Genomic DNA, 144,179 nt, shown 5'->3' with positions numbered 1-144,179 from the left:
AAGTTTACTTAACTTTTCCATATCAGGTTGGCTTCTTGTCGTCACATTCAACTGGAACCGCCAGCACCACTGTTTTCTGCCAAATCCACCTTGAACTGATGCTGCTCCCGCAAAAAGACATTCATGCCTGTAGTGACCTGGGGCGCGTTCAGTAAACAAAAGCGTTCGCGAACGTTTTCAACGGTGGCGCTTTGTAGTTAACGGACAGTACGTCTCACCGAAAACGTTCGCAAAAATGGCCGTTCCGTTGGCGAGACAGGCAATTGCTCTTTTAATTGACGATTTTTTTGAAGATGGTGTGAATGCCGATGCGGCAAAGTCAAGCTTAACCTTTTCAAAGGCTGCAATTTCAGTTGCGTTGACATCGACACAGAAAAATGTCCCGGTGCGCATAAACAACTACGTGGAAACTGTGGTTCCCCGGTATACGAATAATGATTTTAAATCTCATTTTCGTATACATCGATCTACCTTTGAGGTAAGACCATAACAAATGTGTATATAGTAAAGTATTTGTGAATGATTTTTTTAAAAAATATAAATGATTCTTTTAGCAACCTTGTATTAATATTAGTATTTATAAGATTAGTATCATATTTATGTTATTTCGGCATTATATCTTTACAGTTTCCAATAGAGTAATAACTTTTTGTTTATTAGTGAGACATTACTAAATTGTTCCTTATCCATGCTATGTGGTTTGATAACTAACTATAAAAACAAAAACAAAATATTTTTTCGACACTTGTGGCGTTCATTCTGCGTGGTAAGTGTTGATTTCCATCACCTTGTATATATTTTGTGTATTCCAAATTACTACTTGCAGATATAAATCTTGTTTCAAAACTTTATTTGAATGAATATTTATTACAATCATATTATTTACCAAAAGGAAATGCAATAAAATTAATTGGTAACTTTTTATTTTATATATAGGAGTTGTGCATATTACTAGCATCATCTATACCGGAGCGATCTCTCAGTATTGAGAAGAAAATGTTATTAACACTTTGGGTTCTTGGAAATCAAGAAAGTTATAGAGGTGTAGCCGATAGATTCGGAATCGGCAAAAGTTCTTTACATTATGTAGTAATGACCGTTTGTCAAGCCCTTGTTGCAAAGCAAAGTGATTATATTTGTTGGCCAAGGGGCATTGAAGTGCAACAGATTTGTGAAGGTTATCGTCAGAAGACAGGATTTCCAGGCGTAATTGGTGCTGTTGATGGAACCCACATATACATACCTGGCCCATCACACCACAGAAATTCATACATAAATCGAAAAGGGTTCCCCAGTATCCAACTACAGGCCGTATGCGACAGCAATCTGAGATTCACGGATGTTTACACTGGGTGGCCAGGCTCAGTTCATGATGCCAGAGTTTTTAAGAATAGTCCAGTGCGCAACATGCTGCATAACTAACTACCACCTAACTTGCATCTACTTGGTGATTCTACGTATGCATTATCAACGTATGTTCTCACGCCATATAGAGATAACGGGCATTTAAATGCAGTAGAAAAACAGTTTAATAAATGCCATTCGTCCACACGTGTTGACATCGAAAGGGCGTTCGGGCTATTAAAGTGTAAATTTCGACGTTTAAAATTCCACGATATGTATTTGCTGACAGAAATTCCCACTGTCATTGTAGCTGCATGTGTATTGCATAACATTAGATTAATTTATGAAGATATTGATGAGGATTTAGATCGACTTGTATATGATGATAATGATGGCGACAATAACGATTACTACTTGGAAAATAATCAGGAAGCAGCAAGGGCAAAGCGACAGGAAATTGCGAATTTGTTGTTATAGGAAATTGTAAATCGTAGTGGAGGGGCTTAATTATAACGTTATAAAGAAATAGAATTGAATCAAACAATTCGAGTAATAATTATATTAGAGAATGTGATTCAATTAAATCGACGGGGTATAATTATAATTTTTTTTACAATAGTAAATGTAATTTTTACGTATTTGTTAAAAAAAATATTCATTGTTACGACAATCCTTTGGCAAGGTACATATTTATACCCATACAGGAATAAGACAACACACCATGTATTAATAACAATTTACAATTTGTATTTAAATATATAGAAATTAATTTGTATTAAAATGTGAGATTACAAATAATTTAATTGAAAGTTTAATATTTAAAGTAACATTTAATTAGCAAACATTATTTTTTTGCCAACAATTCAGAAAAATCTTTTAAAATATCGTTGCGCTGTTTCGCAACTTCAATAGCTTCTTTCTGCAATTTTGCTAAGTGATCAAACTGAATTTTCTGTTCTTTGGCGTAATCAATAAACCATGCAGGAGGAGTATCATCCGTCTTGTTTGTTTTTCTTTTCTTCTTCCCATCTTTAGATACAACTTCATAATGGTCATTCGTTGTTTCATTCTTGTGCTTTTCAACTACTGAAAGATGATGGTTATAAAGAGACAGACGTAATGTTTTAACTATTTGCATGTTCTTATCATATACTAATATAATTCTTTAAATCTTGGCTATTTACTCATTTTCATTGGATGTGAATATTTGTACTACTTTTCTGGTAAGCTTAGCTTAGCTAAAGCATATATATTATATGAATTATCAATTTTATTCCTAACAATTCAGAACCTGAAATGGACTGATATCAAATTAATAATGAAGTACACATCTTGTGGGAGAGAAGAAATTGTATTTGTTGGACGAACAGATGGATCTCCGGTCATCAAATCGTCCATTGATTCAAAAAACTCCCACCTCCTTCGACCTCTTCCTGTTTCATCATTCCCGTCAACTATTAATTTATATCTGTAAAAAGGCCACGATTTGATCACATATTCTAAAGAAAAACCTACTATCATACAATAGCCATGATATAATCAATCATAAGAAAAACAATGGTAGCCCTACCGATATTTTAAAGACCTCATCTTCTTATCACATATATCAAATGAATATGCGTATCCATGTTTCGTCAGTTCTTCAGCAATTTGCTTCCACACATCCATTTTTTGATCACAGGAGATTGAAACATTTCCTGCTTCTCTCTGTAAGTCTCAATTAGCAGTAGTGTGGAACTGTGTGTCCACACATGTGATGGCACTGTTGTTTCTAAAATAATTATATTCATAATTACAGATATTCATGTGCCATTCAACTAAAATTGTTAACACACACTGTATATCATAGTTTAGTAACTGGATGTACTTTATAATTAATAATATTATCAAAACATGCATGAATTGAATTTTCTTTATTGTAAATTTACAATGTATTATCTAAATACTAGTAATATACAATTCGAATGTATGTGTCATTTGATCTAGTAAATAAACTACGTATATGCAACATTACATCACATGCCTGCTACATTTATTTGCAAAAATACACTAATCTACCATCTGCTACACTATACCTACAACATTTATAATGGGGGCAATCGCCATAGAATAAATATTTTCTGTCTAATTAGTTGCTAGTCTGTAATCACAAAATGATGAATGATTTTTCTGCTTGATTATTTTGTAAATTGTAGGAGACTGACAGGTTTGTAGAAAGTTAGCATGCCCAATGAAATATTGCACGTATCATAAGTAACTAAAAGCCTGGTTATATTGTGTCTGTTGCATGCTAATTGTTATTATATTTATGCAATATTAATATGCCAGCTTCCGCTACTGGTTCCTGCAATGCCTAATGTCTAAGACCTGTTAAATAAATTGAGATATGCAACCATTCATCTACTGCCTGTACATAAATCTATATCTTGCTACACTACATATATTGCCTTCAAAATAAACTAACATGTATACATTGATCTGCAACACTACATCTATGTTTTATTGCCTTTTATATGAGCACGTATATTTGCAGCATTTTATGAATAATAAGTAGATCCAGTTAACATATTTAAATATGTTTATAGGTAAATTGGCGGTTATCAGATACCTATAATCTATGCCTGCAATACCATATACTTTTTCTATTTAACTTGTCATAAACATTTTATTTCATACAAAAATACACTAGTAAATTGATGGTCTATAGTCATATAAATAGTCAATTGTAACAATTTATTTTTCTTTATTATACAATATATTATAAAAAAAATGAATACAACTCAAATGACTTAAACATAAAGAAAGTACCAGGGTATGTGCTATTTGAAAAAAACTACACATGCATCTAAAACCTACTTAAATGCTTATATTGCCTGCTAAATAAATTTGAGATATATACAACATTAATCTGCTGACTACTACACTACATCTACAACATGCTACACTGCACCAATGTTCTGCTAAATGAACTTAAGAAATATACAACATTAATCTGCTGATTACTACAATGCATCTACAGCTTGCTACACTGAGTACACAATCTGCTACACTGCAACTACTTTCTGCTAAATGAACTTGTATATATATGTAACATTAATCTGCTGATTACTACAATGCATCTACAGCTTGCTACACTGAGTCTACAATCTGCTACACTGCAACTACTTTCTGCTATAATGAACTTGTATATATATGTAACATTAATCTGCTGATTACTACACTTCATCTACAGCTTGCTACACTGAGTATACAATCTGCTACACTGCAACTACTTTCTGCTAAATGAACTTGTATATATATGTAACATTAATCTGCTGATTACTACAATGCATCTACAGCTTGCTACAGAATCTACAACCTGCTACACTGCAACTACTTTCTGCTATAATGAACTTGTACATATAACGTTACATATACTGTCGGATAATTGTACATGTAGAAATTATATTTTCTGCAAAAAAAAAAAAAAATTAATGACTAGGTATACAATGAATAGATGATCCAATATAGAAATAACAGTGATTAATGTTCATATACATATACATATACAAATGGTGACTTGCCATGAAGAAGTTATTCAAAACAAAAAGATAGTCAATACACATTAATATTGAATTCAATGAAGTTATATTACAAATATATGCCTGCAAGTGACAGTTGTTTCATTATTAAATCTTGTATTTACCTTTACTGGTAGTTGCAACTGGAACATCTGAAAAATAAAAAAATAAAAAATGGCTATTAAATACATTTTGGATTTGTATATTGAAAATTTGATAAAAAAAATAGATGTTCATACTTTTGAATGAAATTAGGCAGGACTGAAAAATGTTTTGACATTTAGATTTGAATGTGGCATTAATTGATTGTGTAACTTAAAGTGTGTATTATAAAACAGTAATCAACTGGCAATGTACCCCACAGTTGGTATTACACACTGGTGACAATCCTTTCATTTATAAATAATATAGTACCAGTATTTACCTTTGCTAGTTGCTACTGGAACATCTGGAAACAAACAAATTTAAGACATGAAACGATATTGTATTTGCACAATCAGATTCACATCTTTTATGTATTGTATGCTGAATTATTAAAACATGAAGTATTTTGATCATAGACATATCTCAGTCATTTACATAAGTGCATGTGTTACCGGTACTCATAGAACAAATACTTTTATATTTTTATATTAGGAAAAAATATTTGTCAGAATGCAAATGTATGCTATGGTTTACGATAATCATGTAACCATGTAAGTCAACATGATCCTAGTATTCATATTTTAAAGAAAAAAAAAGATAAATATAGATGTAAAAGTTATTACCTTCATCTAAAGCTGAATAGTTTTTTCCTTCAAGATATTTTTTAACGATCATCGATATAGTTTCTTGATCTGTGAAAATAATTATATTTTTAAAAAAAGGTGACATATGCCAAAATACAAACAAATTGTAGTCCGACTAAATTAGTGTACTTGATATCAAAATGACTGATGTTAAATCTGATATTAGTGTTGAACTTTTGTGAATTTTGACATGATTGAAAAAAAGTGTCACCTTTTAACAGTTAGCAGCAATTCCTACCCAGAAGTAGCCATTTTATGATGGCATTGCAAGACAGTGTTGAAGCATTGTACAAAAATATGCTTAAAAATCCACAGTGGCCACAAATTGTAGTTCATCACACAGAATTTTGTTTTGACATTGTTTAGTATGAGTGACAGCTTTTAAATAAAAATAAAATTTGATGCAACTTTTAATGTGAGGAAATTTTGATCTAATATACCATGGGTTACATGGTATATGGGTAAACATGGAAATTCTAAATTCTTGAGCGCTTATTAGCCAATTCAAAACAGCTAAGGTTCAAGGACTAACTTACCATTCCTAACCAAAGAATTATATGTAACTGCATCAACCATTAGAGTTATTTGATTCCCATCTGAAAGATGTAGCGTTACTTCTTTTAAGCTGTAAATACGAATAAAATTACTAGAATTTATTGAAATAAATTATATGACTGATTTGTACTCTAAAGTTTAACAAATATTAATAACAAACTAAAATCAAAATTTTTGAATAAGTAACTAAATTTGAAGCCTCATTAAAATTACATAGTAAAGGGCTTATCACCTACATTTTTTAAATATTTATTTCTCTATCTTGAAATTAGGTAAACGTAGTAAATTCACTTTTTGAGTAAATTAAAAAATAAAATAAAACTACACTTACGTAAAGAAAAATTGTATAGACAAATTTAATTCAAATTACGAAAAACTACCACAGTGAGACAATAGACAATAAAATTGCATAACCTTACATAAAACAAATTGAAGCGCTACATATAGTGAGAGCGTCGTCTGCCGATCAGTTCAACGATTTTTTTTAAGAAATACATAGATTTAGACATTAAAATATCATGTACTAGAAGTAACGAATACAACAAGTCTAAACATGGTTGTATTTGGTGATAATATGCCAAAACAACAAATTTTCCTTGATATACATAAAAAATATTTTAAAAAACACGATAACCACAATACCTGTCCGCCATCTTCGTTTCCTGTGCGAGTCACCTCTAGGCCAGGTTAGCTAACGCTCCCTAACGCCCTGGAAAAACGCATCGTTCAGTTACCTAACGTTCGTGGCGCTAGCGAACGTTCGCCTTGCTGAACGCACCCCTGGAGTACGTTTGATTTGTCAATCATGATCACAACTGTGATTGTGCGTTTAAAAACGCCCAATAACAATCATGATTGACAATCACAACGATCACGCCCTCGTTCGTGATTGGCGTGATTACAAGATTGCCGACAATAATATTTCCGGGTTGGAAGTACTGAAAAAAAAAACAGTTTTACGCATTTCAAAGATAGATTTCAATTTTTACAGTGAACTATTCAAGAAAGGTAAGTAGCATGGTCCTTTTTTCATTAAAAAAAATCGTAATTATAGTTTTATTTTACAAAGCGACCGACTTTTGCAATTTTGTTTGCGCATTGTTGGACCGACACTACATCTCACTGCTACCGCGGTAAAAATGCCGGTACCCGATCGGCTGCAGTCGACGTTGCCCGTATAAAATTAAAATATATCTTGTTATTTTATAAATGCGACATGTTGCTAGTGTTAATAGCGTACTCAATTAGTAGTTTTGTTTGTGTAAAAAAAAATCATATTAAAAACTAATATTTACCACTTTTTGTTGTATCGCTTGACCGATATGTAACGCATACAACTGCGCTCCTTACTAGTCGGTGACGTCCCTTGAAAATATACATTTTTAATTCATTCTTGAAAAATAGTATTTGTTACGAATATTTCAAGTACATGTCATATTCGTTAATTTGTATTCAATGGTGATATTTATCGACAGTACCAGCGACACAACTTGGAACTTCCGCAGTACAAAACTGCATGCGGGGAAAACACCCTAGCCGGCGACGTTTCTTTTAAAAAAATGTAAATTTAAAAATTATGCACACCAAATACTAATTGCTTAAAGCATTATATTATTTTTTATTTCATCGTAATGTGTATGAAATGTGTGACGAAAAAAATAAATCAAAACATGTATTACTTAAAGAAAAACTAGAATTTAGACTATTTAATAACTACACTAATATTTTACATATTTTTATTTGATTAAAAATTTGCATTATTTAGTTATTGTGTTGAGTTCACTATGAGGTCAAACAGTTGATAATGTTGACCTGCTTGAATGTTACTTATCCAAAGTAAAAACACAATATTTTAAACTATGTTAAATATTATTTTTGAAATGAGAAACATATACCATCTTCCATTATAATATGTATATTTTGATGATTTAAAGCGAAATGTTTGTCATCTTATAGTATATCTTTTCACTATGAAGAAGCAAACCTAGTCAGCAGAATATTCTTAAACTTTTCAGCAGTAAATTTGTAGGCTTAGAAAGCCCTTTAGATTACGGTCATTTCGGTCACTATGAAAATTAATTTTAAAGATAAATGAAGGTTGCCATCTGAAACAAAGTTGGACAAGTGGTTAACCAATTTTGCAAGTCATAAAAATTTTGAACACCAAATTATGAAATAAGGAATTCTTGTCTTATTAAAATAGTGGGCAAAATATTAAGGGTTGACCATTTGAAATAGTAGGGGTATCTATTCATGTACCGTGGTAGTTATGTATTTTACACTTGCTTTTTTTTTCAATTTAGTGGTTTATACATTTCAATTTGTAAGGTAAAATTTGCTCATTGTTTACGACAAAGATTTCTTCATTTAATTTGGTAAGCAAAATTTTGCTAACTTGAAACAGATAAGAGCCTACAATTTGAACTGTAGGGGCAGGTGGAATATTCACCTAACCTCAAATGACATGGTTTCAATCAATAAAAAGTATAAATAAATTTCAAATTAATAATGAATTATTAATACTTCTACACTGAGTGCAAGTAAACTGCCAGCATCAGTTATTAATAAATTAATATTTATTAATAAAAATTAAATATTGAGATTGCAAGGAAAATTTAAACATGATTTCAATAATTACAAAATCCTTTAAATATTTTTTTTATTTTAATTACAGACAAGGATAATGCCATTGACATTCTTAAATTGCGGCATCCTGAAGTAAATGGTATGGATGTGATCCAGTTATCTATTGAAAAATCATCTTCATCAACAACAACCACAACCAGTCAAGAAATCTCAGAGTATACTGTAGTTGCTGCTATACCAACTATAGCCCATGATGCTATATCCCAGCCATCATCATCTGCAAGTGGCCCTGGGTTAACTGTAGGTCGCAATGTTTGGTGCAGGGAAGCAATTGTATTGCTTCTATCTTTACACAAAGACAACATCATTCAAAAATCAAGAATAAATCTGCATGGCGGGAAATTTCTTTTGCTTTGCAACAGAAAGGTCACCACAATGTAGCTGATTCATGTGAGAGAAAGTTCCTCAATCTTAAGGCAGCATTCACATTAGCCCTGCGTACAGTGCTGTGTGTACGGGCATGCGTTTGGTTGATAGATGTCCCCACCACATCTATCAACCAAACGCGTGCCCGTACACACAGCACTGTACGCAGGGCTACATTCACATCTACAGTGGATCACAACACCACCACTGGTAATGATCGGAAGACTTGCCCTTATTTTTCGAAAAAAATAACAAGCACAACAACGTTCCTTAAACTTAAAAAATCTCACCGTAAACACTGGTAAAACGTAATTCACAGGAAGTAAATGAAAACAGTTTGTGAATAAACCCTGAATAAACTGCACGATCATCGTTAGCATGTGGCTACTTTTGACGCCATCTTTGAAAAAAAAAGGAAATGCATACACCAGTCACATGTGGCGCTATAACATAATCGTAATGTGCCCTCTCCACGGAGATCATTATTATTTTCTAATTTAGAAATGCCGCTAGGTCATTTCTCTTATCTATCGCATCAATGTCATTGCGGAAAATGTTTTCAAAGTCATCAACCTCATCAATGCCATTCCACTAAATTTACTGTTGAATGCTCTTTGATTACAATTGAGAGCACCGTTATTACAATATGGTGTCATCAACCAGTTTCGCAAAGAATAAGCCTGGTCGCCAAGAAGATATGTTCCACCTGGAAAATACTCTGGTTGAATGGCCATATCCACAGACAAAGGCGAAATGCGCAAGACTCTGGCATCATGTACAGAGCCTGCCCACCCACAACAAATATCAGTGAATAGGTTGTAGTAACACGGAATGAAATCACTTCCAATTTAGATAATCTTCTTCCTATTAAGAGAGAAAAATATATAATCATTATTTATGCTTTAAAAATTAAATTTTTTTTTGTTTTTTTTAACTTATCAAAAATATTGATACATATTCTTAACAAAAACAATAAAATGAAATGAATTTTATAAATAAACGCATGTTTTATATCACTACAAACAAAAATACTAGTAAATCTAAGGTAAAGTTCCGCATATTAAACCACTCAACTGCTAGAGGTTTTAAATACATAAACATAACCTTTATGTTGATGTATAATTTGCATATGGATATAATGAAAAAATGTTCATACGTAAACAGTGAAGGAACAGGCACAATATTATAAATCTTCTTGTTTGTTGGTAATAATAATAGTTATTTATTTACCCAATAATAATAAGAAGAAGAAACACTGAAAAAAAGTAAGCCATACAGAAAAACAAATACGAAGAAAAACAAATGGTAAGAAAAATACATATATATGATGGGTAAAAAAAAAAATCAGAAAATAGCTTACTGCTAGTCTAGTCTGATTTCCTATATATTTAGTCTGTCGAGCACTTATCATGTGCAATATTTATGTAATCTATCCAAAATTAGGTATGCGTCGCGTGAGGAATTTCAGTTATTTACATGAAAAAAGCTCGAGACTTTCATGTAAAGTATGAATACAAAAATATCTCTTACCCTTTCACTTGGAGCTTTGATTTCTATATGAGTGCCATCTAAACAACCGATGACCCGCGGAAGCTTAATCCGCTCAAATTGAGACGCAGTCTATCGTTTGATTCTGTCGGCCAAGTTATTACGATTGGTGCTAGATATGTGACAAGAGCTTTGCAAATTCGGCGGTACGTAACGTATGCGGTGGACGCAGCTATCCCAAATCGGTCCGAAACCGACCTCAAACACTCTGGATTACCAAGAATCCACAATGTTATAAGCAGCTGCTTATGAAGCTCAACAGGTGGCCTTCCATGCAAAGGTGTGGTACGTTCCGTTGGTATCTCCGAGCAATGATTAAAAATTAAATTTTGAAGAATATCAAAAGTTGCTTTCTTTAAACGAAAGTGTCTCTTAAAATCATCGAGCAGATATCGTGGAACAACGTTTTCAGCATAGCCAACAATTTTCACTCTCGTGTACTGCTTAACGCCACCGAATAATAACATTAACGTATCGTCGTCTTCATCCTCGTAAAACTGATTAAACAAATACGTTTATGTATCAAAAACTTGTTTGATGAAAGAATACGCACCGATGCTGAGGGCCGTCATCATGAATAATCATGATATACTAATCGTTGCTTTGTTTACAGCCTCGTTTTTATTATTTACGTCATGAGAATCGTTGAGAATCATGATCGTGATTTTGCAAATCAAACGCGCCCCAGGTTTGCCACAAGCAAAACCAGTACCATTCCTTTGCATTTTTTAGATAGAAGAACCATCCTTGCTGTCACGAAAAGCACCAAAAACTGCTTCCCGTGCCCTTGGGGTACTGGTGAGCTTTGAACTTCTGCTTTTTGGTGCGTCGACCGGCCCTAAATTCCGCGTTCCAAAATCGTTTTTCGTCATCGTTGTCTGCCGCCAGCTTGTGGGGTTGATACTCTTGTGAAGTTGCCCATCCGTGCTCGGAGGAATCCACCAGCAAATTTAACTTCTGTCTTGGATTAATTTCGGAGATATTTTCGTCCAATGTTGTCTATGCCGCCTCGAATTTCTTTGCTTCATGCTCCGTTTTTGTGTCTTCCAAAACACCTTTTCGTTGTGCTTGAACTGGTCTTTGTTCGATTTCTTCTTGAAAGAACGGGCCTCTTTGAATTTCGGACGCTTGATTTCCCCCATGAAATCGTGCACCGTCCTGCGCGTTCCGCACCTCCTTCATGACGTTCATTTTCTGTGTGATAAGCTGGTTTATGGAAGCCAAAATCTGTGCGCTGTTGGCCTCCATAGCTTTTTGAAAGTCTGAATCCTAGGATTGATCCATAATTTCGAACGTCCTGCTAAAATACGACGACAAATGGCGAACAGTAAGGAGCGACATAAATTTGATGTCGCCCTTGCTGTAGCAGCGCGTAAACTACTCCCCTGTCACTATGTAACAGTACTAGCGCCCTCTACAGGCCAGAAAAACATTTATTTCTGTTTGTGACCGCCGAAGCTCTTCTAATAAAAGAGTCTTACACAAGTTTCTGTATACTGATCTTCCGAATTTTATTATCCGTAATTGGCGAGAACAAATTGACAGAAAAGTCAATCTACTTAAACACGTCCACTGGTAGTCAAAACAAACTTCAGTGTTCATAATATAAAACCGGGAAAAACAGTAAAAACTGAAATACAAAATCATAAGTGTAAATTATAAGGCAAATGAGCAAAATTAGAAATGACGCAATCTGTATACACTACGAGAAGCTGGATAGGAATTCGATTGAAATAGCCACATAAAGCTAGCTATATTTCAGAAATATATTTCTCAAAATCATAATTACCTCGCTGGCGACCTATAGAGACTTCGGGATCGGCAAACTCGAAGATTCAAATATTGCAAAGACGAAAATACGAGAAGTACGAGTACGAGCCATCCATCTCAACAGATTCTTACGAAAGTGAGCGTAGTAACATGAAATTCGTAATGAGTCAGTCACATGTACAATTTTTCTTCATAATAAAACAAGTTAAGTGTCACAACAAACTCCGAAAAATACAACTAGTCATCCCGACATGGATTCTCATAAAGATAGTGTATTCTTGGCATCAAATCTATCAACGAGCCACAGGAAGTACTTTACGTGTAAGGATACTAGCGCAATAAGACGACAGACTATCCAAGTTGCCTGCATGGCGCCCTTTATAGCTAAAACACTAGTTTACTTTGCATGGCGACAGCCACACTGTTTATACGTTGTATCCACAGAAATTACACTTTCTGTGGGCTCTGCACGCGCTGCTGCGGAACACCGAGCGAAGAGCCCGTGGAAATTACTAAATTCGAAAAAAAACTTTGAAGTAATCCCGACCAACCAAATTTATATATGTTGCACGCGCAGGGATAATCTTGTTACATTGTTCAGGGGAGTCTCGAAAACCATCTCAAAGTACTGTTTTCTTCGAGTTTTCGGCCTTTGTTTTCACCGTGATGATTGCTATGTACAAAACAAAGTACACAACAAACTTTTCAGGGCCAACATATCCTCCAAAAAGAGAACTACCGTACATTGATGTTGTTTTACTGTATTTTTATCAACAGGACCAAGCTCTGTAAACTAGGGGTGTGTATTACTTTCACTTTGGAAAGTATTTAACAAAGTAACATACATCGATTTATCAGATAATTTTGGGTTGAACCTAGAACGAGAAATGCACCAAAAGTGAGGATTGGGAATATCCAGTACGTGTCAAATCGGTGAAGTAATTAAATATAGATATAATGGCACAGTATCTAGTTTGTATGTATATGTACTACGAATATTATTTCTTGAATCTTTCAAAGCAGAATGTATAACTGATCCAACACTTTTGTCTACTGCCCTTGCTCTGCTATGAGCACTCCGTGAAGGAAAACATTTTGTGATTGACAGTTTCAGATTCGAATTAAACCAACGTAAATCATTAGGTGTGAGAGCTGAGGCTAGCATGCATGAAGGACATTTCTTGGATATTCTAATTTCTAATTTTCGAAAAACAAAAAGCGCTATTTCTTGCAAATTAAATAGCAATTCAAAATAGTCATTGCATAATTCGTGAATCGTTGATTCTTCATTTTTCAATTAGCCTTACGCACAACCAAGCGCGGATTTAGGGGAAGGGGCGCGCTTCCCACTTCAGCCCGCAAAAAAAAATTGACAAATCAATTGACAAACCCAGCCCACCGGAAGCCACGCCAATAGAAGCGTGCTCCCATTACCGAATTGCTGGATGCGCCAGTGAAAACATGTTAACTTTGTGGGCAACTAGATATGTTTTTGGTAAATAATTCAACTAATCACAAACCATTGCAATCAATAACAAACAAAAAATTTGCAAAATGCCATCAGGACTGCAGAGAGTCGTCTCACAGATATAAGGATACAACTATAACATTTAATACGTTTCACGTCAAGAAATGCCACTTACCGACAACATTCCAGATACCTGATGTTGATGCATTGTGTCAACACAGGTGGCGCTATTTTGCGGCGATCTGCGTGTCAGTGGATGTTGATGTGCATTTACATGAAATCTCCATGATGAAACAATTCATCATTGATCGCGTTCGAGAACTTACTGCCACTAATCCAGTTGGAGACACCCTAAAGTGCGTTCCCGAGTTCTTGCCCATATTTGCCTAAATACATAAAATTAAATACCAGTATAAAATTGTATTTACGTATACTGAACAGCATGTGTGTGATTATTGAGATCTAGAAGCTTCCAAGTATTATTATAGCTGGTTTGTTTTCGCATGTCTGACAAAATATCCTAGAAATTAAATTCATTTTCTTCTCAATTATTATGAAGAACTTAATCACAAATTGGGTTTTATATTGGATTTTAATTATGCACATGTCTGCATGTTTATGGAATGAACAAACATGATTTGATAAATACTTCTCGTTATATTACCCTTTTCAGTTACGCATGCATGTTTTTTGTTCAAAAACATCTTTCAATAAATTATTTTATTTTTGCTTTCGTTCTTTTCTATTACTATTATTGTGCTTTGTGACAGTGTTGCATACTTAGATGAATACTCACTGATTGTAGCTATACTACTTCAATATGCCGTATATTCTGACAAGCTTTCACCGAAGACCTGGTTTTCCAGCCTTCCTGTTTTTTTAATTTAATAAATAACTACGTAATTTTACAGGATATGCGCATTATGAAAACCTGCCACTAACAATAATACTGAGCCATGTTAGTTGACATTATGGATACCCCCTTGGTACTATAAACGTGACTATGGCTTTGACAATGACTTGTTTTGTCTTATTTACAGATGCATGCAGCCACAACTTACATACGAGAATTCTTGCAATGATTCAGTAGTTGTTGCATGTGATAGCTTCAAGGTTGTTGTAACAGTAACAATGTAAGTATTGTTGCTTTCAGTTTGTTTATTGGAAAGAATCAAATTAAGTATTTAATATTACAATTAATTATTTTAAATGAACATGAAAGTCTGGTTTCTTGCTTATCTTATAATTACTAGCTGTGTTTTACAGTAATTCGTGTATTACAATTACTGTATACTCATAGTTGCAAAGTTCCCAACTTTGTTATATAATAAACATGTATTATTGTTTAATTGTAGATAGTACTAGTAATCATGTATAGTCCAGCAACCACTGGTCAAATGAAGAAGACAACCAACCCAAAGTGCTGCATTGCTTGTTCATTTAATCCTGTTGGACATCTCAGAATGATTCATAGGAATTCTGCCTTGAGAAATGTGTACATTGATTTACTTGAGATGTTATCGATTCAAATAACAGTTGGCGATAATGTCGCAGTATATATCTGTGACTCGTCCATTATTAGCATTGTTCTCAAAATGCGAGATCTTAAGGAAACATCTGAATGAATCAGCTGACTGATTTATCTGAAAGTAGAGGAAGCGGGAAGTCACTGAGGCAAAGAAAAACAAAATACTTTAAAAAGTGACACTTGCAAATACTTTTCAAAGACAAATAGTAGTGAAGTGTTTCTCAGTCATCTGCTCTTTCTTACACCATGGCCTAAAGAATCAACTATTACCTTTAGATGAATTTCATCAAATAAAAGGAATACTAAATCCCGGCATCAGTGCCAGGCAGCTAGCATTACAATTGATTGACTTACCTGTGCTTTTTAAAAGGCGGTAGTCGTCGCGACGCGTCCTATTCGATATGGAACTCGTAGCGACGTATACAACGCGTGTAAAATACATTGTTTATTTACATAAAATTCAAACACGTGCTGCGCGACGACCACCGCGCCTATAAGTTTTTTACAAATTGTCCATTTACAAAAGATTGACAGTAGTGTGCAGCTTTTGTGTGACACAAAATGTAGAAGCGTGTTGAGGCCAAGTACGAAAGAAGCCCATTGCAAAGTGTCTTGTTCAATATATTAAATAATATAAATTTACTCAAATGATTTTTTGTATTTTTAATCTTGTAATGTGACACTGTTCGTATACTAATTAATGTGTGTTATTGTTTTCCTACTGTTTTGCCAGCAGTTCATACGATCCATTTACCTTGGTTCGCTCCCAGCACAAACATAAAGAATATGTTATAGTAAATGTATATTATGGTTATATAGTTACAGATGGCGAAAACAATCCATTCCAAGTGACACCATCCTATTCAGCATGGGCACCATACGTTGGACGAGCTACCCGTGGGGAAACAGTATCGAATAACAAACACAGAAAAGTAATAAAAGAAACTAAATGACTTAAAACAGACATCTGTGTTTGTATGATGTATTTCACCAATAACATACATCCAAAGAAGATGAAGTATTGCGACGTATTTCAAATATTGGACGGCATTGTAAATAGTCAGGTAGCAGAACAAATACACAACACTAGAAAAAGAGACATTCATTTCCTGAATACTATGGGAGCTACAACACATCTATTTATATTAAAGCGGGGGAGTCGTCCACCTGCACATGCGTCAGATGGGCATGGCGTGTCGGTGTGTACAAACAAGCGTCTACTCATGAGCCTTTGCGTTTTTAGAGTGTTTTATCGTCGCTTGGAACTCAATTCCCGCGCGTGCGCAGGTGACGATAGTATATTATAGATAGTACTAGTAATTTGCAATCATGTATAGTCCCAGCAACCACTGGTCAAATGCAGAAGACAACCCACCCAAAGTGCAGCATTGCTTGTTCACTTAACCCTGTTGGACATCTCAGAATGATTAATAGGAATGGTGCCTTGAGAAATGTCTACCATCGATTTACTAGAGATGTTATCTATTCAAATAAGAGTTGGCAATGATGTCCTAGTATATCTCTGTGACTCATGCATTAGCATTGTTCTCAAAATGCGAGACCTTAAGAAAACATGCGTCAACCAGCTAAATGATTTATGATTTATGCATCTGAGGCAAAGAAAAAACAAAATACAAAAAAAAGTGACACTCGAAAATACTTAGATCCTTCAGAGAACATTCATGTTGATAAATTTGCAGCTAAAGACCACACTTATGCAAAGACAAAGAGTAGTGAAGTGTTTCACAGTCATCACCTCTCACTTACACCATGGCCTGAAGAATCAATCGTTACCTTTAGACGAATTACATCAAATTAAATGAATACCAGGCATCTAACATTGCAATTAATTGACTTACCTAAGTTTTTACAAATTATTCATTTTCAAAAGATTGACAATAGTGTGGAGCTTTTCTGTGGCACAAAATGTAGACGTGTGTTGAGAGCCAGTAAGTGATTTAAGCAATAACAGCATTGAAAACATGAAGTTACATTGCCCAGTAGTATTAGAATTTCTTATTACTTTATGTTGCCCTCACATTTTAAACCTGTCAGAATCTTGTATGTAGAGACCTTTGGTGGACCTCTAACAGATTTGTGCATCCACTGGTATTTAGTTTGCTAATAATAAATGGGTTAGGTGTTGTGTTTTGCTGTTTCTGAATACCAAAGTATTAGTACTTTTCATGCAGTCTTCTGTTGAGTGCCGAGTGCACCATGGACTGTGCTACCTGTGCATTACATTGATCGCTCATCAATTATTTTATAAGTTATTATTGCTAGATACGTCAAGTGTTTGAGTATGTATACTGAATTTAACAAATTTTGGTATTACACCATTAGTTGTATCCGATGGTCAGTCGTTTCCTGTGAAGGTTGCTAAAAATAAGGAACGTAGAAGGTAAGTTATATCAATGCAATGTACCATTCGTCAATGGTAGACCTGCTGCAGCAATATCCAGGATAAAATCCAAAAATATCATTATTTAATTTCATTAAAATAATAACATGTACAGTGTACCAGTTTTCATATGATTTTGATCTTTTTCCTAGAGAGCCTAGAATATCTGTAGAAAAAGGGGATTGCACTGTAGGTGCAAAAGAAATATACTGAAGTTATGCCTAATTTCTTGAATAGTTTTACTATATCTGAAGAATTGGTGCAAGCAGTAATTATGGTAAATAAATATTGCCTAAAATCATGACAATGATTTATAATGTTATTCTCATACGTAATTTATACGTTCATACATGCAACAGGGGATGTTATCATTAGCTGGCCTCTGTTATCATTTCCCAATCATTATGTTAAGGCAGATTTGTGTAAAACAGGTGTGGCCGATGGTGTCATTACTGGAGACTCTGATGTCATTGTATATAGTGCATCAAAGGTAAAAAAGATAATATTGCCTGTATTGTTTATATCGTCTGGTTAAACAATCCAAAATATTAATGTCTTTTGAATGTGATTGTTTGCAGACAGATTTCAGTAGGTGGAACCTTCTTGTTTAGTTGAAGCTGGCAAGTTATCTCAATGCTTCAATTTAGTGAACTGGACTTTTACAAAGTACATGTATATTTGTATCGCAACTGGACGCGATTACTTATCATCAATTCCTGGCATTGGGATAAAGAGAGCAATAGAACTTGTTTACAAAATAAAAGAAAAGGATATTTTGCAGGTGAACATTGTTTTATTTGTTACATGTTTATTAGCCAGATATTCAAATTCAGATCAAGCTCATTCATTTAATATGTTCGGTCCAAGTGATACATCATGCTTGCAAACCAGCTTTCAAATTTTCTGCACAGTATGTCAATCAACTTGAAACTTTGGCAAAAAAAGGCTACCCCTCCCTCAACCAATTGCAAAGCAATACCTTTTTTACGGATGCCTAACATTAAACCTTGATGATTTGTGGAAACATGCATCAATGCATACATTCCTAGTCCCCCTCCCACCCTCCAAAGTTCACCTCAAACTCACCCAGCATGTGTTTTTTGTTTAATTTGTAGGCCCATTAAAGGCATGGGAGGCTTCTCCAGGGAAGTCATTATAGCACTAATAGCCAATATAGAGTCCAGAACACACAGACGAAAACTTAATGACATATATATTTGCCCAGAACACCCGAGAGCTTCAACCAGAGGGAGAAATTTGTCTCCATGGTACACAGCATGTTGGGGAAGGTGTTTGACCACAAAACATTCAGAGAAAATTATAGGTTAGTTTAGTTTATTTATCCAATTCAAATAAATTATGCTATTGTTATACCGTGCAGTCTAAAAATATTACCCCCCAAAAAAACATTTTCCAGGGAAATAACCCATTTCAAAATAACATGAAATTAGTGCTGATGTCACAAATTTTAAACAGAGACAAAATAATTGAAATTATTTAAAAATAGTGAATGTGATATGCCAATTTTATTTGGTGTTCTGACTTCACAATTGTGTGATTACTGCACATTACAGTATGTTTTTAGTCCCCGTTCGGACGCAGTCCGAAAACGGGGACTTATGTTTTGCCCTGTGTGCGTCCGTCCGTCCGTGCGTCCGTGATCACCTGTATCTCGAACATGCATGGACCGATTAAGTTCAAACTTCACTCATACATCACACCTTATATGGGACATATGCACATATGCATTTTTTTCATGATCCAATTAACGATAGCCGAATAGCGGCCATTTTAAGGCCGAAAATGCATCAAAATCGCACATTTTCACCATTCCGTACCCGGATCTCAGTTATGCATGGACGGATTTTGTTCAAATTTGGTACATACATTAAACATAATAGCACCTTGATGCACGTCATTTTTTTTTGGATCGGGTTCGAAATGGCCGACTGGCGGCCATTTTGTTTTAAAGAATTCAGTTCTGGATCCGTATCTGAGACATGCTTGGATTGATCGAGTTCAAACTTCACACACACAAGGTACATCATGTCACAAATATGTATGTGCATTTGTTTCATGATCTCATTAACGATAGCCAAATGGCGGCCGCTTTAAGGCCGAAAATGCATTGAATTGTAGAAATGACTTTTGCAGAATACAGTAGTCTACTTGACTGACACCATTATATTGATACCATGTTACCTTCCCTGACAAATCTCCTATTACTCTACCATTTACAATTACCATGTCTGTAGCTTTTCTAGCATTTCTATTCTATAGTATAAGTAACCATCAGGAATTCTAAATCTATCACTACTTTCTATTGAACAAACAATATCATGCTTTATAACAAAATTAATAAAAGTACTATCATCTAAACATGATTTCAGTCCATGTATATTCCATGAAGCTATTTTCAATTGATGTTTATATTTGTTCATTTAGCCACTATATCCCCATGGTGCATAAGGAAATGGTGGGGAAGAAAGATATTTGTTATTGTTGTACATTGGTATCCATGGCATTAGTGGTGATGGTAGTAGTTGCATTACTGGACGCTGGTACCAGTTTGGCATTTGCGTATGATACAATGATGGGTATCCTTTGTTTTCAACATCATGGTTGTTTGTGTTAATGTTGACACCAGTGTTGTTTTCAACATTTTTATTTTCCTCTTGTTTGGTGCTAGTTGTTTGCGAGTACATGTGCAAATTTTGAGATGATTCTACAGTGTCACTAATATTTTCATTTCTTTTCCTTGCACTATGTTTTCTTGGTACAGACTGTCGTGGTGATTTTCTCACTCTGGTGTAGTTATTGTAGTTTTGATTATTTTTCATGGCATGTATCATGTTTGATGCCAACACTTGTACAGATTTCGTTGAGATGATTATTATCCGAGTGATAGTTTTTCTTAGATCCACACAATTATGATGTCATTCAAAATGGACGCCTTCAGATACGATACACGGTACTTACCCTGTGTTCGAACAGTTATTTCAATGTTTATTGATTTCATGTACATACCATAATATTCATGTCTGGTTTGGTAGATTATTTTATTGAAACAATACAATAAATGTAAATATAATCACCGGAGTCTTTTATTTGTCCCATGTTTACAGCACATGTAATTGTTGTTTCAATCGAAGTCACCCTGAATAAACCGACTCCCTCTGAAAGCAACCATAGATGCCAGTCCTAGTCATGGTAGATTTTGACTGATTTTACAAGCTTTGTTTTGACTGGTATTTTTGTACAAGTTAATCCTTTCAATCTTTTCATTGGTAGAATGTATGCTGCAGCCACTTCAATTATTAATATCGTCTTCAAAAAGACCCTGATGATATTGAGAGGAAGATATTTATTCTGGAAAATCAGAGTAAAGATAATTTTATTGCTGATCACTTGGCTTCCCTAGCTCATGAAAATGTTGGCAAATACTAGCATACTGCCAACGTGGTAAAGCATATCATTATGATTGTGAAAGAGGACACAAACCATCAGGAAAATCTACTGGTAGGTCTACAGAACTCCGTGCTAATGGCTGCATCTCATATGTATCACTCACTTTCATCCGCAATACTGTATATCATGCTTGTGTTGTACGTTTGAGAAGGAAACATAATGGACATGATCTGATGAACTGCAATGAGAACAAGGTCAGTAAAAAAAAAACAGATTTAGTTCAATACATTCGTACAATTTCACTGGGTACTGACGGTGCCAGTGTTATGACTGGACAGAGAAAGGGATTAACAACTCGTTTTAAGGACAATCCGTTTATTCTGTCACAACATTGTGCTGCACATAAACTTGCCCTAGCCAGTGGCCAAGCTGCAGACTGCATTCCTTACCTTGTTAAATACCAAGCACTTTTTAATGATCTTTATAAATATTATCATTATTCACCCAAGAATCAGAATAAGTTGGGTGAAAGTCAGTTGAAATATCAACAGACATTTAGCACAAGGTGTTTCAGCAATTTGTAGAACAGTGAGCTCTCTTATCACAGCACTCAAAGACGATGTTGACAATAATAGGAACAATGCCCGTGTGTCTGGACTTCTGAAGAATATTGCCAGATTTGACTTTCTTGCTTTGTCATTTTTTTTGGTTGATGTGTTACCAGTTTTAAACACCACCTGTTTAGCTTTGCAGTCTGATGGTTTTACTTTTACTGAGGTTAAACATCACATTGATGCTTGTCAAAAAGCTGTAGAAACTAAACTAAAACTAAAAAGGGTAGACATTATCAAACTGTTATTGATACTATAACACAGGATACTACTAATGATGCTGATTTGCCAACAGAAGTAGAATTCTATGGACATGTTAAGCTTGCAAAGACGAGTGAGAAATTTCTTAGTTGTCTCTCAGAACATTTGGTTAATAGATTCCATGAAGATGATGACCAAATCAGTTCAGCCTTTGATATTCTGGTACCTTCAAAACTACCAGGCAATGAAGACCAGATTGCAGAATATGGTACAGCTGAAATAGAAAAGTTGAGTGAGTTTTTTGGTAGAGAAAAGGCAAGTACCACATGTGTGGACCCCCCCCCCCCCCAGTATGCAAAACAGCTGTAATTAATGAATGGTCTATTTTAAAACATGTGATGCACAAGTATAGACAGCAGTCTTTCACAGATTTTTGGGAGTGGGTTTTGAATAAATATAAATCTGCCTATCCAAATATTTGTATTTTAGCAACTATATGTCTAACATGTCCAGTGACTTCTGTTAATGTGGAAAAGGGTTTTTCTCGTTATAATACTGTGAAAACAGCACTGAGGAATTCTTTGTACACAAAGAGTGTCAACACGTTACTGATGGTTAAAATTGAGGGTTCGGACATCACTGAGTTTAACTTTGATAACAGTTTTCAACTGTGGTGTTATAAGAAAGATAGGAGAGCACTTAAACCAACATTTCAACAGAAAGTTCATGTGGAGGAGGCTGATAAAACCATGTATTCTAGAGAGGATGTTGGTTTCATGATGGAGTATGTTGCCTCCAAATGATATTCAACAAGGAAAGGAAACATGTTGTGACGATGAAAAATAAAAGTACATTGTAAAATGAAATCATATTTTAGTGTCCTTTTTTTGTTTTTATTCCTTTTCAAATTTCCCACAATTAATTTTCTGACTAACCAGAATTGAAAATGGCTAAGAAAAAATGAATCTGGCTAAAGTAATGGCTAAAGTTTGTATTTTGGTAAAGGAAACCCTGTAAAGCATAATAGAATATGTTGGTGTTTGCTTTATATTATCATGACTGTCCAATTTAATGCTATCTGGCACTAGTGTAAACCATGGAGGTCTTTTTCTACTTCCATGGCTAAACCAAAGATCCATGTATGTACTTCAGACAGACATCTGTAAATCTCGTTAGTGTTTACTATAATGTATCATATTATATAAACAGATGTAATTAGTGCTGACAATGGGATACCAAACCATAACAACTAGCTGCAGTTCAGTTCATATGTAATCATTTTTTTTTTATGTTTTCACTTCATATTTTGGGTATATTCATTCACAGATAGTTGTTTTTATTTCATCTTTTTGGGTGTTTTTGTTCGTTTACTGGTAATCGCATATCGCTAAGAGCTACAGGTACTCGACGAACCAAAATCTGGTTCAGGCCATCAAATATCATGTACTGTCTAAGTCCTTGAGATGCCCACTCACACTCGACTTTCAAATAAACAAAAACGTCTGCACAGGTAAAGATTGGTATGGCCCTTAAATCACCCTTCCAAGTTACGAGTTCCCTGTTAAAGTCTTTAAGCGAGTCGTCCAACGCCGTCACTCCACGACGTTTCTTCCCCCGACTCTTCCTGGTTTTTTCAGCTGCTTTTACAGCTAACGATTTGATTTTGTGCTTGCGTTTTTTCTTGGTAAGGAATTCCTGCAAAAACACCTTCAGCTGAGGAACAATCATTTTCTCGAAACTTCGAGGAGGACCTTCCATCACGAAATCGAGGTTCAAAGAGTGTCGAAGCTCGCTCAGAAATTACACACGCAATATATACGCAGCGTCGCCGTATCGAGCAAGCACGCACTGGAAGTGGGTGCGTCCCGGAAGTAGCTCAATGCCTCAGTGAAAAAGCTACGATATATTTACACGTAAATCTGGATTTGTATACACTGTCGAAAAAGTATTTCGTTGAAATCTTTTTACCTGGGGGGGGGGGGGGGTAAAGAACTAGTTGAAATACTACGTTAAGGGTAAAGTGAAGGCAGAGTCTTACTTTTGTTACAGCTTTCTCTAGGTGGGTATTGAGGGGGGAAAGATTTTTTTACGTGATCTGTGATCGTACACTTTAATTTTCTGTGAATTGTGATTTGGAAAAAAACAAATTACGTGATTCGTGACAAAAGTATTCTCCGTGAGCCGGAATTTGTTAAAATAAATATGCGTGATTCGTGAATTGGATTTTTCCAATTTGGGCAGCTAATGGGTATCTGTGTTGAGTTTGGTTGTATATATGTTACTGATGCTCAGGTTGGTACAATAAAACTAATTACGCCAGTAAAACAAATGGTTAAATTTCTTGAAAATCTCGGTCTGTTGTACACGGCATTTTCTGTTAACTTGACAAATCAGCCTGTCCCCAAATTGTCTATACAACAGGCAATAGAGCATGTATCCACTCTTAATGACTATTTTCTGAGGCCAGAAGATGCAGTCAGGCAGTCAACAGGGTTCATTAAAAATACAAATGGGCCAGAGGGAACTGTTTCTCACAAAACTAGGTCTCAATGATACTTGAGCAGTTTAGAGAATTACACGATTTTATACAGACAATCAATGTGGGATACAGAATAGATCTGTTTGACTGTACAGGCTGAGAACCTTCATGCTGTTGGCCACTTCAAAGACCAGTTTCCAACAGTTTTACATTATGTCAGAAATCTGTCCAATACAGTTTATGAAAGTTTAAAGAGGGTTGTTCTATGGGCAGCATACTATTTCATAAAAGAAACGTTATATTACCCAATCGGGGACTGCCCTATGTTCCGACACCCCTGTGTTCTGACACACAGTATACTTGTGTCAAACTTAATCTGACTAGCCATGCGTGACCTTTTACTGCTATGATATAACCAGGATGTCCTGTGGGTTCAAACTGGAAATACTGAACTGAGTCCGGCCATGATGCTCGAAAGTACATGAAGGCGGGATCTTCCATAATGTTAGCGGATAATTATCGGGGAATTATCAAACAATGTTGCCCATTGTATCAGTCTAATACTTCGACAATTATTTGGCAATATATTGGGAGTGTTTCCACAAGTTTATACTACCTGCAAATTTGATGCATAATTCACCGTTCAAGGTTAAGGTCCATATTAGACACATTTCCTTAAGGAAGTCAGAAAGCACTACTAGTATTCTAGTCTAGTCTATATTCAATTAATATTCCCTTATGACGTCTTCGCGTTTCACTTTGTTGTTCCAATGCATTGTTCTAGATATTCCTCTTTATTCTGAAAATATTCCCATATGTTAGACTCATAAATTTGTCAATATCCTTCAAGTTCTGCAGATGTATTTGAAACTGCCTATTTGCTCTATTGTGCAGTCGTCGATTTTGTATTTTACGTTTGTGCAAATTACCCCCAAATTCTTTTCTACATATGTTAAATTTACTTATGTAAATCTTAGGCCAGGCAACGTCTCGCCATCTATTTGAGTTCCATTTAGGTCTATATGTAATTTCTTGGCAGTGTTATAACGTTCTCTCAAATAAGTAAATACAATATAGAGAAAACTTAAAAAGACATATTTTCAAATGCATGAATGTGTCATAACTAATTCATTTTATCATATACATTTGCCCAGAAAATGCCATTTGATGATTTTGAATAATGTATAATAAAGTTAATGAATTCATAATGTCAATAAGTAATGGATTATACGATGTAATAACAAACGTAATACTTGTACGCTACACCAATATAGCTTTAATTTGATATATAACATGATGCTGTTTGTCTGAGGAATTCCTATTTAATGTGTGACAGGCTATTACGTAATTATGTAAATATCTTGAAAAAAAGGTGTCTGTCACTTAAATAACTTCCAAATGCAGATTCATTGTATAAGGTTGATCCCATAAAATTCACTTTTTAATTGACGCTGTGTTTAATTTTTTAAAGCTAACACATTTACCCTTTATATCTCATTGAAAATATGGCACATTGTGGCCGGCTCAGAATTTATTGGATGATCATCGACCATAAAAGTACTGAACAATGTAATTTAGATGTCCCCGAGTACAAGTTGTCAGGGGCCTTCATGAAAACTGTCAGGTACAAGTAAAAAAAAAAAATTTGCGTCTGGAGCTTTGCAGGACACTTCGCGTCTGAGAATATTGCCGACGATGATCACAAAACACCTCCATGAAAGCCCATGGCCAGAAGAGTGGCAAGTATTATAATCCGGCATAGTTATTTTTTTTAAATGTAAAGAAATGTAACATTGTGTTACAAAAGGTGAGCGTAGAATAATGATATTTTTTCTTATAGTAAAGAGATAAAAATGCAGTGAAATGTCAAAATGTTTCTAAAATTTCATAGGTGTCAGAACCTATTGGCATCTCAACATAGGGATGTCGGAATATAGGTGTGTAACCCAATCAGTACTCAAGTTACACCTTTGTATAATTTCCCAAAACTACATCAATCAAAATCAATGAAACGAGCTACAGGTACAGATGCAAAAATGGGCTATAGAACATAGAAAATGTGTGAATCAGGAAACTACAAAATTCAAAGCTGGTACATTATCACTGAACATGTATGAGTATCAACAATTCCAAAAGAGTAAGTAGTATTTCCAGATGTCACTGAACAACCACATATTGAGCCTGAGATACGTGATGGGAATATCCATTCTGTGAAGGAAATGCCGACTGGCAGTGTATGGGAAGTGATTCTGAACAAGAATCAGAGTATGACGCGGACACAGACTTTGAGTTGACTCCCATGCCTTCAGTGACATCTTCAGTCTCAGACTTTAACAATGATGCACTTACATTTATGAGAGCTGTAACCACACGAAGTGGGTGTATGATAAAAGTTCAGTCATATGTAGACTGGTAAATTGACCAGATTGTCGATTACGGACAAGGTATGAATAAATATGTTGATGTTGTTGATATATTGTTATTTAGTACCCCCATCTTGTCAATTGTACCGTTAATCATTATAAGCTACAATTCAGATACATTATGTTCGTGATTTGTGAATTGGCAAATGTATTTTCTGTGAATTGTGATTTGCCAATTTCAATGCCTGTGAACTGTGATATTTACCCCCCCCCCTTCCCCACCCTCTCTATTTACACACACGTAGGTTTGTAATCTAAGTGAATCTAAGAGATCGTAGCTATAGCATACACTAAGTTCTTTTGGTTCGGATCAGACTGCTGAAGTTCCTGGATGTTCAAAAGTGGGAACTTCGGTAACTGTCGGGAGCCTTCGGCGATACATCAATCACATCGCCCAATTATACTACAGTCTTCTTCATCATCTTTTCGGTGATGTGATTTAGGCAGCTATCGCCTAGGTGTCAAGTCAGAAAATCAGATGGTTATCAAATGCATTGTTACATGATATGGAATAACTAACAGAACGCAACTCAACATTCATCATATTCCAATGCATCCGAAACCCATCTGATTAGTTGGTCCATCAGTCTATTTAACCCATATAAATGGGGGATGTGTAGTGCGATCAGTCAGTGGCTCCCAAATAAATGAACAGCCCAGTCTAGTCAATCTGTTGTAAGCCAAGTTTTTCAAATGTTCCCTCTGACCTGGCGTCAACCATTTCAACAGAACCATAACGACTCTCCAGTGAATCAGTACCGAAGGGCTGCTCGGAGGGAGAAAAGTATATCTTGGTGGAATCAGCCAACCATACTCGTTGCAAAGATGGTTCATTTTTCGCAAATGTGGGAGTGATATACCAGTTCTCACCAAATTCTCTAGAGAAGAAATTAACCATACAGATGTATATTCTTTCCCACCTTGCTTCCCTTCCCAATGTTTCGGAGCCCAATGTAGTTATGGCAAAGGTGACCCTACTTTGTAGGCATTCGAATTCCCCCCACAGTACCACCGGGATATGCTCTTTGAAACAGTGCACCTTCACGGATCTCGTCCATACACCACATCTAGGAAGCGGGCACAAGGAAGTTCTTCCCATAATCCTCCCTGGCTGTGATGGTGCAGGAGATCCTTCCACACACTTTGGGACCAACTTTATCTTCTGCTAATCTGGATGAGTTAGAGTCACTATACGAATTGGCAGTGACGCCTTCTTAAAGCCAGAAGCTTCACCTGCTGGTAGTGCTGGCAGCGATGACGGGTCTTTTTCATCCACCTTTAATTTTATGTTACCTTCCAGCAAATTAGCTCTTTAGAATCCCCAGTTTCCTAGGATACTCTTATTTCTACTTTAGATCTCTTCACTTGAGGTTCAGGTCTTCGCCCCTCTTTCTTGGATTTCCCAATTTCTTGGAAAATTCTTCCTTTGCCTCTCTTCTCTCCACTCGCTCCACCTTAGATATTATCCAATTAGTTCAGAGGTAGAGGGACTCCCGATTGCTCGGGATATCCCTCCCTTTTTCTGTCGGACATCCTTCATTCTTACCTCCTGCTGTGTGGCCAACTCGGCTGCATTCTCCCTCCTGACTTCGAGATCTTGGTCAGTCTTCAAACAGACATCCCTGAACAAGCCAGCCGGGGTTTCCACCCATCTAGGAGCCTTCTTCTGCGGCAGTGTTGAACTTCGGGTTCTGATGAGGAATATTCACTACTATCCATCTTCTGTTGTGCATCTCTCGCACCCATCCCCATTTGTTATACCTCACCGCCATCCGGTATTGGTCCACCAGTGCCACTTTCAGCTTTTCTTCGCTCACTCCCTTGCACAGTGCCAGGTTTAGAATTACCCTGTATGGCAACTGCAAACACAGGTCAAAGTTCATTCTGTAGTTCATGTCTCTAGCCTGGTTACCTTCATGTTGTTTCTTGAATATTGTCTTCCAACTAGCTCATTAAGTAAACTATGGAAATTTGGGGTGAAGCAAAGATTCGAAAACACATTCCCAACCTAACAATGAATTAAAATAACACATTTAGCTATAAGTAACATCAGGCCATAATTCATTACTCAACTATATGGATTTCAAATGCTAGCAGCAGTATCGTAGTGGTAATGTTACAATACATACCTAACGTATAAATTAGACTTTTGCCAGTACCAGTCGATAAAACTGTCATAACATCTTGGTTTTGTAAAACACATTTTAAGCACAGAATTTGCTCTTCTTTCAGGGATTTCTCAAAACCTACAAATGTTGTGACTTGTCTTATAACGTCGCCCAGTTAGTGATTCCCAATGGTGATAGCCATTGTTGTTCCTAGTAATTACTAAAATAATTAAATACAAATTTTAAGAAATATGTGTATAAACACTGGTGTAAAGAGGCGGTGGAGCACTATTTTAGCCAGAATCGGCTAGTGAGGCATAATAATGACATAGGTCTGTGATGAGACAGCGCTTCCTGTGAAAACACAACGTCAGTAGGCTAATAAGGTCAGGACAAGGAGTTGGAAGGTCGGCCATTTGTTCTTGTATGATAAACCTCAGCCTGAGCATTAAACGTGTCTACAAAACATGCATCGTTTCAGATTGAATCCACAAGATAACAGTCGAGATGATATTTTTTATTTACATACTTGGTTACTGAGCTGTTGTTCCAAAACAAAAACACAATTTGACACATTTTTTTCTAAATGATAAACAGCTGCAAAGTTTGACACTTGAAAGAAATGTGAATTTTCTCTTGGTCATATTAAGGGTGATGATAGAGCCATTAGTTGTCTGAGAAAATGTGAACACTATGCCAGAGGAGTTATTCATGGTGCTTGTCATCCTTAAAGTAGGGTTATTTGTTGAACACCTGGCAGACTGATTTTCAATCAGTACCAACAAGCTTTGAAGGATTTTTATAACATGGATAATTGTCTTTACCATGAACTGAAGTTATTTTATCCAAAACAAGTTCAGATCAGGAACACTTTGCCAATAAAACTTAAAAAGTATCCCACAACAAAAGTTATTATTAATTGTACTGAAGATGTTGTATGTAATGACTGATAGGGGATTTGAAATTTAAAGCTTACTTCCACCAGGAGGTTTGTTTATATAATCTTCCATTCAAGGGACCCGGGTTCAGGATGGATATAAATTCAATGCGCATTCATGTTGAACGACCCATTGGGAGAGTGAAAAATCATTAAATATTGGATTGTGTTCTTCCTTTGAGTTAAGGCAAAGTTTCTAATGAGATTTGCACTCTCTGCTGCTACCTTACAAATTTTCTATCATCTCTTTATTACTAGGACAGTGAAAGAAGTTTTGATCAGTAGAATTATAACGAAAAACCTATATAAATTTATTACATCACTCTTCGTAGTTTGTGTGAAATATTAAAGATTTTTTTTTATTATATATAGAAAATATATGTGAACACCTTTTTCACAAGACATGTGTAACATGTACCAAATATTTGGGGGTGGCTTTAATTATCTGTTTATTCCAAAATAACATTGTGTGATGGTTACTAAAATAGGCAGTGTTTATACCATAAATTTATAATAGGTGTATTGATCACTTGTATTGCTGGTATTTATTGTAAATATCATTAAATACATCTTTGGTATATAATGAGAACTTCTCAGTAAAACTGTTACACACATTATACTTTCGATACGAATAATTGTAACAACTAAAACTTCTGTTTTGTGATTAATTAACCCTCAAAACTTACTGTGGGCTTGACGACTGAGCTGTATTTTATCAGGCGTCGCAGAGCAGGTTCAATTTGTAGACTTATGGATAGCGAAACGTCTTGTATGTAACTCGTCAAACACCGCTTATTGTCAACTGACTAAAGTTTAGAACAATACAGAAAACTACACTCTCGAGCTCATGAAAACTCCAAAGGAAGAACGTAATCAAACTAGTAAAGTTGGCGCACTGAAACTGATAGGCAGCCTCTTTTGTACCGGCCTCTGATTGGTCATATTTATCGGTAATATTTAGCGTTCTCGCTGCATCCAGCGACATGTGCCATGTACAATTTTTTTCTCCAAACAATTTCTGGTCTATTTATGAGAAATTTTGATCCTGATGTACTGACTTCCAAATTACCTAGAAAATGGTGATAGACATTTATGCAGGCCAAATATTTAATCTTTTTGAAAATCCTCCCTCTTGAAGAAGCAATGTCACGAATGACCAAAACAAAGTGCTATATTAATGTTATTTTTGTTGTTATGGTCGCCATTTTTTTTTTGGGAGATTTGGTAAACAAATATATTAGATTTAGTCAATAATAAAGCATTCTTGCACGTCCCAGGGAAGAAACTTAAATGTAAACCTGTTGGAGGTCTCAAGAATGCACACAAAGACTTACCTGAAATGATATCCCGGCATAAGCAGCAAACAATCATTATGACACACTGGTAATATGCATTCTGAATTTAGTTTACTTGGCCATAAAAATGTAAAAAAAACTAAGTCCATCATCATACCTCCTGCATTTCACATTTTCAAATTCTCTGAAACCATTAACCCAATTGCTTTTAGGCTATCATCTGTTTTGCCTATAAGGGGGTCCTTATTTACAAAAATAAATAAATTGGACCCAGGATCACCCTAGGTACATGAAATCAATCCAACTAATGGTTTCCTGTGTGTATACAAAATATAATTAACTCTCCTGAGTTCTTTTAAAACAATTAAGACACATTGGTACTATTTTTTTATCACAAATTCTATGTAACCTCAAAAAATGTGATAATAATAAATAATAAGCAATGACAATGTGGTTTTACTGGTAGTCGATCACAAATTACATGTCGGGCTCCATTCATCACTGGAATATCCACCATGAACAATCAGGTTGAGGCCATCCATCACATGGTAATGAATGACATATCAAGCATGGCCTCTGATTGACTACTTGCAAAAGAGTCAAACAATTATTGGAGAGTATTATGCTTCAAAACTGCGACAGAAAAAGAGAGGAAAGTTTTCAGCTGGTGTGCTGTTGCTTCAGGACAATGCACACAGCACAGGTGGCAGTGGCAGCAGCAACCGAATGTAGCTTTAAACTCTTACCTCACCCTTCCTACTCACCTGACCTGGCACCCCAAGACTTTTGCCTGCTTCCTAAACTGAAGTCCCACATGCGCGGTCACCGTTTTGAGAATGATGATGCTGTTAAGGCCTATCTAAAAAATCAAGATGAATCCTTCTTCCAGCAGGGAATAGGAAAACTGGAACATCGATGGACAAAGTGCATTGAACTTAGAGGGGACTATGCTGAAATATAGTGTAAGAAAAATCTTTCTTCTGTAACGTTTTATGAGGAAGGCCGAAAACCTATTGATCACTCCTGGTATGCTTTTGTTTCATCAGGGATCTCCCCACGCTGGTGGTGGTCAGTCCCGACCGTCACTCAGGATCAGGACTATTGTTTCATTGTTATTATAATTACGCAGAGACCGGCAAGTGTCCTGCTGGTCGGGCGTTAGGTTTTGTAAACACTGGACGATGTTCCTCTGTATGCGTGTAATTAAAATGATAATAAACACAATATGTCAAAATTAGTGAAATTCACACCATAAGAGTATAAATAAAATCAAAATCGGCTCAGAGCATCACTTCCTTTGTGTCTTTTGGGATAAAGTGCATATATTCGCTGCTCCAGGAAATTTTTATTCATACCACGACAATGTCTCTGTTGGAGTTTGGTATCACGGTTACACCAAAACGCAAGCTCGGTACTAGTAATCAAGAAAACCAGCTACCAACTCCAAAGTCTAAACCAGATGCTTGTATCAACAGTCCTATTCGTGAAAGCAAGCAGGCATCAAGTTTCGAAAAAAGTGGATACAAGGCGGACAATCAAAGTGGAGAAGGCATGTTCTGTAAATTATGCAAGAAATATGACAAGTGCCCATTCGATCGCGAAACTTGGAACAAGGCTCTCTGCACACATCTTCGTCTGTACATCTGCTCATCAATACACAGTTAAACTTGAGTTATTGATGGAAGCCAGCCAAAATATCGCTACATCTATCAAGCCTGAAGTCAACAGAGACACCATAACATCCGCTTTCAAGTGGTTATATTTTCTGACCATGTGACGCATCCCATACATAACTAACTTTGAGCCACTATTAGACTTGCTGATGGAAATTGAATAGTCTGTAAAAGACCTATTGTAGTGAATGTTCAAATCAAGGAATGCTAAATTTAATTTCTGGACAACTCGAAGAATCCACACTATCGCAGATGAAGAAATCGGACTTTTCACGGATGTGAGTGTCAGCAAGCAACTCACATTGAATTGCCGATTTATTGACGATACCGGCAATTTGTGTGTTCGTTTTCTGAAGCCTATTGAACCGCTGAAATCAAACAACGCCGAAGTCGCGACGGCCTCTTTGAATGCAAAGAATATCACGGGACACATAACATCGAATTTCACACACAATGAACTCGAATTCAGCAAATTGTGTGGTATTGGCACTGACGGTGCAGCAGTTATGACTGGGAAACACAATGGTGTCGTGAAGCATCCATAAATTTAACAGCACCCTCTGTCAACTCTGGTTTCTACAATAACACTGCTGTGCGCACGGCTGGTCTAAGTCATAAAAAACTGAAACCCGTTGAACCTTCATCAACGTGGCGGCTCAGTATCGAACAGTCAGTACTGCCATTGAGGGAAATTTTAATAAGCTTACTTGTCAGTCTAGAAAGAGAGGGCGAGGAGCGCAGAGATGCAAAGGCTCTAGGATTATTTTATTATTCCGCTTCATCGCCACGATGTTATTGCTGTGTGATATTTTACCACACATTTCCGATCTATGTAAATTGTTTCAGGATCGGGAGATCAAACATAGTTCGACTCAATTGCTTGTGAAGTCTACAATCACATCAATCCAGCATTTGAAATCCAATGACGGCCAGTATTTCCAGCATGTGCCGGTAATTATTGCAGAACTGGAGGTCAGCAACATTGCGTTTAAAAAACGAGCTGACGATGACAATTTCATCAACAACCATGTTTGAGTAACGTATATCGACACGCTGATCGCCAATGTGGAACGAAGATTCCCTGCTAAAGACGTCGGCACACTCGCTAACTTCAGTATTTTCGACCCTGATCAATTACGCAATTGCAATTCAACATATGGCAATGAAGCAGTGAAGTCACTTGTACTTCTTTTTTTACAGAAGGCAACCGAACCAGATAAAACAGCAGCGGGCGTCAACGAATGGAATAATTTCAAGAATTACGTGCGCGAATCAATCCTGAAGCAAGACATAAAAAATAATTATTACCCACCATTTTGAATGGCAGGGACCATCCAGTAAAAACCACATTGCAAACTTGGGGAGCATGAATGATTCTATTCTACTTAAAATTAAACAAAAGGAAATAAGGTACAATTATGTCAGAGTTAATTATCAGTTAAGCTAGCATCAAAATCTAATTGGCATTATATTAGCATTGGATTCAAAATATTCCAAAAATAAGCATGTTTGTTTGAATCTGTTGTAGAACAAATACAAATCCTTATTATGTCACATTTATAAATTACAAATTCCTATTTACCGCTGAATATGCAAACATTATAAAAATGCTTATTTTGCTAATTTTTTGAATCCGATGACAATAATACACTGCTATTATTGGTACATTCGGTCCTCTGTATAAGTACTTGAACTATTCTCAATTATTGCATCAGACTCTAATACTTTCACAGTTAACACTATCATGAATTAGATATCTTTCAATTAATGTAACTACTGTTATATTTGTGCATCATTGTGTTCATTGCAAGTATAACAACTGTGAAGTACTAGCTTGTCTTTCAATTGGTTCATTTACAGACTTGAAGCAAAACCTTCATAAAATTTCACCTGTATGCATCAATTTGTTTTACCTAATATTGCCATGCATCTTTCATCATCCCGCCATGATATAAGATAATAGAATCTCATCCAACTTTCTCATATTCATGCACATAGAAATTGTTATTATCAATACCCATTCCAAGAGCTTTTGTAAAAAAAGTAATACTTAACTCTGAATGTGACACTTTTGTTATTTCTTTTAAGTGAGATTCGTGTTCTACTGAATCTGTCACTGTGGTACATCTCAATGTAAGAAATTGAGCCAGGATATTCCCATTTAAAGTAACCATACAATCGTGATGAACAGTAGACAAGCGTACATGGAACCTGATCATTTACAACTCTCAACTTATCAAACATCCGGTAAAAACTTAGTTGAGAGGATATCAAGTACAATTCTTAAAACAGCACATCTAACATCAGCCTTATTATGGGACCCATTAATTTTTTTTATTTTATGGAGAGGCTGTCCTTGATCTGTGACTGTACCAATTCGGACGCTGTTGTGGCCAAGTAGGAAAAATACCCTCTAAATGCATATTCCTGCTCTTTGCACCTTTACTGTTTTGAGCAATATTCGGCTTTCCCATGTGAAGAACAAAATGAAGATAAACTTATCTATATTAAAATAATTCATTTTCCTCTGTCTTTAAAGATTTAAAACTGGGAAGGCTTGTAATGCATTATGAAGCAATTATTCTTCATACAAACTCCATAAATTATAATACAAACAAGATTAATCAATTGAATTATTTTTTTGAGAGGAGTAAAGTAAAATTCTATTGAAATCATTTTATTAGGTCTTTTATCAGGGACACCCAAGGTGATACAATTAACACAGCTCTGTCAGTGGGTGTTAACAATTAATGAAAAACACTTGATATGTCTGTTTGTCTTTGAACCGCTATCTTCGTCCTATCCTCTCGCCTCCTCTTGCTCTCAGATTCCTTGTTTCACTCAAGTAGCTTTTGCATCAGTTGTGCTTGAGTGTCTACAAGACCAATCCCACAACGGATTCACACAGACAATACCGTCTACCAGTAACCTCTGGCATGAAAATCACCACCCATGGTGACGTTATGTAACTATTCTTTATAAGTGCTGTACGTTTACAATCAATGTGTCCAATGTGTCTCCTGTTTTGTTGTTCTCCTTTCGATGTCTTCCGAACAAGCCTGAAATATGCAACATAGCCACTACAGAGCCATATCTTGAAGAAAATGGATGGCCCAACACAATGGTAAATCCCATTGTTGTCGTTCCAAAACCTGGTACTGTTAATGTATGGGGAGACTATGCATACACCAACTCTGAACAAAACTTAATGGTTGCTATAGTATTCAGTAAACTGGATGCAAATACACATTATTTGCAATTTGAATTGGAAGAAGAGTCCAGAAATATCACTACAATTAGTAAACATGTAGGCTTAAATGCCTTCGTGTCTGTATAAATGCAGCAGCAAACATTTTTCATATATTGGCAATGAGTCTTGACTACATCAGAATTCATGACTTCTAACTGGGAGCTCTCAGTGAATCGTCCAGACTTGTTAAATGACGACACTGCCAATATGAACCAAAATGAATGTAATTCATTTTCGGCATATGAAAATGTATATATCAACTGTCAGAGAAATAATGACGAAAATGCCAATACTTAGTAGGATCGATTGCTTGTTGTGGGTCCTGTGAGCTCACTGAAGCATGCCATAACTATATGCAAATTCCTACGAGAAAATGATATGTTGTCCTTTATTATGTCAGAAATTTGAATACAGTACGAATATATTGACTGGAATATACAACTGGTGAAAACTAGGTGGAATCACATTTATAAACTTGATGGAACAACAACACTTTGAGGATTATGAATATCCTGTAGCAGCAAGGTGAATCATTTTATCAAAAAAAATAGATTAGCTGAAAATTTCGGAAAGGTAATTAGATGCTCCTTAAATGAAAAAAAAATACTGGAAGCTAGAAATTCGCAAATTTTTAATTTATTTACTATTGGACAACTCCACATCAACTGGCAATAGTTCCGCCAAACTGATATGATAACAATGATGTCATCTCTTGACTATAACGCTTTTGATTGTATGGCAGAATTAAAAGTAAGCAGTTTGTTGAGCATGGAGGTGTCAGTGAAAAACATAAAATTTACAAAATTTGAATAATATATAGAAACTAAATATTTAATGTTGTTGAATCGAAAGTATGATAACGGCAGAGAATAAACGAAGGAAAAGTATTACCTGTGACAAGTCATTTTTTAATGTTTATAATGAGCCAGGAAGTGGAGAAAATATGTATAAATCTGAAGATGATATAGATGGATATCTCCCTAAACTTGAATACCCTGCACAGGATGTTGATCGCAAGCTTGACACCAAGTGCATTTGACCAAAACACAATTCGAAGATAAACTAGAATTACAAAAGCAAATATTAATCCACTTTTAATTATCTCTATGTACAAAAATATATTAAAATTTGTTATGTATTTAATTTACTTTTGATTTACTTGTCAGCTGATATTGCCTTTAATTAGGAAAGGAGAAGTGTAGTAATTTACATGTTAATGAGCTATAACAGGGGTGTGTACACTTGATGTACTTCACAAAATTACAATTGCCATGTACTTGAACATCTGGTTCATTATGTAATTACCCCTTTATGAGAGATGTACATTCACAAGTATGTCGGTAAGTATTTGGTGATTGCTGTGTGTGTTTCGCTTTTTCTTACACCATTGGCGACGAGAATGGGATAGTATGGGACGCCGTGTATGAATCCCGGGGGGCTACTTCCATAGAAGTGCAATACGGGTATGTGCCGCCCGACTGGGGTGTCATTTCACGTTATTTTGTTTAGAAGTGGGTAGCCATTTATCAATGGTTTGGTTTAGAAATGTGTAGCATTGATTTACTTTTTCACAGATTCTTATATTCAAAGCCAAATACTGGAAAGGCTGAATAAAATGCATTGCCCGGATGCGTTCACTGGTTGCGAAAGTTGTGAGCTGGGTGTTTTTTATTCGCTGAAAACACTTGTGTTTAGAAGTGGGTATATAAATAGAAGAAGAAAATGGTTTAGAAGTGATTATGGTTTTTGAGAGGTGGACTTCACACCCTTACCCACTTAATGTGGAAGTAGCCCCCCCCCCCCCCCCCCCCCCCGGGTATGAATTTATTCATTGGATATAACATGGTTACAATGATGGTAACTTATTCTCCTACATCGATCTCTGTAACTTTCAAATCAATGTGTTAAGTTGAGGCAATTACGGTCTACATATATTTAACCACCAAAACATGGTTTAAAAAACACATAAACGCGAACTTTATCAAGGTAACGTGCTCGCAGTTGTTTTTATGGCTAGCGTTTTTCAAGTCTTTCGATTGGTTAAGTAGAAACATGCTGCCAACCACAGAATATCTCGTGCTTATGACAAGTTTTGCAAAAATACAAGATGGCAGTGAAATTACATGACTGAGACGAATTATTTGTTTGTTGTCTTATGAAGTTCGGTATAAACATGGTAAATTTCAAAATAATCAGGTAAAAAATTACTTCCTGTTTAGAAGAAATCAAAGAAGTAGCCAAACCACCTGACCAATCACAAAGAGTTGTTGTGCAAACTTCAATGAGCATTATACATGGATTCAAAAACACAAATTTCAGATCAATGTGTTGAAGAAAAACTGAAAACGTTTTTAATGTTGCTGCAAGTGTGTATGCAGTGAACTGCCTTGCAAAGAATAAGGGTTGTTTACACGTGTAGACTGTGCAAGCACAATCATAGACTAAAATTCTAACGTGTCAACCCTCCAGATTCCGACCATTTTGGTCGCCATGGCGATTAAATTTAATGAATGGCGATTTAAAAAATATGTAGGTCGCCATTTGGCAAATAATTTGAAGAATAATCTGGCCGGCGACTAAACTTTCCGTAATATAAAACAGACTGTACAGCTTGTCAGCTCTTGGTGGCGCTATTTCCCCACATCTCAACACTGCGCACATGCGTATTATGTTATCCGCCATATTTGTTATGAACGAAACGAGTCGGTAGTCATGAAACGACGTACGATCGCAGCGTATTTTGCAAGTCCGAGCAATGAACCACACAGTGAATCTGTGTCCGACAATAGTGTTGAAACTACAATACAGCCTGCCGGTGCGCGTGCTGCCGAGTCGCGATGTCCAGATCAAGATAACGAGTTCATTGGGCCAATATATTTTCGTGGTTAAAATACGACAAGGAGAATCGAATGTTTTGTACATACTGCAGTGCAAATTCCAACGAAGCTTGCAAGACTGATTTAGCTACAGGGTCCAGGCAGTTCAAGAAAGCAACACTTTTGATAAATGGTAAGAGCAGAGACCATGCTTTGAATAAGAATACCACAGTCACCACCGCTTTCCGTAGACAGGAATAGCTGTGGATGCGAACCTTAATTCTGATTTAATTGTGAAGATCAACACTGCTTATTGCATTGCAAAAAATGAATTGTCATTCACAAAATTCCGTCCACTCCTTGAGTTACAAAGCAAAAATTAAGTGAACATGACCATGGCTTACGCTAATGATACGAAATGTGCTGAACTTATTTCCGCTATTGCTGAAGTTTTAAAGAAGGACATCAGGGAAAGAAGATTTCTTAGTGTGATGTGTCTGTAATGTGTGTCAAGGAAAATGAAGCTATCATTGTGAGATATGTTATCATTAATCTGATATTTTGTTCATTAAATTCCATTGAGTGTTGCGTTCATTGGCAATATTTATTCTACCTATTATTTAATAATTCTTATATTTCTTAAAGATTCCATTTTATAACATAATTTTGTGTTGATTAATTTATACTTTACTCTAATCAAAAGATTATTTTGTTAGTCTCTAAATCAGCTTTTGAATTTGATTATAAGTCCAGGTGTTGTTGCAGCAATTGATGTATCATTTCATTCAAATCATGACGAATTACATGACTATAAAAGTAAACTGGTTGCATTCTGTGCAGATGGTGCATCTGTTAACATGGGAGAGAACCATGGGCTGTACTATATGGTGCATGCCTCATAGGTAAGTAAGTTCAAACTTATAATAATAATACACAAGTTAGTCGGATTGGTTAACAATTATAATTTTAAAACAGATAAGTACTAGTACATTATTATATAATATATATATAATTATATATACGCAGAGGTCAAAGGTTACAACATGTAAACGAATTATTGATCGGCTCGCTCCGCGGGCTCTGGTTTTTTTAGCAGTTAAAATAGCGAAGGTTCCGCAAATTTGAACGAGAACTCGGCAACCTGAAGTGCTTGTGGCAAACTTGGACAATCGTGAATGAAGCATACAGACAAGATAAACGACCCCGCTTCGCCAATGGCAGAGTGTCTTTATTGACGGCCAACTTTACAGGGAATGAAATAGTAAGTGAGCCATGCATAACTTTATCATTGCCGAACGACCTCAACGGTTTTGCGTGAGCAACCGGATGTTACCCACCTACTAAAAGGTCAGATTGTGAAAGAGAGATCGCAATTTTGTTTGACAAACTGTCATGTCATGTCTTTGTGAAAATTGGTTCATCTAAACAAACTGGGACACTGGCAATACCGGCTATGCAAGGGTAAAATATTTAAAGCTACTTTTGGGAGCTGATAGTGTTATACTGTTGTTATATTTAGAACCACTTATTGTGAGCTGCTTGTTATATAATGGTTGCCTCCATTTCCATTTGCTGGGGCTTATTGTTTCATTTGTGACTTTAAAATTTCTAATTTTCGAGTTGTTAGTTTTCTACGGAATTCCGCTAGAGGGCGCATCCAAAATACCCGGATGACGAGCCTGAGTGGGGTTGTTTTTATTGAAATTCTGTATTCTTACATGCTTAAATCAATAGATTGGTAAAGCAAAAAAGTTCCAGAACTCCGCAAATTTCTTCAGGATCGTGGTATAACTTGCAGCAATGTTTGTAAAGCTAAACTTTTTGTACTTGTTGAGTTAGCAAACGAGTTAAATGTTCGCCAAGAGTCAAACAACCGTCGTCGTACTGTAAAACACAGTGAGTCGACGATAACTCTGGTAGATCCGTGTAACGTAAAAACTTGGCAAAAAAACCTTCATACTTTGCCTTTGTTTGAAATAGCTGATATGTTCGCATATTTGTTGCATCGAAGTGACTGGACAACAGCCAGACTGACAGAATATCGACTTGATACTGGTTATTTACTTTCCGTAAAGCTTCATCATGTGCAGAATACAGAATTTATTTTCATTATGGCAGAGTGTATTCGGCAATGATCCATGAAGGAAAATCCTTACAAGCCATGGTTTATTATTAAATCAAACTCTAAAATAGTTTCTGGTGTTTGTAACTGTGTAGTGTAAGTTTGATTTAATATGTTTCACCAGGTGATCAGCGGATGCAGTTATCATAAATGGACACACGTTTTTTCCTTCCGTAGTTATTTCAACTTCAACTTCGAAACAAATGCCATCATAAGGATTCTGAACAAGAAGATCGACGTGGGAATCGGCAACGAGCGAATTTTCCATCAAATCTGGCTCAATGTTTTTGTTTGCGCTCGTCTCGGGAAGCTGACAGAGTCTTCGTTTTTCAATCGATATATAACTGCGGTTCAAAGACGGCTGTCTCTAGTTATTGAACTAAAAAGATACTGGCGCAGGATGGAAAATGCCATGAACAAACCCAGGAATATAGTTTGACGTACACTCAGGTTCCCGATGACGCATTCGAATCCACTGGCGTTAAGTATATTGCTTACAGCAGACGCCGCTCAAATTTCAACCCCACCACGAACGTTGAGCGGACTGTCTTCCGGGTACTTTGAGAACGCCCTCTATCGAATTTCGTGAGAAAAATAGTAACTCGGAAATTAGGAATTAGGTTAAGTCTATTTTTTCAGTTCGTACTTCAATATTTTTATAACTACCATGAGATGATTTGTTTTGATTATGAGCCCACGGGGCGGGAGTGTAACAGTGGTATTTGTTCAGTTGATGCACTCTGATTACAGGCTATGTTTGGTGGCTGTAGCCTAAGCTGGGGGAGGGGTTTCTTGCTTTATGTTTTTGCTTTGCTAGTGTTCCTTTTCTAAAACAGAAAAAAGAGTCAGTATGAAATAAAGTGTAGGTACTATGGGGGTTAAATTGCAAACTTTATCAAAAATATGGGTCCTTCGGAAATTAAAATCCTTTCTCTAAATGTTAGAGGTTTGGGTCGGTCTAAAAAAGTCTTTAATTGGGTCAAGAATCAAAATCCAAGGATTGTCTTCCTCCAGGAATCTCGTAGTAGTGTTGAAAATGAGAGGTTTTGGAGTAGTCAATGCAAAGGTAAAATGTTTTTCAGCCATGGCGCTTCTAACAGTAAGGGAGTAATGACACTATTTCAGAACGTGGAATTTGAAATTAAAAAGATAATTACAGACCCCACAGGAAGATATCTAATACATAAAGTTTTATTATATGGAAGACTTTTTCTTTTAATCAATTCATATGCTCCTAATGGTGAGAATAACCATTTAAGAAATTAGAGAGTGTTTGACCCTAATATCCATGTAGTCTGGGAGGAGATTATAGCATTGTATTGGATCAAGCTAAAGACAGATGTGGAACAGTGACACAGGGCCCATCAGCTTTTGAATAACTTGATTGAAGCTGGGGAGATGGTAGATGTGTGAAGGGTCATGAACCCAGAGTTGAGTGGCTTTACATGGAAACGATGTAACCCCACTTTGGTACAAAGTAGATTGGATTACTTCCTTACGAGTCAGTATGTGCTAAATATTACAATCGATGCAAAAATTATCCCATGTGTGCACTCTGACTACTAAGTATTAAATATGCTGAATGTGGTCGGGGCCCTTCATATTGGAAACTAAACACAAGTTTGCTGCGAGTTGGAGATTGAGGGTAAATTTCAAAAGTGGATAGTGGCCATTCAGGACCATCGAATTTTATGGTATTGGTTAAAGTTTTGTATAAAGAGGTCAACCATAACTTATAGTAAAGAAAAAAAAGTAAAAAACAAAGAGAGAAAATCCTAAAAATGGAAAAGAAATTAGCGGAATTGGAGGGCGAGATGGAATACAGTCCAACAAACAATTGTATAAATTATGAACAAAACAATCCCTTCAGAAAGAATATGATGACATCACAGAGGGACAAATCATTAGATCACGAGCTAATCGGCACGAATTAGGGGGGAAAAACTCCAGATATTTTCTGCAAATTGAAAAAATTAATGCCAAGAGATCACAAATTACCAACCTTTTGAATACAAATGGATCAGTGATCCCGGCCAAAGAAACAAATCAAATACTGATATGAAAAACTGTACACCACTCCCCTAAAATCCGATATTGATTTTAAAATCCAATCCACTTTTCTTCAAAACCTTTACATACCAAAATTGACTGAGGACCAGGCTCAAATATTTGAGGGACTTGGAGGAAGCCAAATGTACTATTAAAACCCTGCCTGTGAATAAAACTCCAGGTAATAATGGTTTGCGAGCATAGTTTTATAGCAAATTCTGGCTATTGGTGTCTAAATATGTAGTTAATTCCCGCAACACCACCTATAAAGGGGATAAATCATCCTCATCTCAGCGACAGGCAGTCATCCCGCTCCTCAACACTGATTATAAAATTGGAACAAAGTGTTCGGTCAAAAGGCTAGAAAAAAGTTCTCCCAGATATAATTAATAATACTCAATCGGTCTTTGCCAAAAATAGACAAATAGGAGATGTGGTCAGTCTTGTAGAAAACATTTTTGACTATATGGATGAGGAAACTAAGCCAGGGATATTGTTAACAATAGACCTGGAAAAGGCTTTTGAAATATTTAATTTCGGACCCAGCTTTATTATGTGGACAAAAACTCTTTACTCAAACATTGTTAGCTGTGTTATCCAGTACTAGGGGTACTAGTACTGGATATTTCGCTCTAGGACGAGGGAGATCCAATATCCCCTATTTGTTCATTCTTACTTGTAGAAATATGTTTGTACTGAATACGGCCAGATCAAGAAAATAAGGTAATCTCAGTACCTGGTTTTGGAACCATTAAAAGTGCTTCCTTTGCAGACGATCTCGCATGTTTCTTGACTGGCCTTTCCAAATATTGAAAGATTTTAAGAAAATTCCGGGAATTGCAGTGGTAGCAGGTGTCCAGAATAAGTAAATATACCTTGTTGGCTAGCCACATCATGTATGATAACGAATGTAAATCAGGAATGTGCTGGTAATATATGTTATTATGCGTTACCAGCCTTGCGACCATCGAGCGTGGTAATAGTGTTGTCACCACTGTTGAGTATTATAGAAGAGTAGGTGTTATACCTCAAAGTTCATGATGTCACTGCAACATATATCGGCAGAAATGAAGCCGAAGACATCAGAAAAGCTCCAGCCGTTTCTGGCAGTCATTGTAACAAAGATTTCTATTGGTCGGTAAACTATCTATCTATCGCGCAACCACGTGACATACACGGTTATGAATATAATTACCGCACGGTGTTGTAGAGAGAGGAATATCCGAACAGAACAACACTGTGCAGGCGGACAATGACAGAGAAGGTGCTGAGATCTTTCCTGGCAGTAGGTAGTGAAGATGGGCCTGCAAATACTAGACAATACAAGTAACCTGTAGAATGCTGTGTGGGTAATATTTTTTTTATATTGATTTTTGTTGCATTTGCAGCAAATAGTTACCAAACAATGAGAAATCTATAGGATTGAATATACCCCACAGCTGGCTTCACATGCATAGTTCAAGCCTGTCTAACCGGTGCTTACACCAGGATTTAGTTACAGCACCTAGGCGGTATGTGGTTACAGCTTACGGTTCGAGTAATCGCAAGAAATTGGCATGACAATAGAAATTCATTAAAGACTGGCACTCTCATGCAATTAACAGCGAGTGAAATTCCTGGGATTGAAACATATATTTTGAAGTCACTGATGTAGGCAACAAATAACTGCAAGTTGACATAAAGACGGGGTAGTTTATTTAATCAGTGGTCAACTAGAGGCTGAAAGTATAATTAATTTGTTTATTTCAATTTCTCCTGACGTCAAATAGAATACACTGGTGAAACACGGTAGTAACTGTGGGTGAAAGGATGTTTTGGGGTGTAGTTTACACCCGACCCTACCACTCCATATACAATGTAATGTGTTCATTTCCAACTATTATGAAGACACGTAGAATTTCACTTAATTTATTTTTGCTGACATGTGTTCAAGCATTACATGTGAATCTAATTTTCACTGCGCTGTGTCTCAATAGAGTATGAGGGGAAATGGCATTTGCACTGGAATTTATTTATCAGGGGAAAAATGTTTTCAGTGATAATGAAGTATTATGACAGATGCCCTCCCCGTGGCTTTCATTGCGTATGGAAGTTATTTTCACGAGTGATGCGGTGTATCCTGCTGCCGTACTTTCACGAGCGAAGCCACGGGGAGGGTGTGGGGTTCTGTTATTATACATAGGTCCCATATTTGATTATTCCATATTAAAAAAAGAACGTGCAACAAACCGGGATAGAAATTTAGGTCGGGGAACCCAATTGCCCCATTAATATGCGCCAAGACAGTGCTGCGACCTAGCAACGCTTGTCAATGTAGAACGCCTGTCGCTGTACGTGTGAAAATTAAATAATCAGACGTCTAATTTGAGTCATTGTCCGAATAAATAACTCGTGGATGTTTAAGCGCGGTGGTCGTAGCGCAGCGCGTGTTGGAATTTCATGTAAATAAACAATGTATTTTACACGCGTTACATACGTCGCTATGAGTCCCATATCGAACAGGACGCGACACGACGACTGTCGCCCTTTAGTTGGGACCACGACAGAACTTAAACTGGGCGACTACGATCCACGGTTTATGTTGAAGTTAAAAGTTCCTCTGTGCATTGGCAAACATGCCGTGCAACTGCGGTACTCCACTGACGGAATGACTTTCGTTGACATCGGTCGTCGCTGACTCGTGAGCTGCACACTACAACTTCGTTTGTGATGTTGCTTGCTGGTCGTGGATAGACTGAGTCTTGGTTACCGGTTAAATGTTGCTCATTTGGCGTTGGTAATCTTTATTTGGAACTGAGTAACGCCGCAAAGTCGCCAGCAGAAAGCTCATGGTATATCGATGTTGATGGTTGCGGCTGCATATTAATCGGAGATTTTACTGCAGGTCCAGGCTGCGGGTGGATCTTCCGAGAGTCCTCCAAGATTTATAAAACTCAGTTTCCAGGTGGTCAACAAACATTAAGTTCTCCCAGTCCTAGTATTCTATGTGATGTACATCTAACATGCCAAAAATGCTGGTGAACGATTTGAACCCGACAAATATAGCAGACGGAAATGTGTTTACAAAATAAAAATAGTGATTACTTGAAATAGATACCAGGAAGGGGAGGGGGTAAAAGAAAAGTTATATAACATTTTATTATTCAATAATTTATTAAAATACATAAGTTTGTCCAACTCCCTGTGATACAACACCTCAGACATAACTCATTGTACTCGGCTCGAGTGTGGGCAAAAAGTTACTATTTGAATTTTTGATATCTTTTTTTATTAATGAGAAAGTTGACCCCAAAGTTGGAGTAAATGTTCAGCAGGAATGGATTTTTAACTCTTCTGTGATTTTTTTGGCTTGGCTGATTTTGTTCATACTTGACAGGCAGGTCGTACCATCACTAATTGGAAAAACAATTCTGATCTACCGTTACCATGGCAACAGTCAAAATCTGTTTTTTTGAATACTTTCGCCCCAAATTTATTACCTCCAACCAGTCTTGTAATAGCAGTGTCTAAATGATCATGTCTTTTATTCTGGCTGCGTTGCGCACTGGTAAGAGATCACCGGCGCCGACATTGTTACCACTGTCGACGTAATCCCAACGCAGCTTTGAACTTTGAATAAAATGTAAATGCTGCCTCCAATCTAGAAAATACTATCGCAAAACAGTTGGAAATAATACATTTAACGGCTGAATACGTCCTAACAATAAAATAAAGTGACTTCTAAAGACTGAATGTTATTTTGCGAAACTGCTAATATAAGTGATTTTTGTTCCAAATTATTATATTAAATGACAGAAATAAGCACACTTCTTTCTTAAATTGCAGAAACAACTGTGTTCTAGAAAATATTTCCCATCAGTGGAGTTTGTTGAAGACAGTGGTCAGCTAAGAGTTCCTGTTAAAGTCATACACTGGTCTGTGGACAATAATGCTCACCAAAATTCCATACAAAGATGATTTTAAGGTATCTATTGTGTGTGTATTGTAGTATGTGCAATTATATGTAACTCGTTATACCTCACAATGGAGGAGTGAATCATTGATTAAATTACAATTTATGAAATATTTTCTGCTTTTATAAAAGTCTGGTCATCTAATCATAGTAAAATTTCTGTTTTGTAGGATCTCTTGTGCTTAGTGGAAATATGCTGGTGATTCCTGTCACATCTGCCCAATGCGGAAGAATTTTCAGTGCTCACAATAAAAATAAGACTCTCGAAGCACACTACATGCAGAAATCCTGGAACATCTTATTACGATATCATCAGATGGACCATTCATTGCGGATTTTGACCCAGCAGAGGTGGCCAGAAGAAAGATGGCAACCGGCCAGAGACCCAGAAGAATTCAATATACCAGATGGCCTGATTGTAATTTAATTGCCCTGGGTTTCATTATAATACTATATGATTTAGTATCGTATGCTTGAATAAATTTAATAAACATAATTGTTGTTTCTGTGTTGTTTATGTATTTGTAAAACATTATAAATTCTGACGACCTACATTTTGTACTTGGCTACTAAATTTTCCAGCTGGCCACCAAAGATTTTAACAGATTTTAGGCAGTTAAATATCAAACTTTCAGTGGACATGTTGACGTTCACCTGTAATCCAACATTCACGATCTTCATACAAAGTTTGAATGAAATTAACCTCACTATTTCCGATGAACAGTTTCGGACACGTTTACATATCGTAATTTAGCAAAATTTAGGTCAAAAATGCACACCAGTCTGCCATATTTGATTAAATTGTCATAAAAAATTACGTGCATATGTAAGTCTTCATACATTGCCTTTACGTAATGAGCTTGGTCACACCATGTTTGCACAGTCGGACCCCAAATTAATAGTCAAACCCCATGTATCATAACACAACTTGATTCTTTCCGGGTTAAATCATTTCAATAATCAGATCTTTGATAATTCCTTGCTACTGAATGTTATTTTCCGATTTAGGCCGATTATAAAAATGGAGCGAGAATTTCGCCTTTTGAATGAGGCTGCGACCTTACATGTAATTATGCATTTCACAGTATACTATCTGCTATTTCGAACTGAATATTAGGGTCTTGTTCTGCAAGTGTTGTAAATATTGTACAGTAATGTAAGGCAGGTTGAGGTCTGTTGTTGTTAATTAATAATTATAATAATTAAACTGGTAACCAATGACTATTTGATAAGAAAAATCTGTTCAAATAAACATTATAGTTATCATTATGAATTAATGTCTGCTTCTCATTGGACACCACTTGCCTCTCTAAAAGATGTTGTGTGAATCCAGAATCAGTCTTGTATGTTGTTCCTTCACAGTAATGAACAAAGCTTATGCATGCAATGTAGAATTTGACGGGATAAAAATGCGATGGTTGGAAGCCTTTATGGTCTACAATGGTATTTGGTTATGATGGTGATACCTGTGGTATTATCATTCTCTTCATATCTATTTCCAATCATCAAGTCACTAATGGACGAATATATTCCATGCTCGGCATTATTCAAGATTCTCAGAGCTGCAATAAATTTGACATACTTTATCTGTAATGTATAAATACATAATGAAGTTTTTTGGTTGTTTCTCGCTGTTCTTTCTTCCCATTTTTGTTTTTTACTGTTACATTAAAAGATAATATTCTTTGAAACTGGTCTCGGAATTTAAGTGCCTCATGGTTTACGAAGTATAGTTCATCAAACTTTATGGATAGAATTGTATAAACGTGATTATGTCCTCTTGGTCAGAACTCAAAGTCAACGGCTCACATTAAAAAAGATAAGATGTACTTGGGTTCACGCTCTTTACATAAGTATGTTATACTTCTGCTTCAACAAACTACTCGTACAATGTGGAACACTGGAGAAGCCATACCATGGGGTTCATTTATCTTTCTCTTACTGGTGTGACTCCGTTGTATTATTTGTATTTGAACTTATAAATTGTTTGTTTTGTGTTCTTGTACTTGCAAATTACACTACATGACTTTAGTACGAAAATCAACAATGACTGAACGTAACTATGCAGTTGAAAATCACGATATACGACACATTTAATTCTTACTTTCAAATGAAAAAATAAAAGCATATTGGAGTCACATTAATAACCACCTTTACCAATCGTTTATATCATGTAAAACCATAAAGAGTGTAATTTTAGCAGACTGTGGGTTAGCATATTGCCAATTATGATATGATAGCTCTGGCTATGATATGTTTGGGAAGACACTGAATAGTTACGTATGGTCCGTTTAATGTGTCTTGTTTTCTTGAAAAAGTCAATCAAAATGAAACTGCCAGGCTGTTCTTGAAATATCTGTATCACGTGATTGCAAAAATAAAAAAAGTCCAGTATTTTGTTCGCGATTCGTAAATCTGTGGTTCGGAATATTCATGAGTAGGATTTTTGTTAAATTCGTTCATTTCCATATAGAATAGTAAAGTATATTGGATTGTCATATAACATTTTGAAATTTCAACAACAAAAATAATTTAAACGTACTTTACACCAGGTCTTGCATTTCATTCCCAGCAATAATTAATGAAAAGCTGTGATTGTTTGTAGCTTTGAATAATCTTACTTCTGTGTCACTTTGTGATTGAATATAATTAACAGAGGCAGTGAATTACTTTGTTTAGCGTCATACACAATTGATTGAAAACTGAATTTTGGTGTTTACTATAAATAAGTCTATATCTTGAAACTTTAATAAACATCGAATATTCAAATGTTATAATCACTCAAATATTATTCAATGAACAACAATGTATTCTATTTATTATTTATTCTTTTTGAGTTGATAAAAAATGTTCAGGTTAAATTCAAACAAAAATACTGACGATTGTCCGAGTTATTGCTCAATGATCAATAAGTTTATCATATTTATGTTTTAGTTGGACACCTTTGATGTCAATATTTTATGGTACTTCGATGTCATCATTGGAATTCTTATGTATGTGCATCGATTCTCCCGTTTACAGTCAAGTTTCATGTCATCTTCAAAAATGTAGCAAGTAGGTATTATAGATACGAAATGGTGTCACAAATTATGCAAGTTTATTTGCACTGTCACCTACAAGATGTAAGATCATGACGGACGATGTGAAGAGGAGAGCACTAACAGGCAAACCATCATATACATACGTAAACAAAAATTACATACTGCCTGCAAAACAATGGGATCGAATTTCTTTCTATTTGTGTGCGAATCAGAATGTAAATCGTGTTTTCTAATCGTAGTGTATGCTTCTCCAACAGCTCCGAATATATATTGTAATGTTGGGGAAAAAAAAACATCAATGTTTGCATGTGCATCATCCTTTTCATTTTGCTGCATACTTGTAACACACCTTGGAATACATATATTTTTGGGATTCTGCCTTAACAAGCTTAAACTGTAGATTTGGTATCGGCAATAGATTGGATGGCTTCATTATTTTCTGTGACAATAAATGTAGTTGTTTAGAAAAAGAGTAACAATAAACACTACAAGAAAACGTTAGCGATTATTTTGCGCTGCAAGGTCTCGTGATTATGTACGAAGGTCCAACAATGTCATTCGTTTGAAGCCTTGCTATTTGTTAGTTGACACCAAGACAACTGTATAAACATCCATAAAAACGTTGGACTAATTCATTTGAGTTTATTCCATTAGCAATAACAGTTTCCTTTTGGCGATCGCAAATGGGACATTGCGAGAGCAAATGTCATTATTATGGAAGTTGTAGCACCATATGTTGGAGTAGATGTGCGCTTTGTTTTCATACTGAAACTGAATAACACTTGCATTTCAAAACAAACAGAAACAACTATACATACATATGTACTGTATAGATTGATATGGATTGATTAATTGAGTCTCAAAGAATAATTTAAAATATATGTTGCAATTTACATGGGTTTCTGATAAAGAAAATACCATAATCTTTCCATTGAAAAATAAACTGTTTTAGTTTTAATTTGTTAGACTGACTAACGAACCACCAAATCGTTATTTGGACGAGGTCGGTCACTGAGCATTTGAATTTGAGGGTCGTCTTATCTAATTTTCTAATAAGATTTTTCAATGAATTCTTCCATTGTCTTTCATCCTTAATTTTTTTTCTCTTTAAGTACTTTTATCAGTATTTCCATTTTCAGTATAAAAACAAACGAGCAGAATATAACACTATGGTAATGTGCCAATAAGAAAAAGGAATATGTAAACGCATCAATACGTACATTGCCAGTGATTTTGCGAAGTGTAAATAATAATAATACGATTAGTTATTGCAATAAATACAATACACTGTCCTGCTCCTACTAGTGGGGATTACATGTACATTTTGACATCAGGGAGATGTAATACATTATTGTATGATAAACAGCAGTTTAAGTCACTGGCAAACATGATATCCATATAGAGTATTCCACCAAATTAAAGTATATCCATCTAGGTAACATAACAATCAATCTCAGAAATACAATATTTAGAAATATACAAAATAGCTTACGCAATCATTTAATGCTCTTCAGCTTCAGGTCGCCGTTCACACAGATGTTTTTGAAAAAACAGTATTATTATCACCTATAGTAGTATTATTTAATTGTTGGTAGATTTCTTTCCATTTTCATGGGAAAAATTTGATTAGATTGATCATATTTGAACCTTTAAGTTCATTGATTATTTTCCAAAAATGCTGGGTATTATTTCGTTTTATGCCAGTTAATTTATTTGATTTTATTTAATAAAGTATATTTTTTATTTTGTTCTTTTTTTTGGCTTTGATCTAATTAACTTTTTGTATTTTTTTTTCTTGACAAAGAAAATAGTCCTTAAGTTAGCATCAAAAGGATATTTGTTAATTAGGTGTGTACTACGCAAATCGGTTTTATGAATATTAAATTCTTTTCAAAACATTTTTCTTTGTTTTATGTTTAAGAGTTTCTCCATTGCCATTTCTTTTATTTATTTATTTTAATCTGGCTGCCAGCATTAGTAATAATTAAATTAAACTCTTCTACGATATTAATTCCTTTCTTATCTATGCTATAATTATTGTTAATAAATGACTTTTCAATCGATTGAACCATCTCAGATGCCAGGTTAACCAGGTAATCAAAGACTGACAACCTATCCTAAACACAACTCTTAGGATAATTATTTAAAAGACCTGTGTCGGTGTGTTATCGGTGTGTTATTTATAGCGCAGTATTCTGATCTAATCGTAGTAAGCACGATATCTGATAGTCGTCTGATGTACATGTAAAATCATGAATTTTAAATATTCAATGAGGGCATAGAGGTTATTGCATAATCGACAGTGCTTATGCTATTTTAATGGCAGCATGCAATTTTTACGTAATTCTAATATTGCCATGTGTATTGGTGACCATGTGTTTCTGTTGACACCTGACAATGACTGATCCTGAAAAATGTAAGAATCATAATTAATGATGGGGACCAAAACAGGGAAAATATTCAAGGTTTGTGGTTAATGCAAACACATTCGGGTTCTGGCTCATGGAAGAGCAGCTCTTTAGTAGGGTCGATCTCATGAAATTCAGTCATTATAGAGATTTGATATCGCATCTTTTTGGATATCATATCGAATGCAATGCTCACAGCTAATTCCAAACAGAATAAAATATCTCAATGATAAGTTAGTATATTTATACTACAAGTAATTTGAAATCCAATGGCAAAGCTTAATCAGATTTCCTCTGATGTAATTTAACTGTGTCTGTTCACATGTTTTCATTATATTCACTACAGTTGCTTCTCAAGAGATGCAGGTTCGTGGGCACTTTTTTTGCTTTTTATTATCAAAACAGTCTTGGCTATAGACTGTTAACATTTTGTAGAATAGTGGAACATACGCAAAAACGATTTTAAAATATAGATAACAGGTGCAAACATTCTCTCTTTTGAATGCTTAGCAAAATTTAGCAAGGCTGTACATAAATAATAAAAAAGAAACATGGTGAAAAAAAGAAATGACGGGATCTCCATATTATGCACTATATTTAACTTTTAACAAAACGATAATACATTTAAATTTGGAACTGTTACAGCCATTTTAATTATAAGCATTAGCAAACTTCTTACTGAGTGAATTGTTATGCAAATTAGCAATTATTTCAGCTTCTTTTTAGTGCACATCCCAGAACTTTAAAAACTAGCAGCCTATCAGCTGAGATAGCACCGCTGTTATCAATGCACATTGCAATTAAAGAACAGAAGATAGAAAATGAACAATATGTATAGTATTAAAGCAATCAGAATTTTTATAACTTTTTATCAAAAATATTCATTAAAATTAGATAATTGAAGAACAAAATCATTACGAAATGAACAAATCTGAGATAGGTCTACCTATAGTACCTATGAAGTATATATAATATCAAAGCAATTAGACTTGCGGTTGTTAACCACTTTTTAATATCACTCTTTACCAAAAATTACAAAAATATTCATGAAAATTAGAGAATTAAAGATATCATCACGAAATAAACAAGCCTGAGAGAGGACCACATGTAGTACCTAGATATGTAGTATCAAAGGAATTGGACCTGCGGTTTTTACCAAGAAGTCGAAAATATCACTTTTTACCAGAAATGGCAAAAATATTCATGAAAATTAGAGAATTAAAGATATCATCACGAAATAAACAAATCTGAGAGAGGTCCAAATGTAGTACCTAGATATGTAATATCAAAGCAATTGGACTTTCGGTTTTTAACAAGAAGTCGAAAATATCACTTTTTAATATCACTTCACTTCGAAAATATCACTTCAAAAATGACAAAAATATTCATGAAAATTAGAGAATTAAAGATATCCACACGAAATGAACAAATCTGAAAGAGAACCACCCAAGGTATCTTCCTAGAAAGTTTCAAAGCTATACAGTTTGTGGTTTTTAAGAAGAAGTCGAAAATGTAAAGTTGACGCCGGACGCCGACGGGCAATCAGTAATACTATAAGCTCCGCTCGACTTCGTCGACAGCGGAGCTGAAAATAGCTCCTAGACGCTTTGACCTTTTGTTTTGCAATTTTCACAAATGATTGACAATGTCTTTATCTTCATAACACCGTCAGGGCATTGTTTTTGGTTGAACGGTGTTACAACAATCGTACAGACAACTAGCCTGGGTGTTAATTTATGCATAAACTTGAAGTAGTGAAATTTGAGCTGCTGCCCTGCAAAATTGACAACTGGTAGATAGTTTTCAAGACACTTTCTTCATAGTAAACAGATGTACCCAATTTTGACAGGAAACAGAAGCATGGTTTAGGAGCTATTTTTTTTAAATCACTTTAGACCAAAAAAGCACATTTCAAACTACAATGTCCATAAAACAAAATACTAACAAAATTTTAAAATTCATACAATAAGCTTTCCGAAAACATATAGTTTTGTGGACAAGGGAGGTCGTCTTGGTCTCCTAATTAACTAATTAAAATACCTGTCAGGTAAACTGCATCTCTACCTTAATTATGTTAAAATCATCAGTCATTTTCCCAAGAGCTATTATCAATTAAATATAAAAATGCTGGTATGGTATAAATTTAGTACTTTGCTATTATTTCATTGAATGAAAATAACAGGTAGTTATTTTCACTGTTTATGAATTAATCTTTTATCAAAAATATGTTTAAGTCTAGATTTTCTGAAGTCTGAATACTCTAAAAATTATTTATTTATTGAACTACTCGAGTATATGGATCTTGCCACTTGAATGGCGGTGGTAGTCGCGCAGCAAGTGTTCGAATTTCATGTAAACATACAACGTATTTTGCACGCGTTGTATACGTCGCTACGCGCTCCATATCGAACAGGACGCGACGACCACCGCGCTTTAAGCATACTTGTCTTCGTGCATGTCATGTAACAAAATATAACGACAAGAAAGCCTTACTCTACTACAATATTTAAAGGAATAATTTCCAATGAAGACAACAATGCTTAATGTCAAGTTTTAATTATTCTCATCATTCTAGTCCAACATTCAAACCTCAATTTTTTTGTTCTGCTTCAAACCTGTGAGAAAAGGTACGCCATATTTAATAGATAGTTGTGACATTTGCCATTCAAAAAATATATGTCCAATAAATGCATGATAGTTTAATTGGTGAATATTCAGTCAAGCCAAAATTATCATGTGATATATCAAATGAAAGGGATTTGACAATTTTGTCCATAAATTAATAACGTTTTAAATCTACGTCTGTTATTAGTTTAATTGATTTGTCAAATCTACATTAAAATACCTTTAATTTGATATATCACATGGTGTTTTTTGCCTGAATAATTACATCATCTGTTTTACTTTAAAAGCATGTACCTCAAGATCTACCATCAATCCACAACATGCGTTTATGGAACGACAAATGTTACACCTTCTCATTAAAATGTGGTGTGCCTTTTCTCACAAGGGTTGCAATATGGCAAGTGATGACTAGAACTTTGCATTTGTATTATATAGCTATTTGCAATGGTCTACTCTATGCATATAAATTATTTACTATGTCGCATACGACTGATTTACTACTTCCGTGTCACTGAGAATGTTCTAGAACCGTACTGTGTCTGGGTGGAATATTCTAGTTCTTTTTTAGAGACTAGTTGAATAGGTAATAGAACACTGTAGGAGGCAATAGAAGGTAATGGAACATTCTAGAAATTTATAGTAAATTCCAGACTCATTATGTATGCTGATGTAATGGTCTATTTATAGACAGTGTGGGTATATATAGGGGAGTTGTTAAGGTAGCGAGACTATTATTTGTGTTGAAAATTACGATTTTCACATTTATTTATTAATTGATGAAATGCACTATAAACTTTCATGTGATAAAGTCAACATAACATAGAATGTCATGTAAGTTGGTTAAAATGTAGATTTTCTGAAGGGAAGCAAGGCAGCCTCAGTAGTGTTTTCCAAAATCAACAACACAGGTTTAATCTGTGTGCCTATAAGTTTCAAAGATAAACTCAAGACAAAGCAATGTTAGGATGTGTTATCAGGAGCTATCAGACACACAATGAGTGTTTCCAAACATTTGAGTGGTTTGTCTCCGTCCCTGTTTGTTTCACAGATGAATGTGTCAGACACAAGGTCACACAGCAACTGAAAAAAAATCATTGATTTTGGTGTTTTCATATGCCGAATTTATCCAATCATAGCTATCCCATTCCTTTATTTTTTGTTGGTTTCCAATAGCCTTATACATTTGGAAGTCCTTGCACATGTTAAAACAGACCTTGACGGGAAAACAAATTCATTGTGCCGATAAACAAGCTTGAAAATCTTTGCTGTTACTTCATGGACGTTTTCAAAATACAAGGTCTTTAACAAAAAATAACGTATACTTATTGTCGTCGGATTAACACTAAATTTTCACAGCTTAAAGGTGACAGTGAGAGGAACTTGAATGTGTCCAGACAAACTTATTTCATCGATTATTTACCAACGAGTTGTGGTTTGAGTTGGGGGCAATGCAACTAAAACAGTAATTGAAATTCAGCACACTATTTTTTTAAAACGTGTTGCTTGAATGATACTGACAAGACACATTCAATTTACCAGACTTTTGAACAACTAGGAAAAGTGAAAAAAATACTTCTTATCGCCAGCATAAATGCGTAATTATTTTTTTTACAGAAAAAGTAATTTTTCACCTTCGATTGAGTAACGCGTCGTAGAATGCAGATACAGGCATGCAAAATACACTTGTGAATAGCTTGAAGTCTGGCGATTCTAAAAATATACTTTCCTGGGTCTATTTGTAGTCATTTAGTCACAATTAGAAGATGAAAACAAGTATGCAAATAATAGTCCCGCTACCTTAAGCACTGAGTTCAGATCGGAGATCTCGTTGAATTGTATTGGAGTTTAAGTATCTAGTTATTGGAGTAGTGGAGTTTTACCGCGTTATTGTACTTGATGTTTGCAGAGTGTAATAATACCAGTACCAGTTGAAACCTCATTTGTTGGCTCCATGTTCATATTTTATCATCGCCGCCAGGGAAGTCTTTTTGTTACTGTTGCCATTTTGGTATTTGAACCATCACACCTGTACTATACCAATTACGGTAATATTACGTTGCGTGTGACATACTACTTTCAATAAGGAGACTGCAGTACTTGCCTTCAACAATATCGTACAAGGTAAAAGGAAACTAGTTTCCATTTTTTTTCAATAATAGAAATATTATTATAGTTCACCGAGTTCTAGACGTATACAAATAGAAATGAACACCATTCATTCATTCATCCATCTATCTATCCATCCATATATACATACATACAGAAAATGACTGATTCATGATAGATAAAAATACAATTTTACTCAGTCCAAAATCAAACAGCAAGAACAACAAACAATGAATTCGATGTGGTGATATGTCCTAACCAAAATAAATACTTTGGTCAACTCGGTATAAACACGTAGTAAATATCAAACCCTATTTGTTCATCATTCAAAATCTAACACCAGATTTGTTTTCTCAAAAAATAATTTCTTCATTTTCAAAAAACTGATAGTGTGAATAAAAATAATGTAAATGCAGCCCTGATAAAAAATTACATGATTTTTAATAATTCAGTACAAAAGCAAATTGCAAAACCCTCTGAAAGTAAAAAAAAAAAACTTTACATCTCAAATTTACATCTCTGTTGATTGTGATAGTTAGTATGTACGTAAATATGCGAAATGTTACCAAAACTAGTATAGGTGGTCTTTCAAAGTTATGTGATAAAAGTAATCACAGTTATCTGGAAGGGAGGGAGTGCCTGAAACATCAGATTAACCTAACCACTAAGTATGAAACATGTCCTCCTTCAGCAACAGCAACTAATTATGCAAGAAGTATCATGCAAGTTATTCTTATAAACTTGCGTGTTTATAACTGATATCTAATTAATCGTCTTAATGTTCAGTATGTGCCATGTTTTATATTTCCCCATGCAACATAAAAAGGTATTTTCAAATTGAAGATTTTTGCCAAAAAAAACGGAAGATATTGCATGGAGGATTATACCCTTCCCCACCACGCACGCAATTTTTTGACGGACAGAAATCGCCCAAAAAAGTCGTTTACAACTACAAATAGTGAATTTCAACAATTTGAAAAAAAAAACACTAAGCACAAGTAGGTTATTATACACAAAAATGATTGAGTTAACACTGGAAGTTGTTCATCAAGATTAAAGGCATGAAGTGAAAGTATACTGTAGCTTGTATACTGGCAGACTTATTTGAAAATTAAAAAACAAATTAAACTAACAAAACAACTGAAACTACCTGTACGCTGTACCCACATATAATAGGAGATGAAAATAATTTGACACTACAAATTAAAAACAATACAGTAAAGGATTTCTGTAAACAAATTGACCAACTGTCGTGTCACAAGAATGGCTGCATACTGCCCTCTAGTGATAATGTGTCAACAGCTTTAATATTTCTACATGCACAAATTTAAATATTTGTAATAAATTATATTTAGCAAAAAAAAAACTCAACCCCTTTTGATTTCACAAGAAAAAATTTTGCAAATATTGGAGGACTGCAGAAAATGGCACCATATTGAAGGTTCCTGTAAATTCCTGGCTTTGAAACTTAACATTTGGAATTGGGATTTTTTTTTTAATTAGCTCCATGATTACAATGACATCTGCATAGCATTATAACCTCATTAATTGCACTTAGGCCAAATTAAAAAAACAATTTGTGTGGTTCCAATCGCCCAACCTCAAACTGATGGACAAGCACAAGATTTGAATGAAATTATACAGAATTTTGTCCAAATTGGGAAGACTTTACTGTGAAAAACCAATTTAATCTGTGTTTTTGAAATGTGTGTTATTGGAACCACACAATTTATTTTTGTTGGTCTAACCCATAAAAAATAAGTCTGTAACAAGACCCACAGTTTTCATCACACTGTATTCTGTTTGAATTTGCATGTACCACATGTTATATGCATTGCATATATAATTTTCACTCAAATCTTTCTGGTAGTTGCCTTTCATTGTTTATATAGATGACCAGAATTCCTTGCACTATGGTTTTATTTTATGCTGTTTTCACAAAATGCAGTATACATTTCAGTACAGGTAAAACAAGACAAAACTGGATTGAAGCAGTTCATTTCAGTACAGGCGGGAACACATGAAACAGCCAAACAGGAAATGTGCACCTTGGTCCAATTTCATTTTCACTCAAAATCTCAAAATTAAATGTACTGAGTGCATGACATGAGTAAATAAAAATACAATTTAAACTATTTTATTTTTCAATTTAAATAGAGAAATGTATTTTTTTGGAGTGAAGACGCATCCTAAATTCAACAAGGAATTGTATTCCGTGTTTGATAACAATTTTCCAAAAAACAATATAATATATATTTGTCTGTTTTGTTGTAATATCAAAGGCATGTGTTTAACGTGGGTCCCATGCGATACACACAACATGTGTAAAATACACGGTTTCTTACAAGAACATATGCTGCAGGACAACAATGCCAGTGGTGCTTTCTGGTAGTTGCCTTTCATTGTTTAAATAGATGACCAGAATTCCTTGCATTAGGATGGTTTTATTTCATGCTGTTTTCACAAAATGCAGATTTCTGCATTAAGAAAACCTAAACATCCTGGTAAATGGTGCTTTGGAGGTAATTTATGATTGGTTTCCATGATAAAAAGGTTCCATCATATCTCAAAATAATGTTGGGTTACATATTTTGTAACAAAATGGATTCTTATTGTAGTCCAAAAATTCTGATGAACACAATTTAATTTTGGTGCAATAATACTTCAACGTGTTTCCAAATTTGTTTTCTCTAAAATATATAATATTTCATGCCTGGTACAAATAATAAACATTTTATTGACACGCGTCCTATTCAATGATTATGTAACACTTTTAAAACTGAAAATTATTTTTTTCCCCGCGTTGAATGGTACTTGTGCGTGATCAGATACATTATACACAATGAATGGGAGATTATCTCTCACAATGCATTGCCCAAAAGTACAGAAACTTGCTCTGTAATTTAAAAAATGAATTCAGCTGAAAATGCCTTAAACAACAATGTGAAAGAAAACTTTTTGTTCTTGATAAGACTACATCATTTTAATTGGCTACTCCGGATACTGTATTTGTTTTATTAGAAGCTCATATAAAACAAAAATTGCATACTGCATCATTACCATAGTAACACCTTTGTAATTTACATAACTGTATGCTCTACTAATAAAGCTAATAGATATGTATATACTTAGAAAAATTTCTTAAACTTTTCTCGACACAACCATAAGTTATGGATTCCTACATCAAATAGTACTGTAACAGTTTGTATAAACCTGTATTATCTCAATAATAAAAACTGGTGGAGGTTCCAGGGCTTCTGCTAATGATAAATAATTGAATCCCCGGCTATTAGTACATTGTTTTTATTATAGCAAAGTTCAAACTTGTTTTGTGTAGGCAATTGCAACGTGCTACAGTAACATAGACTATATATCCAGCAATACGCTTTCCTGATGTTTACAACATTTCTGCAGGTGACAAAATGTTTTTTTTCAGGATTTTTCGCATAATTTATGGTCATTAGCAGTGAAAGTGACAATGTAGTCAAGTTTTGATATTTTCCAAAAGGTTAGCAGAAGCCCAGGAATCCTTGCCGTTACAAATGCAATAACAAGATTGAAAGGAAGTGTAGAACTATCTCTGATGTACAAATAAGGCGTTATTGATATGCAATTTTATAAATAATGATATGTAAATCATATGCATAGCCACAAACTGTTTGTGCTGGATTTATATTTCAGTAAAGGTAAAACAAGACGACAAAACTGGATTGAACCCGTTCATTCCAGTAGAGGCGGAAACACATGAAACAGCCAAACGGGAAATGTGCACCTTGGTCCAATTTCAGTTTGTGTAAATAAATGTCTTGCAGGATGTAATTTTTGTAACAAATACCACCGCTGCAGTGTACTCTTAGGATACAGCTCTGAGATGCTCCAATGCCAAGGTCATACTCTCTACCTGTGTGCAACAAAAAATCATAACTTGTACGAACAAAATTGGGATACGTTGGTGATGTTATAACTTCACTCTATTGCAAAAAGTGATCAAACAAGTGATTCTGGTAAACATGAAAGCTTTTCAAGGGCACGCAATAGATCTTGTTCATATGGATCCTCATCAACGACTGCTACTTCATCTCGTTGTATCCATGGTGACTCTGGTATACATGATGAATCATTCAGCTGTTCAGCAAAAGCTACGGACTCCTACAAATAAAACATCAAAACAGGCATAGTCTCAGTACGAGTATCACACATAATATTGAACTCAACTGGTACATGGATTATTTTGTCTAAAGAGTGTCGACCGCTTTTCAGCTGATAATGGAGGCATATGTACATATCACATCATCCTGTTTCTTGCTATGAACACTATTTAAACTATGATTACAAAACAATTTCCGAATTTGCTAGGATTGGAGTTTTTCTATAGTTATGATGTGCTGCTTCCTTAATTATATTCATTTTTTTTTTGAGGATCCAGACATATTGAGTTCATTTCATGTACCTTTCCCCCTCGTCACTGCACAATAATTTACTGTAACTTACAGTCCTACTGATTTATCTAACTTATTAAACTATATGCTTTCCAGGACCAAGGCAATATTATTTAATCTTACAACATTTTCAAATATATATTAATCAGAGCAATAGATCTGGAAGTACCACAAGAGCTTCAGTTCCTACTGCTAAATATACTATGTGGACCAAACCAACAATTTCTGCTAGGTTAACATGCTAACCATTGTATAGTTGGTGCTTACCGCTGCTCCCCTGTACTGCACTGTTACATGGTCCTGATCCACTAACAGGTTGTCAGATTCAGCATGCATTCCACTTTGGATGCCCTCTGGGTTCCTTGGATTTGAAGATGAGAATTTCTGCTTCTTTGCAAAGTTCACAAAAACCTTAAAATATTAGAAATAAATTCAAACTCAGTATTTTCAGAGACCAGTCGCAATACATTAAATATAAATAGATGTTTGGTTACATAAAACAAATAAAGACTTTGAAATTATTGCAACTCACAAGACTCTCAAACTGAATTGAATGTACTGGTACTGGCATTTAGGCACAGTGGTTTGTAGACTGTCCCAGTCATGGAAATTATTCCTTCTCAGGAATTGTTTGTTTTTTTGCCACACCCTCGTACAGAAAACCCACGTTTTCTTGTGAGTTTTATGCTAAAGTGTAGCATGATTGCAAGTAGTTGCATTAAGAAGGTAAGTGACTCCTACAAGTTGAATTCATTGCACAAGATCACTGCCTATTATGGGCTATAAATTTGCAACAGAATATTGAATAGGAAACTATATTCTGCCTTGGAACTAAAGAACCTCATGGAATTAACAAACTGTTTAACTCATTCCTTGAACTTACTACCTAATGCGCATAAAATGTTCTATTGTGGAATCATGATTCTATTTTAAGTGTTACTACCATATTTGCTTGATTAGAAGCCCAATGGTCAAAACTAGAAATAAATTCACACTGTGGTTATTTCATATTAGCAATCAAAACACAATATTTAAAACTGGTATATGAGCAAATACAGTATTTATACTGCTGAATAACTTACATCATCCAAAGTAGTCTGTCTCACTGAATAGTCTTCTATATACAATCTTTTTTTCATCAATTCAAGATGTGAAAAAACATGACTTAAAGATAAATTCTTCACGTTTAATTCAAATTCTACCATATTGAAACGCTGGTCCTACAAAAACAAATCGTACAGATATGGTAAGCGAAAATACATAACAACTCTTAAAGCATTGTTTGAGTCGACCATTGTCACCTCAAGCACTGTAGCTAATAAGGACTTGTGTCCATTAAATTCAAAATAAATAAAAAATTATAGGGGAAAAAAAATTGCGAAACTTAAATTTTACCATTTGTTTGTAATATAGCGGTAATAATAAAAAAACAAACATAATATTTCTAGACTACTGAAAAGTACTATTAATCTTAAATTGTTATTTGGCGTTAATGAAAATTAAGGACAAAAAATAAATATTTCAAAATTACAACAGAAGTCTGCTAAGTGGCAGTGTTTCTTGAAAATTTTATTACATTTTTAAAACAAGTGTCTGAACAAGTGTATCTTTTTGTATTATAAGAGTATCGACCAATGCAACCGTATGTAATTTATTTTTATTATACCTCTTCTGGATTCAACCACTTGGTGTATAGCAAATGGCTCCAAATTGAAGTAGTGAAAATTATAGTAATGTTTTCAAAAATGTCCGCCATCTTGGAAATACTGCCTAATCATTAAATACTGTAGAATACTTTATTTTCGCTTGGAATTTATTTCCGCTATTTTCGCTGAAGGGATGATTCCGTGAAAATAAAATCCAGCGAATATACTTTTTTTCCTATATTTCATATTAAACTCAAAAAAAATCAGTGAAAATAAATTCCATACAAAATGCTCAAAAAGCCTTTTCAGCGAAAATTAATTCCAGCGAAAATAAAGTATTCCACAGTATTTGGAAGTTGTATTTCCTAATGCAGCATCAGACAATTCCGGTGATTCAGTGAGAGATGTATGACAATATATATTATTAGAAGACAAATTTCTGCCATAATTGTGATGAAATCTCCCAATTTGGAAACAATCCATAATTGTATGAAAAACTCAATCCTCACCTTACAAATCGCTTGCGGGAATTTATTTCGAAAATCTTCTATAATATACTGTAAATGTGGTCTTTCATTCTTTAGAATAACAGTCACAGTGTACCCATTGCCATACGTATTTTTGATATGTTGCAAAGTACCAAGACATTGTAGTCGGCCATTCACCATAATAGCGAGTCGACTACAAAGATGTTCACACTCCTCCATACTAACAAAATATAAATATATATTATATATATTTTTTTTAATTATAAAATGTATGAAAAAAATGACAACACAGGGACTGTCATGCAATAATAAATAAAACTATATACAAGTCAACTTTAACAAATTACTGAAATGATTGCACTTCAATATGCGTGATGGGATGCATAACATCTGTGTAAAGGCGTTGAAACTGATTCATAAAACGTGCATTAACGTCATAATATGTTCAATATATGTACAAAGTTGGAACATTCGACCTATGTGTGTTTGCATAAATAGTATACATGTTGCAAGAGGAACATATCAGACGTGGTATTATTTGATCACAATCATTGCAACATGACAGAAAAAATAGACTTTTTTGTTTCACTTACTACTGGTAACTCAAGTTTGGGTATTTTTGCGCATGACGAAATAAACACAATTATTTTTTCCATAAATTATAATACAGTATGAAATCAACAAAACAAATCTGACAATTCATTGCCAACAGTATAACATTCGTCCGCAACTCAATAGGTATTGTCATCGTACTAAGCTTGATTAAAATCATTCCAATTATGTCTGAGAACCGATTGTGAATACATTCAAGCTTAAGGACTTGAGGTAGTTTGCTAACATTAAAAAAAATAATCCACAAAACGACTTCAAAAAGTGATTTTTCTTTCTTCACAAAAACATTATTAAAAAAAGAATGACTTGCTTGTATGTGAATCATTACACAACAATCTTCGAATGATTTACTGTGATCAATTTTAAGTCAAAAATGGCCACTTGTAAGCCATATTTTTGTCTTTCATCCAAACATCCATATGACTAAAATTAACAAACAATACATAAAGCAGACAGTTGACAAAACACCAACATCTGGTTTGTGATGACATACCTATGAGATGTCAATACTACTGATCTTCCAGTCTGTATAACTTCTAGAATAACACTCCACAAGAAACGCTTAGACTGCGGGTCCATACCAGTAGTTGGTTCATCCTACAACAAAAACACAGTACAGTTGAACATTATTAAATTATTTTGTGTCTCATAAATAATCAACATTATGTTGTTTTTTTTCATATTAATGGACAGTCTAGAAACAAAACAAGAAATAGATTAAAAAATGGTTTTGATTCTCGTCATCCAGCATGGTCAAGTCTGAAATCATTTTGTTGTTGCAAATTTGCATACTGGTGAGATGCATCATGTACGATGGAATAGAAAAATGTTCATTTCTGTTTCAGATAATGTTTCATCAAATAACCATTTTATATTCAAAAGTATTATTAAATATTGAATATACATCTTGTGGTATTGAATATTCTTAAAATAAACATAAAAATTATTCCTAGGACAAGTAACCAAATATTTCCTTTATTTTGTCTTATCTTGTTGATGTTGAGTTCATAGAGGTAAGTGGGTTTCTGTTTTGTGTGCAAGAGTAATTGGAATTTATTATCTGTCCCTTTAATCGTGGATGTGCCTCGGACACAAATTCCCTGAAATATTGTCTCACAAACTGGTTACTAGAAAGTTGGAAGAGCAAGTTATGGGAAGTGTAACTAGTTTTTAAATCTTAATCAGTGTGCATTTTGTCTAATTTTTAATTGAAAAATGGCTGAGTCGTGGTTCCTACAGAATTTGGAAATAGAAATACTTAATCTTTGTTCACTTGATAAAACCTTGCACTCAGCAAAACCTCTATACAAGTAGGTACTTTGACATTTTTTACATGTTTACTCATCAGCCATATCCATTCATAATTAGTTCAATCTCAAAAAGGGTTTGAGCAATTGAGTTTTACAGTTCACTCAACTAACTCAACAATGTACTTCACCAAAAAATCTACATAGACGCAGCAAACATAATCAAAAATAAGTCACTGATGTTGGAAAAATGTTTATATTATATTAGTGATATGGGCCAATAGAATTCATTTTATAGTAGTAAAGTATTTGATTGAAAAAATAAATCGGCTCAATTAATTTTTTTAGCAACAAAATTTCTGCTGCAAGTTAGAACTTTTTTTTCTACCAAATTAATACATGTACTTTCATGTACATTTTCGATGAGAAAAAAATAGTGAAGGTGTAAAAGTGAATTTCACATAACTATAATAGTTTTCAGTTCTTACCATGAAGAGAACAGAAGGATTACCCGTTAAAGCAATTGCAGTTGATAGTTTACGCTTGTTTCCTCCACTCAGTGTATTTGACGTCCTGTCAGCATATGGCTGTAAACCCAGTTTTTCCAACAACATTTTTACCATCTGAAGTTGGAAAATTACAAAATAATCAGCAAGAGTATGATACATTGAAAAATTGAAACATAAAAACAGAGAAAAAATATGCATGTTTATAGGAATTTTTCAAACCTGTTGCAGATACCTTAAAACAAAGTAAACTTTGTTCATTGACTATAGAGGGCGCTTCAATGCCTTTGTATTTCAGATGCATTTGTCAAAAGCCCAAGAAGGTTACACAACAGAAAGGAATGTCCTACAAAACATTACATTCAATAATTTTACCTGTTTTCTATGGTTTCTTGGTACACCCCGTAATCTTGCGTATAAAAATAAATGTTCTCTTGGTGTTAATTTATCAAAAAGAGCGTCAAATTGCGGACAATATCCTATATGCTCATAGACTTCACTACATTGCTTGGATATGCTGCAAAAGAAAAACAATTTTTTTTTTTAAATTGCCACCCAAATAAAAAAAAAAGATCAAAAACGATATAATGCTTATTATAAGTTTAGAAGAAAGTCAATGCAATTATTAAATAATTCTAACTACTGAATTAATAATAGTGAAAATCTGAATTATGGAAATTAAAATAAAGATTTTATGAAAATAATATGTAGTAGAAAACAACTAGCTATATATACATCACAATCCAAAAATCATTTACCTGTAACCATGGACATAAGCATCCCCTGTTGTTATGGTTGCATCTCCAGTCAACATTCGGAACAGTGAGGTCTTTCCAGCACCATTCACACCTAGAAGTCCAAAACACTGGAAAATATAAATAGTTAAAACGATTTTCATTTATTTTTACTATGTCATACAATCAAAGAAGGTTGTTTCAAAGAAAACCCAAAATATATCTAAATCTTTAAACAAAATGTGAAGAAGTACAAGATTTATCGGTTCAAAACAAGATAATTACTCTGTCAGACCTTGCAATAAACAATAATGCATTATGTAATAAGGCTGTTTGCATCAAACATAAATGTATTGTAACTAATCAGAGTCCTACCTGGCCACGGGGAACTCCCAGATACAGTCTATCAACAGCCACAAACTTTCGTGAGTTGCTACCTTTATAAACCTGAAATGTTTGACAATGACCTCAAATATAACCGTTATTCACAAACTCTTACCCTACAATAAAAGGCTGTGGTCTTTGCAATAGGACCCATTAGTAAAGTAAAAAAAACATTATTCATTTACATGGAATTTGAAGATGCACTAAGCCACGAGAATTGCCTTTAAATTAGTCATATAATCTGTATGTATAGGAGTTGAAAAAAAACATTATAATAATATTATTAACTGCAGTATGTATTACAATGTTGCAACTTTAAAAATTTGTACAAATCTCAGGGTGTAGTTTTCAGTAAGCACATTATGCGAGATTGCATCAAATTTCATGTACAGAGTGACAAAAGCCAGACCTCTGCTTCCCTTTAAGTTTTCTACGCAGATGACACAAGTTTAGCACTCTCTTAACAATAACACCTTGTTACATAAACAAAATAACTCTTCATCACAGGGTTTCCAATTAATTAATGGATTTTTCGGTCATGACTTTAAACATTTTGTAACATTTTTTTAGTTTTTCAATTTTTGTCTTCAACACTGTTTGTTGGAACTCTTAATTAAGGATGTGGTAATCATGCATGTTGTGTTGGATATAAGCCAAGACACTCGTATACAGAAGGAAAAACAGATTTGTTTTTTCTGACCAAATGTGATTGTTGAAACTGTTCAAATATATCCACCATTACCATCGAGAGTACATGTAAACATTACAGTACATGATTTGATTTGGAACAAAGAATTGTATTAATATTTTGTATTTTAATATTATTAATATTTACACAATGTAATCACATCAATTTTGTGGACAATTAGAAATGTACCCCACGTCGGTGAAAGGGTAAATTAACATTGCATACAAATGACAATTTTAATCAGGAAGTTAAATAACGAGACATATAACTTACTTTTGATATATTCAGCAATCTAAGTACATCATTAGTTTCATTGAAGACTCTTTGTTTCTCATCAGCAACATTAGCATCTTGTTTCAGCACGGAATCATACTTTGCTGATAGCTTCTTAACTTGACTGCAATGACAATAATTTTATTTATCTACCGGGGATAATCTAAAATTGTATAATGTCTCTTTGTTTTGTGTTTATTGACTTCTATATCAAAAGTCGTCACACTATATATAAAATTAAATTGTATGTTTGTTTTCATATGCAGAATGTTTCTCATATTCAATAATTTACCACTTTTATGTTTCACCAAATTTTTCGACTGAAATCTGACTTCATTTAGAATCCAAATACATAAATCTCATTTTAAAAATTGTCTACTCACTGTAAATCTGAGTCATGTTAACAACACTCTATAGCCATGCATTGTGTACATAATAGATATGACGTGTATTTGTCTACAGTTTATATAGCAAAGCTCATATATGCATTGTCCAGAAATGAGACAACATATAATATATATGTAGATAGAAGATGTTACACAGAGAAATATTACCACAGTTTCAATTGATGAGACTATTGTTCTCAAAATTCTGTTACGAGTGTCAAACAAAAAAACAGTACATACAGTATATGATTTCCTTGTATATTGTTAGATTCACTACTCAACATCAAACATCCCTTGTGAAAATATTTGTGTCCAGGGATTTGAAGTACAGATGTCCAAAAACTAATTGTAATGTTTCTAGGAATATTTTAAAGTTGCAAGGGAGATTAACTTTTTTGCCACCTGTTCTCTCTTTTCATCACAAATTCACAAAATAGTCCTGCTTATAGTCTGCACTTTCCATCAGAAGATTGGGACAAAATAGCCGAATATTTTGAGTAAAAACTGAAAATTGACTCAAATTTTGTCTGTTGGCTCAAAAAATAGGGTACATTTCAAGAAATAATGAAGAATATAAAAAAAAATGTGTCGAAAACTTTGCGCGAGAAAGTCTGGTGGTGAAAAGGTTAATAGGCAATTAGCGTTTTTTCTGATGATTTTATTTCGGCTTATTCTAATGAAAACAAATGAATAAATTAAATTTTGACCCTCACCAAGACCTTGTAAAGAATCCATATTCACATAGGAGGGTCAGGGTGAAGAACAAACACCCTTCAATCGCCATGACAACAAACATGCGGGATAGCACATGCCATTCTAGTGGATGGGAAGCCAATTCAGGTGCACCTAGAAAACCAAACAAAGTTAACTTTATATTAACAATCCTACAGTTTTCAATGCTAACAATTACAGCAATTTGATATTTGTGGGATAATCACAGGATCTTCACTGTCACTTTCTGTCTTATAGTTGTATTGTTGGCCTAATTTGGTTTTAATCACTTTAAATTTTGAATAACTTGGGCCATTAAACAAATCTGAAAGAGTGTTTGCAAGACATAGCTGTTTACTGGCCAAATCAATCCCATCATGCACTGCTGTTTCTAATCTTATTCATGTAACACTTGTGGTATACAAAACTAATCTAGAACGTCTGCAATATTGAATATTTCAAAGATTACTCGGACAGTCTGGCAAACTGAAGGATCATCAATAGGTTTTATGAAATTGATTTTTGTTCCCCTAGAGGGGGTCTTTAGCGATGATGAGCTTTGATATGAGCACTCTTAGAATAGCGCCATAAATTCCTGCCATTCCCATCTGTATTATGATTCGAAACATACTCATTTTAGATGTCTTATAAAGTTTCATTAATCTCTGTTGCTTTTTATCATTAATGTCACAAATAGTCTTTTATGATACCTTCATAAATGTTGTCCAATAAATTTTAGGGAGACAGACTCGATGAGCCATTTTGTGCTATTTCTGTTTCCCTGCCATAGAATATTGAAAGTTTTATTATTATAATTATTATTATTATTATTATTATTATTATCATACTCCTAATCAGAGATACAATAGAAAGTGTCTGTTTAAAAACTTTATTGAGATGAAATATAGCAATTCCTTGTCTTTTTTTGTTGATTAGTTGTCAAATGAAATATTACACCTCTCTGAAAAGACACTGCCCAATTAAACCATTAAGATTGTACCAGTGCATGATGGGAATGTAATTTGAATCTGACTTGTATACAGACGTAACCAGATGTGTATTGTGCTTATTACATACACCATCGTTTGCCTTGTCACTAACAGTTTGGATTTAATTTAAAACTGTTTAATTTTAAGTCTGGCACATCTTTTAAAAAACATGCATTATATACATATATTATATTATATACATATACTCGATACTGCGATTTGCACACTGAAATCCAGTCACCACCTCTCATTTTATGCACCCAAAGCCAATGTTTAAGTAATTGAATTATATAATCATATATTGTTCACCATCAGTCACATTTATTTATATAATTACCTATTTTCTTGTAGAAGGTGTTGAGAATGTGGTGATAAGCCATTTCATGGATTCCATGACCAAGACAGTAATTGGGAAACAAGACAAAGACTTTATCAATCTGAACTGCAGCTGCTTTGAGAGCCTGTAAAAATAGCAAACATCAATCAATGAAAGAGAAAGTCACTATTGCATATAGTATATTTAGCAAGAGACCCAACACATTGACTGCTGCTTTCCAAAGATAGTCAAAGATTATCAATTTCCATTGTATGAAAAAAGCTCTAGGAGGCAATGTTTTAAACAAATGTGTTACCTGTATGTAAGAAGAATCAGGTTTATATGAAACGAATAGTTATATGTCATAGATGGTGCTGGGCATGGTCCCATTTTCCCAATACGAATATCGTGCAAAATAGTTTACAAGACTCACTGGAGGCCTTCAAAAGTACAAGAATTTTCGCAACAAAATATGTATCTATAGATGGTTTGGCGAAGTGGGTTCGAAGTTAGATAAAGCCCTCCTGCACCTCCTTTTGAATATACAGTTCTCCCCCTGATAAAACATCTAGGTCTATGGCCCTAACATTTTATCTTGGATTGGACTCAGAAGAGTCATCATAGTCTGGCTTTATCCCACACATAGAATAGTATAAGGTATGCACGAGGACAGTACAGTGAGGGTATCGACCGACGCACAGCAGAGGTCAATGCGATGACGTACTGTCCGAGTGCATACTTTGAGGTATCCTCGTAATAACCTTATTATACATCTTTTCCGTCCATGGATACATCATGGGAATACCAAAATCCAAAAAGTTTAGAACAAAATCAGCGAACTTCTTTGTGTGAAATCCGGTCAAACCCTGATGGCAGCCATGTTTGTTTTTATTATTAGAGGACGCTTACGCGCGTAATCATTCCATATTTGGAATGCTTACGCGCGTAATCATTCCATATTTGGAATTCGGATTTCCTAATATGGTAGGTTGAAAATACCCTGTAAAATACCGCAAAATTAGGGCACACTGTAACTTATGGTGTTACGATGACAGATGTATAATACTATGATTGGATATGAATTCTTACCTCACTACCAGCTAGATGCTGCATTACATAGATGACATTAGTTGTAGTGATACCAACAAATAAATTAAATACAAGCAAACAAACATAACCTTTGCTTGCTAATGTAAATAAGAACGATGCCAAGTACATCATTGGTATTATGGACCATCTAAAATTAAAATAAATTAATTAATTTGTGAAATGTATTTAAAATGAAGTAACTAAGATAAGAGTTTACCAAGGCAGTCGGTAATTAAATATGCACATAATTAATGCCATCAAACTTGGCTCATCCAATCATAACCAGGTTGTCAAACTTTGTGCATAATTAATCAGGGTATCAAAACAAACAATTTCTAATGGCATTATATTATGTTCTCATATGTACTGTATTTATGCACAAATATATTTACAAGGAAGACTATAACAATCAGCCATTAAATTCATGCTTTTGGCAGCAAAAAAAACACAAAAAAAAAACAGCTTGTGTGCATTTTTGAAAGTATAATTCAAAGAGGCATAGACAAAACTTACCCAAACATTATAAAGAGGATAATAAACGGTGCTAAGTTTTCTGATGATGAGAATGCAGGAACATAAAATATTTGAAGTATAACAACACAACAGAGCACTGGCAGGAAATATGACAACTAAAATATAAATTTTGAAATAGGAGCACATCAATAACAGGCGATGTATTAAGGAGGGATATACAAAACATGCAGGTTGCTACAGTAGGGTTACGAAGTGCTACGACACAAATTTGTCTGCACTTTTTTCTTATATTATTCAATATTTCTGGAAATGAACCCTAATTCAGGAGCCAACAGACAAAATTTGAATCAATTTTCAGTTTTTACTCAAAAAATTAGGCTATTTTTGTCCCAATATTCTGAAGGAAAGTGCAGACTATAAACAGGACTGTTTTGTGATGAAAAGAGAGAACTGGTAGTGAAAAGGTTAAAGGGTGCACAGTTTTGTATCTATATGAATGGTTTCTATTTGGTATACATTTTCATATCGTATCTGTTTGAATGATGCATACCAGACGTATGTCTATCAGTTGAAACATGTCATATTTTAATGATCAGTATATAAGAAATGCAAAGTGCACAATTGCAATAGTGTTTCTAATAGAGAAATTATGGTGATTTAATTTAGGGAAATAAATAAAAAGTGCAGAATTTTTCTGTCCAGTATTTTGTATACTACCAGAGGTACATTACTTGGGGTTTGTAACTACGGTGACATGATACCAAGATCCCGTCACAATCTCGCTCTCGCATAAGCGTTCCAACTCAGAAAAAATGCGAATGCGCATGCCCGAGGTAACTAGGATACTGGGATGTCCAGGTGGATCAAAATAGCTGCCCACGATATGACGGATTACGAGAACTATATTTTCTGTACATTTTCGATGTATTACATTTTTCACTATGATAGTGACAAGAAAAGTTTATTTTTTTCATTACAAACTTTGAACATTGATATGCGTCATGTCAGAAGGTCGTAGCCTCAGTCTCGCTATCTACGAGAAGAGACTTGAATGGGATCTTGACATGATGTCACCATACAGTACTATGCGAGTTGCAAACCCCAAGTAATGTACCTCTGATACTACCCATATACATGTGTTTTGTAGGCTGCTACCCACAGCAAGGGATTCTAAATTGATTTTCCCCACAATGTATATGAAACAATCTGTTGCAAATCACTAACACACAGCATAGCTACATAAGGGTTTATAAGTGCACAGGAAAAATGAAGGAGACCTACCATATCCCAGATATAATTGGATATCCAGTAATTTAAAGGGCTTACGCCGCTGATAAACTGTAGTAGTTTAGCTTTGCTTGACCTCTCCATGATTACAAACATAACCACACTAGCCGGAATGAAAGACATACCCACTAATATCAACACGGCTACTTTCAAATACACATAGCTTGTCCTAGATTGGAAGACAAAAACAATCCAGTTAAACACAGACACAGGTTATGAATTTCCTGAAATGCTGGCATGCAAAGTGTTTGGGTTGACACAGAAGATGATAAAAAATCATCTATCACAAATGGACTGGATAAAAACACGTTTTTTTTTTTGCACAGTGTAGCACATACATGTACATGTAATCTCAATTTTGTAATGTTACAAACATGTATGCTTGTATTACTGTACACACAAATTTGCATACTCTATTCGAAAGATTCTAATGAACTGAAGTGTCACCACGATTTATCCGTGTGAAAGAGAAGTGTAAATAGATTCTTGCTATGTTAATGAGATTAAAGATGCAAATCCATTCAGATTAACAACATTTGGAAAAATAAGGCAGAGCCATTCAACAAGCCAAGTTTGATTGAAATCTGCTGCATAACTCTGGAAAAATGCAAGGAAAGAAGGATGGAAGGACGCTGCCATGGTTAATAAAGTTTTTGAGCTGCACTACATTTGCTTTAAAAGTTTTGTTATTTTTTTTAAATAAAATATATACATAATAGAAAGATTACAAAAATAAAACTACTTGTATTCTTACTTGTGTCATTAGCGGCACAGACTAGGTTTCTAATCAGTGACGTAATCTGTGTAACTAGGATTTATTTCTAGAATAACCGAATTAAACAAATCAGAGTCTCCCATAATTTGCATTACATGCAGATGACATTTGACAGAAAGAAAACTATCGTCTGCTTCATTATTATATTTGCCATTCAAACAATTTCTTATCTTAGCCACTTTAATCTTTTTTAAAATAAAAAAAAACAATAAGACTCATTAGTTAGAGTAAGAGACTACAAATTTGGTGAACCAAACTATTTTTTTTTCACTTTTGTGACCAATAAAAGATTTTGGGTAATGCCTTTTATATTTTATATTTTCAATTTAATTGTTAAACCTTTCACTCAGCAAAATTTAAATAATTTGTAGTGTACTTGTACTAAATAGGCTACAAATAATTAATACAATACAGCTACATTTTTTGTATAACATTTGATACAGTACAACTATTAAATCGTTTTCATTGTACAAAACAACTTTCTGAAAATGACAAAACACAAATGTACGTATTACTCAAGAAAGGCATGCAGAGACAGCAGATACATTATTTTATCTTGGCTAGTAGCTTGGTTAGTATCATTTAAAAAAAAAACGCACAATAGGAACAGGAATAAGAACGATACATTACAAAAAATCCTGTACAAGTTGAAGTTCAGTCTGCATTGGTTCATCTATGGTAGTAATGCCAAACTTAGAAGGGTTGCCGTGCACCATGGGATCTATGTTTGCCCTCAGTATAGCATTATTTAATATATTCACATAGATGTAACGGGAGAGATAGCTATACTCGTTGTACCATGCCTAAAAGGGAGGATAACAGTCACACATCCATGCATTATTACACTTGTATGTGCACCAAGGGGAACTATCAATAATGTGCCACAAGCATTACCATGGAAACAACTAAATATTATTATTTTATAATAACTGAATACTGTAAAAGGGTTAATTATTCACTGGGTTTTAAATTTTGCTTATTTCGCTGACTGGAATATGCGCTAAATAAAAACCCAGTGATTATGTGAAATTTAGCAAAGAACGCATTATCTAAGTGATAAAACCGTGAACTTAAAACCTACTGAATATGCCTGAAATGGTAAATCAGCGAAATTTAAACGCAGTGAAAATTAGTCATATTACAGTAATTGTAATAAGGGGTAAAATTAAAGAATGAATCATTTTTTGTTGCTCATGATTTGAATAAATCGTTTTCTCCATAAATGCATTCAATCTTGAAAAATCATCATCAAACTACTGTCCTCTACTGATTTGACTGTGTAAAAATAACATCCGAATAAAAATAGAAAATTACACCGCAGTTGTTGCAGTTGAACTGATGCAACAAATACATACAGTCAAACATAAAATAGTATTAACTAATAAGATTCTTTTCCGCTCACTACGAGATCTCAGCTTGTGTGAGATATTGAAAATAAAAAATAGGGCAAACAAAGGTCATAGTGTCGTAGTTACATCACAAAGTTGTGTTGGTTTTGACAAATGCGAAAATACATAATTATTGTACTTCTGGAACATGTGCTATATACATATTTAATGAGGATCAATTTTGATGAATTACAGGTATCAGCGTCATATCCACCTCTGAAAGTTTGACATTGAACTATGAAAATAATATTCATAGTTGAAGATCAAAACATTCAGTTTTTGTAGCAGGCATTTTGTCCACGTCTTTCACGTAGTATGCAAGATCTCGCAGTGAAAGGAAAATCACTTATTATACGATTTGAAGACATAATATTTTCTATTTATTTATTTTTTCTCGTCCAGTCCCATTTAGGTTATGATCTAGTTATGGTCATAAAACATAAATCTATTGCAAAGAATGAGCTTTCTTCTTACCACAGCAACATTTCTGGCAATCAGTTTGTGAAACTCCTTGGAAATATTCATTTTATATTCACGAGGTACAAACTCCCTGACACTACCAAATGACAAAGCACCATATCTGTAAATTAATCAGACAGGCATGAATGAATTAGTATAACAAACAAAAGTCAAAAGTGGATTATAAAAACTTAATGTGAGGATCATGGTCTTTTAAAACCACGTTTTTCGGTTTTAAATATTGTCTGGTTGAAGCCTGAGTGCCATAATCAGAACACTGCCGGGTAACAACATTTTGATCAAGACCATCCATCTTTGGGGCTAAAATTAACTTTTGGATCAGGCTGCATATACGCATATATAATTTCTGACAACAGGGAGATTTACTTTGGGTCAGGCTGCATAAAGTGCCAGGAGCTTAATGACCTTATTAGTTATGCACATATTTAATTTGTGACAACACAGGGTACTTTCTTTGCCTCAGGCTGCATAAAGTGCTAGGAGCTTAATGACCTCATTAGTTATGCACATATTTAATTTGTGACAACACAGGGTACTTTTTTTGCCTCAGGCTGCATAAAGTGCCAGGAGCTTAATGACCTCATTAGTTATGTGCATATTTAATTTATGGCAACACAGGGTACTTTCTTTGCCTCAGGCTGCATAAAGTGCTAGGAGCTTAATGACCTCATTAGTTATGCACATATTTAATTTATGGCAACACAGGGTACTTTCTTTGCCTCAGGCTGCATAAAGTGCTAGGAGCTTAATAACCTCATTAGTTATGTGCATATTTAATTTATGACAACACAGGGTACTTTCTTTGCCTCAGGCTGCATACAGTGCTAGGAGCTTAATGACCTCATTAGTTATGTGCATATTTAATTTATGGCAACACAGGGTACTTTCTTTGCCTCAGGCTGCATAAAGTGCTAGGAGCTTAATGACCTCATTAGTTATGTGCATATTATATAATTTGTGACAACACAGGGTACTTTCTTTGCCTCAGGCTGCATAAAGTGCTAGGAGCTGAATAACCTCATTAGTTATGTGCATATTTAATTTATGATGCTGCACAAAGTACTGAATGACCACATTAGTTATGCACATACCAAATTCAGAATGCATGGTGGGACATTCATGATTCTTTTTGCCAAATCTCAAAGATACTTGAGCACCTCATTAGTGATGGACATATCTAAATCACAAGTTGATATTACCAACTTTTCTAGAAATCTAAAGACTTTCAGGTTCTACACCTTTTATTTTATAACACTTGCCTATTAAGATGAAACTCCCTGTAAGTATTGATCAGATACTGTGTAAAGTTTCTACCACTTATATCCAATAGAATTTCACCACTTGGTACTTGCACTTGAGCAACATCTGGTTTGGCAATGCTTTCCGGACAGTCTAAACCAGTATTATCTTCTCTACATTCACAATCCATGTCATATTCCGTGTATGGTGTGCCATATAAATATTCCACAGGAAGGGCATATCCTGGAAAAAAGCAATATTTCAGCATGGACTGCTATAATTGTTGGCCATTAGTACATAGTTGTTAGAATGGCGGATTTTTTAAAATTTCTTCTAAAAACTGTTATGCAAATATATAAAAATAGTCCTCACTGCACAATCCCTGACTGTCATTCATTCTGGCACTTTCTGGGGGAACTGCTGACGGCAATGATTTCTATTTAAAATGATAGCTTTGATCATGAAAAGTGTGGATAGCTGCTACAATTCGCGACTGTTTCAAATTTTAAATATAAACCAACATTATACAGTACAAGGATTGCTGCCATTGAAATCACTTATTCTCCCTCATTTGTCCCTGCATGTTAATTAGTACAACTGGTTTACACAAGTGAACATTTTCAAGCCTACAACTTGTTCAGCGTTGCGATTGGTTAGAAATATCAAATATTGACACACACACTTGTACATTCTCAATTGCGTACCCTTGTCTTCGAAATCCCCATTTATCAAATGAATGTAATTTTGGTAAGTTCAAAAAAAAATTTCAGGAAAGCACAACAAGATTGTAAACAAAACTAAACAAACATACCTTCAATGGCCTCAGAAACATTATCCCGATTATGGTTGATAGACAATGAATAATTTACTACAAGGTCAAGTTTTTCTGTCAGATTTCCGACCCAGATACTGCTGCTCTGATTAAATAAATCTAAAGTAGTATTATTATCGTTAGAAAGCACAGTGTACGAGGCGCCCAGTCCTGCTTTAAATAGGAGTGTCCGGATTAACTTCTGTGTATCCAGAATCTCTTGTGAGTCCGGGCACTGATCGTTGTTACGCAGACAAGTCCAGCTCTGGTCCGTATAAGGAACATAAAATGTATCAGCTTTGAAAATTTCAGAGTTTAGTTCCATGGAAAACGCCTTCCCCGGATCCACGCTGATAGAGATAGCGCCCCAAATGGCCAAAAGGAGAAACACAACTGGCATAAGTAACTGAGATACTAATATTTTTATATCGCGTTTCATGTAATGTAGTCTTTTTAGTAACTGGCCTACAACCCTGGTTAAAGTAAGATGGATTCCATGTGACTTCTGCCGCGATTCCACTTTGTCAGCTTTGATACCTGTTAAAAGACAAATATTTTTTTATATTATATAAACTCATTACAAATGAGACCTAGCATAATGCTTTTTTTTAAAACATAATTAAGTCATTGAAAATGACACAGTCCATGTTTGTATTTTTTCAAGGGGATCTCTTATGAGCTAACCACCAGACATCTCCAAAAAAAAAGGGTTGAATATGAAAAAAACAATTTCATGTAATTGTGTTGAGGCAGGTCAGAGATACAATCCTGAAACAGCCTTCATTATAACAAAATGGTCACCAGCCATTTGAAATTTGATCTGGGGAAAAAATGATGTATGTACCAAATTTGAATAAAACGAGTCTATGCAAGAGCAAGATACGGATCCAGAATGGAAAAATGCTTGATTTGGATGCATTTATAACATCAGTCATGCATCTTGAATTTAATTATAAATTAGTCTAAGTGCATACGAGTGTGACATGATTTATGTGTTGAGTTTGAACATGATTGGTCAAGGCATTTCAGAGATATGCCTCTGGAACTACATGAATCGAAACAAAATAGTCACCAATTGATTATTTTGAATCCAATCTGGGGGAAAAATGACATGCACCAAGGATCCATAATGTTTAATGAACTTGCCAAGTTTGAATGAAATATGTTCATGCATGGCTAGAATCTCCAGTATTGCAGCAATGAAAAATTTAGATGTCATTTTAACACTGTGCATACATGTATGATGGGTTGTGTGAAAAATTTAAATTGAGGAAGTTGTTACCTGCGCATACGTCAGATGGCCATAGCGTGTAATTGTTTACAAACAAGCGTCTACCCATGAGCCTTTGCGTTTTTAGCATGCATTGTTATTGTTGCTTGGGACTCAATTACCGTGCGTCCGCATGTGACGACCCCTCTGCTTGAAATGTAATCAGCATGTCTGAGATATAGGTGCGTTTTGATGGATGAACAGAGGCACACACAAAGATGAAATTAGAATTTTCCTTTTTTTGAATTTTGACAAAACAAGGACTAAAAACCATATTGCAAAATTCAAGGAAATCTATTTTAATGGCAGCCAACTTCCTCAAGCTGGCTGTAGAGGGCGTCCTATGGACAAGTTGCAAGATGTTGCAGGCGCCCTCTATAGACAGTGTGCTGAACACAGATGGCTCTCCCTATAACATACATAGTGATTAGGATATAGAGGGCAGTCTTTATAAAACATTTATCATGAGAAGACCGTTCACTTTAGAACTAAAAGGTTAAAATTAACAGCATACAATGTAATTAAACTGTAAACATAGGTCCCTATTAAAAGTAGAAGTCAACTCTGCAATAATATATTCTCACATGGGTAGAAAATTTGTAATGGAAGGGAAAAAATAAAAGTTATATGATCTTGATTTATCTTATCTAATCATAGTTGCATTTTTAATTTGCATTCTATGCAAAACACTGCCGACCGATTAATGTGATCACCATGACATAAGATGAAATCAGTTGGTACATCCCAGCATGCACTTGACAGTCACCAAACTAATAAAAACATTATTTGTCTTTGTTGAAATCACTCGTGGTCATTCGCATATGTGTATTTTGATTTTGGCACAACTTACTTTGAATCCCATTTAAAGATTCTGTGTAAAATGTCTCATAATTTGCACATAAGCCCTTACTGATGCTAACAGGGACTAGTGACAAGTTTTCTGCAGGTCATATAAAAAGTAGAAAATTTGTGGCTTGGTTACTCTGGTAAAACATATAAATTGTTTTGAAAATAAAATAATAATTATACATCTGTCATCGTAACGCCATGTGTTTCAGCGTGCCATAATTTTGCGGTATTAAGGGGTATTTTCATCCTACCATATAAGGAAATGCGAATTCCAAATGTGGAATGATTACACACGTAAGCATCCTCTAACAATAAAAAACAAAAATGGCTGCCACTAGGGTTTGACCGGACTCCACAGCTAAATTCTGTTCTAAACTTTTTGGATTTCAGCATTTCCATGATGTATCCTTGCAAGGAAAAGAAGTATAATAATAAGATTATTATGAGGACACCTCTAAGTATGCTCTCGGACAGTACGCCATCGCATCGACCTCCGCTGCGCGTCAGTCGATACTCCCGCTGTACTGTCTTCGTGCATACTTTGAGGTATTCCTGTAAACATGCCTACCTGTACTGTTTGTGCTGCTTTCTTCATCATTCTCAGTCAGTAACCCTTCACAACAAGTATCCTCAGCAACTTTCTCAAAGACGGAATATAACTGCTTTGTTTTAAATCCATCTTTTTTGAGTTGTTTGACATGTGGAACTTCAGTGTCCTCTACACATGTTAACAAAAATTATAAAACATGCATGTAAAAAAATATGACCTTACCATTTATTTTTTATTTTTGATACACATATAATGTTATATAATGCAGTCCAATATTTATGATTCAATGTCAGAGTAAGCTGCATTTCCATCACCATTATTCAGTAGTATACACATTATTCATAATAATATTCTTGTATTTATTTGTGTGTACAAAACAAAATCACATTTGCTGTGTATACTGTATCATTAAAAATATTAATTATTTTGATAATAAAAACACATCTAATTTATGCAAGCGCATGTGTGACTAAATAAGCTAATAAGGTTGTCCGTCAGTTCACAAGTACAGAAAACAATGCATACAATCACTGCACATTGAGTAAAAATATTAACAACACTCAGAACTGCAGCAAACTGGAACACTACACGTAGATACTGAGTAATATTTTCTTGAAAGCAAAATATATAAATTTAGTGGTATTGCATGCATGGCACAGGTTTTTATTTCACAATTCATGATTTGAAGCTTACTATTAGGGCGGCAGTTCTATTGCATGGTATTTCCTTTTTTGAGGAACAGTTGGGTTACTGTAGAATACTTTATTTTCGCTTGGAATTTATTTTCGCTATTTTCGCTGAAGGGATGATTCCGTGAAAATAAAATCCAGCGAATATACTTTTTTTCCTATATTTCACATTAAACTTATCAAAAATCAGTGAAAATAAATTCCTAAAACGCCCAAAAAGCCTTTTCAGCGAAAATTAATTCCAGCGAAAATAAAGTATTCCACAGTAAAACAATGGATCACATGTCCTTGATTGACTCCAACTCTGCATCAAGGCACTAACAGTGATCAACTACAAGACCAAGTTCAATACTCGCCATAACAACTTATCGCTATCATGGTTTATTCACATACCTTGTGTGACTTTCAGGAATATCTGTTCGAGTGTTGACTCTGTGACTTCGTAGGAAGAAATCTCAAGCGAAAGTTGATTTCTCGACAAACCTTCAAAAAGATCAATAAACTGGGATTTTTTGGTGTTTTCTTTGGGCATGGTGTAAACCAAAACATTGTTCTTTTCGGAATGTAAAGTAGCCGACGGGATATGTTTGCGTATAAATGACGTCACCATGGTGGATGCAGAGAAAGATGCAGATAATGATGGGGATGAGGGTGTAGACGGTAACCGTGACGACAATGGATCCTCTGATGATGCACCATTAAGTTCATTGAAACCTGTGTGGTTAAAAAAGAATAATAAAATAAATATTTTTTTTTATAAAGAGCAAATTATTATCTATGATCTACATGTAGTTATACCGTATTTACTCTATAAGAAGCAATCTCTAATACAAGCACATATAAGCCAAAAATTGCATTTGCTGTATATTGAATCATTAAAATAGAACAAACAGTACTGCCCTCTATGTCAATGCACATACATTCATCCTTCCACTGAGTCAATCAAGATTTTCTGATCTAGGTACTCTTTACCCCTTTCAGCATCAAAGTCAACTTTTGTCCCCATGAACAATTGTTAAACTACATAATTTTTTTTATAATTTTTCTGAAATTTTTATCAATACTTGTAGCCAATAGGAGATTATTTCATTTTGAACCAAAATCATAAAAACATGCAAAATATGTTGCATTAAAATTTTAACTGGACAAATGTTGGCGTTCAAAGAATTAAGGAGTAAAACGTCACAAGAAAAGTGCTTCAAATTTGCTCTGAAACCAACAATAAAATCATTTTATATTTTGTCTATTGAAATGCACTTCTCTAATAGCAAATTAAGTTCAAAATTTGGTTGAAATTTTTTTGTACAGTAGATAAACATACACACTTACAGGGTCAACTTGTAAATTCCCATTGTATGGTCCATACGAAAAAATTAAAAATGTTCTCCAAAAACTAATAAATATACTAATATTTATTTGCTTGTCAGTTTTTTTTATTTGCTTGTGTGTATTTTTATTCTCATTTTATTTGTTTGTTTGTCTTTCTTCACATCTGTATTGCATTTTATTCAAATCCTAGGGATTCTTGGGATAAGAACGCAATAAAGATAATTATTATTATCATTACATGCTTTCGAGACCAACCTTTTTTAGTGACTATTAGTTTATACCCATCTCCATACATTTGTTTGAGATAATGCGGGGATCCACAACACTGCAGCTGACCACTCGATATGATAGCGATTCTATCTCCAAGAAGACTTGCTTCATCCATGTGATGTGTTGATAACAATATTGTACAATCTGCGGGTTTATTAAAAGATAATTGATTTAGTTATAGAAGAATGAGTAAACATAAACTATGGATACATGTATGTGGAAATTATAGTTACATCAAATGAATGACAAGAGAAAATAAGAAATAGGGTTACCTGTGTTTATTTTCATGAGAACAAATTTTTGTCTAAGGTAATCACTGGGACAGTAATTTTAAATTGAACAAGTCATTGAAAATCACACAGTCCCCATTGATTCTTTTCGGTGGGGGTTATGTGTGAAAGGAAACAATTTTATACAATTGCAGAAGTGCTAATACAAATTGATATGGTAAACATTTAGATTTATTGTAATTTGTCCATACCAGTTATTAACTTCTTTAAAGAAGTAATGTTATGTCTGAGAAATAGTTAACGAAAATGAAAGTATCATGGCCACCACTCGTTCATTTTGAATCAAATCACAAAGAAAACAATGTGATGGAAATGAGTGATGTGAACATGACCATAAGTTGTAAATAAAATCAGCCCTGTAATTTCTGAGAAATGATGACATGTTCAAATGTTTTTTGGTGTTTTTTTGGGGGGAGGGGGTACAAAACTAGCCACCATTCAGTCAAAGCTCAACAAAACAAAACCCAAAATATATCCTCATTTAACCTTTTCACCACCAGTTCCCTCTTTTCATCACAAAATCAAAATTTGTCCTGTTCATAGTCTGTACTATCCTTAAGAAGATTGGGACAAAAATAGCCAAATTTTTTGAGTTAAAACTGACTCAAATTGTTTCTGTTGAATTACAGTTCATTTCCAGAAACATTGAAAAATATAAGAAACAAGCAGCCTCTCGGCTGAGATAGCTCCGCTGTTAGCAATACACATTTCAATTAAAGAACAGAAGATATCATTAGAAAATAAACAATATGCATAGTATCAATGCAATGGGACTTGCCGCTTTCATCAAGAATTCAAAAATATAATTTTTAACCATAAATGATTGTGGTTTTTAACAAGAAGAAAATATCACTTTTTACCAAAAATGACAAAAATATTCACCAAAATTAGAGAATTGAAGATATGATCATGAAATGAACAAATCTGAGAGAGGTCTACCCATGGTACATATTCACCAAGTATTAAGGCTTGTAGTCTTCAAGAAGAAGTCGAAAAAGTAAAACATTGACACGGACGACGGACACCAGACGACGACGGAAAATCACTCATATGATAAGCTCCGCTCGACAAAGTCGACAGCAGAGCTAACAAGTGCAGAAAATCTTTGGGTGAGAAAGTCTGGTGGTGAAAAGACCATTCTAAGATCCTTGGGTGGTGGCTATATAAAGATTTGATTGCCGACTTTCACTGACTTTCATTTTCACCAAGATATATTTCAACAGTTCTCACTTTTCAAGAATAACAAAGATGGCTCTTCTATTTAATGAATCATCTCTTCTGTTATTTCACAAAACATTCTTACCTTGTTTATTTTTGAGTAGTAAATCCCAGATGGCTCTTCTAGCATATGGATCCACCCCTGCTGTTGGTTCATCTAGTATCACAGTCTTTGAGCCTCCTGTGAATGCAATGGCCACAGATAGTTTGCGTTTCATTCCTCCAGACAGCTGAGTGACAGTGGAATGTCTCTTATGCATCAGTCCTGTGTCTGTCAGCAACCTGTTGAAACAGAAACCATTTAGTAAATAAGAGGGTGGTTGCAAAATGTGAAGAAAATGTAGCAGAACAGAAAAGCATGCATTCTCGTTGCATTTAGAACATTGTATGTAAATGAACAAAGGGGAAAGTTGTTTCGTATTGTGGAAAACAAACTATCTTTGCCAGATTTCATTAGCAGCTATCAGAGAATACCTATGCCTAAAATCATCATCGTGGAGCAGCTGGGAGTCAAGATAAACTCTCCAGACTAACCTCAAATATCAATATTTTCTTATGCGTGAAAAATCACAAAAAACATAAAACACACTGTATCTCAGAATTACTCAATATGTATTACCCTCTTAAACCATCGCTACAATTGTTTTTTCTAGTTGAATGCATGCTTTATATAAGAGAATGTGGGAAAAAAGTTAATTTGATATTTTCAAAGAAAAAAAACTCTACTACATCCTTAAGATGAAGAATGTTATTGTTATGAAATAATATGTGAACGCCAGGGTATGTGTGAATAAAAAACTCAAACCATATGTATATTGAGAAATCATGTTGCCGCTTTCCATCATAAAGTTGATGCAAATATTGTAGAATTGGGAATCAATGACGGTATCTATGGTAATCCTTTTTTGTTTACATTATTTTTGTGCTGTGTCTCTCCCGAAGTTTTTTGTTTTTGGTATGACTCTCAAACCTAGTATCATGTGTTTGAAAAGCAGCTAAGGCAGGATATACGAACAATTTACATTCGTGAGTAAACAGTCTCCAGGAATCCAACCCCAAAACCCTGATGTGAGCCGAACATGCTTAGCACTGTACTGCTGGATGAATGAAAAAAATGTTAAAACATCCACCAACCTGTGCATAGTGATACGTAATTGAGTCAGCGAGTATCCTTTTAATTGCGAAAAAAACCATAAATGTTCTTCAACAGTCAATCTATGAAATAACAGACAATATATTGTAAATGAGTATAGTTTTAATGATGAAAACATTTGTAAAAGTTTAACGCTTTATTACACAATAAATTGTTCCTTTTGATACGTTATACTACAAACACCAAGGTTATTGACTCATTTGTCAAAAAGGGCATTATATTGCGAAAAAAACAAGATTATTGACTCACTTGTCAAAGAGGGCATTATATTGCAAACAAACAAGATTATTGACTCACTTGTCAAAGAGGGCATTATATTGCGGAAAAAAAACAAGATTATTGACTCACTTGTCAAAGAGGGCATTATATTGCAAACAAACACCAAGGTTTTGACGAATGTTGGCCATGTCTTCTATAATGTCATATCCATTAACAGTTGCAACACCAGAAGTAGGAGGTATAAAACCTGTTAATATTGACCTGAAAAATAACAATACTGACCTATATAAGAATATTGACACTATAGGGTCATAGGTTAAACTTTGTAAAATGTTATTTGGGTCGCAGGTCAAACCGGGTGCAATATAACATTGGGTCACAGGTCAAACAAAGAGCAATATAACATTTGGGTCGTGGGCCAAACAGAGAGCAATATAACATTTGGGTCACAGGTCAAACTGGACCAATACATTTATTGCATAGTTACAACCATTATGTGTATAATATTGCTATAATTGCTTGACAACATATGTACACTTACATTATTGTTGTTTTGCCAGCACCATTGTGACCTAGTAAGGCAGTGATCTGACCTTCATAAAGATTTAAATTGAGATTATTTACTGCTCGCACTTTGCCTTGTTTGTAAACCTTAGAATAAAAAAAATGTAAAACCCTGTCACTACAACTGTCAACTTTTGTAACTTCTCACAAAAAATAGTTCCAAATTTGTATTGATATTTATCAAAAAAAATTTTTAATACATTTGTAAAATTAATGTAGAATTAACAGAAAAACTTGGCAAATATCCCCATTATTGATAACTTGTGGTCCTTTGCAATCAACGATGATTCACTTCCCATAAGCTGGCATACGCAGTATTAGGTTGGCATTTTAATACACCAGCTTAAGTTCTGCAGTAAGCATGTTGATTTCTGTATTGTAGACATACATGTACACATTTAAAAACCTTCATCAAATATTCAACATGCATATTACACCAAAACACACACACAATGAAGTGCTACAAAAAATAATAACCTGCCCTCCACCCTCTTTCTGTAATGGTTGTGTAGTCCATCAACATACAGAACTAGATCAATTTACAAATTGCCTGATTACAGAGTGCAGGTAGATATATTTAAAATCATACCTTAACTATATTGTCAATATGTATACCCAATTTACAGCCAAGCGGTTCACCTTCCAATAGCACTTTACGTCCTGCATTACCTGTAATGTATGATAAAGCAAATAATTTATTGGAATGTAGATTTAATCACAATTATTTAATTTAAGTTGTATCAAAATTGACCTGCAATATGCCCAAATATATTTATTCTCTATGTAACGACATAACAGTGAAAATTATACACAATTAGCATTCTGTTAGCATTCTATTAGCATTCTGTCAGCATTCTGTCAGCATTCTATTAGCATTCTATTAGCATTCTGTCAGCATTCTGTCAGCATTCTATTAGCATTCTATTAGCATTCTGTCAGCATTCTATTAGCATTCTGTCAGCATTCTATAAGCACTTTTTCAGCATTCTATAAGCACTTCTTCAGCATTCAATTAGCATTCTATAAGCATTCTATTAGCATTCTATAAGCACTCCTTCAATATTTAGTTAGCATTCTGTTAGCATTCTGTTAGCATTCTGTCAGCATTCTGTCAGCATTCTATTAGCATTCTATTAGCATTCTGTCAGCATTCTATTAGCATTCTATTAGCATTCTGTCAGCATTCTATAAGCACTTCTTCAGCATTTAGTTAGCATTCTGTTAGCATTCTATAAGCACTCCTTCAGCATTTAGTTAGCATTCTGTTAGAATTCTATTAACATTCTGTCAGCATTCTATTACCATTCTGTCAACATTCTATAAGCACTCCTTCAGCATTTAGTTAGCATTCAATTAGCATTCTGTCAGCATTCTAATAGCATTCTGTTAGCATTCTGTTGGCATTCTATTAGCATTCTGTTAGCATTCTATAAGCACTCCTTCAGCATTTAGTTAGCATTCTGTTAGCATTCTGTTAGCATTCAAATTACCTTCACCTTGACAAAAATCAGCAGATCTGAGATTTCTTGGCAGATTGTAAGAGTTTTTGCTTGTTCTACACGTACACAGCGACTTAATGTAGTGATAAGGTTTCTGTACGGGAAAATACCATGCCTTGGGTACACCATAATTACCTGCATATTGTACATTAACATGTCAGAACAACAAACATCTCACAATTTTTATATACACTGCATGATATTGGAAGAAAAATTTAACAATGATTCCATTCCCTGTAGCAATATATAAACAATTCTGTTACTGTAAAATATTTTATTTTCGCTTCAAATTAATTTTCGCTGAAGGAATGATTCAGTTAAAATAAAATCCAGCGAATATACCTTTTTTTCCTATGTTTTACATCCAACTCATCAAAAATCAGTGAAAATAAATTCCATACAAAACACCCAAAAAAGCTAAAATAAAATATTTCACAGTACTGTTACAATGATTGGAGAAAAGCTAAAGTTGTAATTAACCTGAATAAATTAATTAAATTATCATATTATTATTATTATCAAAATACCTGGAAATACAGCCTCTATATACCATATTAATATTATATACATTATGCAATCACAAAACATTATAAGCATAACATCGGCCATTGTCAAGTCTTCATTGAAAGGGGGCCAGGGTTCATTAACATTCGACCATTGTAGACCTATAGCTTGTCTCTCGTAAAAGTGAGCATAACGCAAACCAAGACCATAGGCAGATGGAGATGCAAGGCACTGAAAAAAAAATGAACCAGTATCTAAAGTAGGTATGTGAGAGATAAACATGTAAAAGAAAGTTCACTGATCATCACGTTACTGTAAAAGCTATCACAATTCACTGATCATCACTGTAAAAGTAATCACAGTTTACTGATTATCACTGTAAAAGTAATCACAGTTTACTGATCATCACTGTAAAAGTAATCACAGTTTACTGATCATCACTGTAAAAGTAATCACAGTTTACTGATTATCACTGTAAAAGTAATCACAGTTTACTGATCATCACTGTAAAAGCAATCACAGTTAGCAGTACAGTATGTGCATTTCAAGTGAATTATAAAATTCCCTGCTGGACTTTTGTCACTATTTTTTTTGCAGTATTCTTATACATGTAGATGTGTCGCCATATACAATAACCTTTCAATACATGTTGGAACTAATTTTCACAAAATATTAATTTTTTATACAAAAAGCTATTGTTCACTTATTTTTAGACAATCGTTGTGGCGGGTCATGTTCGATATGGGTCCCATGCCACCTATACACTGCATGTAAAATATATCTGTTTGTTTAAATGCGGCCTCTAAACTATGTGAACACCAATCACAAAATAACGCAACTTACGGTATTAGTACTTGCATGCAACCTTTCAAATGAATCAGGCAATATATTAGTGAGGAAGCGACATGATTGGTAAAATGAGTTTAATTTTGAAATGCCATCCAGACAGTAAAAGTCAGTCATAAATTATATAGATGAACCACTTAATTTTTGAAGCTGGAAAAGTTTGCAATTTCCAAGGACAAACATGAAATGTTCATTGCAAGAAAATTTCATGACTGTGTGACAGCCAAAAAAATGACTTTTAAATTTATGATATTCTGTGGAATTTGGGGTTGAATTCAAATTTTGCAACAATGGAGCATGTTATTGCACATAAACGCAATGCATTATGGGGGATGTCACACTTATCACACTGGAAACTGAATAAATTACGAGAGAAACAAATTTTTGAAATATAAATTCATATAAATAATAATATTACATATTTTGACCCCAAAATACACTCACAATACACTTTAATTATATCATTGAGTCTATTAATACTAGTATATGTGTTTTACATGTATGTGAAGATTTAATGAAATTGGTCAATGCATTGCCAAGAACACGCAATAACATGATCATAGTATATTTTGAACCAAAAATTATATTTTTTACCTTAAAAAATCCCAGAAAATGTGCTTAGCCACATTACACTAAACAATTTGTCCAAAAAATTTTGTTCAAAACAGATAATGCGAGTTATGATTAGACACTGACAGACGGACACACACACGGACGGACGGACGGATGGACAGAGCCCCTGTCTAGGACTGTGTCCTGTGACGGGGACTAATGAAAACATGAAGCCAAATCGTTGTATATATTGACAAAAAAAATCAATAAATTTTTTGTTAATTACAGCACATTTACATAGTGACTTACCGAGATAATCTTTTGTAATCGCGACACCGTTTTGAAAGCTGAGTTTTCTTGGTCTTGGATAAACCAAAATGGTATGTTGCAGAGCAGATAGATGATGCCAGCACAAGCTGCTCCTAACTTAGCTTTCGAGAAGAAGACACTGACTACAAAACTGAAAGAGATATAGATAACATGATATAGATAATTATTCACACATTTTGAGAAAATATGGGGGGAAAAAAATTCACAAATTTGTTTTGTGAAAGACAAATGTTTATTTTAATAGACATTCAAATGGTCAAAATGTTTTTTCAGCTTCTAGCGTTGTAGGGAGGGCCCCCTCAACCAAGTCGTATGATTTTCCAGCATCTCGTATTCGTAATAGTTTAGGGTTGGACTTAAAAGTAAGTTAGGGTGGGTTATCTAAACCATTTTTTTTTCTGTGGGTATAAAATGCACTAAAGGTATGCACCAACAAGTGTGTGGAACAATCAATAATTTTTTTTTTCTCAAAGGAGCTTTCGAAAATATTACACAGTATCGTGGTGCATGTAGGTCAGACTTTTGTCCTTGGATTATTTATAAATTTAATTTAAGTATTTGTAATTTTGGTGGATGTGATTCAGTCAACAATTGGAAAATCATTGATCCAAGTAATGTACGAGACTTGCATGTGGCATTTGCCAAAAATAACACCATGTCCCAACAAATCACTGATGCATAAATGGACATGGCTTAATAACAGTTATCACCTGATTTAACTGGTTCATTGGTTCATACAAGTAAAATCATGTTCAAGCACTGAAGGTAAGTAGAAAATACAACTCTATATCAGGGGGTTTTCTAAACCGGGGAAGAGGGGCGCAGCACCTTGATACTCGGCTGGCGTCCTCTTACTGAATTGCCGATTGAGCTTTCAAGTCATAAATATATTTCTTGAGCCGTGCACTTCCGTGCTGACGTACAACATGAAATCTTTCTCAAATATATTTTTCTCTGTGAAAACTTCCCAGCAACACCCGATGACAATGTGTCTGGACACCAAATACACTAAAATTACTCCAAAAATATTTTAATGGCGATGGATACACAGATAAAACAGCACAGAAACCTTCCGATATGGCGTTTCCAGGTTGATCCGCCATGTTGTTTCTGTGCTCGCTGTGTCAATCCGCTCCCTCGCTGGTGTGTGCTCCCTCTTGTTAATTTTTTCTAGAAAAACCCTTGCCATATGACACTATAAATACCAAATAAGTGATATCAGACATCATAAATTTTTTCCTGTGTTTTCTTACCAAAATAGCAAAGTGCAGACAGCATAGAGCATATTATACAACCAAAACAGGAAAGCATCGGTATAGGCAAACACGCGGCCGTATTTCAATATAAAAACCAGGAGTGTGGTGCTGACTGTCATCTCAACAAAACCAGTTATAAACCACGCAACCCAATGCACTAGGTTATTCAAACCAGCTATTTTCATCATCTACGAATAAAGATATATAAAATCATTAGTTCATTAAATACTGGGAGCATAATAATTGTGGAAAACGTATTTTAAACATACCCTGCTAACTACTTCAATTTTCAATTCCATGAGCCAGGAAAATTGAAATTTCAGTATAACATTTCCCACATTTTCATGTCCTAATGTTTACTCAAATCAACATAATTTTGAATTGTTACAGGTCTTGATCAAAATATGCAAATTATAAAGTTTAATTATTTTGTAAAACAACAGACTTTTGAAATACACAGTGATCAAAGGATAAAGACAAGAAGTCATGAAAACCTTCCCAAAATGCTGTTGCTGCTAATGCCTTTATAAAATCCCGAAATTACAGTAGATTTGAAGAAACATTTTTGATGTTGAACCCCAAAGAGGATTTAAACTATGGTATTAAATAAGAGGAAAGATAGCTACAAGATTTCAATATGCAAATCACACTAAATGGCAATGCATCTGATCAGCTCTGCGAAATCGCTCTTTTTGACAATCTTAATTATTCTGGCACATATATTCATAGGATAGGATTATATTTTGGGTTTATTCAAGTGTTAAACCAAACTATCAGTGACAGTTCATCCTTTCAAAGCAGACAATATCTATCTAAGATGTTAGCACATAGGATATATGAACACATGAGATGGCCATCAAATTAAATTTTCCATGATGTACTGGTGGAATCCAAGAAATTCAAGAGCCACGTTTTAACTCAAAATCATGGGCTCACAGCAATAACCTTTTGTCCCACCACCAGCAACCAATGAATCAACAATTATTACTAGTATTTTAAATGGATTTATAGTACATGTACCTCCTTTAGCTTCTGCTCTTTTTCATATACAATTGACTGTGTCACCAAAACCACATAGTACAACCACCCCAGCAACAACATCATGTTCGTAAAACGACCCATTTTGTGCAGAAATCTGGAAATAGAGAGAATTTTTTCTTATTTTGAAATCATCGGTAATTCATGAGAGACAGCAATTTACGAATGTTGCAAGTGAGGGAAAATGGGGACTCAAGATATTTATTCTTCACAAACATTTCTAATTGATCTTGTTCATAAAATGACCACCAAGATCTCTTTAAGAGCAAGAGAGTCATAAGACTTGGTTGTGCCCCTCGATTAGTGTTCCATTCCCCCCTAGTCATCGCGTCTACTGTTCCAAATACTGTAAAATACTTTATTTTAGCTGGAATAAATTTTCACTAAAAAAGACTTTTGAGTGTTTTCTATGGAATTTATTTTCACTGATTTTTGACAAAATGAACGTAAAATATAGGAAAAAATGCATATTCAAATTGATTTTTTTTTCAATGAATCTTTCCTCGGCGAAAATAGCGAAAATTAATTTCAAGCGAAAATAAAATATTTGACAGTAGCATATGGTTACATTGTTCAGCAGAATGGTGGATGTGATGGGAGAATAGACAATATTTGGAGACAAAAACAAATTCTTTACTTCTCAATGAGATCTGGACGGCCATTTTGTGAATTATGTCTGTTATCAATTCCAAAAAGTAGAGGATAAACTTTACATAAAACACAACATCAACATGAGTTTTAAATTGTCATACAGGCTTTACTTACGGATCATTTACATGACATGGATAGGGAAATTCCTGTATATAGTTTCCTGGCTCGGTGATATTGTGTCCAACTTTCTTCTCTATTATAGCGCGATCTACCAAGTCCTGTAACCATGGAAATATCATTAAACCGAGTTTTGAGTTCAGATAGTCCAGAAGTTTTAAAGTTCTGACTATGATTTTTCCTAGGGGTCCATCTTGGGTCAAGTTCAATTCCATTCTATCGATAATCAACTTCGGAAGGTCACCCAAGGTAGTGTCATTCAGATCTAGACCAAACATCATAACTAGAAGACAAAGAAAGCAATCATTTTATGATCTATGTGACACAGATAGCGTACAGACAATAAAGATTATATTACACTCAAAACTATAATACCTGTGAGTAGCATTTCAGTAAGTTGTTGTGATTCCCAAAAAACCCTACAGCCTGAAAACCCGAATTACAAAAGTATTTCAATACCACAATAGTTATGACAAGCTCATTTCAATAAGTAAGCAAATCTGAAACAAGCCGCCCATTTTAAATCAGAATTTTAAATTAATGCTTTCCATATGTGTGACATAATGTAGTAATCAGTAAAGGTATGTCAGAGATACAGCTCTGAAAACGCCATTTTAAACAAAATGGTCGCCCAATGGCCATTTGAATCTGATCGGAAAAACACAATGATGTGAAAATCTTGCCATGCACGATCAAGATCTTGTTCTGGAAATGGTGAAAATGCTCAATATTTTGATTTTAAACATTTAATAGCAGTCTTCTCGAATCAGGTCATCAAAAAAATACATCTTCCTATGTATCCCAAGATGCAACGCTATACATGTAGATGTATGGTTTCTATACAGGTAGGATGCTTGAATGGATGGATGCATAGAGGTCAATCCATAAGTCACTCATTTTAGACTGCATTCAATCAGGAATTCATTGCAAGATGTAGACTTTAAGACACAGCTGTTATTTTAGCTACATACAAGAAGAAACTTAACATGTATAAGAATATAATTTTTTCAAAAGTGTGTAAACCCAACAACTTTTTGTGTGACTACTAAAGTGTTATATTGACAATACCTGGATGTACGTGCAATTGCGTCCAGGTTTTTTCTTCAATTTTAAAAGTTTCGCTTGATCGACTGAAATTTGTCGTGTTCATTTTCAGCTTGTACTTCACATGAGAAGGAAGTTTTCCGGAGTCATCAACATCAAATACAAGACCTGATAACCAAAAAATATACGACAAGTGTATAAATTATATTTATGTGTTAGATACACAACTAAGCCCACATATGGCTAACATATACCCAACTAAACCCACTGATTGCTGATCTATACCCAAATAAACCAATCTATGACTGGCTGATACACAAGTAAATCCACCTTATACATTTTTTGTACCTAAATAAGCCCACCTGTGGCTAACTGATACCAAACTAAGCTTACCCAACTAAACCCACCTGTGGCTAACTTATACCAAACTAATAAACCCACCTGTGGCGAACATATACCCAACTAAACCCACCTGTGGCTAACTGATACCAAACAAGTCATTGTCAACGACACATCCCTGTTCCGTTCATATTTGAGTGACATATACATTCAAAGCAGATCATGACCGAAATGCACCTGCATATGTACAACACATTGTACTAAATTTGAACAAAATCCATCCATGCATGACTTTGATGCATTTTCGGCCTGAAAATGGCCATCATTCAGCTATTGTTAAGCGGACCATGAAACAAATGAACATATCTATTTGTGACATGATGTACCATGTGTGTGTGAAGTTTGAACTTGATCAATCCAGACATGTCTTGGATACGGATCCAGAACTGAATTCTTTAAAACAAAATGGCCGCCAGTCGGCCATTTCAAACTTGATCGGGAAAAAAAAATGACGTGCATCAAGGTCCTATTATGTTTAATGTATGTACCAAATTTGAACGAAATCGTCCATGCATAACTGAGATCCGGGTTCGGAATGGTGAAAATGTGCGATTTCAATGCATTTTCGGCCTTAAAGAGGCCGCCATTTGGCTATCGTTAATGAGATCATGAAACAAATGCACATACATATTTGTGACATGATGTACCTTGTGTGTGTGAAGTTTGAACTTGATCAATCCAGACATGTCTCAGATACGGATCCAGAACTGAATTCTTTAAAACAAAATGGCCGCCAGTCGGCCATTTCAAACCCGATCAAAAAAATCCGTCCATGCATAACTGAGATCCGGGTCCGGAATGGTGAAAATGTGTGATTTTGATGCATTTTCGGACTTAAAATGGCCGCTATTCGGCTATCGTTAATCGGATCATGAAAAAAATGCATGTGCATATGTCCCATATAATGTGTGATGTATGAGTGAAGTTTGAACTTAATCGGTCCATGCATGTTCGAGATACAGGTGATCACGGACGCACGCACGCACGCACGCACGCATGCACGGACGCACACAGGGCAAAACATAAGTCCCCGTTTTCGCACTACGCCCGAACAGGGACTAACTAAGTCCACCTGTGGCTAACTGATACCAAACTAAGCCCACCTGTCGCTAACTTATACCCAACTAAAACCCACCTGTGGCAACTAATCTATATACACACCTGCAATGACCATCCTACTGCTTTGCCCTCTGACATCATTAGTGTAGTTCAAAAACGATTGTTCATTAGATAAAGGATGGAAGACATCAACATCAAGGTGAGATGATAAAGAATTCACAAAACATGCTACAGTATCCAATAACTCCATGATGTGTCTAATTTTATCCAAATCTGGCAATGAAGTACTGATTATCAACTGTTCATCTCTCGTGAAGTTCACACCAGAAGTGTTTTGCAAAATTGTTTGTACCTGTAAATAAATGAAACATTAGTAAATACCATTTCCCATATTTGGGCATTACATTACATCCTTGCTACACATTATCATATGATAGAACATTACTCTGTTGATTTCCATGGGCCCTGAACCTGCATAAATTCTGTAACAACAAATCATACACTTCCAGTGTTGCGGAGATATGACGTTCAAATAAAAGTATAATCGCATAAACAAACTACAATAAAACACTTAAAGCAGGGGAGTCATCACCTGCGCATGTGTCAGATGGCCATAGCGTGTCATTGTTAACAAACAAGTGTCTACGCTTGGGACTCAATTTCCGTGTGTGTCATGTGGACGACCCTCCCGTTTTAACATAAAGAATCTATAAACTATTCATGATCATCTCAGTGTCATTTGCAGGTTAGGGTCCCAAATGATATGTGTATCAGAGTTGCAGGGTTACAACATTGTATATTCTACACTAGTCGTGCTTTTGACTGAAATCAAACTACTGATTGAATACTGATACTGAATTGAATACTGATACTGAATCGAATACTACTACTGAATCGAATACTGATACTGAATCAAATACTGATACTAAATCGAATACTGGTACTGAATTGAATACTGGTACTGAATTGAATGCTACTACTGAATTGAATACTGATATTGAATTGAATACTGATATTGAATTGAATACTGATATTGAATTGAATTGAATACTGATACTGAATTGAATACTGATACTGAATTGAATACTGATACTGAATTGAATACTACTACTGAATTGAATACTTATACTGAATTGAATACTGATACTGCATCGAATGCTAATACTGAATTGAATACTGATACTGAATTGAATACTGATACTGCATCAAATACTGATACTGCATCAAATACTGATACTGAATTGAATACTGATACTGCATCAAATACTGATACTGAATTGAATACTGATACTGAATTGAATACTGATACTGAATTGAATACTGATACTGAATTGAATACTGATACTGAATTGAATACTGATACTGCATCGAATGCTACTACTGAATTGAATACTAATACTGAATTGAATACTGAATTGAATACTGATACTGCATCAAATGCTACTACTGAATTGAATACTGATACTGCATTGAATGCTACTACTGAATTGAATACTGATCCTGAATTGAATGCTACTACTGAATTGAATACTACTACTGAATTGAATACTACTACTGAATTGAATACTACTACTGAATTGAATACTGGTACTGAATTGAATACTGGTACTGAATTGAATACTGATACTGAATTGAATACTGGTACTGAATTGAATACTGGTACTGAATTGAATACTGATACTGAATTGAATACTGATACTGAATTGAATACTGGTACTGAATTGAATACTACTACTGAATTGAATACTACTACTACTGAATTGAATACTACTACTACTACTGAATTGAATACTACTACTACTGAATTGAATACTGATACTGAATTGAATACTGCTACTGAATTGAATACTACTACTGAATTGAATACTACTACTGAATTGAATACTGATACTGAATTGAATACTACGACTACTGAATTGAATACTACGACTACTGAATTGAATACTGATACTGAATTGAATACTACTACTACTGAATTGAATACTGATACTGAATTGAATACTGATACTGAATTGAATACTGATACTGAATTGAATACTGGTACTGAATTGAATACTGATACTGAATTGAATACTACTACTGAATTGAATACTACTACTGAATTGAATACTGATACTGAATTGAATACTGATACTGAATTGAATACTGATACTGAATTGAATACTATTACTGAATTGAATACTACTACTGAATTGAATACTGATACTGAATTGAATACTACTACTGAATTGAATACTGGTACTGAATTGAATACTACTACTGAATTGAATACTGATACTGAATTGAATACTGATACTAAATTGAATACTGATACTGAATTGAATACTGATACTAAATTTAATACTGATACTGAATTGAATACTGGTACTAAATTTAATACTGATAAAGATTTGAATACTGATTGTAAATCATAACAATAATGAACTCCTTGCATGGACATTATCTCACATAAATCCACTACTTGTCTAATATGCTGCTGCAGGGGGTGTAGTTCATTCATTGTTAAAGCAAAGACATATCATATCACACAAGCAAGGACAACAAAGATTGACAATAACAAAAAAATCAGTCCCGTAATACCTCATAAAACATGTTAAATCGGGGGGTCGTCACCTGCGCATGCGCGGGAATTGAGTCCCAAGCGACAATAACAACACATACTAAAAACGCATGGGTAGACGCTTGTTTGTAAACAATGATACGCTATGGCCATCTGACGCTTGCGCAGGTGACGACTCCCCCGCTTTAAATATTTTTTTTTAAAGATTAACTGGTGGTGGCAGTAAAAATGCTTGTATATCTTGATACACAGTACTTCTTCTAAATGAAACTAAATGATGAATTGACTGGTTATGAAATAGTCCTATTGTATGCAATCTGCAGAGTCAAAACTGGCAGCCTAAATGCTTCTATGGCTTGTGGCAAAACATACGTTCACACCAACAAAGTTGCACGCATTGTTTTGGTGACCCTAAGAGCTTGTGACAATTGGTTGTTCAAAACTTTTACTAAGACACGCATACCTGCTGAAGTAGCCTATAGAGATCTTGCGTTGAGTTTTCTTCCATAAAGTCCACCACAGGGCGGGAAATGTTCAACCACTTATCAGCCAGTACAGACAACCGTTTAAAAGAATGGAAATATGAACTTGTCTATAGAAAATAAAAGATGTAAGGTTATTGTCAATGAAAGTGATAGCTAATTACAATTAAACAAACTCTGTTTAAATTCAACAATGAGGGGACTTGACAATGTTGTTCAATTCTGTCTGCAATATTTATCCAATAGAGCTCTTTTATACTTGGGACTTAAGGTTTTAATTTGCATGTCAGTTCATGCAGAGTTTGGTTTACAGACATATAACAGGAGGAATAAAAATATTACATGCATCAATAACAATCAACACAATAGAAAATGACATTTCGGAAAAATCTAATGTCAGAGGAAGAATTTCATTAAAAACGTGCTGACGGCAAATGATTACAATAGCTCTGCAGCGTAGTAATTAAAAGTAATTCAATCAGTCATGAGAAAAACAATGCTCACCATTTTAATGACATCATTGACATCTGTTGTATTTGGAGCGTAAGCTATTCGAGCTTTGCCCAACAGAATGGATGACAGTGGCTGCAAATGGGAAAAAAGATTTTCTGACAGTTTAGTGTTAATATTACTCCAGTTTCCCTGATATTCTTCATAATTATTTTCAGTTACGTTGACACCGCATAGCACCATTTGAAAGACATTCCAGGCTTTAAATAACAACTCTACCGGCTTGGTTGGCTGTCTGATACTCTGTTCAATAAACATCTGTTTGGTCACTGTATGATTCAATGGCGATTTAAAGGCTGTATTCTGAGAATTACAAACATTGCTGTCTGTAATGAAGATGTCTAGGTGTTCAGATATAGGTTTAATCCAGTCGAGCTGCTCTTCTAACGTCTATCGAGAAGACAAAAATAAAAAAATATTCACCAAAATTAGAGAGTTGATATCATCATGAAATGAACAAAACTAAGAGAGGTCTACCCAAGGTACATACACACCAAGTATCAAAGCATTTAGGTTCGTAGTTTTCAAGAAGAAGTCGAAAAAGTAACAAGTTGCACGGACACCTACGGTCAATCACTCATATGATAAGCTCCGCTCGACTAAGTCGACATAGGAGCTAAAAATATATAAGAGTAGTTATAAATTAAGAATTGCGGATCAAACAATAAGAATCTCAACTGATATATAGCTAGGCTCTTTGAGATAAAATCTGATCTGATCCACAGTATAGAAGTTGATAATAATAACAGATCAAAGAAAACCTGAGCAATGGTGGTAGATACAGTGGTTTATTTTCTTGGTTTGATTCCCTCATGTTGAACGACACGGACCAAATGTCTGTCATAAAAACTTGAATTTCTTTTTTTACAGTTCAACACTGATCATGGCATTGAAATAAATTTATTTTATCACAATTGGCTATCATCAAATGTGTATAGCATTTTATTAAATGTGAAAATACACCCTCCCAAATCCTACAGGATGTTTTGATGTCACTACGATGCTATGACATTTTATTGATCTTCCGTTTTTACACATAACATGGGTTGGTTATTTATAAGATATCTGTCTTGCCAATGGCCGAACATAACCAAACAGTTCCACAGTTGGGTTGTAATTGATTTTACAGTATGGGGGGGGGGGGGGTCATCAAGCCACTGAATCACAGCCACTGAACAAGATTGTCTTAGATTTTAAGAACTATGGTACATGTATATTTATCAATATTTGATGTGAAGCGTTTTCCATTAAAAGTAGTCTGTACAATCAGACTTGTGAGTATATAGTTTCCTGAATCAGCATTGGTCCCTTAGTTTTCACTTTATTGGATGATTATTTTACACATATTATCACAGCCTGTGAGCAAATTTTTAAAAATTACATACTTCTCAGGTTAATTGTGTTTTGTGCACACCCACAGCTGAATTCAAACAGCAACACATGACGGGGATTTATTGTAGTAAAAACAATGAATACATGTAACTTAGTTGATAATTGGTGCAAAACATTTCTATAAACTCATGAATGCCATAACTTTCACTTTTGATTTTTAAGTTACTCAAAATTGAAGTATCGCTGGCAAATTGCGCAGAACGATACCTGTTCAAAAGCTAAATTGAAAATTAGTCAAGACGGTGGTTTATCCCACAGCACCAAAGTACCAGGTTTCACTGAATTTTGATGATTGGTTATTGAGATACCAACGGCAAATTTTAAATCACAATTCATTATGTATAAAGTTATCGTAAAGTTATCAGATTACAGATTAAAATTAAATTTTTGGCAATTAAATTAAATTAAATATTTAACAGTATGGTAGATAAGCTACGCAAACTTGACTTAAATTTGATTAAATATTAATATAAATTATGAAAATAGTGCGGGTTGTCTCAATGTAGGTCCTGTCGTTACAAGTCTGTGTAAAGTTAAAGCGGGGGTGTTGTCACCTGCGCATGCGTCAGATGGCCATAGCGTGTCATTGTTTACAAACAAGCGTCTACCCATGAGCCTTTGCATTTTACGTGTGTTGTTATTATCGCTTGAGACTCAATTCCAACATGTTCACAGGTGACGACCCTCCCACTTTAAATTAAAGTTGTCACTACGTTGATACCACGCACACACGGATGCACTAACCACAAAAACTCCCAATGTGATCTTCACACCCAGGAGTCAAAGCGAAAAAAAAATGTTCAAAATACTACCAGCCATATATATTTCATATAGCATATGGAATATAATAAATAAAAAAGTATTTTGAATTGAATACTGTTTTCATCTACCAATAAAGCTTACTAACACTACAGAATTAACCTATATAACAGTATGTATTATATGGGTGACCTTCCTACAGCTGACACATTTGTTTTGATTCTGAAAACAGAGTGTATAAAAATACCAGAGAACACAGACAGCCAGATGCTACATATTAAAAGGATTATTTGGTCTACTAAAAAAACAAAAAACAAATATTAAATGCTAATAGTGCAATGACAATGTTTTTCCTTCCTACTGTGCATAAGTCATATATGATTCAGTCAGCATTTGTTAACGATGGCGATGTACGCTTTCAAACACCGACAGAGGAATACCCCCCCCCAATTTTTGAAAATATGAAATAATCATTTTTTAATTTGAATTCTCATAAAACTGACAGAATTATACTGACAGATAATATCATCAGCTGATACTACCTGTTCGTAGAGATAGTCGATACGATTGACGTTGTGACTAGCAATATCCACGTGAGTGAGTGAGATAATACAACCAATGACGCAACAAGTACTAACCAGCTCTATGAATAAGTAATATCAAGGTGATAATATTTTTATAACATGACTTACTCTAAGTGACTGACTGTGCTTACAAATCTTTAGCTAATTTATGCTAATTTATGCATGAAATCCAGGCGCATTGGTGGACATTCATTTTTTGTTACGAAAAACTACATGTACGGTTGGCAAAATTGACAAAACCCTTCTGTGATTTGTTCTCAGTTTACACCTTCTTAGCAATATGTTTTTTTTAAATAAACTGTCAGTTGTCGTCATTATGCGATTATTATTTCACCATCATTTAGCGATATAGTTGTTATCTTGTCGAAAATTCTTATATCACAATGATAAAATCATTTCCTTTTCTCTGCGTACTGTTGGAGCACAGAGACTGATGAAGTATATCATGCATATCGGCAAATTTATTTATTAATATTCATACATGTACTACATTTTAAACATGATGACTGTGAATGATATGTACTATAGTTAAATGATAAAGGTATATTAATATAAGGTTATTACGAAAATACCTCAAAGCATGCACGAAGACAGTACATCGGCAGTATCGACCGACGCGCAGTGGAGGTCAATGCGATGACGTACCATTTGAGTGCAAACTTCACAATATCTTCGTAATAACCTTATTATTATACATCGTTTCCTTCAAAGGATACATCATGGGAATACCGTAATCCAAAAAGTTTCTGTGGATTCTGGTCAAACCCTGGTGGCAGCCATATTTGTTTTTATTATTAGAGGACACTTGTGTGCGTAATCATTCCATATTTGGAATTAGCATTCCCTAATACGGTAGGATGAAAATATCCTGTAAAATACCGCAAAATTACGACACGCTGTAACTTATGGCGTATGTATAAGATGTATAATAATATTATATATTACAAATAATGACAACTTTCTTACTTGTAAATAATGTGCATTGGAGAGTACTTTTTGCATTGCAGGATTTGAGGTGATGTCTATCATAGTATCAGGGTCAGTTAACATCTGTTTCAGAATACTTGGGTCAGAAGACAGATGATCTGCAAAAAAAAAATACACAGTTAACTTGAGAAACTTGAATTCTTTGCCGACACAGGGTGTACTAAACAGACATTTTTGAATTTGCATTCGCAGGAGAATACTGGGAAGAAACAAAATTTTAGAAGAAAGGCGTTTTTCAAATTGAGAAATAAACACACAGCCTTTCAGTTGAATCAGCTCAGCTGTCTCACTTGATTTTCTTCCAGTATACTAAATTATTCATGATTTGATTTTTTTGATTTTGCACAAAATAAACCTCAACAATTTTTTCAAAAATGTTGATTTAGACTTATAAGCAAAGTGATATCATTTCCGTACAGTCCAAAATTATCGAAGAAATTTTCTAAAAAGTGCAAAATATTGCATCAAATTGTTGTTGAGGAAAATGATGTCATTTAAAAAAGGTCAACAGGGTCATGACAATAAAATAAAGTACACTGTACCTGACATATGTTGCGTGTCGATGGCCTTCATATTCTCCCGAATTTCTGTGATGACAGACTCCACATTTTTGGCATCAAGCAAGGAATCATTTGAGTTTGAAATGTAATGAATAAATTCTAAAAGTTGAGGCACTCTAAAAGAAAAAAACAAGAGAAAATAAAAAAAAATCTTGATACATTTATATGCATGTACACAAGCACTAAAACACAATGGTTTGAAAATTATTTTTATTTTGTATAGTTCATGGCTGAAAAAATCGTAGTACATTTCCCTTTTTAACCATTTCATCACCAGTTCCCTTTTTTTGTCGTCACAAAATAGTACTGTTTATAGTCTGCACTTTCCTTTAGAAGATTTTAGGATTCGGAAGAAGGAAACAATTTTTGAATTCTTTATATTTTGGCCAATATTCAACTAAAAATGCCCACCAGAGTAAACCATAATCCTAGGGGGAGATCACAGAATCATTGTATCCATAGAAACAACATTGGGTAACCCCACTTTTATTTGCTCTTTAATAGTCATTAAATTTTTATGGAACTTTTCACTCGGCAAAATATCAAAAGTTTGTAGTGTTTTTTTCAAAATTTTTGCTCATTAGGAGCGTCCACTAATTACCCAGGCTATTACATAGACTTGACTAACACAATTAAATTTTATCATTTCAATAAATTGTTTTCAATTTCACTGTAAATTTGTTTCTCAGTCCTTGAACTCTTTAAATCACTTTTCCAATTAAACTTAGTACAGTGCCCTCACATGACCAAAATGTTCTATTCAAAACAGTCACATTTGTTTTCATAAAAGACTCCCTTAATTCAAATTGGTGATTAGTCAAATTGTTAAATATGCAAATTTGTAGTTATGTAATCCATGCTATGAACAATATTTCAAGATTAGTTGCCATACCAACTGATTTTATTATTTTTCACGGTGATCACAATAATCATTGACAGGTGTTTCGCATTTACCATATTTACCGTATTAGAAATACACATCTTACATACATAACAAGTGTGTTTATACGAACAAAATAAGTCACATTTTGATGATTCAGGATACAAGAATGCAATTTATGGTTTATGTAGACTTTTTTTGGAGATATGCGCTTCTATTCGAACAGATACGGCAATTGCAAAGCAAGAATGCATCTTTAAGTTGATGGTGTTTTACTTTAATTTTTGTTTGATTTAAACAAGCACAGTTCAAATGCAGAGTTACGAGACGGTGATGAAATAATGTCATTTGCAATTTGACCTTGAGGTCAAGTAAACAGTTATAATTTATGTGAAAACACTCATAGTTCATAGAAACCATTTTTCATATTGAAAGCTGGTTGTCACCATGGTATCACATGTATGTAATACATTTAATCCAAATAAATATTAACAATTAATCAAATATAATGCATCAAGTAGAGTAACAAATCGTTTCATCACAATTTTTTAGTGGAAAACAAATTTATTTGCATTTTCTTTTTTTTCATCTACATGAAACAAAACACACAATGATTATTGGACTTTGAAGCTGAAACAAATATATAGTAGATATTAATGCTTGAACTTGACCTTGCAGAGGTTCAAATATTGACATCGATTGGGAAATTCCAAACATCTGTTATTTTGCTGATTATTCAGAACAAAGATGTCAAGAGCATGTCAGATTTCAAATAAATATAAAGAGAACACATACAAAATATACTCATGATATACCGCCATTTCCTATCACTTCCCTTCTAAACAGGAGTATTCTCTTGAATGCTGTTGACTGTTTAATATACTGTAAAACCATTTAATTTCCCTACTTTGATGTTTGAGCCTTTTCATTCTGTTTCAAGTTGGCCACAAAACATCCAGTTCTATTTTTATTTTATGTGTTCACATAGATTTTTAATTTAGCAAATTTTACTTATCAGCGAAAAAATAACGAAATTAAAACGCAGTGAATAATTAATGTCTTTACAGTAACTGTGTTGAGTAACAATGCAGAAAACATGCAAGGACATTTTTATAAAGTACATGGCTAGCAAAAATATTTATTTATTTAAAGTGGGTTGTATCAACTGCACATGTACTTTGAGGAGATCTGATTTTTAGAGATCTGCTAAAAAGCCAGCAATGCATTTAAATGCCAGCTAGTAATTATAAAACTAGTTGTTAAGATATTGCGATTTGCTCGGTTGAAGTATTTTCTGTGACATTACTAGTTTAGGATTGCGATAAATGTGTCCATTTATTGCATTTGAAATGAACTGTATATAGCGAATAGTGTGTGTGTGGGTATGAAGTACTAAGGTGCACGTATACAAACCACAGAACAGTAAACAAATGCAGTTACGAGAATTTAACGAAAATAAAAGAAAACGATATACAGCATGTACTTAGTAACCAAGTAGTGTTATGTATTACAGTTGATGTCAAGGTTTACATCAGGAGATGTTGATTCACTTTGTTTGAATAGTGTCTTCTATATTAATTGATGTTATTGCAGTGATAACAAAGATAAACCAATATTGCTCCCAGGGTATTGAAATGTTGCAAGGGAAATTGACAGTGTTGCAGGGATAACAAACATTACCAATATTGCTCCCAGGGTATTGAAATGTTGCAAGGGAAATTGACAGTGTTGCAGTGATAACAAACATTACTAATACTGCTCCCAGGGTATTGAAATGTTGCAAGGGAAATTGATAGTGTTTTCTCTGTTCCTGCTGTAATACCCCGCCGTGTCACATATCTAATATCATTACTTATGTCCGGATTTGACAACTCAGCATCTAAAATATTAGTTTCAAACAACCTCTGAGATGTGTTTTTTCACGGATGTTTTGGGAACAGTATGTGAAATATTAGATGGCTTCAATTACTGAAAATGGGTGAATTTAAAAAGATACGTCTTAAACATATTCAGAAAATTTCAAAGACTTTCAGCTGATATGAAAGATTCGGCTTCCAATTTTATTTTTTTGTTTGAATTTTATTTTTAATGTTTTTAATTGTGTTTTAAAATGCTTTGATTCAGAAAGATTTTTCCTGAATGTTCTATATGACAAAAATATGTATACAATACTAGAATAAATATGATCAGCTCAGAGCAAACATTTAAAGGCAATCTTTAAAATTTGATATGCTATCACGCATTCAAGCACCCAGACTATTAAGCACAATAAATAATTTCTAATTAACTAATGTTATGCTATTTTCAATTGCGACATCGACTATTTGGTGTGAATTTTTTCAGCAGGTGGAAAATAAAGATTCAGACAATCTAAAAAAAAATTTAAATGAGAATAAATTTTGTACATCAGAAAAAAGATTGTGAAGAAAGTACGCATGTGTTTTCCCTCAAAAAACTTAATTCACTGTAAAAAAAAATTGACACTGAAATGTGTAATGCATGTTTAAACATTTTAGGCATACTTAGTATGAGCCTGGGAGATGATTTTATTTATTTTTCTGTTATGGCCTACATAAGATAAATTTAAAATGAATCGTTGCAAATTATTGTTGTTGCCGAGTAGTTTTCAAAATGAAGGCAAATCATTCATGGCTGCCAATGTGACCTCGCAGTTGAATACTATTTCCAATTTTAATACTGTGAAATACTTTATTTTAGCTGGAATTAATTTTCTTTGAAAAGACTTTTGGGTGTTTTGTATGGAATTTATTTTCACTGATTTTTGACAAGTTGAATGTGGAATATAGGGAAAAAAGTATATTCGCTGGATTATATTTTCACAGAATCATCCTTTTAGCGAAAATAGCGAAAATAAATTCCAAGCGAAAATAAAGTAGTCTACAGTACGGAACCATGCATGCAACAGGTGGTTTCTAAAACATGTGTTTTGACAGTCAAATTCCATCACTTTAACAGCATTTTTAAGATCATTTAGGCATTAAATAGCTTAATAATCATAATACTTCCAGAAAATTTTGAAAATACTTGTTTCACAATTTTAGGGGGAAACAACTCTACCTGTTTAAAGGAGAACATGAGATGATATTTCTGTTTTTAAGATGCATGTAATAGCAAAAATTATTATAAATGAACAAATTAAAAAATATACAATTAATAAATGAATAAAAACAAAAGAAAGAAATGATCAAAATATATACATATTAAATAAATCAAAATTAAACTCTGTGGAGTTCCCATGTGAATATAAGCAATTATTAGAATTTGATAAAAAAATATCTGGAAAATAGAACACAAGTCCTACAAGGTGACAAGGAAATGGCCCTAAAACTAATCATGTCTTAACAAATTATTATGCAAATCAGCTATTTAATATGCACAGATGGGGCACATTTGCTAGGTTTACGTGACAGCATTTTATTGGAGCCCTATGGCTCGTGCCAGCAAAAATAGCCATGTATACGTGTTAGACTTGAGCCAAGTTTGGCTCCAATATACCCCTGGGTTGAACTCTGATATGGTTTAGCCCCATTATGGCTCAACTGTGTACTAGTATACGCATCAGGCCCAACTATTGGATTCCAAATCATTGCCTCAATCGTCTTTTTCAAGTAACCTTTCATTTATGGCGGAGACAACCTTGAAAGAACGACTGAACGATCCAATGGAATTACTTTGAAGAAACTTTTTAAAAACAGCAAAGACAAAAATCGTAGAAGCGGTCACGGTACAGCGACGTGTTCCTACTAGGTTTAGATTGACAACTGTTACACATACCACAACAGTTACAAAATGCAGAATTGAAAATGGTAATTTTGCAAGACAATAACTTAAGCGAATAAGCTGTAACACATTTTAGTTGCGTTGTTTCCTGTTTATTTGAGATACTAGTACCATGGAGCATTGAGCTAGAAAGAAATACTATAGTACCTAAAAACACCAGAGCATTGTCTTTTCTACCTCAATGCTCAGACTCATGACTGTTTTGTTTTTTCTCCCAACTCAACAGAATCATGCGATGTAAAGAAACAAGACACGGCACCAAATCGTCTTCAGCCATTTTTTTTTCCACTGTTTCGTTTGGCTCTGGTCGAACTGAATTGAACTTAGATCTTGGCTCTCATTCGGCCCGCCCGTATAAACGCATTGGAGATAATATCCTGTTAATCAATGGGAGGAGCAGTAGTTCGGCTCCGATAGAATGCTGCCGTGTGAACATAGCAATTACCCCCAAGGTATCTAGGTAGCAGATTTGTTTAAAATTCGTTCAGAAATGTTTTGCTAACACAGCCTGATATGAGATAATTAATATGCAAATTAGCTACTTAATATGCATGGAAACATGGCTTCAAAAGTAATCATATCTCAAAGTACCCGTGCTTGTGTATCAAAATCCAGGTTTTTGCTTACCTTGACAGATGGACAGTAATGCACACACTGACACAAATAAACCAAACTTATAATCTCCCTAAAAATAAATAAATGATCACTTACTTTGAATTTGAATAATCTGGAATACCATACGGATCGCTGCTGACAGGTGGACAAAAATACTGTAAAACTGGGATTAATCCAGCTGATGGAAGAGCCACACCTTGGCCATATTCTGCAATTAAAATGAAGAAAAAAATCAAACTTGGGCAAGATTTTGAAAAGATGAATACTACATGTGTCTCTGAAATAATTTGATAAAAAGTTGTTTTTTAAGGTCATCAAGGCCATACAGATTTTGTTATAAAATATTTATACTGAGGAATAGCGTTTCTTAGTCACATAATTAAAAGATGATTTTCAGCTCACAGCGACATCCCAAATTATGTGTAAAATCATCGTTAAAACAGGTCAAACTATGGTTATAACGTGGCGTCACAACAACACGTGGTCTTCGTCAAATACGAGTATTTGTTGGTAATTTACGTGCCTAATAATGTGATATACACATTTGATGGGGGACAATTTTGATGATGTAAGAATATCTCGTCGCCACATTCCTCTACGAAAAATTGGTATTTTGACAATGAACTATAAAAACAAAGAGAAATTAAAGTTCAAAATCAAATCATTAAATTTCTGCGGCATTTGATCCATGTCTTTCACGCAAGACTCAAGATCTCGCAATGAACGAAGAATTACCTACTGTAAAATGACTAATTTTCACTGGGTTTAAATTTCGCTGATTCACCATTTCAGGCATATTCAGTGGATTTTAAATTCACGGTTTTATCATTTAGATAATGTGTTCTATGCTAAATGTTACATATTCACTGGGTTTTATTTTAGCGCATTTTCCAGTCAGCTAAATGAGCAAAATTAAAACCCAGTGAATAATTAATCCTTTTACAGTATACAAAACAATGGAATACAAACATTTAGTTATCTGTAATTCAGTCAACAATTATTGCGAACAATGACAGAATGTTTTCAATTCCCATACCTTGCCTTCCATTTCATTACCAGCAAGAAAAAAAAACACATCAGGTTAAGCCATAGGAAGGCTCAATAACTTTTTAATGTATCTAATAATATTTTCCAGCCTGAGTCACATGACCAAGACACACAGACATATTTTAATAGATATCATAACATTAATGCCATACCTGACGGTCTTGGCACCTCTTGCTGCGTACTTCGGACTACGCTCAAAACAATAAATATAATAAGTGGTATGAACAATTCAAATAAAACTGTAATCTGAAATAGAACAATTTTTAAATGTAAAATATTGAAATCTATATATATTGCAAATTATTTTTAAAAAAAAATGAAAATGGGGTAATGCATCTGCTGGTTCATGCACATATCAACTCCTTGTTTTGAAATACAAATACTGTGGAATACTTTAAATTTCGCTGGAATTAATTTTCGCTGAAAAGGCTTTTTGGGCATTTTGTATGGATTTTATTTTCACTGATTTTTGATGAGTTTAATGTGAAATATAGGGAAAAAAAGTATATTCGCTGGATTTTATTTTCACGGAATCATCCCTAGAAAATAGCGAAAATAAATTCCAAGCAAAAATAAAGTATTCTACAGTATTCATGACAACAATTCTACCCATATTTTAATCAATATTCTAATTCACTTGGCAATCAGGTAAGAGACTGGAGTTGTGATCGAGAAAGCAATGAAACATACTCCATATCAGATATGATACGAAATACGAATCCCAGCCATCACCATCAGTAAATGAATAAAGGTTTCATCCAGGGCAGGAGGTTAAACAGTTTTTTCTTAATTGGGAGACTTCCCTTCTTATTTCCACACAAAGAGGTCTTAACAAGCCTCAATGAGTTTTCTATGTCTTTGTTTTCAAATACATAAAGATTAAGAATAGGCATGGCTATAACGAAAACAAAATTACGTTTCTGATCAGTGTGTGCAGCACCAACAAAAGTGCAAGCAATCTTTGTTTTTTTTTGTTTACTTCCCCACTGCACAGTTGAATATTTAAGCTCAAAAAAAAAATGATTAGAAGGGCAAGTACAGCTATATGTTATGGTCATATTACATCGTATTCTCACTAATCCTGTAAACAATAATATTTTCTTGGTTCATGTGCTCTTCTATTGAAGATGCACTTCTAACAAATGTGTATGGTTCTGTAAAAAAGAAATTCTTTTAAACTGATTTCACAGTGCAAAATGAATTTCTTATAAACAGTCTTTCATTCCTAATTTCACAGCGCAAAATAAATTTCTTTTAAACAGTCTTATTCCTAATTTCACAGTGCAAAATGAATTTCTTTTAAACAGTCTGTTATTCCTAATTTTACAGCACAAAATAAATTTCTTTTAATCTGTCTTTTTTTATAATTTCACAGTGCACAATAAATTTCTTTTAAACTGTCTTTTATTTATACAATTGCAAAATAACTAAACTAAAACTAAGATTTCAGTGAAAAAACAAAATCATACAATATAGGTGTTGTTTGCTTAACCCCCCCCCCTCTCTCATCTTTCCTATAGAGGTCACTAGGGCAAGTACTCTGTCTGACCATGTCAAGCAAAGGTATTAAAAATCACACACCTTCCTGTGAATGCAATGCAATTCCTAATGTCTGCTTTTTAATACATGCGTGTGCCTGCATTTAAAGGTGTTTACCAGTCAAATACTGCTTTGTACCAAGCTTTATAACACTACAATACCCGATGTCAAGCAAATGGCAAGGAAAGCAAGTAATTGGAAGGTTGACCCTTCAGACACCACACCTACATGTATTGCCGTACCCTGGATGCATACTTTGAATAAGAAATCCCCCATTGTCAAAATTCTGCTGTTGTTATTTTTGTTTTGTTTTTTACGAAAATAACAATAGCTATTTTTGACCATGAGTTCAGACAATCCATATATAGGGACAATACTGATTGACATTAGATAGAATCATGAGTAAAGAGAAACAATCAAGTCGTATCATGACATGACAGAATTCCCGCTGTTTAACAGTAAACAATGAAACACTATTTTGAATCAGAACTTAACCAAATAGACATACATGCAAGTACACATAAGTGTGAAATATAGTTGTAAAGTTTAATTGCAATCAGTCGAGGCATGTCAGAGACATGACTCTGAAACAAAATCAGTCATTATTACAAATTTCTATCATTTGGCCATTTTTAATTCGATCTGAAACAGTATATGGTACCTTATTTTCTATGTATGTATCAATTTAAAATTCACACATTTTCTTACAAAATTATTTACACATTTGACTTTATGGTGTAAAAATTATTAGGGTTGAAGTCAAGATCTTCATTTTTATCTTTGTTGTGATTGTTTTCAATTGTACAAAAACTTTTGACGCAAAGCAGCTTCAGTCGTGATTCTTTGAACTGAAACAAGGTCATCTGATCCGACAGGTCAAGTCCTGTTATTAACCAATCAGAATGCCGTGTCGGATGCAATTCTCTGAGAATTTCTGATTATGTCGAGGGTAAATTGAGTGTGGAAGTATTTAACACCTTTCACGGCTGTCAACAGATCGTGTCAAAACATAGTTTTATACTCGTTCACATCTCATTCACAATAGTTACCATAGACACTAATTATTCAGAAACGTAAAAACTATGTTCGATGGCATTTCAGAAGCTACTTGCTTGAAACTACAGAGATATAGATAACTTCTGTATTCCAACATTGGGTTCATTGTGAGTAATCATGGAACAAAGGAGTACGAACAATGTTGTGTTGTTGCGAGTATTGGAGGCCTATTTAAAATAAATTCAAGAAGCTCGGCAACTAATATGTGTCTGCTATTTGAGATGCACAACATGAAGCATTGTGAGCCACATTATTGAAGTTTATAATACTCAAAGAAAATAAATGTAATTGTACATTCTGGGGTTTTCAGACTAATTTACTTGGGAGCATCTGTTCTCTACCATAAGTTCAATTTAAATCTGATTTCTTAAAAAAAAAATCAGAAAATGGCTAATACGTAATCACTATGAACGGTTTTCTACATTACATTATTCTCGTCTGTGGGTTACCCTCAGACCATCCAAGTACCAGATTTCACTGAAATGCAAGGAGAATGCATATTTATGCAAATTAGGTAATCAGTATGCTCGAATTTCAAACCAAAACTAATCAAGTCTTTAGCATTGTCATCGGGCATTTATATACCAAATCTGATTGAAATGCAATAATTGTTTTTTTGAGATACGTGTATAGGTGGAAAATTGACTAATTATTATGCAAATTAGGAACTTAATATGTAGGCACTTCAACCCCAAATTAATCATGTCACATATAGGCACCTACATGTATATACCATGTTTCAATACAATGTGATGAATAATTCTTGAAAAGTTGGAGGGAAAGCTGAAAATTATTATGCAAATTAGGTATTAATAATTATTAATATACACGTTTTTAAACCCAAAACTAAATGCATTCTTTAAGAGCATTTATGTAGCAAGATTCATTGAAATGTGATGATTATTGGTACTACTTTTCATATGCACAAATTTTAAATCAAAACTGATCAGGTCTACGCATTGTCATATTGTAGTATTAAGTACCAAGTTAAGTACCAATGAAAATTAGAAGATCATTACCAGAGTTAGAAAAGTTGAAAATTGATCTATGATTATGCAAATTAGGTAATTAATATGCACGTGAATTAACCCTGAGTATCTATATACCAAGTTTCATTGAAATCTGACCAGCAGTTCTTGAGATACTGGTGAAACAGACATACAGACAGAGTAACTCTAAACACTCCCATTGTATGTGAAGCACTTACATGCCAACCACAATCATCAGCAATGAAACACATTTTACACGAAAATTTTAATAAAAAATATCTTTATTTTCAAGTTTAAATCATCTTTCGATGCCCAGTAAATGACAAAACACAATTTGTTATGAATGTCTGAAAATAAGGTGTGGGTTTTTACCCAGGGAGGGGGCTTATGACTGGGAAAGTATCGTATAATGTGTTTCAACTGGGTAATTAAGGTTGGGTAGATTTAAGAATGACTGCAGTGTTTGTCCAGCATTGAACACAATGAGTTACAAAGCTTCCATTAAATGGATTTTATAGTAGGACTATACAACTCTTAAACATTTCATTTAAATTTTTACTATCACGGGGGGTTTTCCTCCGGTCATTTACCCCACTTCCAGACCATCCTGACCCCCTATTAAGATTAATTAAGATCGGCATTGTCACAACAATAATACCGACCAGACGATCACTGCACTCCACTTTTGGAATTTTGTTTGACCCAAACCCAGGTGCTCTCAAGGCCTCCTGTTTAATTGTTGTGAATAGAATAGAATAGAATAGAATAGAATAGAATAGAATAGAATAGAATAGAATAGAATAGAATAGAATAGAATAGAATAGAATAGAATATAGAATAGAATAGAATAGAATAGAATAGAATAGAATAGAATAGAATAGAATAGAATAGAATAGAAGAGAATAGAATAGAACACCATAAAAAAAATGTGACATATTTACATGTATTTTATAATAGTTATATAATACATGTAGTTTTATAATAGTTTTTTTGGGGGGTTTTCTTTGATAATGTAATGTTGTTTTGGTCGTTCATTATTTGTATGAATTATTCATGGATGCATATCTAGGAATTCATTTGTCATTTTGCATATATGGTACAGTCTTCAATTGTGTTCACACATTCTATTCTGTAGTGCGATTTTAGGTCCTTGATGTCAACCTACTTTAATATTCAGTTTGTGGCAACTCATTCTAAGTCACGTAAATAACCCTTTTTCTGTCATCAAGTTTCTATAAATAAGTTTCTTGTTAAATGTTGTATAATGTACATGTATGTATAATTTTTTTCAATTTATTGTTGGTTTTTTTGATCATATCTTCCACCAGTCACATAAAATGCACACTCTATTAATAGAGCAAAATATTGCACCAATTTTAAAAAATTTAAAGCGAGAGGGTAGTCACCTGCGCACGCGTGGAAATTGAGTTCAAAGCGACGATAACAACACACGCTAAAAACAAAGACTCATGGGTAGACACTTGTTTGTAAACAATGACACGCTATGGCCATCTGATGCATGCACATGTGACGACTCCCCAGCTTTTATAGGCTGGTAGAAATGGGGGCACACGTTCTGCTTAGTTTCATTGTGACCATACGTCCTTCACTCCTGCTGGTGTTGTTAACGGCTTTGTCCTAACAAGCTATACTTTGAAAATAGGTTATATTTAATGGAAATCTCCCTCAGTGCAGCAATGGACCCGGTTATTGTATAACTAGCGTCTTTGTTGCCATTTTAAGTTATTTATCTATTGTGATCACTTTTTTTTTATGTTTTGTCTGTAAAAAAGCCTAATAAAAATAAATGCAGTATTTAATGTCATTGGTTATCATTAAAACTTATACAACACATTGCAATAATATGGCTTTATTTTTTGCTGTTACTCCCAAAAATCAGATAAAAAAGTTTGGTCACCACAACTATTTTTGCACAAAAAATGTCAAACACTCATGAAAATAGTGTTTTTTAGCCATTTACCATTCGTATGGTAAGAATGTTTTCAACATATCTCTACATACAGCAAAAACAATCATATGCATTTATAAAATACTTATTGTTGTCCCAAGTAATTTTTTTTGAAATATTGCATAAAATTGATGAATTTCAATGAAAATAGTTTTAAAAAAGCATTTTGCAATGCACAGTATTCGTTGTGTATTTAATGATGTGTGATGTAAAATATATAACAGAGTTAATATCCTGTATCTCAAGGTTTTTCTCACTATGAAGATACGCACGTAATCCATGTGACAATTAACATTTATATAGCAAGAAAACAACAGCATAACAGAGATTAGTTAGTAGTATAAAGGTTCCTATTCATAATAGTTGTGACTCATACAATGATCAAAGTAAATAGTTTGTTCAAGTTCAATTAGGTTCAAGGATAATTTAGCTCCTAGTCCTGTGCATAGTGAATATTTTTTACATTTCTATTTTATTGCTTCAGGAATTGTGCATATGCAAAATACATATGATGTTGCAGTACTTGAGTGAACTGATAGATGGATTGAGTCAGCCATCTTTATCTTGAGTAGACTTCCAGACATGTCAAAATATGTGATTTTAGACTAAAATTGACAGGAGTCGACCATCTTTGATCGGATGATAAAATTATTTTATGTGCATATGTATGCCAAGTCTATGTATAAAGTTTTAACTGAATTTGTCAAAAACAAATCAGTCAGCCATTTTCAGCTGAATTTATAAATCAAAGTGGTATGCATCAACTACCCATAGTGCCCACCAAGAAAATTACCGGTACCACATAAACACATTACCAAGATCTGCTTTCGTTTATGTCAAAATATCTGATTTTAGTGCATTTTTACAACAAAAATGGCGGCCAGTCAGCCATCTTCGACAGCCATTTCACACAATTCACTCTAACAACCTGCCTTAAAAAAAAACTCAATGCACACAAAAAAACTCAATTTGCATTTTAGTTGCCAGTATACAAAAGTGCAAGCATGGTATTTCTAGTATACATGTACATCTGCAATTCAAACTACAATATGGATATCGTAACATAATTAATAACAAGGTCATTTCAGCATCATGTTTGAAATCATTAAATTAGTCACGAAATTACAATTCATGAGATGAATACGTCCTTTGTTTTATAAGCTGTATACTAGAAACCGTCAAATTCCAGTTTTGTGCAGTTTTACAATATGCCTGTTGTAATTAAAGCCAGTGAAATTAACTGTATTTCCTCTATTAGAAGAGAACATAATGTAATTTAAATATAGATACATTTCGGTTTCCGAGTTGAATATTTTGTATTCAAATAATTAAATGGAACTAAACAACAAGGAGAAATCATTCCCTATGATATATGATTGTTAACCTTTTCACCACCAGTTCACTCTCTTCATCACAAATTCACAAAATAGTCTCATTTATAGTCTGAACTTACTTTCAGAACATTGGGACAACTTGAAAGAGACAAATATTTTTGTGTAAAAACTGAAAAATGATGCAAATTTTGTCTGTTGGATCCAAAATTAGGGTTCATTTCCAGAAATATTGAAGGATACAGGAAAAAAGTGCTGAAAAATGTGGGTGAGAAAATCTTGTGATTAAGAAGAATAATCGACAGTTATTTTTGCTGTTAGGAAATTTTGTGATTTGGTGTCATTTGTGACAAAATGTGACGAAAGTTAAGTGTCTTCATCAATTTTCATGGTACAAATTTCAGGATTTCAATGACTCATGAAATTAGCCAGTGAAATTTAAACCGACATTAATCATATTGTAAACTGAGGGTGACAGTGTTGCTTAATCTAATATTAAAGTGTAAATATTGGTTGCCTAGCTACACAGCTGTTCATAGTCATAAAAAACATTAAAAGTTTTTGGTATTCTAACAAAACTTTCAGATGAAAAATTAAAATTAAAATTTGAATTTGTAGGTTCTCTAAAATTATTATGACAATGGTTTTACAATATTTTTACATGTTGTAAAGGGCTGACCAGTAGACTTTCAGGAGGTTACACCACATTTATTACAACATAATGAAAGTTAACAAATTATATATGCTATTTTTTTTCAGAAGATGCAAAATAGCAAGTTGATCGGTTGAAACATTCATGAAAACACAAATGCCCCAAATTGTTGCCATTTTTGTCAAAAATTCAAGATGGCGGACAAACTATTTGACTGATCAATTTTTTTTCTCAGAATAATTATACTTAAGCCATACATGCTACATGCAAAATATCAAGTTGATCAGTTAAAGTGGGAGGGTCGTCACCTGCGCACACGTGGGAATTGAGTCCCAAGCGATGATAACACACGCTTGGAATGCAAAGACTCATGAGTAAACGCTTGTTTGTAAACAATGACATACTATGGGCACCTGACGCATGAGTAGGTGACGACCCCCTCGCATTAAAGCACTCATGAGAAACAAATGCCTTAAAAATTTTGTCATTTTAGATGAAAATTCAATGTCGACAGAATCATGTGACTGATCCAAATTATTTGTTTGCAAATGGCAAATTTCAAAATATTTGGTTAAATATGGCATCAAGCTGTATAAAAAAACTACTTCCTGTTTTGAAGAAACCACTTGATCAATCACAACAAGCTTCGCACAAACTGTAATGAGCAATATACATGTACATGTGTAATATACAATGTGTTCAGTGGTTTCAGATCAACGCGTTCAGTGGTTTCAGATCAATGCGTTCAGTGGTTTCAGATCAATGCGTTCAGTGGTTTCAGATCAATGTGTTCAGTGGTTTCAGATCAATGTGTTCAGTGGTTTCAGATCAATGCGTTCAGTGGTTTCAGATCAACGCGTTCAGTGGTTTCAGATCAACGCGTTCAGTGGTTTCAGATCAATGCGTTCAGTGGTTTCAGATCAACACATTCAGTGGTTTCAGATCAACGCGTTCAGTGGTTTCAGATCAACGCGTTCAGTGGTTTCAGATCAACGCGTTCAGTGGTTTCAGATCAACGCGTTCAGTGGTTTCAGATCAACGCGTTCAGTGGTTTCAGATCAACGCGTTCAGTGGTTTCAGATCAATGCGTTCAGTGGTTTCAGATCAACACATTCAGTGGTTTCAGATCAATGCGTTCAGTGGTTTCAGATCAACGCGTTCAGTGGTTTCAGATCAATGCGTTCAGTGGTTTCAGATCAACGCGTTCAGTGGTTTCAGATCAACGCGTTCAGTGGTTTCAGATCAACGCGTTCAGTGGTTTCAGATCAACGCGTTCAGTGGTTTCAGATCAACGCGTTCAGTGGTTTCAGATCAACGCGTTCAGTGGTTTCAGATCAACGCGTTCAGTGGTTTCAGATCAACGCGTTCAGTGGTTTCAGATCAACGCGTTCAGTGGTTTCAGATCAACGCGTTCAGTGGTTTCAGATCAACGCGTTCAGTGGTTTCAGATCAACGCGTTCAGTGGTTTCAGATCAACGCGTTCAGTGGTTTCAGATCAACGCGTTCAGTGGTTTCAGATCAACGCGTTCAGTGGTTTCAGATCAATGCGTTCATTGGTTTCAGATCAACGCGTTCATTGGTTTCAGATCAACGCGTTCAGTGGTTTCAGATCAACGCGTTCAGTGGTTTCACATCAATGCGTTCAGTGGTTTCACATCAATGCGTTCAGTGGTTTCACATCAATGCGTTCAGTGGTTTCACATCAATGCGTTCAGTGGTTTCACATCAATGCGTTCAGTGGTTTCACATCAATGCGTTCAGTGGTTTCACATCAATGCGTTCAGTGGTTTCACATCAATGCGTTCAGTGGTTTCACATCAATGCGTTCAGTGGTTTCACATCAATGCGTTCAGTGGTTTCACATCAATGCGTTCAGTGGTTTCACATCAACGCGTTCAGTGGTTTCAGATCAACGCGTTCAGTGGTTTCAGATCAACGCGTTCAGTGGTTTCAGATCAACGCGTTCAGTGGTTTCAGATCAACGCGTTCAGTGGTTTCAGATCAACGCGTTCAGTGGTTTCAGATCAATGCGTTCAGTGGTTTCAGATCAACACATTCAGTGGTTTCAGATCAATGCGTTCAGTGGTTTCAGATCAACGCGTTCAGTGGTTTCAGATCAATGCGTTCAGTGGTTTCAGATCAACGCGTTCAGTGGTTTCAGATCAACGCGTTCATTGGTTTCAGATCAACGCGTTCATTGGTTTCAGATCAACGCGTTCAGTGGTTTCAGATCAACGCGTTCAGTGGTTTCAGATCAACGCGTTCAGTGGTTTCAGATCAACGCGTTCAGTGGTTTCACATCAATGCGTTCAGTGGTTTCACATCAATGCGTTCAGTGGTTTCACATCAATGCGTTCAGTGGTTTCACATCAATGCGTTCAGTGGTTTCACATCAATGCGTTCAGTGGTTTCACATCAATGCGTTCAGTGGTTTCACATCAATGCGTTCAGTGGTTTCAGATCAATGCGTTCAGTGGTTTCACATCAATGCGTTCAGTGGTTTCAGATCAATGCGTTCAGTGGTTTCACATCAACGCGTTCAGTGGTTTCAGATCAACGCGTTCAGTGGTTTCAGATCAACGCGTTCAGTGGTTTCAGATCAATGCGTTCAGTGGTTTCAGATCAACGCGTTCAGTGGTTTCAGATCAATGCGTTCAGTGGTTTCAGATCAACGCGTTCAGTGGTTTCAGATCAACGCGTTCAGTGGTTTCAGATCAACGCGTTCAGTGGTTTCAGATCAACGCGTTCAGTGGTTTCAGATCAACGCGTTCAGTGGTTTCAGATCAACGCGTTCAGTGGTTTCAGATCAACGCGTTCAGTGGTTTCAGATCAACGCGTTCAGTGGTTTCAGATCAACGCGTTCAGTGGTTTCAGATCAACGCGTTCAGTGGTTTCAGATCAACGCGTTCAGTGGTTTCAGATCAACGCGTTCAGTGGTTTCAGATCAACGCGTTCAGTGGTTTCAGATCAACGCGTTCAGTGGTTTCAGATCAACGCGTTCAGTGGTTTCAGATCAACGCGTTCAGTGGTTTCAGATCAACGCGTTCAGTGGTTTCAGATCAACGCGTTCAGTGGTTTCAGATCAACGCGTTCAGTGGTTTCAGATCAATGCGTTCATTGGTTTCAGATCAACGCGTTCATTGGTTTCAGATCAACGCGTTCAGTGGTTTCAGATCAACGCGTTCAGTGGTTTCACATCAATGCGTTCAGTGGTTTCACATCAATGCGTTCAGTGGTTTCACATCAATGCGTTCAGTGGTTTCACATCAATGCGTTCAGTGGTTTCACATCAATGCGTTCAGTGGTTTCACATCAATGCGTTCAGTGGTTTCACATCAATGCGTTCAGTGGTTTCACATCAATGCGTTCAGTGGTTTCACATCAATGCGTTCAGTGGTTTCACATCAATGCGTTCAGTGGTTTCAGATCAACGCGTTCAGTGGTTTCAGATCAACGCGTTCAGTGGTTTCAGATCAACGCGTTCAGTGGTTTCAGATCAACGCGTTCAGTGGTTTCAGATCAACGCGTTCAGTGGTTTCAGATCAACGCGTTCAGTGGTTTCAGATCAACGCGTTCAGTGGTTTCAGATCAACGCGTTCAGTGGTTTCAGATCAACGCGTTCAGTGGTTTCAGATCAACGCGTTCAGTGGTTTCAGATCAACGCGTTCAGTGGTTTCAGATCAACGCGTTCAGTGGTTTCAGATCAACGCGTTCAGTGGTTTCAGATCAACGCGTTCAGTGGTTTCAGATCAACGCGTTCAGTGGTTTCAGATCAACGCGTTCAGTGGTTTCAGATCAACGCGTTCAGTGGTTTCACATCAACGCGTTCAGTGGTTTCACATCAATGCGTTCAGTGGTTTCACATCAATGCGTTCAGTGGTTTCACATCAATGCGTTCAGTGGTTTCACATCAATGCGTTCAGTGGTTTCACATCAATGCGTTCAGTGGTTTCACATCAATGCGTTCAGTGGTTTCAGATCAATGCGTTCAGCGGTTTCAGATCAATGCGTTCAGCGGTTTCAGATCAATGCGTTCAGCGGTTTCAGATCAATGCGTTCAGCGGTTTCAGATCAATGCGTTCAGCGGTTTCAGATCAATGCGTTCAGTGGTTTCAGATCAATGCGTTCAGTGGTTTCAGATCAACGCGTTCAGTGGTTTCAGATCAACGCGTTCAGTGGTTTCAGATCAACGCGTTCAGTGGTTTCAGATCAACGCGTTCAGTGGTTTCAGATCAACGCGTTCAGTGGTTTCAGATCAACGCATTCAGTGGTTTCAGATCAACGCGTTCAGTGGTTTCAGATCAATGCGTTCAGTGGTTTCAGATCAACGCGTTCAGTGGTTTCAGATCAACGCGTTCAGTGGTTTCAGATCAGTGCGTTCAGTGGTTTCAGATCAATGCGTTCAGTGGTTTCAGATCAATGCGTTCAGTGGTTTCAGATCAACGCGTTCAGTGGTTTCAGATCAACGCGTTCAGTGGTTTCAGATCAATGCGTTCAGTGGTTTCAGATCAATGCGTTCAGTGGTTTCAGATCAATGCGTTCAGTGGTTTCAGATCAATGCGTTCAGTGGTTTCAGATCAATGCGTTCAGTGGTTTCAGATCAATGCGTTCAGTGGTTTCAGATCAATGCGTTCAGTGGTTTCAGATCAATGCGTTCAGTGGTTTCAGATCAATGCGTTCAGTGGTTTCAGATCAATGCGTTCAGTGGTTTCAGATCAATGCGTTCAGTGGTTTCAGATCAACGTGTTCAGTGCTTTCAGATCAAGTATTTTTTTCCCATTTTTCGGAAGAAAAACATGGCGGGAAAAGTCATGTGACTGCCTATGTATTTATTCATGAAAAGGGTAGCCAATATCAACAATGCATCCCTTTTTTTCAATTGATATTGGTGTGTCTGTAAAGGCTTTCAAGCAGGCAATGTGGTATTAAAAACGAAAAAAACAGATTAGGATTAACTAAATTTAGATGTTCTGAACATTTCCTACCCGTTGAATGAGAAAGACGGTATAGAAGTATTATTGGTGAGAATGGAAAATGGTAACACTACCATAATATTGCGATCATAGTGAGGATAAATAGTGTAGGAAAACATTTCTAACAGCTCTATTGGGCAGAAATATGTTTCCACCATATTGGATTTTGCAAAGGATTATGGGATGGAAATTGAGCCATAGAAGGCATGGGGGGGTCCTCATATCTTTTCCCTACAGCCCTGTGAACCTCTCCTTTTTTCAAGCAACTTTGTTATTTATTTTTTTTTTAATTATATGGTTATATTGTCGAGATTTATTTTTAGAGTTTTTACTGTCTTTATAACCTGTGTACAGAGAACCAATTTATTTTGATGGTGCTTTTTTTTTAGCAATACTTATAAGATAAATATATTTATAGCTTCATGGTAAATTTTTCTAAATCCTCAATATATTTTTAATCTATTATTGTTATGATATTTTGTGTGTTTTATTTTACTTTACAAACTGTGTATGTTTGTGTACATTTACTATTTAATCACACTTTAATAGTTTGCACTGAATGTGTTAAATGTAATGTAAACTTCCTATACAAGGTGATACTATTAGGTTTATTAGGCGTGTAATAAGACCATTACCTGGCATATTAGACAGCACATGGAACTATAAACCCCAGGAAGAACAACCACTTAGTTTCCTTTGAACTATGATAGTTGCCGCGATGTCGAATGTTTATTTTGACTGTTTATTTTGTCGCATTAAAAAATAAGCCGATTTACGCAAATGAACGTTTATCTCCGACTATCGGTCATTTTCGGAGTCAATCGGACGACTCCGGGAGATCACGTGACCGAGTTGTTCCGGTTATAGCATAAAAAAACAATGGCGCCAAGACAAAAACACTGATAAATGATCGACATTCAACGGGGAAAAAAAACACATTGCCACTTCTGGCGATCGAAGGGAAACACGGAATTAGTCGGGATATCTCAACAACAAACAGCTCACCAAACCCCATGTTTCGCAAACTTTCGCAACCTTATTTTTTCGAGGGTTGAAAAAAACAAGAAGTAATCTAAAAACGACATTAAAAATTATGAAAACTCGCTAAAACTCCGACCCGTTGCATGATTTCCGGTACACTGAAGGTCACCCTGCAGACCGACTTGTTTGCGCATGCGTAGTGAACGAAATATTTTACTGCGCAGATATGAAAATTTTTTTTCAAGTTTTCCGTTTCCAGCAAAGCGGTTGAAACGGGCGTATCGGCGGCAACTAACATGGAGTATGACTAATGTCGTGGAAACAAAAGCGAAAGCACTGTAAGATAAACTAAGACAAAGGTTTTTTTAATCCTCTTAGTTTCGTTGTTCTTCCTGGGGTTTATAGTTCCATGGACAGCACGAGTTTACAGGCACAGATTGCGGAGAAATAATTAAACACCAAACTGTCCTAAACAATGAGCATTTAAGGTATTCCCTTCAAATGCTTGTAGCTTAGCTTCTAGTGAGCATCGCATAGTTTCTTCCTTGATTTCTACAATTCTTGTTTTAATACTGTAAAATGACTAATTTTCACAGGGTTAAAATTTCGCTGATTTACCATTTCAGGCATATTCAGTGGGTTTTAAATTCACGGTTTTATTATTTTAATAGACAATGTGCTCTATGCTCAATTTCACATATTCACTGGGTTTTAATTTAGCTCATTTTCCAGTCAGCAAAATAAGCAAAATTAAAACCCAGTGAATAATTAATCCTTTTACAGTACTGACAACCACTGAAGCAAGGTTAACTATACATAATTGCATTCATAAACATATGGGCAAAGTAACTATGTTAAAATTGTTTCGTTCTATTTTGAGAAAACTGAAAGAATCTGTAGCAGTGACAATTCCACTAAAGGTCAACCCTGCTGTCATTGTAGATTACTCAAATTTCAAGTTCAAGTTTCAAGTAGTCAAGTTTCCGTTACATAATTATAATTGTTTATAATCCCCAAGATAAACGATGGTAACATCTTTGTTGATTTTATACATACAGAACATTGTTTTATATTCATCTATTTAGTAAAATTACACATAGTATTAAGGTAGCGAGAAGGTTTTGTGACGTTTTTAAATAAAACATTCTCTGTCTGTTGTCTCGTTCAGAACAGTAATTTAGGTTATATATATCAAAAGACTAAGTATAGAGGTGCAAGTTCGCACAAACTGGACAGACATTGTTTACATAATTATCACGTGACATCAAAAATGGCGAACCTTGTAAAAATGACTAAGTACGCGATTGCGAGAGCACACTGCGGAATTTCCTGGTGAAATTTAAGTTATGCATTGTCCGTAATCAAGTCCATTGAAATGCGTCTCCGATAATCAAAAGACCTATTATTCCGATTTCTATGCAGGTTTGTTTTTTTGTCCCCAAATTATTTCATACTTGGCACCTTTAACAGACTATTATTCTGTGACAAAGCATTTTCTTTAAAAACCCAGACATATTTCGCACCATCATTATCTTTTGAACGATAACTGCGAGTTTGAATGTCCTAGTCCGAACGCACTTCATTTGGCGGCGGTCCCAATGAGTCGTTCTCGATCAAAACTTCAACTCGAGAAAAACGCGAAAAACAGTTTTGGTTAATAAAACACTGTAGATTTGATGCATTATTATAAATATACACTAAAAATGGCCAAACATATTAACCACTGATATCATAGAACTCATAAAGAGTGTCAGATAATGAATAATTTCAAGCTCGAGCGTGAAAAATGAAGAAAACTGCTGGGATTTGAGTCCGTACTGCAGGAACGTTCGGGTTTTCCATTGTTATGCAAACGAACAACGAGGGATAATCCTCTGACAAACATTACTGTCCCACTGTACACGCTGACAGTTTACAAACAAGCTAATCCTTCAAGTGTCTCAAATAAGACATCTAATAAAACGGTTTTCATGGTGAAACAAAATGGCCGATGTTTGAAAAAAAATTGCTGTGTCAGAGTGCGACACTGAGCGGCAGATTTTTCTTTGCCTCGTCTGTCAACGCTTTCTTTATTTTCTTCGCCATTGCGTTAGAAAAAAAATGTATTAGTAAAATAGAATATTGACTTGGAAAATAAAACGATTTAAAAGAAAGTTGTGCAAAGTTACAGTACTCCTTTCGCACAACCTCCCGCCCGCTTCCGCTTTCCAATCACCTTTTTTCTCTCGCTTTTGCGACCGCTTGTTGAATTCAACCGGACAATTTCCGCTTTTTTTTCGACTGCGCAAACCCCAAAATATCACCGCCCACCTGCTCGCTCGCGCGCATTTAAAATTCGGACTAACAGAATAATTTCCGAGGTTCACATTGTCTTATAATTGTCTTTCTGGTTTTTATAGATGTTGAACAGCTGACAAAAGTTCAAATACTTTTTGTTTTAACTATATATAATTATATGCACGCAACCTGACCCTTTGACCTCGATTTGGCGTGGGCTGAATATTTTATTTTAAACAATATTCTGACGTGAAATACAAAATGTATTTCAACACAAGTACGACATGGTTGTCTGGGGTTTCTTTCCTGATTGTTGAGTCTTCGCAATGTGTTTTGTATAATTATTGTTGTTTTCCCCCGATGCTGAAGGACCGTAAAGCTAAATGGCAGTTACATGCATGGGCTGAGTGAAAGAAAATATTTCTAAGCCTAAAATAAAACCTAATATTACACCTCTTTGTGTATTTGTTAATTTTACATATGTTTGTCATGACAGTATGTTTGTAAATATCTAGAAAAATCTCGTCTTTCGTTGATAATTTCGATTGTTTGTTTGGAATGTCGATCCCCATTGGTTTCTCCATACTGAGTTTAGGAAGGGCGTCGATCAACACCGTGACAATCAGCCGAAAGAAGACCGTAATTCATGGAGATCATGTCCGTAATTTGTGGGCTGAAACCCCAAATAATTAATCAAGTATTATTATTTTAATATATATTTTATTTTACATCGCAAAACTAAACCATGCCCAAAACAGAGCTAGAGTTGTTCGCGGTGAAACAACCGCATTGAAGACGATGCAACTTCAACTAGCCATTTCTTACCTTGAAATAAAAAAAATAAAAATTCGAAGAGCATCGGGGAAAATATTAATAATCATCCTTATCAATCGCTTGCTTTATTTTATTCGAATCCATGAAATTCACGATTTTTTTTACATTTGTTGGCAACTTCCGCGCTAAAAAAGATTGAAAATGTGGGTGTGGTTATTTTGCAAAGTCCTGTTGATAATACGGACAAATATGGTTCTGTGACCCAGTTCGTGCTCCGATCAGGTGACTCTCAGCCAATCAATGATGTTGTAACAAAGCTAATTGAAGGGTCGTTGTACAATCCAATCACCGGCGTCGATTCACATAGTTGTTTGTGCTGTGACAGGCTTCAAAATTATTCGCTGAAAAACATATATTTTGACAAACTGATGGAATTTGACCTTAGTTCAAAAAGAAAATACTAGGCTAAGATACATTAGAGCTCACGCGAATCAGTTTTCTCTGCAAGTTGTGAAATAAAGTAAACCAGAGTAGCGTCGATGATTTTCAGCCCTGAAGGACATTGAATTGTTCATCGACTGGCCACCAAATAGTTATGGCTATAACTAAATTTGACACGTTTTTCTTTTAAGCCCAATAAATTATTCATACATGTCAAGCTCTGTTCGATTTTTTCAGGGCATGTGGCCGTTTTTAGTCGAAAATATTTTTTGTAGGAACACTTTTGCGGTACGTATACAGTATAGACCGAGCTCATTCAATGATCGTGACTTAATTTTAAAAATTGAATGTCAAATTTTACCAGACGTGGACCGATGTGGATTCGATATCGTTATTTTTGGAATTAATCACTAACATTTCCTTGTTTCTCTGCTCTGTCAAAAGGAGTTACCTAGGCTTTTTTCACGTAACTGTCTCATTAAAATAAAAATAAAAATATTATATCTAGAACAAGCACCCAAAACACGTAACAAGAGGTCCCAGTTCAGTTGCTTTCACGATACAAGTGTAATACAGCTATTAGATTTGAAGTGTCGTTCAGAATGTAATAATAGTTAATACTAGTTGTATGTTCACACTTCACTATCAAAACCACCATTTCGACCACCCATGTGCCAGTTTTCAGTGTTTGGGCGAGCGGTCAATGTTTTCAATAAGCGAGCGAGCGAGCGAAAAAAAAAATCAAAGAAAGCTTAGAAAGAACTCCCATGTGCTGAGAGTATTGGAGACACATTAAATATAATTCGAAATTACTTACCAGATTTGAGTGTAAAACTAATGAGGTCTGCGCAATGTAACAGAACCAAAAAATTATGAATTATTATGCTTATTAGGGAATTAATATGAACAGATTTTTACCCCAAACTAATTAGGTTTGTACATTGTCCTAGAGCATCTTTGTACTAAGTTTCATTGAAATGGAATAATTAACACCGCGAAAACTCCAAAATTTCGACCCCTCTAAAAATTTGACCGCCTATTTATTTGCCGGGTTTCGGTGTTTTATTTACCTCCAAATTTTCGACTCCACTAAAAATTGCCGACTCATTCTTATTCGAAAATTGCGACCAGTTTTAGTTTTCCCCCAAACGAAAAAAAAACCGATGTGAGCGTTCAAACGGGACCTTCCTCAAAGGCATGAATCCGGGTTTCTGATTGACTGAGAGATTTTTATTTTATTGGTAACGAAAATATATTCTAAATAAACGAAGTTTCAAATAAAAACGAACACAAAAATCTCGGCATGCTGCGTTTCTGAATTGTTGATTATTACTGTACTCAGTAGTGATTATAATAATGTACACAAAATAAATTTGTTGAATGGTTATGAAATACAAATAAAAGTCAACTTAGTTTCATCGTAAGCGAATGATTCCGGTCTCGTATAACTGTTTGATGCTGTAGGATATCCGCCATGTTCTCTTAGGTCAAATAGGTCAAATCGCTAATTAACCAATCAAAAAGCTGGATGATGCGAAAACGGCATGATTTTTTTTAAATAAAAAAATTAGTTGTTTTTAAAAAATAAACTGGTCATCTGAAGAATAATTTAACATTGTTCACAGTGATAACAGCTCATTCTCGAAAGGAAGCTTACCCGCTCACGCTAGTCACGATAAAAATCATACACGTGTACTCTTGAATAGACAGACGTCAATGACTACGGTAAAACTTAGACTCTATTTTAGCCGGCAGGATTGATTGAAATGTCCGAAAAATGACGCCAAAATACACCTTAAAAGTCCCATTTTATTTTCTTAAATCCCATTATATTTTTTAATCCAAGGGCGAATTTACGGCAGAATTTGGTCCCTCAAATCACCGGTACGGTGCTCAAATAAGGGACACGTGAGCTTTGATTCTAACCGGATACATTGCACTGGGTCGGGGAGATCGTTTGCTAAACTTCCATGTATCTTTTGTCCAATGGGTACCTGTACTTCGAACATTCACAAGTTTTCCTAGGTAGTGCGAGACAGCTTTGTCTTTTGACCTATTAGTTTTGTGCTGACCTCTTCTCCGCGTCTTGATGTTTTGTTTTGCTTGTCATAATACTCACTGATTGATGACTTTGTTTAGATTTTGAGTTACAACTCGGCCACGACCTTTGCTTTTACCGTGAAACATGAGGAAGTTTACGTCAATTGACGGACATTGCATTTTTTAAAAACTAATGAAGCACACTGTCTATCATCCCCATTTTTTTTTGCTGATTTCTATTCTGAAAAATTCGACCGTCCGAAAATGCACCTTAATTTTGACTCTAAAAACACGTCACATTTCTAACACAAATTATTTAAAACCAGTCGAAATTTTGGAGTTTTTACGGTACTTTAGATATCAGTGTGAAAGATTAAAATTGGTTAATTATGCAAATTAGGTAATTAATATGTACAGATTTTAACCCACAATTATTCAGGTCTGTCTATTGTCCTACAGCATCCATGTACATTCATTGATATGTGATGTATAGTACCTGAGATATCAGTGTGAAAGTTGGTTAATTATGCAAATTAGGTGATTAATATGCACAAATATTTACCGGAAACTAATTGGGTCTGCATAATTCTAGATTCATTGAAATATGATGATTAGTACTTTAGATATCAGTAGAAAAGCTGAAAATTAATTATGCAAATTAGGTAATTAATATGCACAATTATTTACCCTAAAACTAATCAGGTCTCTGCATAGTCCTAAAGGATCTATGTACCAAGTTTCATTGAAATGCGATGATTAGTACTTGAGATACCCGTGGAAAAGCTGAAAATTAACTAATTATGCAAATTAGGTGATTAATATGCACAAATATTTATCGAAAACAATCAATCTCTGCATAGTCCTTGAGTATGTAAGTACCAAGTTTCATTGAAATGTAATGCTAACTACTTATATCAAATGCTGAAAATTAATTAATTATGCAAATTAGGTAATTAATATGTACTGATATTACCATAAAAACTATCAGGTCTGTGCAGTGTCGTATGACATCTATGTACCAAGTTTCATTGAAATGTGATGATTAGTACTTGAGATATCAGTGGAAAAACCGAAAATTGACTAATCATTATGCAAATTAGGTAATTAGTATCCACGGATTATTACCAAAAACTAATCAAAACCTAGCATTAGTTCAGAGCATCTATGTACCAAGTTTCATCAAAATCCAATGAGTGGTTGTTTAGATATCAGTGGAACAGTCATGGAACCACTAAAAAATAGCTAATTATCATGCAAATTAGGTAATTAATATGCACGGATTTTTACCAAAAATTAATCAAATCTGCGCATATGTTCAGAGCATCTATGTACCAAGTTTCATCAAAATCCAATGAGTGGTTCTTTAGATATCAGTGGAACAGTCATAGAACAGCTAAAAATTAGCTAATTATCATGCAAATTAGGTAATTAACGAGCATGGATTTTTACCAAAACCTAATCAAATCTGCGCATTGGCCCAGAGCATCTATGCACCAAGTTTCATCAAAAACCAATGTATGGTTCTTGAGATAGCAGTGGAACAGTCGGACACACATACACACATACACACATACACACATACACACATACACACATACAGACACACTAACTGCAAAGACTCCCATTTTGTGCTTCGCACATGGGAGTCAAAAACGCGATTAAAATGCGGTCGGTTTCCGGTCGGACAAGACCGCGTGGTCGGAAATTAAGCGATAAGCGGTCGATGTAAAAGCGGAAGGTTGGGCGAAATGAGTACTGTATGACCATGTTTCTCCGACGAAGTCTCGACTGACAATAATGCTGACAATGGACGTTAGATAAACACGCATTGTTTGCAACTGGAAGCTTATCACCCGTTATATCAGAATCGTCAACAACAGAGTATACAGATAAGATTTTATCATTTAATTCCTTCCAAAGATAAACACTATGCAAATATCCACGAAACGGCAGTTGTAGTCTTTTCTGCTAGTGTTTTAAAACACTAATTTGAGCAACGTTATTTCGCAATTTCGATCTTTTGTAAACTTGGGGTGATGTATCAAGGTCTAAAGTAACCGTTTTATCAATTTTTGAAAAATCAAGAAAAAAGTGAAAATTTCCCTTCTCGCTACCTTAAATGTTTTGGTATTAACGTCTAAGGCAGGTATTGACTGGCAACATTAGTTGAGTCATAGTTAACGACATACATGTAGCCTGTATTCAGTTGAATTGACAATAGTGGACCACTAAGAATAGAACAATCTACTCATGAATCCAACGTCAACATTTTGTCGACTTTTTCATGGCTAGCAATGGTTAAAATGTCAGTGGGGAAGAAATTGACGCACAACTATGAAATCACTTTTATAACAAATTTGAACGCAATATAGTTAATATGCATATATGTTCAATTAACGAAGGCAATTGCACTAATAGAACTAAGATTATTATTGTATCCTAAATTATTAATTTTTTAACAAACTTCAAACATTTTGCTAATATATTTCAAAAATGTTCAACTTTTTTGATTTTGATCAAATTCGGTAGACATTGTCAAATTCTGTCGTTTTTCTCAAAAATTAAAACCAAATTTAGAAAAAATTTGCAGCAGAAAATTTTATAAATACTTTCAATCAAAACATGACTGGCAAGTGATGTCAAATTCTGTCTGAACCAAAATTAATATTGAATTTAAAGAAATTTTGCAGAAAATAAAAGCAAAACTTTTGATATAGAAATATCAAATTAAAACTGTTCCAAAAATAATTTTGAATTTAGAAAAAAAAAATTGCAGAAAAAATGAAAAAAATTTGATCAAAAGGTTACTTGAAATAAATCTATTGGGGTCAAGGGTCAAATATATTTGCATATCAGCTGTACTATAATTCTCCCTATCAGAAGTGCAGGTACCTGGTTCTAAATCAGAAAACATTAGGTGTAGTATATTCTATGTAGATTCACATGTTTAAATAAAATGTGGTTGTAATACAAAAAAAAAAATACATTTTCAACTTACAGGACTTCTCTTCTTCTGAGTGTAATTCTTCCATAGCAACAGCTGCAAATGTCTCCAAAAACTGACAGAATCCACACAGTCGTCCTCCGCATCCTTAGTCACCTCGTCCATGGATGGTTTACTATTTCAATCAGCGGTACTCTGTAATAAAAGAAATGTATCCTGGTTGTTATACATGATATCGATTGCATAATGCCAAGTGCGACTTTAGCAGACTTTATTAACTTCTACAAACCCACGATTCTGATTAGTTCTTACCCCAGAATTACAAAATACTATTTATCAAAATGAATTTTTAAAAATTTGAATATGCATCAGGGGGTAAATAAATCGGTGATAATGTGCGTCTGGCTAGGAAGATTCTAGTCAAACTGCTAACATACCAGTTTTAAAACAAATAATGTAATATATAAGGTAGATCCAACAGATGAGACTAAAATATATCACGCAACACTTATATATTGACAATTTTACATAATCCACGGTAGTCCTATAATTAGAAACGATAAACAGAGGCTGAATTATCAAAACATTTGGGAACATATATTTTTAACCTTCTCGCCACCAGACTTGCTCGCCAAATTTTTTCTGCACTTTTTTCATATATTCTTCAATATTTTTGGAAATGAACCCTAATTTTGGAGCCAGCAAACAAATGTTTCATTTTTTTGTCCCAATCTTTTGAAGGAAAGTGCAGACTATAAACATAACTGTTTTGTAAATTTGTGATGAAAAGAGGGAACTGGCGATTAAACGGTTAAAATATGCAATTTACATTCTACCTGTGGAATTGTTAACCAAGTTTATATATTTGTTAAAATATTATATTTACAGGTGTAGCTACTCACAAAAAACAGAGTAAAATTCAAACAATGTGATGTTCAACTTTCATTCAATTTTTACATACAAATACCAATATCCAACAAAAAGTGAATCAGACTTTTTAAAAGTCAAAAACTTATTTTTATAACATATCTCCTTAAATTGTTAAGAGCATAGGAAAAACAGAAAAACATACATGATTACGTCACTGCTCCAAAAAAAAGAAATTTATACTTGAATTTACGGCTGGTTATAGGATGCATGTATCACATTACCTGTACCTTCAAACTTGTTGGTGTGGAGAATAAAAAATAACTAGCTTAAGGGGTCAGTTTATGCAAATTACTTCCTGAAGTGAATTTGCATTGTTTTCTTACAACAAGTGTTTATATTGAGCCGCATTTAGCCTGCCTGGAGACAAAAATAATAATAAAAACTGAATAATAATAATTTTATAATAACTAAATTAGCTGCAACACCGATATTATAGTTATTTTAAATTTTCTGAATAAATCGATGCATAATGGCAGAAATATACAAATAAAATAGTAAAAAACAGAAGGTCAGTCAGGGGATTGAATGAAAGATTTGTTCAAAATCAATCCCATGTCCCATGTCAATCCCTCATTTTATGAGGGCCAGGGTATGCAGGACTATTCCATTCTAATTTGTAGGGTCCAGTATTCCACTGAAGGAAGGTGGGTTTCATATTTACAGTTTATGTAGTACACAAAAGTATGCATTCATTTCTCATTTATAGATGCTATATGCGTTTAAGAACAACAGACTGAATTTTGAAATGAAAAAAAAAAAAAATTGGAGCAAAGTTAAAATTACCCCCCTCCATCAGTTATGTCGCAACCTGCAAGTACTCTGAACTGATCAGTGATGACATAGCAGTACAACTGTACAAGTACATGTATACAAGTCATGAATTTGAAAAACTGTCCGAGAAGTTGTGAAAATTAACAAGCGACTTAGCAGTCAAAATAGTCCCACTGCCTTCCTCAAAAGAGAGTTGATGATGTTCTAAACGATGAGATATTAACTATTTGCCACGCTTATTCATGTTCCCACAATGTTCATGCCATATCACAACCATACCATTAAGTTGGGCGTTGCCATGGCAATTACAATTGTTATCATCTTGTTACAAATCTCATGGAGGTCAACCCATGGTACCTACATACATAGGTATTAAAGTAGTTTTTAAGAAGTCGCAAATACCGGTAGCATTTTTTTTACCAAAAGCACAAAATATTCATCAAATAGAGAATTGAAGATAACATTACAAAATGAACAAATTTGACAAAGGTCAAGTGAGGCTAGCTACATGCCAAGTATCAAAGCAAATAAGCTGGTAGTTTCAAGAAGAAGTCGAAAATAAATTTTTTTTACCAAACATAGATTTTTTAGACAGAAAAGCAGAAAGTTAGATAAATATTGGGTGTATAACATCAACATCACCATGGTTCAGCTAAGAAATTACAAGAATGCTGATCACAAAGTCTGCGATACTACTAATATTAATAATTAGTTAATTATTAATTATAAAGAGACCAAGGCCAGACAAAAAATATTAATGTTTCTGGTCACTGTGCATGTCACTAACAAAACGTCCACCGGGCTTTATTTTTTACTTTTTAAAAAAATTGAGAAAACATGCAAAAAATAATTTTGAAAAAGACACTAAATATGTTAAAAGAAACAAATATATGCACATCAAACTTTTTTTGCACCGAAATAGAACGCGTTTCCACATATTACTTACTGTATAATACCTTTGATTTGAGCTTACAGTATTCTACAGTAAACTTATATACAGTGCATGCATATATACAAGTGATTTAACTTAGCAGGTGTCTTGATGGTTGGCTGGCTGGCCGGATGGTTGGCTGGCTGGCTGGCTGTTCTTTTGTAGTGGTGACTTGACAAGTTTATGTGTTTGACTGTTTGTTTGTTTTGTATCAATCTCAAATGCCCCCCCCCCTTCTCAATAGATAACAATCTAAAGACACTGATGTGCAATATAAATCATTTGTACCCCAGAGTAACAGTATTGCAATGTTTTTTGCTCGGTGCACGCGGCTTTGTAACAGTCTTAGTATAGTCTTGTATAAACAGTCATTATTTTTATAAGTTTATCAAGTACTGTCGAGTAAGAACAGAAATCAAGTCTTGCAGACTGTCAGAATACTATGGTAGTCTTAGCAGATATATAATTTGATAAATTTGCGATCTGTAGAGAAAAAAACTTCCATTTTGTCAGTACAAATCCAAATGAATCAAGCCGAAAAAATAATCTATTTTCATTGTAGCAGCCAACCGAACATTTGATCCGGGATATGAAAGTCTTAACAAGGAAAATAAGCATCCTTGACTTGTGTTCAATATAATACACATAATGCACGTATGAAAACATCCACTCGTAAAAAATAAAGAGAGTCTTATATACAACTGTCTGGGTACTGACTTTGGCAGGATAAAAGCAAAATTATATAAATTAAAACTCTTCGAAAAAACTACATTGACCTTCACTTTGGTAAGTTTTGACTGAGGTCAGATAAATAAATTGTGTGGTTCAGATAACATGCACTTTAAAAACAGATATGAAAGGTCAGATTTTAAATTTAATTTTTTCTTCTTCATTGTATTTTTTTTGGCAAAATCTTTGTTTAATGATTTTCACGGTAAAGTCTTTCTAATTAGCCAACATTTAGGATAACAAATTCTGCACTTTCTTCATTCAAGTCTTGTTGAAATCTTGTGTGATTTTGACACATCTTTCTTTATTTTTTTTATGTTTAGCCAAAAAAAGTTTAAGTAGGCAATAAATTTTAGATACATGTAGAATGAAGACCACACATATATTTTTATTTGACCTAGGTTATTTAATTTAATCTAGTTATAGCCATGGTTGTTAGTACAACATTGTTTTTTAATCAAATACAAACCTTTGCAAACAAGCATTATGAAAGTTACGAAAACTTTCAAATTCACATAGCAAATTAAAATATTCTACTGCAATAGTTAATTAGCATTTATTATAATTTTTGTTTAATGAGTAATAACAAAAATTTAACTTCTTTCTTTCTTTCTTTATTTTTTTATTTATTTATTTACAAATTTATTTATTTGATAATTCAATTACACGAGAATAATATTATAATTTAAAAACATAGTTTTTCAGATGTTTAATACCTTTCTGTGAGTGATGATGACATGTTTTTATTTTAAATGAATATATAAAATAATACGTGTAGTTGAATATAAAATTATATCGTCATTGGCAACGGGTTAACACACCCTTCCAGTGACCAACAACAAACATATGGCCAGTATTATATGGCACTACCACGCCCAAATCATTAAATAAATCACACCATAGCTGATCAGACCACATACATGGGACACAGAAAGAACATTTAACTTTGACCCCAAAGTACAGCAGACAAAATAAATGTCGTTTATTACGACATTGGTTGGGGTTAGAGTGACACTAGCGTGCAGACAGACGACCTTTATTGACCTGACGCTTGTAAACAGATAACAATCAAGTCTGTGAGAGACACAAATAAATATTAATAACAATTTTCTCATAAATTACGTTAAATATTGTATCGCAACTGGGCTTCAGCTAACCTTCCATCAGTCGCCAATGGCAAATTAATTTACGATTCAGCTACCAAACATGTCATTTTTGACACCAATGGCTTAAAGACATTTAGAACCAAATACTATTCTGAGATAATAATCACCCACACAAAAAAAAAAGAATTTAAACATCTGAAAAACTTATTGTCTATTTAAATAACTTGTGAAATATATTGTGATATATGCATTTATAATATATGTTATTCCCTCATCATTTGCCACGTTGCGAAACACTTTGCTAGTTAGTGGGGAAAATAAACTTGCAGTACTCGCCACCAGAGCGAGAACTACTTTACTCTAAGCAGTAGCCTAGTATACGTGTTCACATGAATTATAATTTTACAAACTCGAACGCAAATTTGGCTTTTTCATGAAAATAGATAGCTAATAAGATGAATAAATCTTAAATTTAATTTGTAGTTGATTTAAACAGGGCTCTATGGCAGAACAAATATATTTTTTGGTATTAGACTATAAATAAGCACCGGTAAATGCAATATGAATAAAAAAAATATTGAACTTACTACTCCCCTCATTTCTGCTTACACGATACAGTTCTTTTTTGGTCTCCATTACATTTTACGAAACCATGGTCAGAATAAGTCTGACAAATAAACACTTGTGAAGCACATGAAATTCAATCTACAACAACGATATCAAGCTACAAAGTCTTGTTTTCTAACCTCTTTATTTAAGTCGATCGGAAAAACGATAAAAAAACGTTATAACTTTACATAACCATTTCCTTTAAAAAAAATCTATGATATTTACGGTGTAAAACTTAAACCAGAGAATATTATGAGCTCTATTGTAAAATTAAAACTACAGGTAACAGGGTTAAAGGGTTGTGGCCCATTGCGTTGTGTCATATTCGATACAAGTCTCATAGCAACATATACAACATATGTAAACTGCAATGTTTGTTTACACAAAATTTGAACCTGTGCTGCATGATTACCATCTTTGAAAGAAACCATGCTCAGAGGAGCCGTTATTGACAGAATACAAATACTGTAAAATACTTTATTTTCGCTTGAAATTAATTTGCCCTATAGAACTGATTCAGTGAAAATAAAATCTAGCAAATATACTATTTTTTCCTATATTTTACATTCAATTTGTCAGAAATCAGTGAAACTAAATTCCATACAAAACACACAAAAAGCTTTTTGAGCGAAAATTAGTTCCAGCTAAAATAAAGTATTTTACAGTAACTGCTAAAAATGCATCTTTTTAAGAGAGTCTTATTATTTGTTTTTGGTCATAGGTTGTTTTTTTTATTTTCATTTCATGAAAATAAATCAAAGAAAGCGCTTAGAAAGAACTCCCATGTGCTGGAGGTTTTGGAGGCATATGAAGTACAAATAAGGAATACTGTATTTACCATATTAGAATCACATCTCTAATACACATATTACAAAAATTGTATTTACCGCATTGCATACAAAGTCATTGTCTTATTTTAACCATTTTGACTTGCTTATGTCGGTTAAATTTTAGCAAAATGCTTCTAACAGAGCAGTTACAATATTTAATCAAAGAAAGCTTAGAAAGAACTCCCGTGTGCTGAGAGTATTGAAGACACATTAAAAATGAATTCAAAATTACTTGTACATGAGATATTGATAGAAAAGCTGAAAACTAATTATGTACATCAGGTAACTAATATGAACAGAACAGAACAAAAACATTATGAATTATTATGCTAATTAGAGAATTAATATGAACAAATTTTAACCCAAAATTAATCAGGCCTGTCTATTGTCCTAGAGCATTTATGTACCAAATTTTATTTAAATGTGATGATCAGTAATTGAGATATCAGTGTTAATTAATTATGTTAATTAGGAGATTAATAAGCATAAATATTTACCAAAAACTAATTGGGTTTCTGCATAGTTCTCTTTAAAAGTTTCATTAAAATCCAATATGTGGTTCTTTATATATCAGTGGAACATTATGCAAATTAGATAATTAATATCCAATTAAAACTAATTAGGTCTCTGCATAATCCTAGAAGATCTATGTAGCAAGTCTCATTGAAATATGATGATTACTACTTGATATATCAAAAGCTGAAAATTAATTAATTATGCAAATTAGATAATTAATATGTACTCATATTACCCTAAAAACTATCAGGTTTGTGCAGTGTCCTATGACATCTATGTACCAAGTGTCATTGAAATGTGATGATTACTACTTAAAATATCAAAAGCTGAAAATTAATTAATTATGCAAATTAGCTAATTAATATATACTGATATTAGCCTAAAACTATCAGGTCTGTGCAGTGTTCTATGATGTCTATGTACCAAATTTCATTGAAATGTGATGATTACTACTTGAAATATCAGAAGCTGAAAATTAATTAATTATGCAAATTAGGTAATTAATATGTATTCGTATTACCTTAAACACTATCAGGTCTGTGCAGTGTCCTATGACATCTATGTACCAAGTGTCATTGAAATGTGATGATTACAACTTGAAATATCAAAAGCTGAAAATTAATTAATTATGCAAATTAGGTAATTAATATGTACTCATATTACCTTAAAAACTATCAGGTCTGTGCAGTGTCCTATGACATCTATGTACCAAGTTTCATTGAAATGTGATGATTACTACTTGAAATATCAAAAGCTGAAAATTAATTAATTATGCTAATTAGGTAATTAATATCTACTGATATTACCCAAAAAACTATCAGGTCTGTGCAGTGTCCTATGACATCTATGTACCAAATTTCATTGAAATGTGATGATTACTACTTGAAATATCAAAAGCTGAACTATAATTAATTATGCTAATTAGGTAATTAATATGTACTCGTATTACCCTAAAAACTATCAGGTCTGTGCAGTGTTCTATGACATCTATGTACCAAGTGTCATTGAAATGTGATGATTAGTACTTGAAATATCAAAAGCTGAAATATAATTAATTATGCTAATTAGGTAATTAATATGTACTCGTATTACCCTAAAAACTATCAGGTCTGTGCAGTGTCCTATGACATCTATGTACCAAGTGTCATTGAAATGTGATGATTAGTACTTGAAATATCAAAAGCTGAAAATTAATTAATTATTCAAATTAGGTAATTAATATGTACTCGTATTACCCTAAAAACTATCAGGTCTGTGCAGTATCCTATGACATCTATGTACCAAGTTTCATTGAAATGTGACAATTACTACTTGAAATATCAAAAGCTGAAAATTAATTAATTATGCTAATTAGGTAATTAATATCTACTGATATTACCCTAAAAACTTTCAGGTTTGTGCAGTGTCCTATGACATCTATGTACCAAGTTTCATTGAAATGTGACAATTACTACTTGAAATATCAAAAGCTGAAAATTAATTAATTATGCTAATTAGGTAATTAATATCTACTGATATTACCCTAAAAACTTTCAGGTCTGTGCAGTGTCCTATGACATCTATGTACCAAGTGTCATTGAAATGTGATGATTAGTACTTGAAATATCAAAAGCTAAAATATAATTAATTATGCTAATTAGGTAATTAATATGTACTCATATTACCCTAAAAACTATCAGGTCTGTGCAGTGTCCTATGACATCTATGTACCAAGTGTCATTGAAATGTGATGATTAGTACTTGAAATATCAAAAGCTGAAAATTAATTAATTATGCAAATTAGGTAATTAATATGTACTCATATTACCCTAAAAACTATCAGGTCTGTGCAGTGTCCTATGACATCTATGTACCAAGTTTCATTGAAATGTGACAATTACTACTTGAAATATAACAAGCTGAAAATTAATTAATTATGCTAATTAGGTAATTAATATCTACTGATATTACCCTAAAAACTTTCAGGTTTGTGCAGTGTCCTATGACATCTATGTACCAAGTTTTATTGAAATGTGATGATTAGTACTTGAGATATCAGTGGAAAAGCCGAAAATTGATTAATCATTATGCAAATTAGGTAATTAATATTGCACAGATTTTTACCCAAAACTAATCAAATCTGCGCATTAGTTTGGAGCATCTGTGTGCCAAGTTTCATCAAAATCCAATGAGTGGTTCTTTAGATATCAGTGGAACAGTCATGAAACAGCCAAAAATCAGCTAATTATCATGCAAATTAGGTAATTAATATGCATGAATTTTTACCAAAACCTAATCAAATCTGCGCATTGGCCCAGAGCATCTATGCACCAAGTTTCATCAAAAACTGATGTATGGTTCTTGAGATATCAGTGGAACAGACGGACACACATACACACACACATACACACATACATACAGACACACTAACTGCAAAGACTCCTATTTTGTGCTTCGCACACGGGAGTCAAAAATATAGCTGTAAGCAGAGGTCAGGGTGGTTATGGTATAACAATTATATATATTTAATGAAATCATGACCATATACAATGACCTAAAGTTTGGTCATATATCTTGTCAGACAACACAATTACAACAATACTTGCATGTCACTATCTGCAACAGTACTTGAGAGATTAAAGTTATGCATATTAATAAGATCACATGACCATATATAGTCATCTGATTCGTAAGTCGTGTTTCTTGTCCAATGCCTCCATTATAGCACTAGTTGCATGTCCATATCTGCAGCAGTGCTTGAGATATTACATTTATGCATATTAATGAGGTCACATAACCCTATTTATACAAAGTATGTAAATAATATGCGTGGATTTCAAATCTAGAAATTACCAGATCTGTGGATTATCCAAAAGTACCTATAGTACTGGTATGTACCAAATTTCATTGAAATTTCATGAGTGTTAAAAATCAGCTAATTAATATGAAAATTAGATAATTAATATACACAGAGTTCAACCCAAAACTAATCAGATATGTGCATTGCCCCCAGACCATCCATCTATCAAGTTTCATTGAAATCTGTTGAATAGTACTTGAGAAGCAAGTGAAAACAAGAAGACACCAATTGCAGTTTTACTATTATGCCTTTTCAAAGTATACATGTTACAAAATCACATGACTTCTGACCTCTGACCCCTTATTATACACATTGATTGGATCACTGATTGTGGAAACCTCTATTAAATTGGACAAGAGATGCCCCAAAGGGTTTTCGGCGATACAGTTCCCCTTTCAAGAATAGTCCTTTAAAAATACATATGTAGAAGAATTTTTTGTGTATGGTTTGGGTAAAGATTAAGTTTATACAGGATTGCTTCAATGGTATTACATGTAGTTTTGAGGAACAACATTTGGAAAGTATCTAGCTGCAATGAACAAAATGTTTACTGTAAGAGATTTTCTGATGTCATCATGCATAGTTTCAAAGTTGCTGATGTCATCATTCTTTGTGTTCCATTGCAGGTGATGTCATCATACTTTGTGTTTCAGTATTTCTGATGTCATCATTCTCTGTGTTTCAGTATTTCTGATGTCATCATTCTGTATTTCAGTACAGGTGATGCAATCCTACTTTGTGAATCAGTATTTCGAGTGTCATTATTCTATATCATCATATTCGTCTTGAAATATGTTTTGCTTGAAACTTTGTTAATATTTACTAGTTTAATAAAATTATAAAATGTTGTCGAACTTTATCAACTCTGATTCTGTTCTTTTTCGGGAGCTGTATTTTTATCAGAAAGACAGTAGACAATAGAATTTTTTTTCTTTCACAACAATACAAAAGGTGTAATGTGACCTGTTCACCCCAGTATCACTGGTACAACTAAACACGTATTTACGACTGCGTTTGTGTTCGACCCATGAAGCGAATCGCGTTTCGTTGGGCTGTATTAATTTCAGACAAGCGTCTGAAATTGTGACCGCGCCATGAGTTAAATGGGACGCAAATAAAAATGGCAACACACTGTCGCTATACTCAACACAAACAACACACTGAGTTTGTTTACATTCCTTTTCACAGTCATAGACAACGCGGTACAATAAGAGTGAAAACACGAAACAACCTTTTCCGCCCAGATAGCTGGTGACACTCATCAATAATGTTGTAAAGTTGCAACAACGTTCTCGCGCGTACGACACCGACAGTTAAAAAAATCGTGTAATATATCCCTGTGGTCTAGCCCCTGTTGCGTCAGTTACATGTTTTTAAAATGACCTAGTTAGAGTATGATGACCCGCTATCAAGCGCCGGTGGTTGGAAAGTTTTCTGTATGGGATTATACATACAGCGCTGAATGAGACCATGCGTTTATGTACTTAGCGATTACCAAAGACCTCTCACAGTAACATTCGCCCATATAATTCAACTCATGAAACGCTATGTTAACTAAATGCCCGAGGCTGAGCTGGCCCCCTCCATACACCCAAACCGATTATTGAATTAACTAATTGCCACCTACCTGTAGCTTGCTGCAAAAATACCTCATCTCACACGTAAATCAGGATAAGTCCATTCGATGTTGTAACCTGTAAGGCGGAGTCGTCAGTTTGGTCCCTGCTGCAGAATATCGCATGTGTGGAAATTATGAACTTTTTCAGAAGCAACTTGTCAGACTGCATAAATCGCACTTCGTCCGTCGCATCTGGTTCAAATTGACATAGATTAGAGACTTAGTGACGATGATGTTGGCAATATCCCCAACAGAATACACGCATAACGCAGGTGCACATGCAGCACTGGCTTGTGGTATGAATTACTCTCACTTGACCTCACTTGTGACCCCTGGGTTACCGGTAGGCTGTTGGCTGTAGGGCTCAGACCAACGCTAGAGGGCACACTTTCTCGAAACGTAAGACTTGAAATGGGACCTAAATCCAAAGGCAATTTTCGCATGTGCTTTAAATTACATGTGGAAACAAAATGTGATTACATGGTGTAATCTAACGGGTCAGAGGAGGAAACAGAAAAGGAAAACAATACAAATTTCACAACTTAGAGACAGAACCTAAAAATGAGAAAATATTGATGTTTGCTTCAAGTTGACAATAAATAACATTTAGTTTGCAGTTAAAATACATGTATAATGAATTGGACAAAAAGTCGCAAAATGAGACACAGTTGAAAGAACCCAAACAGGCATGTCGGTAATTGTATAAAGTTCCGTCCCAATCTGTTTGGTGTTTTATCACCACTGCCGAGTTTCTATTTGATTCTTCGTCAGTGCCCATACGAAGGTACACAAGACTATAATTGTTCGGAACCGCCACTCAGCAGCTGCCACGCCCCGGGCAGAAAACAGACACAGAGTCACTGTGACTTCTATGAATTAAGAGCGCTTTCGCGAAGTATCTACACAGAAGTGATACTTCAATGTATGTAGGCAATGAGTATATATATGCATAATTTAAATCACGTTTTTTAAATGAGCTAATTAAAGATGTAAATACATTCAAGACATATATATTATTTTC

General features: G+C 34.5%; 2 protein-coding genes and 1 long non-coding RNA gene across 3 annotated transcripts; 1 reads left to right on the top strand and 2 right to left on the bottom strand.

The window, feature by feature from the left end:
• The first annotated feature begins 44,528 nt into the window (after nt 1-44,528).
• Nucleotides 44,529-47,603, top strand: LOC144356884 (uncharacterized). The gene is made up of 3 exons (XR_013421591.2): nt 44,529-44,691; nt 47,172-47,310; nt 47,469-47,603. It is a non-coding gene; the product is annotated as an uncharacterized LOC144356884 (long non-coding RNA).
• Nucleotides 47,604-57,652: 10,049 nt separating this feature from the next.
• Nucleotides 57,653-76,507, bottom strand: LOC144356415 (ATP-binding cassette sub-family A member 2-like). The gene is made up of 17 exons (XM_078011188.2): nt 76,385-76,507; nt 75,153-75,325; nt 73,742-73,916; nt 72,500-72,615; nt 71,987-72,134; nt 70,919-71,042; nt 69,595-69,727; nt 68,496-68,619; nt 67,526-67,597; nt 67,175-67,281; nt 66,792-66,933; nt 66,399-66,533; nt 65,157-65,260; nt 64,073-64,271; nt 63,000-63,137; nt 62,185-62,328; nt 57,653-61,627 (listed from the first exon to the last, which is right to left on the bottom strand). The coding sequence occupies exons 1-17, from the start codon at nt 76,433-76,435 to the stop codon at nt 61,466-61,468; spliced, it is 2,247 nt and encodes a 748-aa protein (XP_077867314.2). The 5' UTR covers nt 76,436-76,507; the 3' UTR covers nt 57,653-61,465.
• A 1,129-nt stretch (nt 76,508-77,636) lies between these two features.
• On the bottom strand, nt 77,637-143,450 carry LOC102802118 (ATP-binding cassette sub-family A member 2-like). The gene is made up of 26 exons (XM_085490902.1): nt 143,168-143,450; nt 132,334-132,474; nt 110,466-110,559; nt 109,363-109,474; nt 103,953-104,086; nt 103,369-103,508; nt 99,683-100,078; nt 99,160-99,288; nt 96,239-96,488; nt 94,703-94,846; nt 93,632-93,917; nt 92,849-92,963; nt 91,826-92,016; nt 90,552-90,702; nt 88,868-89,075; nt 88,332-88,475; nt 87,431-87,510; nt 86,819-86,928; nt 86,407-86,538; nt 86,040-86,120; nt 84,991-85,187; nt 83,383-83,541; nt 82,192-82,512; nt 81,128-81,277; nt 78,441-78,977; nt 77,637-77,872 (listed from the first exon to the last, which is right to left on the bottom strand). Exons 2-26 carry the CDS (start codon nt 132,442-132,444, stop codon nt 77,637-77,639), a joined length of 4,608 nt encoding a protein of 1,535 aa, XP_085347028.1. The 5' UTR covers nt 132,445-132,474; nt 143,168-143,450.
• Between the last annotated feature and the right edge of the window lie 729 nt (nt 143,451-144,179).

The sequence above is a fragment of the Saccoglossus kowalevskii genome, chromosome 16 (genome assembly GCF_978046115.1).
Source record: "Saccoglossus kowalevskii chromosome 16, keSacKowa6.1, whole genome shotgun sequence".
Classification (NCBI taxonomy): domain Eukaryota; kingdom Metazoa; phylum Hemichordata; class Enteropneusta; family Harrimaniidae; genus Saccoglossus; species Saccoglossus kowalevskii.
Note: the sequence above shows the minus strand (reverse complement) of the source record. Positions and strands in the feature narration are given on the sequence as shown.

What these genes read in the sequence shown, in the direction of transcription:
- LOC144356415 (XM_078011188.2), bottom strand. Translation starts at nt 76,435, where the DNA reads ATGAATATTTCCAAGGAGTTTCACAAACTGATTGCCAGAAATGTTGCT. An exon ending in AGCATCTAGCTGGTAGTGAG is followed by an intron (nt 71,043 to 71,986) that starts GTAAGAATTCAT and finishes CTATTTTTACAG; the next exon opens with GCTCTCAAAGCAGCTGCAGT. An exon ending in TGGGAGTTCCCCGTGGCCAG is followed by an intron (nt 67,282 to 67,525) that starts GTAGGACTCTGA and finishes TATATTTTCCAG; the next exon opens with TGTTTTGGACTTCTAGGTGT.
- LOC102802118 (XM_085490902.1), bottom strand. Translation starts at nt 132,444, where the DNA reads ATGGACGAGGTGACTAAGGATGCGGAGGACGACTGTGTGGATTCTGTC. An exon ending in AGAGGTGCCAAGACCGTCAG is followed by an intron (nt 109,475 to 110,465) that starts GTATGGCATTAA and finishes TTTTAATTGCAG; the next exon opens with AATATGGCCAAGGTGTGGCT. An exon ending in GTCTGCACTTTGCTATTTTG is followed by an intron (nt 90,703 to 91,825) that starts GTAAGAAAACAC and finishes TATCTCTTTCAG; the next exon opens with TTTTGTAGTCAGTGTCTTCT.